The sequence below is a fragment of the Furipterus horrens genome, unplaced genomic scaffold (assembly GCF_987537825.1).
Source record: "Furipterus horrens unplaced genomic scaffold, mFurHor1.1.pri manual_scaffold_10, whole genome shotgun sequence".
Lineage (NCBI taxonomy): Eukaryota > Metazoa > Chordata > Mammalia > Chiroptera > Furipteridae > Furipterus > Furipterus horrens.
Window position 1 is genome coordinate 87792211 of NW_028327180.1, and position 125465 is coordinate 87917675.

The 125465-nt window shown below is 46.9% G+C and overlaps 2 protein-coding genes across 2 annotated transcripts; one reads left to right on the forward strand and one right to left on the reverse strand.

Annotated features, from left to right (window-relative positions):
• Nucleotides 1-9779: 9779 nt before the first annotated feature.
• CYFIP2 (cytoplasmic FMR1 interacting protein 2) lies at nt 9780-113619 on the forward strand. Its single transcript, XM_090288491.1, has 32 exons — nt 9780-9837; nt 24829-24968; nt 26443-26532; nt 29470-29547; nt 31097-31198; nt 33855-34036; nt 34710-34806; nt 35953-36081; nt 38576-38680; nt 40754-40845; nt 42531-42648; nt 44938-45057; nt 45543-45668; nt 47053-47219; nt 47936-48083; nt 50261-50335; nt 51286-51439; nt 52426-52582; nt 53444-53540; nt 56158-56234; nt 58620-58728; nt 60549-60668; nt 65627-65826; nt 67344-67431; nt 81995-82138; nt 83650-83740; nt 84819-84949; nt 101842-101914; nt 102382-102476; nt 107425-107663; nt 109136-109283; nt 111480-113619. Exons 2-32 carry the CDS (start codon nt 24852-24854, stop codon nt 111645-111647), a joined length of 3837 nt encoding a protein of 1278 aa, XP_090144617.1. The 5' UTR covers nt 9780-9837; nt 24829-24851; the 3' UTR covers nt 111648-113619.
• Nucleotides 68980-72107, reverse strand: FNDC9 (fibronectin type III domain containing 9). The gene is made up of 2 exons (XM_090289667.1): nt 71960-72107; nt 68980-69996 (listed from the first exon to the last, which is right to left on the reverse strand). The coding sequence occupies exon 2, from the start codon at nt 69987-69989 to the stop codon at nt 69297-69299; it is 693 nt and encodes a 230-aa protein (XP_090145793.1). The 5' UTR covers nt 69990-69996; nt 71960-72107; the 3' UTR covers nt 68980-69296.
• Nucleotides 113620-125465: the final 11846 nt, after the last annotated feature.

Below are 125465 nucleotides of genomic sequence, written 5' to 3' on the forward strand. Positions count from 1 at the left end.
AAAAGATGCATAACTTTTAACTACAATTATTGTGCAACTGGGAGCCCCAAGATAAAACTCCATCATTTGGAAGATGATCTTACTCAACTTATCCAAAGTCATCCCTGTGTACTTGCTGGCATTTTGTACATTCTCTTTTGGAATCCTTAATTAGAGATGATTTCTGAAACATCCAGCCTAGAAGGAAAACACCAGAATTGACTGATTGCTGTGGTCTGGTTTAGAAAATGCCCCTCGAGTGTTATCTTGTTCAAGTGCAGATTCCTAGGGGCCTCAGTATGCATTCAGCTTCCCTCCCATTGTCCTAGCCTGCAAAATGGGCTTCCAGCCTGTTTGTTTGTTTTTTAAATAATTTTGAAAATGGTGCCACATGTTCACAGGGCATTCCCTTATACAAGGTTTTGGTTTTTAATACATTTTATAGTTTTTGCCTTTTGTGCCTTTTATACCTTTTGAAACTATTTATATATGCATAGATTGGATATTTATTAGTGTACAGTCATTGCTAGTATTCACAATAAAAATATTACAAGTTTCTCTAATCCTTCATAAAGCACACAAATTTAAAGGTTAGTTCCAGCAAATAAAGCTGTGCATTTTAATAACTATAGCGTGTATGACCTGGGTTTCATATTTGTGCTAAAGTCAAACAACCACAGATTTTCCTGAAATAAAAAATGGTTACATGGTTTCATGTTCCACAGACATGCTTCCATATCTGTTCAACAGGTAAATGTCAAATGCGTCCTGTGTTCCTATGACACACTGCGCTGAGCACTGCAGAAACAAAGACGAAAAAGGCACAGTCTTTACCTTTAAGAGACTGCAGGTATGGTTGGGAAAGTAGACATATAAACAAGTAAAACTGTATATAATACAGCAATTTGAGCAACAACGGAAATATGGTTAAAGAACAGAAGAGCTCAGAAAAACTGATGGAATCTGTCACTTTTAATAGGGGAAGGTTATATCACTTGCATGGTTCCTGCACCAGCAGCAGCAGCAATACCGGATGGTGAGAAATGGAAATTATCCGGCTTCACCCTGAGACCTACTGAATGAGATGCTACATTTTAACAGGAGCCAAAGGTGATTGTATTCACATTTAAGTTTGGGAAGCACTGTCGTAGAGGAACTAATGTCTGATTCAGTTTCAAAGATGAATAATGGTTTTTATTTAAGATAAGCAAGTGGCCAGAAATAAGAGAAATACTCTTCAGGTAGAGGAATAGAGGAAACAAACAGAAAGCTATTATCAGTTTACCATTGGTGGATCATAAGAGGTGTGTGTGTGCATGTGCATGTGTGTGTGTGTGTGTGTGTGTGTGTGTGTGTGTGTGTACATGTGTGGTCTTGGCAAGGGTGAGGATGATAGAAGGGGTAGGCAAATTGAAAGAGCTGTAAATCTAGGCAAGGACTGTGTTACAAAGGAAAAAAGTGGAATTCTACCCATAGGTAGAAAAGATGCCATTGAGCAAGGAGAGAAGGCCAGACTTGTGTTTAAAAATATATTCTGCATAGGGGAGCAAAAGAAAGAGAAATTGGGACAACTGTAACAACATAATCAATAAAATATTCTTTATATATATATTCTGGCCTGGGCTGGTGTGGTTCAGTTGGAGCACTGTTCTGTAGACTGAAAGGTTGTGGGTTTGATTCCCAGTCAGGGCACATGCCCAGGTTGTAGGTTCAATCCCCAGTTGGGGTGCGTACAAGAAGGCAGCTAATCGATGTTTCTCTCTCACATCTCTCTCTCTCTCTCTCTCTCTCTCTCTCTCTCTCTCTCTCTCTGTCTCCCCCCTCTCTAAGCAATAAAAAATGTCCTCAGGTGAGGATAAAAACATTTTTTAAAATAAGAAAGAATAAAAATATATTCTGGCAGCAGCATGCCGAGTGGATTTGAAAGAGGCACACTGGTGGACGAGAAACGAACTTGGATACAATTTCTGCCTTGCTCCTAATACCGGATTATTGCTCATTCTCATTCACTGCCGTCTGCTGTGTGGGCGACATGCGGAAATTATAATTCAGTCTTAGGTCACAGTTGAGCAGAAATGAATAGAGGTTCCCCTCCCTCTTACAATCTCCTGGAAAGAAGAGCTGGGTTATTATATTTTGGATGTGTTGAGCTCTCTCTGTACTGTTCAGTCCACCAGATTCCCAAGTCTGTTGCAGAACCCAGTTTAGGAACCAGAGGCCCATTCGGCACAGGTGAGGAAGCCTGTGGCCTGCAGGCTGTCCTATGTGGAACTCACCCCCGGGCCTGACTCCCACTGGGAAATGATCCAGGTAGGAAACTTCTAGGTGGGCTTAGATGAACAGATGTGCTTCCCAGGGCACTTTCCTGCAGACCTTATTCTGTCTGGAATCTTCCCACACTCTGAGGTCCACCACTCTGAATAAGAGGCAGAATACACTCCATTCGGGAAGCTGGGGGGCGCATGTGTGCGCGTGGAGGGAGCTGTGGATTCCCCAGTTAGAGGGGCTTAAGGCCCTGATGATCAGGAAGACAGGGTTGGAGTTGAAGCTGTATTTGCATGAAAGCACGTATTTTCAATTAGAGTCTATGTTTATTTGCAGTGGCTTTGAAGGAAGTGCCTGCTTCCCAGAGCCACCCCTGGGTGGCAGCAGAGAGAGAGAGAGAGAGAGAGAGAGAGAGAGAGAGAGAGAGAGAGAGAGAGAGAAAGAGTGTTCAATGACTTTGAGGTTCTCTCCAAGTCATGGTGTGTAGTTGGTGTGGGAAATAACAGAATCATGCAGATACTGTTAGAAAGAGTTATAGAGATCCTTCATTTATTTTCTAAGTAGTTACCATCACCTGCTATTGCTTGGCACTGTGTTAGGTGCATAAGATGAATAAGGTATCTTATCAGTTAGGGACCAGACACATCATACTCAAATCAAGATAATTCAAGCAGGGCTCATTTCCAAAAGGACTATTTGAAAACAGTGTGGGTCAGGTTCAGGAGAATCACAGGAAGGCGCACAGAGGAAAGGAAGATCCAAGGGGCAGTTACCAGACGGGAGGGCGAGTGGCCATCTGAATGTGGAAGCAGAGGGTCACTTGGAGAAGGTTGCTTTTAGAGAAGAGGACCTTTGGTGAGGGACAGAGGAAGCCAGAGGAACAAATATGCTGACCCCACTCCCCTCTCTCCCACCCCCACCCCTCAATTCCTGAGGCTTCTTGTTAACCAAACCAATAGGAAGCAAGAAGACAAGGAGACCCTGATAGGGCAGCCCACAGAGGTCAGTCTCCAGGAAGGACAGCGGGGTGAGGAGAGCGGAATGAGCTGGAGGAGCAAGAGACACCAGCCCGTCTGTTCCCCGATTCCATGTTCCCAGCCGTTGTGTGGGGTCAATAAGAGGGTCACTGAAGCTAGCCTGGGAAGGCAGCAGCACTGACCCCATTTGACCCCATTTTACCTTACTAGGTTTGGCATTCCAGATCCATTCGGAATATTCTCAGATCCTCCTTATCAGTTCTTAGCCACAATTATTGTGAACAGTATTTGTTTAAATAACAATGAAATGTTCTCTGGTATCAAGTTATGTGTAAATGAGCTGACCTTCAAGGGAGGCCAGTTCTCTGGAAATTGTGGGAAATGAGCAAAGTGAGGGGAAGACAGCAGAGAAAGGAGGGAATGCATTTCCACATTGCCCAGGAGGGAGTGGCAATGTTTCAGCAGCAAAACATCCCTCAATATTTTATCTATAAAGAAACGGAATCAGACTTCCGGCCAAGATGGAGGTGTAGACAGACACACTATGTCTCCCTCCACAACTAAGAAGGACTACAACTACCTCAAAACTAGAAACAACCAGAAGTTCCAGAAAATTAAACTGCACGGAAGTCCAGCAAACAAAGATATAAAGAAGAAATACTCACCCAGACAGGTAGGAGGGGAGAAGCCAGGGGCGGAGAGGACACAGTGTGGTGGCAGCAGCAGCGGCGGCAGCAGTGGCAGGCCGGCAGAAAGAGCAGTCACATATTTTAAAATGTCAGGAGGGACACCTGGGGAGCGTCCCCAGCTCCTCACCAAACCTCACAGCTCACGGTCCCAGCACTGGGGAAAGTCAAGCCTCATTGCTTCTGACTGTGCAAACCAGTGGGGGTTGGGGCAGAGGAAGAAGATTCCAATCTCTCAGCAGAATCCGCTTGTTTAAAGGGCCCCCACAGTCCTAGAACGTCTGCAGACCCACCCACTCTGGGAATGACAGCTGGGACAGCAGCTAGAGGGGCGCCAGTCCAGTGCAGAAGTGGGAGAGGTGCCTGGAAGAGGGGCGAGTGCTGAGCAGGCGGCATTGTTCCCTTTCTGACCCCTCCCCCACATACAGCGCCACAACGTGGTGAAACAGGTCGCTCTGTACTGATGAATCCCTAAGGCTCCGCCCCTTACAACATAACGGGAGCGACAGCTCTACCTGGGACACGCAGGCAAACAAACACAGGAGCCTGTCAGAATGAGGAGACAGATAGAAAAAAAAAGAAAGAAAAAAAAAAAACACACACACACAGAATGAGGAGACAGAGAAGTGTGGCCCAAAAGGGGGAACAGATCAAGGTTCCAGTGGGAGAATTAAGCGACGAGGAGATAGACCTCACAGATGAGGAAACAGACAACCTATCAGATGAAGAATTCAAAACACTGGTGATAAAGATGCTCACAGGCTTGACAGATATGCTTGAGTACGGCAAACACATAAGAGAAGTGAAGGCTATGCTAAGTGAAACACAGGAAAATCCACCCAAAACCAATGGCGAAGGGAAGGAAACCGGGGTTCAAATCAATGATTTGGAACATAAGGAAAAAAAAAAAACAAGTCAACCAGTGCAGAATGAGGAAGCAAGAATTGGAAAAAAATGAGGAAAACCTCCTAAATTTTGTGAAGGAGATGGACATACAGGTCCGGGAAGCACAGAGGGTCCCAGGCAAGCTGGACCCAGAGGGGACCATACCAGGATGCATCATGATTGAGATGCCAAAGGTGAAAGATAAAGACAGAGTCCTGGGGGCAGCAAGAGAGAGGCGGAGAGTTGCCCACAGGGGGGTGCCTATAGGACTATCAGCTGATTTCTCAGAGGACACTTTGCAGGCAGGAAGGGACTGGAAAACAGTATTCAATGTGATAAAAAGCAACTCTATTCAGCAAAGCTATCATTTGTAATGGAAGGGCAGATGAAGTGCTTTCCAGACAAGGTGAAGCTAAAGGAGTTCATCATCACCAAACCATTATTATATGAAATGTCAAAGGGACTTACTTAAGAAAAAGAAGATCAAAACTATGAACACTAAAATGACAACAAACTCACAACTATCAACAACTGAATCTAAAAAATAAAAACAAAATCCAACTAAGCAAACCAGAATAGGAACAGAATCATAGGTATGGGGCTCATTTGGAGGATTATCAGCTGGGAGGTCGGAGCGGGAGAAATGGGAAATGGTGCAGGGACTAAGAAACATAATTGGTTGGTACAAAATAGACAGGGGATGTTTAGAATAATATAGGAAAGGGTGAAGCCAAAGAACTTATATGCACGACCCGTGGACATGAACTAAGGGGGGTGGGATTGCTGGAGGGAAGGGAGGTACTGGGTAGAGGGGAGCAAAGGGGAAAAAAATTGGAACTACTGTAACAACATAATCAATAAAATATACATAAAAAAAAAAGAAAGAAAGAAACGGAATCAGAGATGAGGAGAACAGACTGATGGTTGCCAGAGGGGAGGGGAATTCGGGGACTGGGTAAAAAAAATGAAGAAATTAAGAAGTAAAGATTGGTAGTTACAGAATAGTCACAGGGATGTAAAGTACAGCATAGTAAATATAGTGAATAATGTTGTAATAACTATCTATGGTGCCAGGGGGATCACTTTGTAAAGTACATGATTGTCTAACCACTATGATACACCCAAAACTAACACAAAATAGTATGGAATGTCATCTGTAATTGAAAAAAATTATTTTTAAATAAACTTAATGTGTCAGAACAATACCTTAAAAATATTTCATCTCTAAAATAACAGGGCAACTTCTAAGGATTTTATGAGAATGAAATGAGCCCATCCATATACAGTACTTAGCATAGAGGCTAAATAAATTTTAATTTTAAATAAATTTTTTAACAGATTATTTCAGATTCAGTGAAGAAAATGGGCAACCTGGTTTCCTGTGGAAGGACCAGGGTCTGGGGCCGGCTGGCCTTGAGCAACCCTCCCCATTATGGGTCCCAGTTCTTTCCTTTGTAAAATGAGGAAATTTTGAGCAAATGGTCAGGTTTGATCTAATGGATGATGTTAATTGTGTAACTGACCATTAAGTTTCTCTTTTCCTGCTAACTACATGAATGTTAACTACACGGACCAGATGTGTGAGCCTTCTGTAGCAATATAGAGGGTTTTTTGGTATTATTCAAATATTCTCTCCATCTCAAAACTTTCTCCTTCTTTCTTTTTAAAAGTTGTTACTTATTAAAACATTTAAAAACAATGCATCTCTGTAATTTGCATTAAACATGTCTTCAGAATAAGGTGCATATTAATAAACAGATGGATTCAGTTGGAAAGGGGGAAATGAGGCTGTAGATAATTTTCGTTAAAAGTATGAGTTTTGGTTTCCCTACCTGGACATGTTATTTAACCTGCCTTAGTTTCTTCAATTATAAACTGGAGCTAATAATTATATTTTCCTCATAGGATAATTGTGACTATTAAATGAGGCAATATACTTGGTAAATGTTACCTATTATTATTAATACCAGTGTTTATTTCTTCCTCCCAAACCAATTCCTATGCCCATTACAGATACTCCACTATTGGTTTAGTATAGTGGAGTATCTATAATGGGCATAGGGTCTGCCAACGGATTTTAAATGGAAACCTAGATGTCCTAAGTAACTTGAGGGCTTTCTAAAAGCATGGCAATATTGCCACACATGAAAACACGATGCATGGGGCCACAGTTTTGCGAGTGTCAGAGCAATTCTCGCCTGATCACTGAGATCCTCTCATTGCTGATGATGCTGACGGGTTGGATGTGCAGGAAATCTGAATGCAGTAGAAAGTTGGCTATAAATTTCACTGGCAACATGTAAACGAAGACTTCACTTTTAATTATGCATTCAACCCACTTTTACTGATCTCCTCTGATGTACTAGTAACTGGTCTCTCAGGCTATAATGGCAGGCAAGATGGACTTATCCCTTCTCTTAGGTTTTGTGTTCTACTGATGCAGACAAGTATGTCAAGCATTTACAACTCAGCATAACAAGCAGTATGCTAGAAGCCCAGGAGCTAGAGACAGCGAACCTTAACCCACCCTAGACATGGAGGAATCTTGGACGAAGTGACATCTAAGTGCATACCAGAAGGATGAATAGAAGTTGGGTGGCAAAATGGGGAAGAGAGTGGGAGGCAGAGGGGAAGGAGGACAGATCATTCCAAGCAAAAAGGCCTAGCTTGTGCAAAGGTCACAAAAGAGAACACAGCACGTTTGGGGAACTAAAAGGTTCCTTTCAGCTGAAGCATAACAAGCTTGTTCACAGGAGGGGTACATGCCAGGTCATGAAGACCCTCGCAGGCCATGGTAAGGAGTTTGGGCTCCATCCTGAGACTGGAGGGAGCTAGTGAAGTGCTCTAAGCATGGCCAAGGTATGTCCCTGGTTTTTGTTTTTGTTTTTCTTTAAATATGTTATTTATTTGCTTATAGAGAGTGGGGAAGGAAGGGAGAAAGAGAGGGAGAGAAACATTGATGTGTGATTGGTTGCTTCTCGTATGCTCCCAACTGGGGACCTGGCCTGCAACCCAGGCATGTGCCCTGACCGGGAATAGAACTGGTGACCTTCTGATATGCAGGCCAGCGCTCAATCCACTGAGCCATACCAGCCAGGGCTCCCTGGTTTTAACTCAAGCAATTTTCCACATTCAGAAGGACTTTGGAGTGTATCCAACCTACTTCACTCTGCAGAACCGGAAAAAGGGAGGTGGAGTGAATTGCCTAAGAACACTCACTTGCAAAACTAGGACCAAAAGGCAAGCCTCTGAATTTCCAACACAGTGGTTACAGCAAGCCCATATCACTTTCCCTTATAAGAAAATAAAATTCAGGGGTCAGAAAATTATTTTTGCCTAAGATCTAAGCAAATATACATGTAATAGTCTCTTTTGTTTTTAAGCAACTTGTTCCTAATAGGTGAAAAGACGGAGAAACATATGTCTTCCATAAATCTACACCATCCACAGCAACATTCCCTTTAGAATGAAAATTGATTCTCTCATTGTTGCATATTTGTAATCACTGAAACTCAAAATCCCAAGGATCATACTAGAAAATGAAAAAAAAAATTGTTTAAGTAAGAAACCTCAGTTCCGTTTTTAAAGCCATCTTTCACAAACACCCGCACTGCTTTCTCACATGGCGTTGGGGACAGAAATGTATGTGTGTGTCTATGTATATGTGTGTGTGTGCGCGCGCGTGTGTGTATATATATATATATATATTTAAAAATAGAAATTTAAATTAGAGTGATGAAACATCAAACCACAGAGGATGATATTTCTGAGTGCTTGCGTAATGGCATGAGATCAGTGAGGACAAATACTGTCACAGACCTTTGCTGAGACTTGAGTAATATGGCCCCTCTATAAATAGCCCCTGATAGGAAGAGCTGAGTGATCAAGTATACATTTGTGGGCCCTCGGCAAACATTTCCCTTAACATCTATATACACTTTAACTGGTCTCAAATGCTTTCAAATTATTGACCCTGTGAGGTAGCTATGGCTCCTTATATCTGTGCTGTCATCCCAGGAACAGAGTCAAGAAGTGACTGACTTCAAGGTTAGAATTGAACATGGTCTGCCTTCAGCCTGGTCTGAAGGCCCACCAGGCTGCATGCATGTCAAGGAGAATCATAAATGACATTAAGCCTTGACGAGAAATGTGCCTGTCCTTTCGGTTCCTTCCTGGGTTTGGCCAGGAATTATCAACACTTCATGTCCCCATACCTTGTCCCTTTTTGTCTACTAGGCAATGCTTCCTGAATGAAGGTGAGGCAGGTCCTGCTTAAGAGATGACAGCTTCAGGGACTGGTTTTAAGCAACTGAAAGGAAATGCCAGAAGTTATTCTTGACAAGGGAGTGGCATTAGGGACCAAACTCAAAAGGTCCCTCTCCCCAAACCCCAGGTGCTTTTTCTATCACTTCACCCCGTTCCCTTCCTTCACAGAACTTCTAGCTGTAGCTAGACATGTGCTAGGTTAATTCATGCACGCCCTGTTTCCCTCAGGAGATGATAAGCTCCCAAAGGGCAGGGACCCCGTCTTTTGTACAACAGTGCAAACCCAGCTCCTGGAACGGTGCTTGGAACGAAGTAGGTGTTCAATAAATGTTAGGTAGACAAATGAGGACTTCGAAATAACGTGAGATCAATGAGATCCTAATGGAGCCCAAAGCTTCTGTCCTTCCACTGCCGCAGGTGTGATTCCAGGCATTCGGAGGCTGGGGACAAGTCCTCCCTATCTTCTCCATCCCCAGAGGTGGGTGGCTGGCTGCCTTGGGGAGGGAGCCCGTGTTGCAGGTCTGGGATGCGCCGGCCGCGTAGTGGGGCGTACCCCGGAGCCCCTCGCCGCAGCCATTTCCTGCTCTTTGTGTGACAGCCGCGCTGGCATAGGGGCCGGGCACCGGGGCGAAGGAGGAGACGCGGCGGGAGGAGGGCGGGGCAGAGGGCGGGGCCGAGCGCGCAAGCCGGCGGAGCGGAGCCGGGCAGAGCATCCTGCGCCCCGGCGCGGGGCCCAGCGGTATCCTCGCGCCGCTCCCGTGGACCTGCCGCAGACCCAGGTAAGCGGAGTTCGCAGGCCTTGGGGCTGGCGTGGGGACCGGGATGCTGCTGGAGGTGGCGATATGGCCGTGAGGATGCGCGATGAGCCGGCGCCCCTTCTCCCAGCCTGCGGGGGGCGCTCGGCGCGGCGCCCCGGCTAGTGTGGCCTAAGGGCCCTAAGAAGCCTTGGAGGCTGGGCGCCAGGCCCCTCGCGGTCCCCTTGCCCCTCCGGCCAGCCCAGGGCCCCGCGGCGCGGACACGCGGAGGGGCCTGGGCTCAGCAGCAGGGGCTGCAGCAGGTGCACGGCCTGGCCCGGAGCTACGGACCGGAGAGGAAGCGGCGTTAATCCCGAACCCCCGAGACACCTGCAGCGGCCGCGAGCCCGGCAGCGGCGACATCCCCGCGCCCAGGTGCTGCGTGCAGAGCGCCAGCCTCCGCCTCTGCCGTCGCGGCCACCATCTCCTCCCCCAGGGCCAGCGAGAGCCGCCTGGGCCCGCCTGGCAACTGCCTCGGGCACCCAGAGCCCTGCGGTGAACCTGAGATGGGTGCGGCGAGGGGGCGAAGCGGCGCTGTTTGCGGGTGGGGGTTTTAAAGAGAGAGGAGGTTCGTTTGATCCGCTTTGAAGCCTCCAGGCCTACACGAGCTGCGCTCTACCTCGCGGCTAGCTGGGGGCGGGGAGGAGGAGGGGGAAGGGGCTGAGTGAGCTCACTCCTGGGGGAAAAGGTTGCGTTTTCTTCAGCTCTGAACGGTCAAGAAGATGCCTACCTGTCTGCTGTGGCTTCAGCTTTTCAGGACAGCCCTCCCCCCTGGATGGGTACACACCGCCTATGTGAAAAGCAAGAGAAGGGGGTGCTTTCTTTTGGGGGTGGGGTCGGGAAGCATGATGTGATAAGAGTATGGCTCTCTGAACAGGGAACCCAGCAGGGAAGGACACGGGCTGCCCAGGTTCCCTCCTCAGCCCTGGGATTCTGCTTTCCCCGGCACAGCAGAAGCATTAAGGGCTGGGAAGCACCAGCTCCTCTTCCAGCCAGGCCAGGAAGGGGGCGAGGGTGTTTCCCTGTGGGCTCCTGGGTGCTTGTGCCCGCTGGGAATGAGCAGGGGGATTGGGGCAGGACCGTGGGCATGAGGGTCAAATTGGACAGTGCTGGTTCCCACACTCCCCTTTTCCACCTCCTGCCTGTGTCCCCCTTTAGCACAGGGGGTCTTACTTTTTTTCTTGGGCACAGGCCCTGTTGGAAGATTCTGGCAACCCTGAAGATGGCAGATGTTGGAGAGCAAAAACCTAGGTCCTCGTCCCTGGGTAGGATCATTAGGGAGGGCTTGAGGTTGTTTTCTCCAGCTTCACCTCCTCCATGACCCTGCGTGAGGCCTCCCACCTCCACTTCCACACAGTGCCCTGTGCTTCCCATTCTCCTTGTTTTTAAGAAAGGAGCCAGTGACCACGTTTATCCTCAAGAGCGAACTACAAAAGCATTTTCCATTCCATGTGAGCAGATGCTTTGATGTCATGTGGCCAGAAAGCAAACAGAGGATGAGAGGCATTTTAATGGGAAGCAAATCTTTAGGTCAAATACGGGTTATTGCTAATGGTGGGATTTCAGGCAGTGGGCTGGACATCAAGGTGCTGAGCTGGGTAGCAGTTTTGGGGAATAGCTTCCTGAAATGACAGTACCTCACAGCTGTCAGCTTTGTTAGCTGCAAGGACAGCTTTGGCACTGAGGGCAAAAATATCGTAGGGGTGTATATGTATAACTGGTCAGGGGACATTGTCACTAGAACGCCTTCGTTGAGTACCCAATATCCACTTGGGGGAGGTAAAACTTTCCTCTAGAGAGTTACTCATAGGTAGTAGGCACTTTTTGCCATCTACCAGTAGAGCTGCTAGGCCACAAGAACAGTGTGTTGTTATTTACAAAGCCTGTGTCTCTGGCTAGTTGTCCACGCTGAGCCTCCAGCTGTGGGCAAAAGCTCTTTGCTCACTAAGCTTCTTTATTATATTTCCTGACCTGTACTGACTGGTTCTGTAGGCACCCAAGCCTACCTTGTTCAATCCCAGGTGGAAATGGAAATGCAAAGGTATTAGGTCAAGAGCAGGGTATAAAATCCAGTAGGGTTGAAGAGTTTTCCTTGAATCAAATCAGGCTGACCCAGAGAAGAAAGCCGACATGAATTTTAAAATGAGGAAAGGGCCCTGGGAGAACGTGACATGTCCCCTCTGATAAATTGTGCCCTCTCGGGGTGTTCAGCAGGCCTCCGTTGCTGTCATGGACCAGTGAGCTGAATTAGGTGATGAATAGGCAGCAAGCTCATTAACATTGGGAGCAGGGCTCCAGTCTCCACGTTCGAGGATCGGCCTCACTCTCAAAGGGCTTTCTTTGGGCCACTGTTGGCCCCAGGGTTCCACCAAGAGCTTCACAAAATGGCCTTTGTAGCCTCCATGTGGACACCATAATAATGAGTCTTATTTCTTTACTGGCAAGTATTAATTATTCACTTGTAGTTGACGAAACCAGACATCAGCCACCCCATTGGAGCCTTTGTAAAGAAGCCTTTGGTCTTCTTGTTCCAAGGACAAAGCTGTGTACAGGGGCCAGAGGATGGGCCCTGCGTTAGTGGTGGAGGCGGGACAAGGGGGTGGAGCATGCTGCCGCCTACAGACCTTTAAGGTGGCTGGCAGGCTATGGCGGGTAGGAGCTAGTACTTCATTGGTTGCTCTTATTAAGTGAGGGATGCAGGCAAGTGCTCAGTAGAGTGTCTAGCACATAGTACTATTATATTTCTATAGTTACTGTTAAATGTGTTAATTACATAATCATGAAGAACGCAGTTCATGTGTGTAGTTAACCAACAGCTCTTACCAACCCCTCTACCTCCAGAGCCTTCCTGGAGTTTGCTTTTCCCAGGGGAGTTGGTCTCTGATCAGGAAACCCAGCCCCAGGTTTAGATGTGAACGGTAGCCAAAGGAAAGAGTGATAAGATGAGGTGTCAGTAAGGGGCACACTGAAGGTGGGTATAACTTAAGTAGGCAGAAGGAAGGGGGAGAGGATATGCTGAGTACAAGCCCAGAGGCAGTTCTCACATTTCAACACAGAAGTCAGGAAGAACCTCTTCCTCTGTGTGCATTCAGCATTTTGCAACCCAACAAACATGTTGAAGGCATGTTTGGCTTCCCGGGATGACAGAGCAGTACAGTGGACTTAGGACACAGGATGGATCCCTGACTTGCTGGGTTCCTTTCAGTTAGCCACTACCTCTCTGACTTTAAAAACTGGGCAATGGAAGGCAGCATGCCCAGCCTACTACCTGCCTGTCACCACAGGAGCCCGCGAATGAGATCATGTCTACAAGTCCCAGTCTAAGAAGAAAAGGCCATGGAAAGAGGAGAGAAGGAGGTTCCGGAATGTGTGGTTCTTTTGGGTGGCTGCCCTCCATTCTTAAAGGGACAATTTATTAATTCTATATTGTATGTCAGTTTAAGACAAATCTGTGGCCTCTCTGTGCCATTGCACCAAAGGGAAACTGAAAGGCATTTTGTGATTCACAGATTCTGTCAAGGCCCCTAGATGGCCTCGTCTGTACAAAGACACTTCAGATTTCAGTCAGTGGGTGTGGGACGCCTCCCAGGATGCAAAGAATTTGGATATTGGCTTCCCAGCCATGGCCATTATGCTGAGGGCTGTGTGTGATGTTCCTCAAAGGACAGCCATTCAGGCCATACTTCTTGGACCCTGGTAACAGATGAGAAAAAAAATCAAACGCAGATTCTTAGAAGAAATTGTTTTGAGAAGGCAGAGCTTGGGTTCAGGTAGCATTTCTCGCAGGGATCTTTCTGGCTGAGCGGCATACATGACCTTCTGGAGGGATGCCGAAGAAGAACCCAGCGACGGCTTCATCAACAGACCTTTTGACTTTGTGTTTGCATCGTCACTGTCAGCTTAGAGCAGTGGTTCTCAGACTTTCACCTCTTTGTGGACTGGAGTGATGGTTAGTGTGTCTATGTTGTATGGTCCCTGTTTTCTACATAAGGCAGGAGATGAGGTCTTCTGCAGAAGCTAAAGCGGGGAGCGTGGTTAGGAAAGTTCAAGAGACTCGTGGAAGTCTGGAGCAGCTGCCTCTGGGGGTGGAATAAGAAATCAATGGGGGATGAATGAGAGGATTGTCTAACTTCACTGAAGGCCCAGCCGAGATCAAAGAACATTTGAAGGGCTGACCCTCACAGAAGACACTCAATGACTCAGTATTAAATAAAGGGATACCTGAGAACAGTTTTGATTTGTGCTTTTAAAACGTGATGCCCTAAGGCCAATTTTGGCAAGGTCTATATAACTGGTGAGACAAGAATTCAAAACCGAGGGTCAGCCATTAACCTCCAGGTATGCTCTTTGCACTTGGGAAAGAACAGTGAGGTTCTGCTTTTAATGGTTTGAGGTAGAAACTGTACGACAGAAGAATTTTCTAGAGGTCTCTTGAGATTCTTATAGTAATAAGACTTACTTAAGTATGGTACCTTGAGGACCATGATGTTTTAAATTTTGTATTTAAAAAAATTTTTTTGGTAGATTTTATTTATTTTTAGGGAGAGGGGAAGGGAGCAAGAAACAGAGGGAGAGAAGCAACTAGAAGACATGAATTTTGGTCATTGGTTCATGCATTCCACAAATCGTTCATGAAGTATTAATTAAGCAAGTAATGCTAAGTAAGTAAGCAATGCATCGTGTGTGCCCAGTTGTGCTAGTTGCTATGGGTCAAACTCCACAAAAAGATGAGTTTGGGTGTTCCAGTTAATTAGTAAAATATAAGGCAGTTGATAATGCAGTAAGAAATGAGTGCTATAGGAATCCAGAGAAAAGAAGTTTGTGGGGGCTTCAGCTGGTCACATCCTCATGAAGGTGACCTGTCTTGATTTGGGCCTGGACAATAGTCAAGGGTAGGATTTGAGAAGGGGAGAGAACAGCCCAGTAGGGAGAGGAGAGAGTTGGCTCAAAGACACAAAGCAAGAGTGCCCATGGGCAGGTTTGTGGTACCCTAAACACCCCGGCTACAGTGGATAGTCCATGTCGGGAAATGGGATCTTTAAGGAAGCCGTTGGGATGGAGTGTCCCATGTATAGTCAAAATCATTCGCTTTTAAGTTGAAAAGAGGGTCTCAAGTCTAATGATTCCTAACTGGTTGGTTTTGGTTTTGCACTTTTAAAAAAGAATACATATAATGGGCAATATTGACATCATACCCACTCTACCCCATTTCCTCCCGCTGAAGGGAAGACGAATGTGCAAACAATGATATTGTGGGAAGACTCTGAGCCCCCTCACACATAATAAAAAGCACCTTGTTTGCAAACCTCACCACATAAACCGTTCTTAGTACAAGTTGCCACAACAACCTTTCCAACAGACCTTTTGACATCGTGGTTGAGAACCATTGCCAGGCCACCCTTCATATCAGGTTGGCCGAAAAGTCTGTATGTTTTTTGCCATAAAATAAGACACATTTTTCATTTTCACCAGTAACTTTATTGATTTGGATATTTTGGGTATGTCGGCTATCTCCTGCATATAGAACATTGATTGATCTCAATTAATGTCTCCATTTGATTGCTATCAACTTTAACTGGTTTATATGATTGTGGAGCATGGTCCAGCGAGAACTCTCCAGCATGAAGCTTCACAAACCACTTCTGACACATTTGAATGTCACCACACCTCCATCTTTTTTTTTTTTTTTTTTTGCATTTCAGGTGCGTTTTTACCTTTCTTGAAATAATAAAGCATAATATACCAAAAATGTTGCATATTTTCTTCCATTTGCAATAATAAAATGACTACAAAAGAATTCACCAATTTTGGTAACTTTTTTTTTAATTGCACGCTGATAGGACAGCTGTCCCAAGCAATCTAACAAAATTGTTTTGAATGAAGTTAAAGACAACTAAGTGCTACTAGAGCCATCATACAGAAAAAAAATAACCAAACTAACTTTTGGACTAACCCAATATATTACAGCCAGGAAAAATGCCCTTTTAGAAGTGAGTGAAAATGTGATTTCAGGACCTAAGTCAGTCTTCAGACGGAGCCACATTCAAGTTGCAATTTTACATCAATGGAGCTGAGGTCTGAGTGCTCCAACCTGGTGGCCAGACCTGAAGTCTCGTTCTTTGGTTCTCCAGCAGATGCAATGGTTTCTCTTTCTGAGTTTTAGCAGGTGCCTCTGAGAGGCAGCTCCTCCCCCCATATTGGTACCCCTCCCGGGGTTGTTTTGTCACAAGCCCCAGGGGGAGCAAATCAGCAAGGCGCCTCCAGAGGCATGACCTCCCCACCTCAGAGGATGGTATCTCCCTGGTTGGGTGATTAACAGAAAGGCACCTCAACTCTGCAACACAGGAAGCAGCTGAGGAAATCAGCTCGCTCAGCAGCAAGCGCTTTAGCCACACCGGGATCTTTTTCTTCGCTGCTGTCAGAGGGGAGGCCCTCTCTGGGGGCCCGAGCCCAGGCCGATGGCCTTCTCTGCTCTGACCTCAGGTCCTCTCTGTGGGGACAGGGCCTTTGATCCCAGAAGACCCAAAGTGAGGCCTTGACATAGCAAAGCCTGCCTGGAGACAGTGCTGGGCACTCGCCAGATGTCTGAACTGGTAGAAAGGAGGCCTTGAGTTGCTGTCTTTTAAAGTAAATGAAAGTTTTTTGATCAAAGCAATACATGCACATGTTTTTTTTTTTAATCAAATAGTATTGAAAAACTCAATGAAAAACAACCACCCAGTGTCCACCAACCCCCAGAGACTGACTACTGCTTTTAACTCTTTTTTTTTTTTAACCAGGAGTTGCCTCCATCTCTCTCAATGAAATGCTTACTGCTGTTGCTTGATTTACCTATTCTGTGAATTGTCTATTTACTTCCTGTTGTGATGGATGAAGATTTGGCTTTCTTACACCATACCCTGCCCTCCCCTGCTCCCATCTCCCAATGCAGAAAGAGCTCTATTTTAACCTAAATCCTATTAAAATGTCCAAATTATGTAAATGGTGATCAGGAGAGAGCCAGGTAATGTCCTTTGATTATGTTTCCTTTCTTACATGACTTTTCATTTTATCGCAGAATTAGAATTCATTCCCACCTCCTACACCCACCCCTGTTCTCTTTCTCATATTCCCCATAGTTTTCTTTTACAGTCTGTCATATTCGTTATTGTTTTGGGTCCCCACGTCTTCCTAGAAAGTTACCTGTGTTAGCCCCTAGCTAGGCGAGCAACCATGTATACAAGTCTTTCCCATCTCTCCGCCTCAGAAAGAGAGCTGGGGTAGGAGGAGGAGAGGCTGAGATCCATCTCATGGAGCCCATCACCACACCTCAGAGGTGTTTATTGTCTGAGAAGTCTCTCCTCTCGGGTGGGGCAACCCCAGGACCTGATAACAAAAACAGGCAGGGGAGGGACATGTTTGGACTATGCCCATTGGTGGTCCAGCTCACCCTGCAGCCAGGGAGGCTGCCCCTTGGGGTCAGTATGGGTGTGTGTGCTGCTCTTTTTCTCTCCTATTGTCCCTTTTGATTTTTATTCAACACAGTCTCTGCTTGTATGGGCAGCATCAAGCTCCCCAAGCTCTCACTCCAGCTCCATCTCTTTGTATCACTCCTGCATATGTACCCAAAATTTTCCAAAAAATAGTCCTACAAATACTAACACTTCTGGTAACAACTTGATTGAGATATAGTTCACATACTGTACAATTTACTCCATTCCTTTTCACAGCTGAATTATATTCCATTTATGGCTATACCATCTTTTATTTATCCATCAGTTGATGGACAGTTGAGTTGTTCCGAGGTGTTTCCACTTTTTGGCTATTACAAATAATGCTGCTATGAGCATTTATGCACAAGTTTTAGTGCGGTTGTGTATTTTCCTTTCTCTTGGGAGTACATCTAGGAGTGGAATTGCGGGGTTATATGGGAACTCTTTTAAAATTTGGGGACTGCTATACTGTTTTCCACTATGGCTGTATTATTTCACATTCCTACCAGCAATATATGGATGAGGGTTCCAATTTCACATCCTCACCAACACTGCTGATCAGCTCAGGGAGTTCCAAGGAAGGAGCAGCCGTGCAGAAAGGGGAGGGTCCTTGAAGGGTGAGTGAAATCAGGACATGCAAGGATAGAGGAAAGAGATTTCATTTCATAGGTAACTGTTTACAAATTATGGAAGCTTTACTTGAAGTGTTCAAGTGTTACTATTGGAACCATTTTGATGGAGTTTTCTAAAATATGAACAATTTTCTTGCTATTTATATTCCTTCTTCTACACCCTTGCTTTGAAAAACCTGGTGTCTGGGACATAGCAATGCCTCTCTTGATGTCTTGGGTTCATTGGTCATCTACTCATTGAAGATAGACTTCAATTGAGTTATAAAGGTGTGCTTAGACTGTGCTAGGAGCTGGGTGTGAATTAGACACTGTGCCTGCCCTCAGGAGTTCATTGTTCAGGTCAAGAGAGAAAACATGGCAAATTGTATGAAAAAATATTATAGAAGCTATGACAGAGGGAGCACACTGGGTTCACCAAGGCTCAAGGGAGCAAGTGCGTTTGGGTCGGGGAGGGGGTGGTCAGAAAGGCTTCTTTAGGAGGTAAGCATTTTCTTAGGCCTCTCCCAGCTTTGCAGTCATTCTGGCAACATATGAAGTATGTTGAGCTGTGTTGTGAACCGTGATATCGGTGATACTCCTGCAGGGTATTGAAATGTGGCGAGTTGTCGCTCCCCCACTGCATGGCTGTGACTCAACACGCCACCATGAGGCTTGCTGCTCTTAGCATCTGGGCTGCTTCTAACCTGTGGCTGTGTTTCGCAGGTTGGCACAGGTAATGCCCTACAGATGGCTCTATGCGCTCCTGTGGGGTTTGGAGCCACAGGGCCTGACCACTGGAGAAGCAGAGAGTCCTGTAAAACTCCTCATCACCAATCTGCTCAGAATAAGCCACATGGTCCACTTTCAAATCTTATAAGATGTCCACAAGTGACTGTGCCCCTTCTTGGCCCCCTACACCCATGAAGAAGCTCTGACATGTGAAAGGGTCTCTGCTGTAGGGAAACACTATGACCTGTGGATCCCACACAGCAAACCTGAGCCCTCACACAAACTCCAGACACATGCAGCTGACACCCATGATGGAAAAGCTGGCTAGACTCCAGATTGTTTTCCTGGGATTTTTTCTTGCTCAAATTCTACTTAAATTTTTTTAAAGAGAGACCATCTAAGCCTTCCCTTTAAAATGTTTATATTTACTTATTTACTTATGTAATATTTCATTGCATATATACATATGTTTCAAAATTTATTTTTACTTGTTTATTTTAGTTTCTTTCTAGCTGGAGAGATTTACAGACAGGGAAAATACTTCCTGGGCTCTTGATGGTCATGAAACCCGAAGGTAACAGTTGCTTAATCTTTCTGGTGTGTGAGAGTCTTGTTCTTCTTGAGGAAGGAAAAGGCAGCCAAACTGGAGGGGTAAAAAAGTAAAGTGGTACCTTTCATAAAGGTGCGAAAGTAGGTGAGGTCTAGAAGAAAGGGCCTAGAACCGGGAGGCGAGCTATCCCCTTTCTGCCCGAGCACAGCCCCTAGCCGACCACGTGACCCGGTAAGGCCCGTTTCACGTCTCAGCGACACTGTGCCCTCCTTTTTAGAAAAACAGCAAAAATAGCATTTGCCATCTCTCACACCTGCGGGGTCGTTATGATTGAGGAAGTCAATGTGAAAGACCTGTAGAACTGAGATATTAGTGTGGTAATGATAATGCCTTCCTTTTTTGTAGAAGAATCGCTGTATTGTTTAATTCATCCATTCATTCTATTAAAAAGAGGCCACCAGACTAGCTAACATTTCCCCGGTGCTTACTCTGTTCCCGCTATGGGGCTAAGCGTTCCACGTGCCATAACGTTATATAGTTCTCAGAATAAGTCCCTGAGGGCAGGGACTGTTATTAATTAGTGCCCTTTTACAGATAAGGAAACTGAGGCTCAGGGAGGTTAATATGCCTAAGGTTACATAGCCAGAAACCCTGGCTGGTTTGGCTCAGTGGATTGAGCGTCGGCCTGCGAGCTAAGTGTCGCTGGTTCGATCTTCCAGTCAGGGCACATCAGAGAAGGAAAACTCTGACTCCAAAAAACCTCCGCTGCCTTGCGGCATACCTCTTCAGGAGAAAGGCTAAGGGAGTAAACCCCGACAGAAAATCCGGAGCCGGAGTCCCTAAGGCGGTTTGACGTTGCAGTCAACACCGGCAACTCCTGCGGCGCACCTGAAGCCAAGCTGTATTGACTCTGTCTTTCCCTTGGATCCTTCAGCTGCGAAGAGAGGGGGGGTCTGCTGCATGGGCAACAGCAGACCCTCCATATCACCCTGCCCAGGCTCTGTAGCTTCAACTTCACTGGAGAGGACACTCCAGCGTCATCGCAAGATGTCGATTCAACACGGGAGGAGACAGATACTGTGTCACTCCCGAGTCGGACTGCACAGCCATTCTCGGCGGTGCAGATAGACTCTTAAGAAGCTACACCATCGTCTCTCGAGACGGACGGCTGCCAACATAGCCAGAAAGTGGCAGGTGACGGATCTGAGCCCACAGCTCAAGCTTAATGACTATACTTAGCTTAATAATTCCACTTAAGTAAAAACACCTTACTTTTTTTCACGTTCCTTCCAGAACGTCAAACAGAAAATGACAGCGCAAATCTTTTGGTTACAGAATGGCGGGGCTTGGAGTGTGGGGGGTCAGAACCTGCATTTCCAAAACCAGCTAGCTTCTCCTCGCAGCCATCACGCCTTTGGGGAACCCACCTCCTCTGGCTCTCGCTGTCAGTGAGCTCAGCCATGGGCCGTGGTGGGGCGCCCTTCTCAGAAGCACATGGTCCACAAGCCCAGTGATGTTGCTTGTCTTGGTGACTCTAGGCCACGGCATTTGAGTTTGTCATGAAGACACTGAATTTAAATGTGCCATGAATACCCCACACTGAGAGGTGGCAGCTGTGCCTGGCAAATAATGCTCCCAGAACAGTTTATTTTTAAATATTTTATTAATTTCTCTTCCAAAATGACAAGATGGCCATGTGTTCATAGGCCAAATAGTATAAGGACTGCTTCTCATTTGCAAGGTTTCCTAACAGGCAGGACACTTGGGCCAGAAAATAACTTATTTCCATGTATATCTCTGTCAGATTCCCAGTATGTTTTTTTTCTTTCTGATTGATGCGGAGTTGGCAGTGACTTTCAGCACTTGAGTTAAAAACATCTGATTGCCTTCTCCCTTAGGCAGTGAGTGATCTACAAACACACAGAGAACTCCATTACAGAAGCTGTACTTATAAGGAGAAAAGGAAGGTTGTATTAACAAATTAAAGACTCTGAACTTACTGGCTTTGAGGCTGTTCACTTACGATTCTCTTCCAGGGATGTACAGGGCTATTATTGTGTTAAAGTGGGAAACCTTAAGGATTATTCTGGTGAATGAGGGTTTTGATGTCTGCAAAGCCCACAAGAAACCCGGGTTACAGGAGAAAGGAGAGGGGCAAGGTCGTGGCAAATAGGAATCAGGGAAGATAAAAGAAGGGAAGATAAATTAGAACTGGGACCCCTGGCTGGTGTGGTTCAGTGGATTGAGCGCCAGCCTGCAGAGCAAATGCCGGTTTGATTCCCAGTCAGTGCACGTCCCTGGACTGCGAGAGGCAACCGGTTGATGTACCTCACTACCTCTTGGTGTTTCTCTCCCTCTCTAAAAATAAATAAGATATTAAAGAGTAATAATAATAACTGGGATTGCATACACTGAGCTGAGGGGGATGCTTTATGGGGAATTTCAACATTTATAAAATTGGATAAAAAATATAATAAATCCCTATGTAAGCATCACACAGCATCAGCAGTTTTTACTGAAGGACCAGTTTTTCCACCTGGGTCCCACTCTTCCCCCATCTAATAAGTATCATTTGGAAGCAAACACCTGCATCCTTTCATCCCTATTTTATAACAGTAGGTATTTCTAGAAGATAAGAACTCTTTTAAGATATAACCTCATTATTATGATCACATCTAAGAAAATAACACTATTTCCTTAATATCATCAAATCCATAAGTCAGTATGAAATTTTCCAATTTTCTTATAAATGTGTTCATTTTATTTTTATAGTGGTTTGTTTGGAATAGGATCCAGATAAGGTCTTTAAATCTATAGTTCTCCCCTCCATCTCTTTTTTTTTTTCCCCCTTGCAATTTATTTGTTGAAGGCACTGAGTCATTTGTCAGCGGAGTTTCCCATAGGTTATATTTCACTGATTACATCACCATGGCATATTTTAATGTGTTCTTCAGTTGGCATCGAAGTCTTGATTAGATTCAAGTTTTTTGGTTTGGGTCCAGTATTCTTCATCAAGTGATGCTGTGTTCTTCCATCACATAATGTTTGACTCATTTAGTAACAGTTGGTGATCCGCTCCTACAGCCATTTGTTTATTAGAGGTTGGGAAAAAATAGGACTTTTAATTCTGTCGCTATTTCTGGAAAGAAAAAAGAAAGAAAGAACTCTATAGAAAAAAAAGTCTCTCTCTTTGGCCATTTGTTTTTCCAGGGGTATAGTTTCTGTGGGAAATACAGGTTAAGTGTTTGCTTCTTTCCTTTTATTTATTGATTTTTCAATATGAAAGTTGCTTCGCAGGGATCCTCCAACTGTAATAAAGTCATACAACCCAAGTTTTTATTAAGTGTCTATGATTTCATGGACTTAAACATATTGGATATTGTTTCAAGTCCACTGAGTTATGCTAAGCTGTGCTCACATGGCCCCATCTTTGGCCAGTGGGCGCTGCCTCCAGTTGGCTCCTGGGTCCCTTTGACAACCCCGCTAGTGACAGATAGAGAGCTGCTTCTAGGCCTTTTAATAGGACAGACCTGGGTTCCGTCCACAGCTGCACCACTTGCCAGCACTTGGCCTGGGGCAGTTACTTAAATTCTGGGCTTCTGTTTGCTCATCTGTAAAATGGGAACAATCACAGTACCTACCTTTATAGTGTTGGTGCAAGATTAAAACAGTCAAGTGTTTGGCAGAGTGTCTGACACAGGGTAAGGGCTAAAAGATGTTTAGTTTTATTATTTTTATTTGAATGAATGAAGAGCTTTATCAGGGCTTTGGAGCATGTAAATCATTATGCCCCATAAAATCATTAACCCCTCCTGAAAAACTGGCTTAATATTAACGGAAGAAAGAAGGCCATCTTTTCTGTGTATTGGCAAATGGTTTTGCTGGGGACTGAAGGCCACACTTAGAATTCAGGAGGGAAAAGAGAGAAGAGGAAGAAGCACAGGTGTGGGGAGGACCTGAAACCGCCCAGTGAGGAGATGCCGCAAAAGGCAGAGGGGAAGTCAGCCCTGTGCCCTCACTGGATGTGGCCTTGGCTGTTGCCATAGAGCATGACAGGGGGTGTGTCGAGAGCTCGGTGGAGTATGAATCATAGTTAGCTGCTCTGCCCCATCTGCCCTCCCTATTGTAGGCCTCATGGAGACCCTAGTGTAGAGGCAGCAAGCCGTTGGGTACCCTCCAGCTGTTTCAGCCCCTAACCCAGTTCTCATGTCAGGTCCCCTTCTCCCCTGTGCTCTGACACTCAGTACTCCTGCCCCAAGCATGTTTCACTCCTGCCTGTGATTGGCGGTAGCAGGGTGGCTGTTCTGACAGCACAGTGGCCCTTCTCTGTTTCCTTATTCAAATGTGCGCAAGGGTCAGCTTATTATTATTAATCCTCTTATGAAACTGAGTTTTTAGATTTTTGTTCACCCAGTCTATTGTTTGCCTGCTTTGCTTTGCTTTGTTTTTTTGTGCTTCATTTAGATCTACCTTTGTATTATCGATTCCTATGTTCTGGCTTCTTTGGGTTGGTTTTCATTCTTTCTTTAGATTTGGAATGGAAAATTCCATTCATGTAGTTTCACCTTCCTATTCTCTACTTAATGCATTTAGGACATTTATTCATGCTCTCTGTCTTTCAGCTCTGAATATTTTATAATTTTTATTTGAATTCCTCTTTAGCTATACATAACCTTGAAGTGTGTTTTTATAAATTTCCATAGGCATGTTTTTTGTTGTTTGCTATTATTAGCATTATTTACTTCTAATTTGTTTGCACTGTGATTTGTGAACGTGACTTCTAGAAGATCATGTTTGGGGGAACTTGATGGCCTAAGTTATGGTCAGTTTTTACCAACATTTTACTTTTTCTTGAAAAAAAATGAGTATTCTATTTGCTGAGTAGGATAACTAAGCTGTTCAGCTCTTCTTCGGTTTCACCGTCTGCAAGTTGTCATTGAAGCCACTACACTGCCAGCATTTCAGACACAAAAATGTCTGTTCAGTGCTGATTTGCTTGGTGTGGCCCAAAAAACACACCCAGGCCAAGGAAGATGATGGTTCTTCCATTTTTGCAAGTAAGGGTAATATCCTTGGAGTCTGAATTCTGTTAGTCTCAGCTGAATTGGCTTGTAAAGAAAGCCTAGGCTCTGGTTTCAAGCGGATAATCTTGGCTGCCGCCATCATGGATATTTGTGTTGGGCGATAATTGAAGCGTGAAACTGATAAACATTCTCATAAAAAACAGAAGGCGGGGTCTGGCCCTGGCCCGTGTCCTAGCGTCAGGCATTATTTGAAGTCCTTTGCCCTTGGTCACTGGCTGTGTGGGTGTCATGTAACTCCTGAGCCTGTTTCTTCATCAGCTGCGTGGCTATGATATCACCTGCCATGCTGATTGCAGAGGGTTGTGGTGCGGCCCAACCGAGCTAACAGACACGGACGGAAGTGATTTGTAAACTGACAAGGTCCTCAGCCGTCAGCTGCAGATGGAGGGCACCTTGTGAAGGACTAGCAAGGGCGGTCCAGTGTGTGTTAACTCCCTTTGTTCTCCGAAAGGAGCCTGGGTGGGGTGAGACTGAGGGAAGTGTTTGGAGGCCCCTGAAATGCTTCATGTGCTTCTCCTCCTTTCCCTCAGTGAGGAATACAGAAACGGCAGCCATGACGACCCACGTCACCCTGGAAGATGCCCTGTCCAACGTGGACCTCCTGGAAGAGCTGCCCCTCCCTGACCAACAGCCATGCATCGAGCCTCCGCCGTCCTCCATCATGTACCAGGTCAGTTCTCCCAGGGCTCTGGGGACCCCCCATGGGGGTTTGCTCTGAAGGCAGAGGGAAGCGGCCGGTCTGCATCTAGGAGGTGAAAGGTCACAAGCTGTTGGAGTCCCTGGTGCCCGGATGGAGTTTCGTGTAAGGAATAGATTAGCTAGTAAATGTACACCAGAGCTATTCCTGCTCCCCAGGGGAGGCTTGTTGATCTGCTCTGACCCCAAATACCTTCCCGGCTGTTCTTGCTGCAGCACCAACCAGGGCTTTGGCAGCTCTGATCTCATGAATTAAATATTGCAATTTAGAAATCCCTAGAGCCTGCCTGGGTAATTACTTTTCCTTCATGTATGTGAGAAGAGCTCTTCAACTCCCCACAGCAACTAATGGCCCAGGGAAGCCCGCCACAGTGGTTTGCTTTTGCCCAAGACAGGCGAGCCTTTGCTACACCATGATCAGATGGCTCAAAACCACGATCACCAGGGCATGGGGGGAAGGGCATCATGGGGCCGGATCCTGCCTTGCAAATAGCCCCTGGTCTGGGTCCGCAGGGAGAGTATGCCACACTAAGAAAGAATAAGTTAGTTTGAAATTCTTAGCCGTAATTGACGTTTTGAAAGTTCTCAGACTGCTAAATGAGACTAAGTATAAATGCATAATATATTTTAAATTTCATTCAGTGGTTAGATTTATGAAACACATGCCTGTAGGTCCAACTCATAAACTGGTTTATTCACATTTTTTAACCCAGATTAAATTTTAATTGTTAAATTATTTTTTTATTACAAGTAATACAGAAGAATAAACATTTCCCTGTAACTGTGTCTATATAGATGTGTGTTTATATACATATATACACACATGTCCCTTTTTACGCTATATATACATATATATTTAATATAAAAGGGGATTATACTATATATATATCTCTCTCTGTGATTTGGCATTTAACTTAAAACTTATTATGGATACTTTCCCTGACAATACTACAGAGCTACCACGTTATATTTAACCACCATGCAGTGTGTATAAGTCCATTGTATGGATATACCATTATCTATTGAGCTTTCCACTGTTAATGGACATTGGAATGACTTCCAGTGTTTTCTGTCACAAAAATGCTGCCGTTATTATCCTTGTACGCATGTATGTGCACCCTCAGGTGAGTAGTTTTGCACCTGCTGGGCGGAAGCAGTGCACATCTATCCTTCACCAGCTCTTAGGTGTATAAAGTGTAAGTAAGCGTTTACGTCAGGGCCCCGCGAGGTGAACCTAGTGCGAAGCGGACTTGGGCCCTATCCGCAGGTGTGTCCTACACAAGGCAGTTTAGAGTGGGATTCTGGGGGCGGGGGCTGAGAGGGTGGGGTGGACCTAGCTTTGCACAGAGAACTGGTGGCATTGGTTGCAGCAGTGTGTTCCCTGGGCACCCAGCCACCTCGGACCTGTTTTCCAGTAACCAAATGTTCCTGGCCTCTGATTCCCACAGGCAAACTTCGACACCAACTTCGAGGACAGGAATGCATTTGTAACAGGCATTGCAAGGTACATTGAGCAGGCCACCGTCCACTCCAGCATGGTAAGCCTCTGTGATCCTGCCGGGGCAGGAGGGGCTGTGGGCAGCTTCTCACACCAAGGGCGTGTGCTCAGCTAGTCCATGGATCCCAGCCTCAGTCAGACCCATCTCCTGAAGCCCATTCTCACGCCTGCCCCACCCCCTCTCAGTGCCTGGGGCCACGCCGTTCCCATATCTTCCAGCTTTGCAAATCCTGCTCACCTTTAGGGCTCAAGTTTATCCTCACTATTCACTTCCCCGAGCATCTATAGCCTTTTAGGTTAACGTGATTAGATTCCTGCCTTGTTTTATACTCAATAGAGTACTGACTATGTGGAATCTTGTCTCTTGAGCAAAACAAAAGGTTTCTCATAAAAGGGACATTGGCTTTGGAATGACATTCATTGTTGACTCGAGGAAGCTGGTGACCTAAATTGTTCGCAAGTGGGGCCAGCTGTCTAATAGGTCAGGTGTCTGACCCATCTGTGAAGGATCACCCCTTCCGTCTTGAGCTTTCGTGGGTTGTATTCTCATGCAGCACAGAAATCCGGGGAATTCCAGGTTCCTTGTTCACAGCCTGTGTCTGCGGCTCTGTGCGCCTTTCTCACCATCTCAGCTATATTCCAAAACCTGCCTTACCGTACCCTGCCTGTTCATTAATAAGCAGTGTGCACCTGGGACCTGCAGAGACCGTGCTAAATGCTGGTGTCGGGGGATGCAAGGAGAAATCGGGGCTGGTCTTGACTCTCAGTGAGTCAAGTGGGAAATAGACAAGTTCACCATTTATCAAGCACTTTCTGTGCAGATGTTTTAAATACATTTTTGAGTCCTCACCTCAACCCTGGGAGGCAGGTTCTGTTAAACAATACCCATTTGATGGATGGTGAAAACTGAAGTCCAGAAAAGTTAAGTTCCATGGGGTCCTGCTGCTGACAAATGACAGCTAAACCCAGGTCAGTCTGACTATAAAACCTGGGCTCTAGACTACTCTTTGCAGACAAATGAGAATGCCCAAAATTAAAGGTAAATGACACAGTAAAAGCCCAAAGTGCTTCGTTTTTGAAGGGGCCTGGAGAGTGTTGGAGAAAGCCTGATGAGGGAAGTGGCTTGTATTATATACACGTATGTATGGAGTACGTAAATACACACACATTACATTATAACCATATATGTGGTACTTTGTATAAGGTATGCTCACCCGTACTGTCATTGATTTAAGCCTTATAACAGCCCTGCGGCTTGCAAAGGGATCATTATACCCATTTGGGGGATAAGAAAAGTGAGACCTGGAGAAGTTAATAAGCAAGTTGCTCATGATCCCACAACTAGTCGTAAATCACAGGGTTGCAGCTGGAATCCAGGACTTTGCTTCCCAGGCCTGACCTCTTTCCGCTGAACTCTCGCCCCAGCTGGTGGAACCAGCATGAGCAAAGGCACAGAGGCTAACATTTTCAGAGACTGCCTGGGTTTAGATGGTAAGATACATATAAGGAAATTCTCTGTGGCATTTATGGAAAATCAGGTAAGGGTCAGTGCATAGAGGGTATATTCATTTGGTAGAGCAGCCATAACAAAATAACCACTGACTGGATGGCTTAAGTGACAGACATGTATTTCCTCACAGTTCTGGAGACTACAAGTTTGATATCAAGGTGCCAGGGTCGGTTTCTCCTGAGGCCGCTGTTCTTGGCTTGCAGATGGCCACCCTCTCCCTGTGTCCTCACGTGGTCTTTCCTCGGTGGGCACACCCATAGGGTGTCTCTCTGTGGCTCCAAATGTCCTCTTATTAGAAGGACATCAGTCAGACTGGATTAGGGCCCACCTAGGGGCCTCATTTTAACTTTATCATCTCTTTCTTTAAAGGCCCTGCCACCAAATATAATCCCGTTCTGCGGTCCATATGAGTTTTGGAGGGACACAATTCAGCCCAGACTAGAAGAGTCATATTGAAACTCTCTGTTTAACTTTCTGAGAAACTGCCAGACTGTTTTTTCCCAGTAACACTCTTCACCCCTTTTACAGATTACATAGCATGTGTTTGTGTGTGTATTTGAACTCTACTTCATTCTCGTAAAATTCTCTGAGGTTGTTATTGCCATTGTCACTAAATGGAGAGTCTTAGGCCCAGAGGTTTTCTGAAGGCCAAAAGGCCAAAGGGAGAGGAGGCTGAAGTCTGAGTGCAGATGTTTGGACCCTGACTGATTCAGGGCTCTTTCCACAGTCGCATTTATTAGATGAAAAATGCAGTAGCATCGCTGCATTTTTTCAGATTTATTTTTCATGCTGTTGGTTTCACTGTCTGCTCTGTATTATTTTAAAAATTTAATCATTGAAAGAGTAACAGAGCTCTTATAAAAAGTGCAAATATTATGGTACTACATGATAGTAAACGTGAATGCTCCTGTTTATCCACCTCCCAGAGAGCTTGCTAGTCATATTTGGGTGCATATTCCACCAAAATATCTTTCAATATTCAGTAATATATTTTTATAATTATTACTCTTTGTTTGGCTTTCTTAGTCTAACTGCTGTACATACTGTTTTGCTACTTGTTTATTTTATTTTATTTTATTTTTTTAAGATTTTATTTACTTAGTTTTAGAGAGAAGGGAAGGGAGGGAGAAAGAAAGGAAGAGAAACATCACTGTGTGGTTGCCTCTTACGCGCCCCCAACTGGGGACCTGACTGGCACCCCGGGCATGTGCCCTGACTAGGAATTGAACCCATGACCCTTTGGTTCGCAGGCCAGTGCTCAATCCACTGAGCCAGACAAGCCAGGGCTGAAATGCAGATTCTGATTCCCTAAGCCCATGCAGTGGGTCTGCGTTTCCAGTAAGCCCTCCAGGTGATGGGGATGTCACTGGTCCACAGACCACACTGAGCAGTGGGGATTGAGGGGCCGTTGAGAAGCCTTGTGGCCCCAGCACAGCCTCTCCCTGATGAGCGTGTTTTGCTTTTCAGAATGAAATGCTGGAGGAAGGGCATGAGTATGCGGTCATGCTGTACACCTGGCGCAGCTGTTCCCGGGCCATCCCCCAGGTGAGACTCTCCTTACCAGGTGGCTTCTGCCTCCGGGGGGCGCCACGACTCTCCATGTTCCCCCCATTCAGAGAATTGAGTTTCTCCACATGGCAGGGAGCAAAGCCGGGGCCTGTAATCCAAGGGGCACCCTGAAGACATTTGGAGAGTTTCCCATAAAACCGATGCCAACCTAAAAGAGTATTTGCTCAATTTATTTTACTTGGAAAACAGTATATGTTCACTCTTTGACCCCCAAACCATTGTAGAAAGGTATAAAGTAAAAAGCAAAACATCCCACTTCCTCATCCCCCCAGCCCAACCTACCTGCCAGCAGAGCATAATCACCATGGACACTTTGCTGCTGTTCATGTGGATCTTTTTCATTGATTACCATGAATATTTCTGTGATTTTTATTTTGTAAATAATTTTTACAAAAGCATGTTGCTTCTTACTTATATTGTTCTGCCGCTAGGATTTTTACACTTTATTCTTTTTTATTGACCTGTATTAACATACTGTCTGTATTTAGGTTGGCACATACGGATAATATGTTACCATCATTATAATCATCATATAATTCATTAGTCCCATTTTAACAAAATCATGAGGCACAGCTGTGTGAAAGGACACTGTTCTCCTTTTCTCTGATCCCAGCCCTCAGGGCTAATTACTTATTAACAGTTTGGTTTGTACCCTTTCAGACTTTCTATGCCTGTAATATATATGGACACACACACAGTTTTGTTTTGTGTTTTGTTTAACAAAAATGAGATTAAATTACACTCCCGTCCTGTCACAGTTTGCACTTGTCCGTTTATGGCAGCAATCTCTGCATGTTAGTTGACAGAGCTGTCTCATTCCTTGTGACAGTTACATAATGATATTGAATGGGTGTATCATATTCTATCATTCAGTCATCAACTCATGGATATTCAGCTCATTGCTCCTGTTTTAAGAATTTCTAAACAACGGGGTGAAGGATGACCTTGTACTTACCCTTCGCTCACTTGTCAGTTTCGGTCACCCTGTCAGCTGTCACTGGTGTGCATGCTGTGAAAACATCTGCCACGTGACTCTGATGTGTTGAAACCACCAGGCAGAGAACATGGGTTTCTCTCAGTATGGCCAGGCAGAGAACATGGGTTTCTCCCAGTATGGCCAGGTGCATCCAGAGCAGTGGGTGGAACAGTTTTCTCTACTGAGAATCTGGAGGGGCGCCCCCCGGGATCAGAGTGAGGAAAACACTGAAGGGGGGAGACCTTACAGAGAAATATAGATGTGTATGTGGCTCCTGGGCCCGGTACAGAACGGACTAAAGGGGTGGAGGGTTCTGTTCTTGAGACCAGCTGGTTTCTTTCCTGCAGCCAGTGTCTGAGGAGCAGTCTTGCCCCGAGTCAGACCTGTCAGACAGGGCTACCCCAGCCTCCTGTCACTAAGGTGACCTTATCATTTATCATCCTAGAGGTGGTGCATTCGAGAGTGAAAAGGGGCCCATGAATAAGACAACTGGTGTGAACCAGGACAGTGTGTGCCAGTCAGGATGCCTGACACCCTCTCTCCCCGCAGGTGAAATGCAATGAGCAGCCCAACCGAGTGGAGATTTACGAGAAGACAGTGGAGGTGCTAGAGCCGGAGGTCACCAAGCTCATGAAGTTCATGTACTTTCAGGTGAGGTCATGTGAATCTGGGCCAGGAGACTAGGGAAGACCCTTACTCTTCTAGACACATGGGTCTGGATTTTTGTCCCATGTTGCTTATTCATTGAGCAAATACTTGTTGGGTGCCCCAGAGGTGTGAGCAAGATAGACAAGCCCCTCCCCCCCATGTAATTTCCATCCTAGTGAGCATATAGTTGAGTTCTGGGCAGGAGGAGAGACTGACAATAAACAATGTACAGTAATTTTCAGGGCATAATATGTGCTATGAATCAAATAACATTTTTAAAATCTCTGGGCAAAAGGGTGTCTGTGATATGGTGCAGCTTTAGGGATGACTTCTCAGGAGGTGACGTTTGAACTGAGATTTGTGTGATGAAAAAGGCTGGTGTGGGTGATCCCAGGAGAGGGTTTCAGGCAGAAGGAACTGTAAAGCCAAGGCCCTGAGGCCTGAAGGAGCCTGGTGGGTGTTTCAGGAACCGAAGGAAGCCAGGGAGGAGGCTGCAGGGTGAGAGGGGAGAGTGGTCCAAGGTGAGGCTGAAGAGGTAGCCAGGGACCCAATCATGTAGGGCATGAAGTAGGATGTGAAAAGAATACGTGGATTTTACTCAAGCGCCACAGAAGCCACTGGAGGTTTCTAAGTGACATGATCTGATCTGAGGTTTTACAACATCTGGCTGCTGTGTGGAAAAGGGATGGGAGGTGGGGGCAGCACAGATGTGAGGGGCCAGAGGGGCCAGGAGCGACAGCAGGGAGGCCAGCTGGGAAGCCAGGAACAGTGATTATTTGAAGGAGGGAAAGGGAAAAGACAGCCAAGGGCTTTCAAGAGGGCAGGCTCGTTTTAAAAAGGCGGGGGTGGGGTGGGGGTTGGGGGCCAGCTGGTAAAAGGGAAATAACAAAGGAAAAATAACACAAACAGGTTGATTATTATGCTTATGTGGGAAGTTGTGCAGGAATGCAGGTTGAGCACTTTAAGACCAGCCTGTACCCCAGGGCAGGAGTCTGGTTACACACTGTGCTCCATGTGGGCTCCGCTGGAGAGCTGAGCTTCATAAACAGACTCCCAGGCGCTGGCTGAATGTCCGCCCAGCTCTGCACTAGCCTCTCAGGGGCGGGCAGGAGGTGGATGTTTGGGAAGGTAAGATGCTTGCAAGCCCAGGGCAGGAGCACTGGCTTCCCAGGCGGAGAGGCCCAAAGTTCTGCCACGTTGACTGTGTGCCCAGGTGTTATTTAGCATCTCTGACACCTTCAGCTTTCTCACCTTGGAGATAACACCTACTTCACAGGTTTGTGGTGAGGATGAAAGAGGTTTGTTTGTAAAGAGGCAAGTAGAGCCCTAGCTACACATGGAAGCTGCTATTATTAGCCTCATAGACCTGCCTTCAGGGAGCCTAAAATCTCTTTTGGAAGGCAGATCCAAGAGGGAAGAACTATCCAGAAACAGATGAAGTGCTAAGGTGAGGGCCTCCTGGCAAGAGAAAGGGGGATTTGGGGTCCTCTAGAACTACACTGTCCTGTACAGTCACCATTGGCCCCATGAGGCTATTTACATTCATTACAATTAAAAACTCAGTTCCTTCGTTGCCTCAGCCATCATGTGCTCAGTAGCCACCTGTGATACGTGGCTCTTGTATTAGGCATTGTAGACTCAGGACATTTCCATCATTACAGAAAGTGTTATTGGACTTGAGCTGTAGAAGGGTAAAGTGTGGCCTGATCCGGTCTCAGCAGGAGGGGAATCACTGGCTGGTGGGGAACCCCAGCCTGAGGAGTGGAGTGCACATAGAAAGAGGAATTTCTCTCTCCCCTTTTCTCCTCTCCTGCCTCCTCCTCTCTGGATGACTGCTTTAGCCTGGTTTTTTGTGATTGTTGTTCAACTTTTTCTTTGGGAACAGATTTATTGAGCTATAATTCACAGAGCATGTAATTCATCCATGTAAAGTGGACAATTCAGTGGTGGCTACATTCACAGAATTGTCTGTCCATTACCAAGGTCAATTTATAACATCTCCATCACCCCCAAAAGAAATCCCATACCCTTTCGCTGTCTCCCGTTATACCCCGGTCCGTGCCAGCTCTAGGCAGCCGCCGTCCCTACCCGCTTTCCCGGCTTTATTTTTCTCCGTGGCACACATCACGTTGTACTGTGCAGAAGTAGTTTGTTTTCTATCTTCCCACATTAAAATATAAGCCCCTTAGGATGGGGATTTTTTTCTAGTTTGTCACCTTCTTTACTCCACTGTCTAGAGTGGTACCTGGTACATAGTAGATACTCAATAGATACTATTTATTGGAGGAATGAACCTCTTTCTCTGAAGGTCTCTCTTATTCTTGGTCTCCACTGCCATATTGTGTGGTGCCTGACCGTGTCCTAGGTGCTGGGATAGAAAAAGGGGTCATGCATGATGCTTCTCTGCCAAGGTGTGACTAATGAATACATTGGTTCAACTCACTTGGGGGTGGGCAGGGCGGTTCCAGGCTTCCCTTGAAAAATCGGCTTTGGATTGAGGGGCTCCTCTGAGGAAGACCTCCTGGGAGATTTGCCTTTCTCAAAATTTGGCACGCTCTGACTCGGGTCCCAGGGGAGCCTCGACCCTGCTCCCATCTGGGAGTGTAGCAGCTGCCCCCTGGCTGCCCCGTCCTCACGCGTGCGCCCCTCGCCCCCGCAGCGCAAGGCCATCGAGCGGTTCTGCAGCGAGGTGAAGCGGCTGTGCCATGCCGAGCGGAGGAAGGACTTCGTCTCCGAGGCCTACCTCCTGACCCTGGGCAAGTTCATCAACATGTTCGCCGTCCTGGACGAGCTGAAGAACATGAAGTGCAGCGTCAAGAACGACCATTCTGCCTACAAGAGGTCAGCCCCGCCTCCGCCCCCGACCCTGCCCACTTCCCAGGTAGCTGGCCAAGGGGAGGAAGAGGATGGAGCCCTTCTACCAGGCTCCTTCTCCAGAACCAAAGTGGCTACTCCCCAAGCACACAGGGGTTGGGCTGGACCTGATTTTATGATTTGAGGAGTGAGGTGCAGGGCTGGGTCCTGGGAGAAGTGGGTCTTTTTAGGGTTTTCTGTCTCAAGATGGAATCAGATCCTCATTCCCCTGCCTGTGGAGCAGCAGCATCTTCTCTTGTCCCATGTCATACAGGATCATAAAATCATTATCAAATGATCATGAGTCATTCCTACGAAAATCAGAAAGCCAGTTCAAACTGCTTCTGTGAAAAAGGGATGGATTGGCTCCCTGAACCGAAAAGCCCCTCTGTGCCTGAATCCGGGTACATAGGATGTTAGTCTAGTTCCCTCTACCTCTCAGCTCGACTTCCCTAGATATGGACTCATTCTCAGACCCTGGGGTGGCCTCCCTCGGGCCAGTACTGCCACGCCAGCTTCAGAAGAAGGCAAGGATGCTCCTCCTTGCAAATACTTTTGCAGAAGTCCCAGGGAGGGGTGCCATTGCTCCAGTTTGGCCCTCTGCTAGCTCCTTCATCCATCACTGTGGTGGGTGGGGACTTTGACTAGACCTGTGTTCCAGGGCGGCCCAGTTCCTGAGGAAGATGGCGGACCCCCAGTCTATCCAGGAGTCGCAGAACCTTTCCATGTTCCTGGCCAACCACAACAGGATCACCCAGGTGAGGGTCAGCTCCCTGTCGGTCCCGGCATCCCGGGACACCGGCAGCAGCCTAGACACTGGGTGGACCGTGAACAGGGGAGCTCAGGTCAGATCTAACCCCACTGCCCTACTCAAGAATCAGGCTGCAGACTTAAGTCTCCCCTCCCAACCACAGACAAACCCCTTCACCTTCCCCAAAGTTGGTTTCCGGAAAACGTGCTCAGCCAGGATCCTGCCCTACATTATTGTGGGCTGAGCATGTGGGTTCCGGAGTGAAACAGCCTTGTTTTCTAACCCTGGACCTTTCACTGACCCATTTTGAGACCTTGGGCGAAGTCTAAGCCTCATGTTGTCATCTGTCAAATGAGGCTGTTTGGGTTTATTTTAGAATATTATGAAAATATTGTGAGAAATAAATGAGATACTGTATAAAAAGCCCCCCGTAGGCAGAGCCTGACAAACGACAAGGGCACACGGTGACGTAGCTGTTACCACTGCGGCCCCTTGGCCAGGGCACACCCACTCAGCTGCGTCTCTCACGCTCTGTCTGACTTAATGTCATCTTGTCTTGCTTGTCTGTCAGTTCAGCCCAAACAGGCACCAGCAAGAATGTCAGCACAATCCAGGCTGAATGGGGCCCCCCATTTTCACTGGGCCCCCCGCTCTGTGTCAAATGCAAAAGGCTGTCGACTCTGAGGCTCTGGGCGTCTTTCCTGGAGACGCAGCCCCTTGTGGTCAGGCCCTTCTCTCGTGAGAAGAGTTTCTGCACTGCTGTGTCCTGCCAGCAGGGAGACTCTTGCTGGCCCTGCTCTTGGGCTGGGTCACCCCCACTGTCTGAGAAGATATCAAGTCTTAAGTCCACACCCTTAAAACTAAACTGAGATCACTACAGGCCTCTGCTATAAAATGGAACTGCTTTTCAGTTCAGCCCAAGCAAGTCCTTTCTAACCATCAAAACTGCCAGGAAATGAAATGGAGGGCCCCAAGGGGAGCCAGGTCCCTGCCGTGGGACCAGCCACTGTGGGACACTGAGAGGATGCAGGCCCCCCTCCCCTGGTGGTCAGCTGGGGGCAGCCGGGGTGAGGGAGCACACACTTTCATTTCCACGCTGGTGTGGGTAGGAGGGTGCAGGAGGAGCTAACCAGAGGGGGGCGCTGCTTTGTAGTGTCTCCATCAGCAACTGGAAGTGATCCCAGGCTACGAGGAACTGCTGGCTGACATTGTCAACATCTGCGTGGATTACTATGAGAACAAGATGTATCTGACCCCCAGCGAGAAGCACATGCTCCTCAAGGTACAACCCCTGTGGTTACGCAGCCCGGGGCCTGGGCTTGCCCTCTCACCTCCTCCTTATTTAAAATCATTTAAAATATATATATATATATATATATATATATATATATATATATATATATATATATTTACTTTTGATATAGATCTTACTTCACGTAATGTTTTGTAACCTGTTTTTTTTTTTTAACCAGACATCATTAAGGGTATTTCTGCAGTGTAATTTTTAATGTGCCAAGTATTCCATTGCATGGGGGCATTGTTATCTAACAAATCCCCTGTCGTTGGATATTTGTTTGCTAGTCTGCACTGAACACTCTTATAGCCCAGCCTTTGTTGTACATACCCCTGTCAAGTCAGACTTCCTGGAGGAGAAATTACCGCCACAACGGGAAGGCAAAATCTTCAAGCATTTGCTCTCTTTTGCCAAAATCATCACATTTGATCCATCACTTTACAAGTTTAATTTTTAAATTATTGAGTTATATTTATTATTGTAGAAAATATGAAATATGCAGAGAAGTACAAAAATGTCTTAATCTCTCACAATCATTCCATCCAGAGATTACACTTTTAGCATTTTAATGTATTTCCTTCTCATTTTTCTATGCTTATATGTTTTCAGCATATGCAGTATACATAAATTATGTATGTGTACATTTTATCCCTTTTCATTAAGTGTATTAGAATGTTATGCAGCTGTTAAATAATCTCATATGAATAAAAAAGCTTTCCTTTTTTTAGCCATTATTCTATTGTTAGCTGCTTAGGATGTTTCTCATTTCTCTCTGACAGCTAGAGCACTGAAATGAACAACCTCTATATTCTTTTTTTTTTAATGCAAGAGCTTTTTTCTTTAAATTGATTTTTAGAGAGAGAGAGAAACATCAATTTTGTTGTTCCACTTATTTATGAATTCATTGGTTGATTCTCTCTGTGCCTGGACTGGGCATCGAACCCACAACCTTGGTATATAGGGACAGCTCTTAACCAACTGAGCTACTGGGCCAGGGTCAACCTCCATGTGCTTTATAAACACAGCATAGCCCCTTTTGATTCTTTGTTCCCCAGAACCTCACCTTTCAGGCTCTCCTGGTGGTTATACTCTTTCCTTCTCTGCTCCATGTTCTAAGCATCCCAGGCCTGGTGGCGTTCCTTTCTTTACATTTCACCTGGATAGAGTTTGCAGGGCAGTGTGGCTTCGTGACTTGTTCACTCTGGCTTCCTCTGCACAGTCAGAAATCCAGAGAGGTCACATGGCCTCTCTCAGCCCCAGGGCTATGCCCAGACAATTACTACAGCTCTCCCCAGAATTGCTGCTTCCACAAACTAGGGTACCAACTTCCAGTCCACAAACCCCCTTAGATGTTGCCATCAAATTCCCAGGCCTTCCTTTTCCCTCACCTGCCTTTAATACTGACACACCATAGCTTCTCAGCCTTCTTCCCTCTCAGTGTTCTGTGTCTTCTGTCTGGCCCCGACACTGGCTATTTCTTGTTCCTGTGGTTTGTTAGTAAATGCAGGTGCCATTAAGCGGTGCCACTCACCCTTAACAGAAAAGTCTGGCACTCACCCTGCAGAACCACGCAATGCAACTACTAAGGGAGAAGCGACCTTAACAGTCCTCTAGTTCACTCCCTTATGTGTCAGATCTGACTTACCCATGGTCACGTAGCAACTGTGAGCCAAGGGAGGCTCCTGTATGTTTGACTAAAAGATCAAGCCCAGCCTTCAGGAAACTATTAAACGGACTGGAATATCAGGAATTTGCCAACCTGCTTATTAAGCATGGTCAGGCAAAAAAAAAAATGTGTTCCTATTTTAAAAATAAAGTCTCCAGTGGCTTCTCAGGAATCTTTACAGTATTATTGTTTCCTTGAGGAAAGAGGTGAATAGTTTCACATTCATTCAACATTTGGCAAGTATTCCTTGAGAGCCTGAGATATGCTGGAACCCAGGGAGGCAGCGGTAGCAGCAGCCAGTCCTGCCTCTCGGGAGGGGTCTAGGTGCACACGTATTGTTGTCAGACAGGTTCAGGCCTGCATCCTGTCTCTGCAGCGCACTCCCTATGTGACCTTGGCGAGCAGTCTGACCTCTCTGTGTCTTTGAGTCCTCCTCTGTAGAACAAGGTTATTGTGTTGAACTTGCCTTACAAGGTAGTGGTGAGAATTAAGGATAATGCCTGTGAAAGCCCTAAGCACAGACTCCGGCCCTTAGTTAGGACTCAAGCAGTGGCCGCCGCAATAATATACTAAGGAGCTATCTGCACTTCTTCATGGAAATCAAACTTGGGGTTGAAATTAGGCCTGTGTGTTCTTTCTTTATTTATTTGGAGGCATACATGGGTTTTGTAATAGAATGTGTAGCTACAGTGTGTGTGTGTGTGTGTGTGTGTGTGTGTGGTATGTGAGCACATGCACAGACCTACCATTTTTGGGTTTTTGAAATTCATCCATCAGATGTGACTGGCTTCTGTGCTCTGCCCCTTCTCACTCCAGGTAATGGGTTTTGGTCTCTACCTGATGGATGGAAATGTCAGTAACATTTACAAACTGGATGCCAAGAAGAGAATCAACCTCAGCAAAATTGATAAATTCTTTAAGGTCAGCACTGGGGACAGGGCAGGGGCCAAGGGGTGGTTTCTCAGGGGAAGGAAATGAGATGAGCCAGCAAGCAGTGCGGCTTGTTGGTTGGGCTGTAGCTCTAAGGAGGGAGAGAATAGAATGGCAGGGCCTCCTGCTGCCATTGGTAGAAGAATCTATGTTAGAAGCAGCCCCGTGGACATCACACATGCTCAAGTCTCAGGATTCGGCTGGGATTTGCCTGGGAGGCATTATGATCCTGTGTGCATACTGTTTTTTTCCTTTCCTGAAACTCCCTGCCATGTAAAGAAAGGTACAACCGTGAAGACAGCACCTGATTTATTTTTTAGTGTAAATTAGAGTTCACAGAGGCAGAGGAATACACTGGATTTTAAACTGATTGGCATTTGCAAAATCACAGCCTCTCACCTGGCTCACCAAAAGCACCTGCTTCTGGGCAGATGCCTCTGAGCATCCATCCTACACTCAGTCTGTTCTAGTGCCCCCAAGATTCCAGCTTCTCACCCCAAATCTTTACAAGTAAAACATTGTGATTAAGCTAAGCCTTGAGGTTTTCGCCAAGAGATTTCCTCCTTTGGAACTGAATCCCATGTTGTCAGTTGATTCTAGTGTTGGGCATTGCAGGCACAGGGTGGAGCCTCAGAGGTCAGATGTGGAAAAACCAGGCTTGACATTCAAAGCAGAACCTGCAGGTGTGACACCAGGCTGGGCCTGAGACCCACCAACTCTTCAAGGTTAAGGGGAAATGTCACCAAAAGACATTCTGTGCCTTGGCTTCTTTTTGAGGCTGGAACTTTCACTTTTCTCCAGAGCGGCCCCTAATGAAAACAGGGCTTATCCTGGGGCCCCTTGCAAAGTCTGCCTGTGCCTTCATCAGCATGACGAGATGGGGTGGAGGGGACAAAGATGGCATTGCCTCAGATGGGCCACTTACTAGCTGGGTGACTTTGGGCAAGTCACAGGACCTCTCTGAGACTGAGCTCCCAGCCTCATGGGAATGCTAAGCAATCCACTTTGTAGGGTTCGCTCCAGGGTGCAGTGGGATTGTTATAGGTGAGTCAGAGCCCTGGGGCCATAATCCTGTCTCCTTGACTTCTAGCTGGTCTGACTTTATGAAAAAAATCACTTATGCTATCTGAGCTTCAGTTTCTTCATCTCTGAAATGGAAATGATAATAGTACTGACCTCAGAGGGTTATTGTATGGATTGAGATACTATTTTTTGTTTTGTTTAAAGGACTTTATTTTTTAGGGCACTTTTAGGTTCACAGCTAAACTGAGCAGAAAGTATGAAGATTTTCCTTAACCCCTGCCCCCCAACCCCACTCATGCATAGCCTCCCCCATTATCAATATTCCCCACCAGAGTGGTACATTTATTGTAACTGATGAACCTACATCGACCCATCATTGTCACCCGAAGTCCATGGTTTACATTAGGGATCACTCTTGGCGTTGTACAGTCTATGGTTTTTGACAAATGTGGAATGACATGTATCTACTATTATAGTGTCATACAGAGCCGTTTTCACTGACCTAAAAATCCTCAGATTTTGAAGTGCTTGGCCAAGTGCCTGGTGCGTCAGAAGCAGCCAATAAATGCCAGCTTCCCCTCCTTTTGTCCTGGTCTTCAGATGGGACCTGTCTGTCCTCTGGGGTTAGATGTCATGATTTCTGTTCCTTCTCTCGAGAATACCACACACAGCCAGCAGCACCCAGGCACCCAGTCCTAGTTCAGCGTTCCAAGCAGCAAGGGTCATCTAATCTGAGGAAAAAGAGAGCAGGAGGGAACCTGCCCTGGGAGGCAGGCCGTCTGGTCCCATTCTGCCTGCTGGGTGCCCTTAGACAAGTCACTTGGCCTCTATGGGCTGAGCTGCTGGACCATACAGTTGGTTGGAGGCAGAGGACCTGTATGGTGGCTGGGGCTCTTTTTGGCTCCAGGGTCACATGGAAACATCCTTGGAAGCAGGAACTACGGGTCGGCCCAGAGGCACACGGAGGCCACCTCCCCTGGTGGAAGGCAGCCACCCCGTCCCCGCTTGGTGTCTCACATGCTGTGTTTGCTTCCTTTGCAGCAGCTGCAGGTGGTGCCCCTTTTCGGCGACATGCAGATAGAGCTGGCCAGATACATTAAGACCAGTGCTCACTATGAAGAGAACAAGTCCAAGTGAGTGCCTGCCGTAATGTCTCTCGGCTCCCGCGAGGACGCCCAGCCCGGGCAGGGGGCTGAGGGGCCACTTCAGCCCCTCCTCCCTCCCCAGAGCCCTGGGCAGGTGGATTCCAGAGGGGAGCAGCGGAGGGTGCTCTGAGCCCTTTTGTACCTGCCCGTTGCTGCCGGGGTGCAAAAGTGCTCAGAGCACAGCGCGCCCCTTCTCTGTCCCAGCTGCAGTGGGACAGCAGGAGCCCCGCCTTCCTTGAGAAGGGGGAGGAACAGCCGGCCCTCAGTGGCCAGGTGGAGCAACATGACATCGTTCTTCATCACCCTGATTCTCTCCTTAGGTTTTGTGTCCCTGCAGTAAGTATACCATGGCGTGTATGGTGTGGACAGTCTAGCAGTGAAGAGGTTGATGGCCTTGCCTTAGGTCATTTTATAAACCACCATCCTAAGGAATCTGTGTTATGATCTGGGGTGTCAGTGCCTCAAGAGGGTAGGGGGATACGTAGCTACAGCCTTTATCGCTGGGGTGGTTGAGAGGTTTCCTCTGCCAGCATCTCATTCCAAAGCTGAATGATCTTGATCTTTCTGTGAGAAGTGGGGCAACCATCCTAAAGCCCCTGTGACTGAGTCTCACTCAGGAGAGCTGGGTTAGTCTCTTCATAACCCGCTGGCTGCCAGTGTGGGGGGATGTTTTCTAGGAAGAGCGCAGAGTCGAGAATGCTGAACTCATTGCCTCACGTTTTCTGTGTGAATTCTCTGCCACCTGAAGGCAGTCGGGAACAGTGACATGGCCAGGGTGGGTGTCCGTGGTCTGAGTGGTCCTGTCCCCATCCCTTCACTGGTAACTCAGCGTGAAACTAAACCCAAAGTGTGATCGTGAGGAAGTGCATCGCCATGCTGAGTGTTTATGAGGGCTACGTCAGGGCTCCTTTTGACATATTAAATTCTTACCAAAATGTTTATCGGCCTTCTTGGATGGCTGGGCTTTCCATCTGTCTACTGGGTCAGCACTGGACGGGAGAAGTCGGTAAAGGGGGCTGGCTTTTTTCTCTTGGGGAAGAAGAGTGAAGATTTTCATTCATTCATCTCCTCTCTGGTTTAGGGTGGTTTTCCCAGTGCTGTCTGTCAAAAGCAGAGTTGAGAGCTAGGAGGGGAAGGAGAACAGGGGTGAGGGGAGAGAGAGACGGTGACCATGGCATTCCTCACCATGCTGTGTTTGCTTGCATGTTACCAGGTCACTGCTGGGAAGCGGCACAGTCCCTCCCGGTTTCTGTAGCCCCTCCCCCAAAAGCCCCTCCAAAGCCAGCTTCAACCGCAGGCTGTCAGTGTTGGTAGGCAGGGGTTGGGAGGTCTCCCATCTTGTTCTTGCTTTGCATGGATTCCAGCCCTTTGTAGCCCTAGAGAGGCTGCAAGCCCCTTCTCACTCATATAACTGGTGAGTACGTGGACACCAGGTACCTGGAGAAGCCTATTATTGGGTCTTGGAGGAGGAGGAAAGGCTGGGCCGTTCAGCCTGTGAGCCCCACGATGTGGCATAAACAGGCAGTCTTGTTCGTGTCTGGGTTACCCCCTGGTTCTGCCCCGGGGAGTCGGCCACATTGGCTGGGTCCCAGGAGCAACCTGTAAGTGGAAGGAACCTGTCCCACCTCATGCCCGAGTCCAGGACCTGTCTGACCCTGTGCTTTTCTGCCCAGGTGGACATGTACCCAGAGCAGCATCAGCCCCCAGTACAACATCTGTGAGCAGATGGTCCAGATCCGAGATGATCACATCCGCTTCATCTCCGAACTTGCTCGCTACAGCAACAGTGAGGTGAGCGCGCTCCAGTGGCTAGGATGGAGGCCCGTGGGCCCAGTGTGAGGAGGAGCAAGGACCAGGCAGGAAAGAAATGACCACAGAGATGATGGAGCACAGGAGCAAGGGAGTACCCATCAGAGGCTGGAGGGAAGAATGGCCGAGAGCATGGGGTGTTAGAGCCACACATGCTGGTTCTGCTGCTGACCATCACAAGTTAGTCAACATCTCTGTGCCTCAGTCTCCTCCTCTGCAAAATGAGGGTAATAGTGTCCATAAAAGTTCACGAGAGGATTCAGCTCTATGGTGCATGGAAAATGCATTGTGCCTAGCGGTGAGCAGTAGGTTATTGTTAATCCGTACATATTCCAAATCATCTCTGCCCTAGGGAGCAAGAGGAACAGAGTTCTGAACACTTATGCTCATAGCACCATCCTCACACTTTAAAACTACACAATAATGAATGGTCATTGAATCAAGTCAGAAAATGCAATTAGGGACAGAATAAATGCTCAACCTCAGAAAAAATAGAGATATGCAAAAGGAGGGAATATCTACCACATAAAATGCTACCACCCAGCACCAACAATGATTAACATTTGGGTGTGTATCTCCTCCTGGACCTCCTCCCATATAAACCCGTCCCATATGTTGGTTTAGTAGCTCAGGTCCCCTGATTTGAATTGCTTTCTCACCTGGAGCTCCTGGAAGACTGCACTACCTGTCCCATGTTTGCTCACTGGTTCCACCACGTGGCTGGCAGCCATGGTGTGTGTGCTCTTCAAACCCAAACTCAGAAATGGCTTCTATCAAAGAGGTGACGTGTTGGGAACCAGGACAGTCAAACGCAGAAGGTGTGGTCCTTAGGCCAGTGGATATGGACCAAGGTCAAGTGCAAACCTTTGGCTTTCTTAACCATATGTGCCCATCAACTGAGCTAAAACTACGGGAATAATTTCAGTGCAAGGGCCTCCTTTATGCCTTGTCTAGTTTTGCTGGAGCCTAAGAATGAGTCTGGCTCAGAGTTGTTTTTTAAATTATACACTTTATACATGTGCATAAGCAGACAATTCCCATTATTCACAGTAGTTCTATGAAGTGGTCATGAACACTCAGTTAACAAATGCTGAGCCGTTGCTCCAGGGGAAATACAGGGTTCGGTTCCTATGAGTCTCTGGTCACAGCATTTTCATCATCTGATTAATGCATGACCTTGTTTTATGTGCTTTTCTGTTTAAAGACCCCTTATGTAATAATAGATATTGGTGATTCGTTAACATGAACTCCCAGCCAACAGCACTGTAATTTAGGCATGAAGAAAGCTTATTGGAAACACATTTTCTTCGAAAGGCACTTCACAGTCTTCCAGACAGAATTTTAGCACCAGGCTTAGGGCCGTGTGAAAGAGTGAAATCATTAGTAATAAAAAGTACATAAATGTGGAAAATGTAGCAGTGAATAAACTGTGCAGAGGACACTCGTTTACAGTATGGAAGCCGAAACAAGAAGGCAGAGCCTCGCTTTGGCCCACCTCAGCTGAGGACGTGCCCCCGATTTTTTGGTCACTCAGCACATGTCTGTGAGTGACCATGAAGGGACTGCGTGTGTTGATTTTGAGGTTACAAATAAATGTTAGTGAGTAGGTGAATTCACAGATACAGAATCCACAAATAATGAGAACTGTCTCTGTATGTTTATGTGTGTGTGCACAAGCATATATATTTATACACACATATATACATATATTATGTCTATCACATGTATGCCTACATATTATATTTCATTGTGAACCATTACACTTGCAAATAGATGTTTGTCTTCACCAGTGCTTTTCAGTCAGTCAGTCATGTCTAATGAATGAGTCGTGAAATCAATTTAGTGGTATGTGATGAGCATTTGTGTGAGACAGAATAGAAAATCGGAGGAAACCCCATGTATTAAGAGCCAGGTTGCTTTGTGACAGATGTTTTGTGCGCGTGTTTACTGTCTCCAGGTACGTATGTGTTCCTGAGTCTGTAGCATGCATGTCCTCCTGTAAATTGCACTCAGGAAAGTCGGAAAACCACCACGCTGAGATATACCGGGCGCTTGTCAGTGGGGCACTGGTACCCGTCCACCTGAGTTTGAACCCCCAGCCATTTACTTACAGGCCATGCGCCTTCTGCATGGCACCGTCCGAGCCTCAGTTTACCTGTTATGGGGATATACTAGTAGCTCCTCCCTGTAGCGTTCTTGGGGGAGTCAATGAAATAATGGGTAAACATGCTGGGCATGTGGGTGGTGAGGATGACGGCTGATGGTCCGCAGGTGGTGACGGGCTCCGGGCTGGACAGCCAGAAGTCAGATGAGGAGTACCGGGAGCTCTTCGACCTGGCCCTGCGGGGCCTGCAGCTGCTATCCAAGTGGAGCGCCCACGTCATGGAGGTGGTAGGTGTCCTGGGGCCCAGGCTGCCCCTCCCCGGCCCCCTGCAGACCGACCTCTGCTCACCTGGAATCTGTCTGCCTCTCCCAAGCACTTTTTTAGCAGCGTTATTGAGTTATAATGCACACACCATACCATTCACCCATTTAAAATGTAAATTTATTGGTTCCCAGTATATTTACAGAGTTGTGCAATCACATATTTAGAATATTTTCATCACCTTAAAAATACGATCACCCCTCCACCACGCCCTGTCTCCCCAGTCCTAAGCATTCTGCTTTCTGTCTCTATAGCTTTTCCAATTCTGAGTGTTTCCTGTAAGTAGAATCCTATGCTGTGTGGTCTTTCGTGGCCGGCTCCTCTTGCTTTGTGTTTTCAAGGTCCACCATGTCGTAGGATGAATCCGCACTTTATTCCCTTACGTGGCATGGTCATCCCTCACTTTATCCAGTCTGTGGCTGGTGACATTTGGGTTGTCCCATCTCCCCAGTACTCCTGGAAGCTGGTTCACCCCACGGACAAGTTCTGTAACAAGGACTGCCCCGGCACGGCGGAGGAGTACGAGAGAGCCACGCGCTACAACTACACCAGCGAGGAGAAGTTCGCCTTCGTGGAGGTGGGTGCTGAACTCCCGCGTTGCCCCCAGCCCCAAGGCTGCAGCTCAGGGTCAGCGGCAGTGGGAGGGGTGCTTCTGAGCAGGACGGCAGCTGCGGTTCCCTCGTGTGCATGCACGTCCCTGTCCCCCTTCTCCACCTGAGTTCCTCTCTGTCAGGTTATTCACAAACGGTTAGAATCTCATTCTCTTAAAAATCCAAAGGAAAGTGTTTACTCCACTAGTAAAATGGGGAAAAGGAAACCAACAGAAAAAATAAACAAACACACACAGTAGCTGAAAGAGATCAGAGACAGGCCCAAAGCAATGAGCGTTCAGAGAGAACTGCACATTGAAACCGGGAGGAGGTGGAGTGTTGTTGACCAGTCGGGATGGTAAAGTTCTAGGAGACGGAGGATCCCCACTGACATGTGGGAAATAGACTTTCTCGGAGACCTTGGTTGGTTCGTCTACATTTTAGTCTTTCTGCAAGGACAGTCTGATCGGATGTACTCAAATGTTTAATGTGCTCAGAAGGTCTTTGGGGAACATATCCCAGAGAAATAAGCCACCTGTGCAAAGACATATGCGCACCGGTATTTATCACAGTATGTTTATAATACCAAAATATGTGAAACAGCTGAAATGCCCTTCAGTGTGGGACCAGGTAAAATAAATGAAGACACAGCTGTGCCAATGAATACTGTGTGGCCACTAAAATGGATGTACCAACATGGAAAGATATGCACAGTGTATTGTTAAGTTAAAAAAAAAACCAGCATATAAAAAATATTTCCATTGATAGTAAAATTAATATACTTTTGCATATTTGCTCAAAACTGAAGGACGTAAGTATATTTCATATAGCAAGCCATTAATGGTGGTAATTTCTGGAGGGGAAACTCTTCCTGGTTTATAACCTCCTAGTTTGATTTTTATTTATTTCATTGCGAAGAGATATTTCTATTTTGAGGGAAGAAAATTCATTTATACTAAGTTGTGAGTGACAGCTACCTCTTTCATGACCATCTGAAGCCTGGAAGTCACAGACCTGGATACTAGCCCTGGGCCCAAGGTCACTTCTCTGCCTGAGCGTCAGCTCCCTGATCTGTAAAAGGCAGCTGATAATCTCTACCGGCTCCATCCCTGGGTTATTATCGAGCATCAGACAACAGGTGTCAAAGGAGATAATGATGTGGATGAGCTGTGAAAGCTGTCAAGGGTCAGACACATCTAAGGGGTTCAAGTTGTTCTTCAGTACATCTCTAGGCTGTGCTTCAACAGACTGGGGTTCAGGAGTATAATTTCAGGGAGGAGACTCATTGTAATCACATGATGTGGTGAAGGGCACTGGACAGACAGGTGTATGAAAGTACAGTGAGCCTGACCTTGACCTGTGCTTGGCCAGGTGATCGCCATGATCAAAGGCCTGCAGGTGCTCATGGGCAGGATGGAGAGCGTCTTCAACCAGGCCATCAGGAACACCATCTATGCGGCCCTGCAAGACTTTGCCCAGGTCACACTGCGCGAGCCCCTGAGGCAGGCGGTGCGGAAGAAGAAGAATGTTCTTATCAGGTGGGTCTCCAGATGGCCCTTTTCAAGGGCCCATCAAAAATCGGGTGTGGTGCAGGTCGCAGAGGATGCTCCCCGCTCAGTCAGCTTCCAGGGCAACCTCTGAACACCACAGACCCTTCCAGCAAGTTTTAGGAAGCCTTGTTAGGAGACTCGACATTTGAGATGAATTGGTCCTCAGTCTCCTGGTTGAAGCCCATATCCACCACTATCTACATGAACTCAATCAAGTTACTTGCCTTCTCTGTACCTGCCTACCTCGTAGGCTGTTGGGATGATAAAATGAGATAATCCTGTGTAGACCTAAGCACACAGCAGCAAGGAGTAAGTAGGCAACAAACATAAGCTATTATTAAAACTTTAAATGTAGAGATTTAATTGGACTAATGAGACTCTCCTATAATAAGCAAGAACAGAAACAGCCGCCCTGCCTCACTCAAGTCCTTTACCGCTGCCCAGGCTCTGAGCTGAGCTCTCAGATAGCCAGCAGGCTTAGAATCACCTGGGGCACTGGTAAAATGCAGACCTCTGGACTGCACCTCAGGTCTGTTAAACCATCATCTCCGGGGGTTGGGCCTGGGATGAGCACCTTTTACACGCTGCCCCCTACCACCCGCCCCCCAGAATTTAGGAAAGTGGTCCTGGGACACTATAGGCTCGCACTGTTTACCTCCTTCTAATGGCAAAACCTGATCTGAGCCTCTGTCCTTCCTTCCCAGTGTCCTGCAGGCAATTCGGAAAACCATCTGTGACTGGGAGGGGGGCCGAGAGCCCCCCAATGACCCATGCTTGAGAGGGGAGAAAGATCCCAAAGGCGGATTTGACATCAAGGTGCCCCGGCGTGCCGTGGGGCCCTCCAGCACACAGGTAAGCAGCTCCGGGCACAGGCCAGCTCTGCTGACTCAGAGGCCAGCCTGGCCACGGTAGGTCATCCCAGCTGGGCCGTGGGACATAGGAGACAGGGTCCTCAGGCAGGAGGGGCAGGGTCAAGCAGCTACTCTAGTCTTATTCTACCGTCTTGTTTTGATATAGAAGGGAAGACCATTGGCTTAAGATTCAGGAGACCTGGATTCTCGTCCTAAGATACCTGTGTGACCTTGGGCATGTTAGATATTTCTTTGTGCCTCAGTTGTCTAATCTGGCAAATGGGGGTAATACCAGGACTGGGTCCAAAGTGTAGGAGGAGTTTAAAGTAGAATCTATGCGCATCTGTCCTGTCCCTCTTTAATGAACCCTGCCCCTTCCCCTGCAGTGACATCCTAGCTTGGGAATTCACAAGTTCTGCCTCTGACTTGCTGTGTGATCTTGGGAAAGTGCCTTGACCTCTCTGAGCTCTAATTATCTTCTCCATTAAATTAACACTTTGGATGAGATCATGGTACTGATAAAATACCCCTTTTTCAATGCCCCCCAAAACACAAGTATCAATAGCCCTTGACCCCTTAGAGGAAGTCTAGCAATCAGAGATATTCTTACTTTCCAACTGGAACTTCTGAATAACAACAGATTGTCTGTGGCTCATCCAAAGCAGTTGTAAAGTTACAGAAAAAAAAAATTAAAAGAATCTGGGTATTGTAGTTACATCTTTGCCACCTACTTAAAGGCTGATAGCTTCTGGTAGGCTTCTTGAGGTATTGGGGGGAAGTACACAGCTCCATTGCAGCTTTGAAAGTCTTACAGGCCCAGAAGCCCCAGGCTGGGACTCCCGCTTCGCCTAACCTCTAAGCCTCTCTCCACCTTGAAATCCTGAGTCCTTGAGTCGTCTGAGATGAGCCACCTGAGGCCCACCCCTGACCCTTCTCACTGTGTGTGCGTCTGTGTCTGGGCAGGGCATGTATGGGGAAGAGGGACAGGGCAAGGTGTGTTCTCAGTACTGTCATCGTTAACTTCCCCTGGCTTCGGAAGCCATGGGCCAGCTTGCACTGACCTTGCCTGCTGGTTGTGGAATGTCCTGAGGAAGCTTCTGCAAACAGTTGTGTGCAGTGTTAAGGGCCAGGGCCTTTCCAGCCCAGAACGCCCCGGAGAGGCTGAGAAGGGCTTTAGGTGTGTCTTAAGTCCTTCCACATGAGTGAGGGAGAGACAGACAAAGCAAAAGAAAAAGTGGGAAGGAGGATGGGGGCAGGGTGTGGAGGCAGAGAAAGAGGAGAGAGGACAGAAAGGACTATTTACAGACAAGTGAAAGGTGAATGTCATCAACAATCAGTTCCCCCAGCACCACCAAGTCATGTTAGGTGGCGCAGATGCATTTAATAACCTCCTAGATGGTCAGAGCTAGAAGAACCCTTGGAGACAAACCAGTCCCAGTCCCCACCCCCTATTGTACAGATGGGGAAACTGAGGTCCAGAGAAGGGAAGTGGCTCATCCAAGCCACAAGGTGAGTCACAGGTTGAGGTGGGACAAGAACCAGGTCTCCTGACTCCCACCCCGGGGCTCTGCTGGAGCCTTCGGAGCACTGTAGACATGGGCATCTAGCGTAGCTGGGACGTTGGTCGTGCTGGCAAGTTCACTGCTCTGCTCAGTAAAAGTAGGTGGGAAAAGAGTTCCCTCTTATGGACAGAACGGATTTTCAAATAGAAAATCCACGTGGATGGACTTAAAGAACCCTTTCCCTGAGGCCCCCCCGAGGTGATCATTAGAGCAGTGCTGCTCGATTCCTAGGGATGACAGATGTGCCCACGACAGGGCTGCCGAGGGTGGACTTCTGATAGACCGGCAACCACGACAGCAGCTCCTGTACGTCAAGGGACTGCTGCTGTGGTCAGGGTGGCACACCGCTCCTTTCTGTGGCCACGCTGCCCGGCCCAGTGCCAGGCCCCTGGTGGGTGAGGGCCTAGCGAAGGCCCAGAGGCAGCGAGGACGGATGTGGTGGCAGAGGGAGGTTTTAGCGTCGCAGAGGTGGTCGGCCAGTGGCCCCTAGCAGTCGTGGCGGCTTTCCCACCGTATACAATACCTCTTGCTTTTCTCTCTCTCTTTTCTCTCTCTCCCTCTTCCCTGTCTCTCCTGCCCTCCCATCCCTTCCTCCTCTCTCCTACCTGTGTCTTAGGCCTGCCAGTGGTCCCCGCGGGCTTTGTTTCACCCCACTGGTGGCACACACGGCCGAAGAGGCTGCCGATCCCTGGTATCACACCGCCTGGCGGGGTTGGTTTGGGTGCACCTCTCCAGGAGGCAGCAGCAATGGACTAGCCTGGCTCCTCAAGGCCCCTTCCAGCCCTAAGATTCAAAGACACATGATGTGGAAAGATGTAGATTAGCCCTTGTACTCTTTGCATTTAAGGTCCTCTATAAGAGGGAGCTAATTGTCTAGGGGGCTCCTGTGTAAGTACCAATCTTCACCTGCTTTCCACCCAGGATCTCGGCAGGCTGTGCCTTGCAGCTGGTGCCACCAGAGGGCGAAATTCCTCAGCAGTGGATTTGAAATGCTGAGGGTCAGACGCTGGAGGTGGTGGGGGGCTTGTTCAGATCATACCGCATTTTGTAGTTCCTCCGAATGTTAGAGCTGAAAGGGGCGGGTTTGAGAAATTATCTGGCACAACCCACTCATGGTAGTAGATAAGACAACTGAGGCCCGGAGTGGGACTTTGTTGCCCAAGGTCACACAGCAAGTCAGCGTCAGTGCCTGGCCTCGACGCTCTAGTCTTTTGACTGCCAGTCTAATGCTCCACCCATGGTGCCACGGTGGCTGTCCAGGAAAGCAGGGAGTGACTCCAGGGTGGCGTGGAATGAGGTTCTCCTCTGACGGCCACGCCCCTGGCCGAGCAGAGCAGAGCAGACAGGAACCTGGGCCTTGAACTACCTGGTTTTTCCAGGTCCACCTACCCAGGGATGCTGCAGGCCCCAGACAACTGCCTTCCTGGGCTGGCTCGTCTCCCTCTTGAAAGTTTACATGTTCCAAATTCACTTCTCCAATCCTAAAATTGGTGCTTCCTAAGACAAAGCCTCTTAAGGGCAGACATCAACACAAAATACACACACACACACATATATATATATGTATATATATATGCAGCACAAAGCAGCCTCCCCCAGACGGAGGGCCAGCCCGTGACCTGCCCGTCTTTCTGTTTCCAGCTGTACATGGTGCGGACTATGCTCGAATCGCTCATCGCAGACAAGAGCGGTTCTAAGAAGACCCTGCGGAGCAGCCTCGACGGCCCCATTGTCCTCGCCATCGAGGACTTCCACAAACAGTCCTTCTTCTTCACGCACCTGCTCAACATCAGTGGTGAGCCACGGTGTCTGGGGAGGGATGGGGGCTCCCTGGTCTCCCAGAGCCACTGAGCTGCCAGCCAGAAGTTGCAAAGAGACGTGATCACTGACTCCAATGGGCACATTTTGCCTCCAAGGAAAAAAACACACACTTTCTGGTGGACTCTGGGAGCTCGGAAAGGCCAGGCTCAGTCCAGCTATTCTGACTCAGCTGGAAATACCTGGCTGGTAGACATTTATGGCTAATTTGTCATGAAGTCCTTGGCAGAGGGGGCTCAGAAACAGCAATATGCTCACAGGCACACCTAGGACTAGATCAGCGTTTTGCATCTAAGCAGCAGCTCTGAGCTGGTTACTGCTCGTTGCTCCTAGCAAAGGAGGCTTCCAGGCTGCACCCCAGTCCTGTGCCCCCCACTGCTCCTCTCCTGTTAGTAGGATGCTTGTGCAGGTGCAACAGGGCAGAGTAGAGGGAGAGTAGCATCCCAGGGACATGGGAGTGGTAACACATCTGATGATGTTGAAGAGAGATCTTAACCCAGAGTCCACAGTTCTCCGTAGAGAGCAGACTAGGTGGGGCCCTCAAGGCCGCTGAACAGTCAGTTCGGAATTATCACATACAAGGGGTCACAGAGCTGCCATCCAGTTAAAAGTGGACACCTAGAGACCTGTCTTGACACTTTATGTAGCAAGTATTTTTAGGATGGCTTTGTGGAGGGGGTGATAGAAATTGTGGGGGCACCTGAAGCTCTAAAACATCACCACCTCCTTCCCCATGTATTGTCACTGTCTCTGAGGTGTAACAAACCCTGTCTTCTAAGTAGACATTAGCCTGCCATTCAAGTTTAAGAGAGCAGGATCTACTGGTCGGGTCATATTCATGAGGACCAGCTGTGTACCCAGCATAGTCCTAACAATAATATTAAAAAGTCGTAAAGACAGTAAGCTCTCCGGTCCTTTGGTGCTGCCCTCTGTAACCCAAGGCTCTTTCTTTATGCTTCCCAGAAGCCCTACAGCAGTGCTGTGACCTCTCCCAGCTCTGGTTCCGTGAGTTCTTCCTGGAGTTGACCATGGGCCGACGAATCCAGTTTCCCATTGAGATGTCCATGCCCTGGATCCTAACAGACCACATTCTGGAAACCAAAGAGCCCTCCATGATGGAGTAAGACACAGGACTGGGCGAGTAGGAGGTTCTTGGGGTGCAGGTGGAGGCTCGTTTGCCAGCGAGCTCTGTTTTCTCCAGAACTTTCCAAATGAGGCATTGTGTCCAGCCAAGGATCACACCAGATTTGACTCAGCCTTGCAGATCTGTTCAGAAGTCTACCAGCCCATCTGCCCTTCCTATGCTTTGTTAGTCTCCTAACAGTCGGGAAAGGGGTCATCTATGGTGATCAGGAAGCTAATTTTTCTCAGGCCTTGGATGTATCAGCATCGTGGACTTTTAATTTCTTTTTTTTAAGTATATTTTATTAATGATGCTGTTACAGTTGTCCCAATTTCTTTTCCCTTTGCTCCTCTCTGCCCACTACCCCCCTTCCTTCCAGCAATATCACCCTCCTTGGTTCATGTCCATGGGTCCTGCATGTAAGTTCTTGGCTTCACCTTTTCCTATATTATTCTTCACTTCCCCCTGTCTGTTTTGTACCAACCAATTATGCTTCTTAATCCCTGCACCATTTCCCCATTTCTCTCCATTCCCCTTCCCAGCAGATAACCCTGCAAATGATCCCCATACCTATGATTCTGTCCTTATTCTGGTTGTTTGCTTAGTTTGTTTTTGTGTTTATTTTTTTATGTTCTGTTGTTGATAGTTGTGAGTTTCTCATCATTTGGACTTAATTTCTATGGGCAGATTGTAAAGTAAGTCATTCCTAAGTGGAGGCTAGAAACATGGAATGCGGGAAGGTTCTCTTTTCCTTTCTCTGAACTCATCCAGAGTTTCGTGCTTCCCAAGCAGGTGTCAATCTTCCTGCCATACGAGAGGTGGTTAGTAAGCTGCTGGCCGTTGTCTTTTCCTCTTCAGGTACGTCCTCTACCCGTTGGACCTGTACAATGACAGTGCCTACTATGCGCTGACCAAGTTTAAAAAGCAGTTCCTGTACGATGAGATCGAAGCTGAGGCAAGTGACGTGCTCCTCCTTTTGTTCCAGTGATCTTGTTCTGAGAGTCTGAACCTTCCACATCTTTAGCTGTTGGCACAAAGCGGGGTGTCTTAGTCCATTCAGGTTGTAACAAAATATCACAGACTGGGTGGCTTATAAACAACAGACATTTATTTCTTACTGTTCTGGAGGCTGGAAGTCCATGATCAACATGCCGGCATGGTTGGGTGAGGGCGCTCTTCTGGTCTTCTGGGTCACAGACTTCTGTGTCCCACATGGTGGAAGGGACAAGGGAGCTCCTGGGGTCTCATTTATAAGGGCACTAATCCTACTCATGGCTCTACCCTCATGACCTAATTACCTCCCAACACTATCACCTTTGGGGGTTAGGATCTCAATATATGAATTTGGGGGAGACCATAGCATGGGGGAGTCAATGCCTTGTTCTACAGAGTGCTCCCTGAAAGGACCTAGACTGGGGTGATGGTCCTTCTTTTTCAAATGTTTAATGGATGGCAAATGATAGAATTGCTTGGGTAAAATTAGTTTTCTAATGGGTCTTTTATGGTTTGATTACTTGGGTAATAATAACAGTAGTACACTTATCAATTATTATATATTTAGCATTTGCTAGGCACAGCATAAGCACTGTACAAACATTTTAAATGATCTCTACCATCATATAAAGAAGTATATGCTGCTATCTATTTGACAGGCAATAAATCTGAGACTTAAAGTGGGTCAAGTGTCACTACGCAAGGTCACCAAGTCTCTTTCTAGTACTGAGAGGGCTGAAATATAGCCATTCTCTCACTTATTCGGCCATATACTAGTGAGTCACTCAGTGGCTTTATTTCTGTAATGGTCAGGATAAGCGAGGTCGTGGTATAGTAACAACCAACCCCAAATTCTCAGTAGCTTGAAACCAAAGGTTTATGTCTGCATTATAGGTTGGCTGGGGACTCCATTCCATGTAGTCTTCAATCTGGGACACATCTGGAATATTTATTTCCTAGTCGCCATAGTGGGGGATGGTTGAAGGTTCATCACACTCTGATACTTTAAAGCTTCCACCTGAAAGTGACACACGTCATTGGTCACAGCAAGTCACATGGCTGAACCCCCTTCCGAAGAGGAGGAAGTGCAGACCTACCACGGGCCAGCAGGAACAGAAACATGAGACCGAATGCACTAGTGGCTGAGTTTTGCCTTCCAGAAATTGTTCTTCTTAACCCCATGGGGCTATATAAACATAGAATGAGGCCAGTTAGGTAAAATTGTCATACAAATACAAAGCATTCTTACTTATAAAGGAAAGACGTGACTTTTTTAGGATAGCATTACCACCAAATTCATTTGAAAGTTTGTCTTCCAAAGAAAAGCTAGTGGAGCTGCTGCTTTCTTTCCCAGCCCTCTGATTTCTATGGGAGTTGAAATGCAATGCAATCCTATCCTCTGTGCCTCCTGACCCCCTTCTCTTCCCAGACCCAGACCCTGTTGCCCCCATGAAGGACCTCATGTATATGTATGTGGATGCCCAAGCTTTGTCTACCACCTTGTCCACAAACAATGGCCCCTTGGCCAGCCCTAGGGGTGCACATGCCTGCAGTCTAGTTCATCCTTGGTGATAAACCCAGGGAAAAGAGCACACAGGGTGTGCAGGGGCCTTGGGCCATTTTGGCAAGGATACTCAAATCTGATTCTGCAAGAGGATCATGGGCTATGAGTGGGCACCCCATCTGGACCCTGCAGGCTCTTTGCCTGGAGGAGACCCAATGCCCTTGAAGTTCAAAGTCCAGGGCAGAGCCTTAATTACCTGGATATGAAGACAGCATTATATATGGTACTGTGTTTTTGTGTTCAGAATCACACCTGGGGTGTAAAACAAAAGACATGAAAGCTCATTGGATTAAATAGTTAACCATGTAGAACTGAGAATTTGGTAAGAAAGGAATGAAAGATTAATCACCTAAATATGATCTGTTCCCTTTAACGCTATACCGCTACCCTGCTTCAGCCACCTCCCCATCTCTTTCAAGCGCCCCTCAGCCATCTCCTGCTCTTCCCATGTTGGGGGGTTCGGATTTGATCTTCTGTGTCTGATGTGCACCAGGAGCAGCAGCAATGGAATGAAACGGAAATGACAAGACAGTCCCCTTGGTCATTAAAAATTAAAGACTTTGAAGCAATATAGTTTTTAAATGTTTAAATGCCTAATGACCATCGACTTCTTTATTTGCAAAGTGAAGTTCAAATGAAAGGAAAAAACATGAAAGCCTATGGTGAGAGGTGGCCATGGGAGGTGGACACGAATAATTATAGGATATGAAGACCCACCTGCTGCGTCCTCCTGGACCGGCCCCTGTAGCTTTGAGGTGGCGACCAGCGGGGAGAGCAGTTTCTCAGCAGCTTTTTGAGCTTTGCCTTCTCTGTGTCTCACTGAGGACCTTGAGAGCAAGGGACCAGATTTCCCAAACTTAACTTGGCCATGGAATCCTCTTTCTCTTTTCCCTTCAAAACCTCTCATCCACCTAAATGCTTTAGGCGGTCCTACCCAGCTGCCCTCTGAGTTGCCCAAGTTTCTGTGATAGAGCTGGCCAGACACCGCTGACATTTCCTGCTTCCTCTCCGCCAGGTGAACCTGTGTTTTGATCAGTTTGTCTACAAGCTGGCGGACCAGATCTTTGCTTACTACAAAGCCATGGCTGGCAGGTATGAGAGCCTGGGGGTTTTCTGTTGCAAAACCTCCCTCCTTTTGCATGAATGTCTAAATGATTCCATGGGCCTGGACTGGCTGCCGGAATACAGGAGAGGAAATCAGCTGTGGTGCTGGATCTCCTAGGGAAGACAGACATTAATAAAAACTAATGCACGCACAGTGACAAGGGAGGTTACGTGCCCCCTGTGAATGAAAAATTACTGGGAATGTGGGACCGTATCACAGCTAAACCTGAACTGGTCTTTGGGGGAGGGAACTGGAAAGGCTGTCCTGAGAAAGGAACATTTGAGTTCATTTCTGAAGGTGATCAGAGTTAAGTAAAACTAGGTGAAGGAGGAGACAGGAAAATGTAGGGAAAAGGAACTACCTATGCACTGTCCCCATGGCAGAAGTATAATAATAATAACAATATCATGCCAGATACCACATGATGTCACTTATATGTGGGATCTGAAAAATGGAACACACAAAAACAAAAACAGAAACAAATTCATAGACAGAGAGAACAAACTAATGGTTGCCAGAGGGGAGGGGTGAATGGATGGGTGAAAAGGGTGAAGTTTTAATAAGAAGTACAAACTTCCAGTTATAAACTAAATGAGCCGCAGAGGCGCAGCATGCAGCATATGGAATATAGTCAATAATATTGTAGTAACTTTGTACAGTGAAAGATAATTATTAGACTTACCACGATGATCATTTCTTAAGGGATATAAATGTCAAATCACTGTGTTGTACACCTGAAACTAATATGTTGTATGTATTACTTGAAAGTTCAGAAAATAACAGCAGACCTACCGCTTAGGGAAGTTGAGAGGGGACTAGCGTGAGTTAGTGCGTGTAAAGGTCTCCTTCACGGACCACCAGACGGAGTGGGCTGCGTGACAAAGCTGGGGAGGCTGGAAGAGTCAGCAGGCCCAGGAGAGAGAGAAGGATCCAGAGCACTGCGGTTCAGTAGAAGTATAATGCATGTTCTACATGTGAGCCACAAATGTCATTTTACAAATGTCAGTGGCCATATTTAAAAAAGGAAAAATAAACAGGTGAAATTGATTAAAAAAATATTTTTTAATTGTTTTTCTATTACAGTTGTCCCATTTTCCCCCCTTTTGCTCTCCCCTGCTCCATCCACCTCCTCCCTTTCCCACAGTCCATCCCCCTTTAGTTGTACATGTCTGTGGGTCACTCATATTAGTTCCTTGACGAGACCCAATATATATTTTATGTGATGTGTAATCCAGTAATCTACAATACTATAATTTCAACATGTAACAATTAAAATTATTAAAGAGATAGGTTTTTTTTCCCTAAGTCTTCACAATCCGGTATGTATTGTATACCTCGAGTGCATCTGCACTTGGAGCCACCGCATTTCAGGTGCTCAACAGGCTCATGAGGTGGGTGGCTGCCCTCTGTACTGGAGAGTGTAGGTTTGGATTATGTCACTTTCCTGCTTAGGGACTTCCTTTTCATGACTTCCAGTTACATCTAGAAAACACCTAACCTCTTTACTGTGGCCTGTGTAGTCCCACGTGATCTGGCCCCTCACTGACTTTATAAATTCATTTTTGCACCGTGATCTCGGCCACGTCCTGCCCTTTATCCACCAGGCCGTCTCCCCTTCTCCAACATTCTGAGCTCATTGTGCCTGGAGACTTCCCCCAGATCTTGCCATTTTTAGCACTTAGGTCTCTGCCCAACAAAACCTCTCCAGAGAGGCTTTCCCTGGCCCCCTAACACCAAAGGGTCCTGATTTCTTATCTCCAGAGCACTCATTATTCTGCAGTCTGTGCCTTAGTGTGAAAGATAATAATGGTCCATCTACCTCTTAGACTTGTTGTGAGATTAAAGGTGACTGTGTAAGTGTGTGTGTACACATGATAAAGAATAAATACTGTGCAGAAGTATACCACTTGAAATTGTTTTATCCCTCTGCTCTAGTTTATAGTGTTAGTCTGTCTTCACTACAATATAGGCTTCACCGGGGCAGGAACTTTGTATTCCTAGTACTTAGAATGTTTGCTGTTGGGAACATTCTGTCCTGAGAAAGGATATGGGATATGCGAAGCATGCACTCAGTTATTTTTATTTTTATTTTTATTTTATTGTTTTATTTTTTGGTAAATAAGTAAAAGAGGAAAGCAACTCAACTTCTGCGTTGTCAGCCTTTGGCTTAGAAATGCTGTTTCACGTTTTGAGCTCTTGTGGTTAAAGAGAAATTTGAGGAATTTTGCTCTCAAACAGAAAACAAATTATATTCAAAATATGTAAGATGGTGCTTCATGAGTAGATACCACAGTCTAAAACAGACATGGCTGGGCAATGAGAACTACTCGCTGTCATGTTCGCTGGCCTTATTTCACTTCTATTCATTCCAGTGTCCTGTTGGATAAACGTTTCAGAGCCGAGTGTAAGAACTATGGCGTCATCATCCCGTACCCGCCGTCCAACCGCTACGAAACACTGCTGAAACAGAGACACGTGCAGGTAATGATGAAAGGAAGCCACGAGGAGACGGAACGGGCAGGAGAGGGGAGCTGAGAAGTCAGCATGGAGGTCAGAAACCAGGGCTGTCTGTTGTCTGCCCTGCAAATGTCTGAGCACAGGGGTAACACAGCCTCAGAATCTAAATCAGAAGGCGTTGGGCTTCCTCTGCTTCCAGCTCTAGGCTTCTCAGCTTGTCTGCTGCTCCCCGCTGGGGAGCAGTGGCCGCCAAAGCCTTTGTCTTCCCATCAACGCTGCGGCCCACATCCCTGGTTGGGACTGCTACTCAGAAATGAGTAAATTGATCCCTGAACAGGCTCAGGGGCTGCCTATGGGAAGGGGAGAGCCCTGGGGGCCTTCAAAACAATGCATGTCAGGCTAAACCCAGGACAGAAAGTGTGGTGTGTTTTTGTGCAGTTGGTTTCTGGTAACATTTGACCCCAGAGAGAAAGAAAATGCTGTTGGGAGCTTAGAAACATATCTTTGCTTAAAAGCGTTACCGGACCCAGGCAGACAAAGTAAGAGATGCTCCGGCAGACTGTGCCCTACTCCTATGCCCTGCTGGCAGCCAAGCAGTGGTGAAATGGCCTTGACACCATGACCTCTGGGTGCTTCTTACATGGTCCACGGTGTTTGTGGGAAAGACTTGGGGGAAGGAGGGCAGGGCCTCCACTAAGATATTCTAGATGAAAATGAAAGGGTTGCCACCTTGGAGGTCCTGGCCATTCCCATTGCCATGAGACACCCCAGGGAAATGGAGACTCAGAGGAAAAAGAACGTCTCACCCCTGCCAACAACAAGGGCTCACTGCTTTTCCATCAGCCTCTCAAAATTATAACTGTCTCTTACTGATGCAGCCAGAATTAGTCATAGGCTATTCAATACCGAAGAGTTTCTGCGTACACAAGACGGCTTTGAGGGGGCCCTAGTCAGCTGGTACAAAATTCACCCCAGGAGACAAGCAGAAAAAAACTGAACGGTTAAGAATAATCCTTGGCCACCTAGCAAAGTGCAGCGCACACAGCAGGTAGTCAGTAAATGCTTATTGGTCTCTATATAGCATCTGCAGTACTGCCCATGCGCGCCCCAGAGGAAATCCTAGGAAGCTGCATGTTCCGTTCTGTAACCAGCCCTTCATCCTCTTGCTTTTAAATTTCATCCCCGCAAAGGCACATAGTGGGTCACTGCTGAGGGGACAGCTATCCCCTGGTGACTGAATGGGGCACAAGGCAGATTCAGGAAGAACGTCAGGCCCAAATTTAAGATGCTGGCATTGCATAGGGTGCCAGAGCCTCTCCCAACCTCATCCTACAGTCCGAGTGAATTGTTTTTTCCCTCAGTGTTTTATATTTCAGAACTACAGGAAACTTAAAAGAATACAATGAGCACATATATATTCCATAAGCAGATTCATGATTATTAATGTTTTACCACATTTGCTTCATTTTCTCTTTCTCATGTGTATGTTTTTTCTCTCTCACAAATGCAGTAAATATATAAAATATATTTTTATATAGCTATAAGTAATATATTGAAATATATATTTTTAAAGAATATACTTTTTTTCTTAACCATTTGAGAATAAGTTGCATATGTCATAACACTTCACCCCTGAATACCTCAGCACCAGGACATTCTCTCATAATCAAAATAGAATTGGCATACTCAGGAAATTTAATAATACTGTTTTCTACAGAGAGTCCCCATTTGTCCCAGTAATGTCCTTTATACTTTTAATCCAAGTTCCTGTTAGTGCATTGCGTTTAGTAGTCATGTGGCTGTGCATACCTTAGGTAACTCTTCTGTCTCTACCTTCCGTCCAGCTCTTGGGTAGATCAATTGACTTGAACAGACTCATTACTCAGCGCATCTCTGCCGCCATGTATAAGTCCTTGGACCAGGCCATCAGCCGCTTTGAGAGTGAGGACCTGACCTCCATTGTGGTAAGAGATGGGGCGCTCTGGGATTCTCGATGGATGGTGTTGTGAGCCTGGTACCGGCCAGTAAATGAGAAGCAGTGGGTCTCTTTCCTTTCTGAATGAAGCAGGAAAAATAGATTTAAAAATGGGTATAATCCTATGCTCCTGATTGCCTAGAGAGCAGGAGTGGAGAGGGGTCCTGAAATCTGTCCAGAGGGCCAGCCTGGGGATACATGTCTGTCCTTTAGGACTCTTGTAAATCCAGGCAAGCAGGTGGGTGGTCCCGTGAAGCCAGGGCAGGTTGTACAACAGGGTCGGCTTTGTGGGTATGCTGGCTTTAAGGCCCTGCTGTTGCCCTCTTGAAATTCTTAACAATTTTTTTAATGTACTTTATTTTGTTTTATACAATATATCAAGTTCTGACTTAATTTTTTAAAAGATTTTATTTATTTATTTCTTAGAGAGAAGGGAAGGGATGGAGAAAGGGAGAGAAATATCAGTGTGTGGTTGGCTCTCATGCACCCCTCAACAGGGGACCTAACCCGCAACCCAGGCATGTGCCCTGACTGGGAATCGAACCAGTGACCTTTGGTTTGTAGGCCAGTGCTCAATCCACCGAGCCACACCAGCCAGGGTGAAATTCTTAATAATTTTTTAAAATTCTCACCTGAGAATAAGTTTCATTGATTCTATACAGGGGGGGGGGGGCATCAATTGGTTGTCTCCCGTACGTTGCCCCATGAGGAGATTGAACCTGCAACCTAGGTATGAACCCTGCCCAGGGATTGAACCCTCAACCTTTTGGTGAGCGGGATGATGCTTCAACTAACTGAGCCACCTGGCCAGGGAAAAATTCTTAATAATTTTTTAACAAAAGTCCCCATACTTTTATTTTGCAAGGGGACCTGCAAGTTATATAGTCAGTTCTGATGGCCAGGCATTTGAACTTCTCTGTTAATTTTCTTCCTCCAAGAATTAGAATGAACTTGATTGACCAGTTTTTAAGAGAACAAAGGATGAAAAGAAGAACTGAGGGAAATAGAAAGTCATCATTAGATGACCATAGTAATAATTGTTACTACTGGCAAGACTCAGCCATGGGTGCTAAAATTAGTGGGCAGAACTTGGAGAAGAATAGATTTTGATTCCTCTTATTAGGAGATCCCTAGAGTACCCAAATTTCATGGAGAAAGAAAGTGAAATGCTGCTTGCAAGGCAAGAGTGTTAGTGTTTAATGGGTACAGCCCCTCTGTTGAGGAAGATGAGGAAGTTCTGGGGGTGGGTGGTGGGGATGGCGGTGCAACAGTGTGAAGGTGCTTAATGCCACAGAACTGTACATTTAAAAACGGTTAAAATGGTAAATTTTATGTTATCTATATTTTCTCACAATAAAAAGTTACCCCCCCAAAAAAACTTAGGGGGGTGGGTTGGGTGGGGGAGAGAAATTAGGAGAAAAGGGGACAACTGTAATTGAAAAACCAAAATAAAAAAATAAAAAAAACTTAGGGAAGAAACAGGGTACTTACATAACAATATCAAGTGATCTCCTTCAAGACATTTATTAACTCCAAATAGAAGATTAGCAGCTTTGCAGTGGGGAGACTTGGCAGACACCCTCTTAACCAGGCATCAAAGGTTAATATCACCCATAGTAGTTAAATATATCCATGTATACTCTGATATGTATTTTTCTGTGGTATTCCTGCCAAAATGCATAATCTCCATCTAATCATGAGAAAAAGCACATAAACCCAAATCAAACGACTTTACCAAAAGAAAAAAGTGAACAATACTTTTCAAAAACATCCAGATCATAAAAGACAACAAAAGACTAAGAACTATTAATAATAATTAGAGATTGGATAAAACTAGAAGAAGACATTACAACTAAATGCACTGTGGGATCCTGGATTAAATTCTAGAGCAGAATAAAGGGCCTTTGTTGACAAACTGGTGAAATTCAAATAAGGTCTGTCCTCTAGTTAATAGATTTGTACCACTGTTCATTTCCTACTTTTGGTAATTATACTGTAGTTACGTAAGGTGTTAACATTGGTTAAACGGGGTCAAGGATATGCAGGAGCTTTGTTGTTTTCCATTTTGCGTTAGCCTAAAATTACTTCAAAATTAAAAGGTTTTTGTTTTTGTTTTTGTTTTTTTGAGTTTACAAAGTAGTAAAAAAAAAAAGTGATTAAGAAGTAGGGCTCTAGAATCAGCAAGACCTGCAGGCCCAGTCCTGACCTTGCCACTTACCAGCTGTGTGACCTTGGCAAGTTGTTAATCTTCCATAAGCCTGTTTCCCCATCTACTCAATGGAGGAAATATTAGAATTCACCTTGTAGCGTTGTTATAAGGATGAAGTGAGATACTGCCTGGAAAGATCTCTGCATAGTTCATTGCACTTAATAAATAATAGCCTATGGGGAGAAACAGATGAGGGAACATGGAAATTTGGAGCTGCAATGAAATTTTCTCAGGGTGAATTTCCCACAACATTTCACAAGAGGACTGGACCCAACTGCCCACCTAAGTCCTGGGTCCTGACCTTCTGAGAAATCTATTTTAAGAAATAGATTTTTCTTTGTTTATGCCAAAATATTAGCCGTGATTATCTCCAGCGGTGGGATTTTTGTTTTCATCTTCTTTTTATTCATCTGTGCCTTCCAGCTTTCCAGTAATGGGTGAGCACAGTTTATGGAAAAACTGGGTTGGGGTGTGGGGGTGTCCGTGGCCTCTCCCCACTCCTTGAAAGGCACTGAATGTTCCTTGAGCTGAGAACAAAATCAAAACGAGCGGCGAAAGCCCGTGTCCACCAGGTGAGGACGATGGTCCCCAAGAGAGGATCCACTTCCCCGGGAAGCCCTTGAAGAGGAAACCCCAGGGACCCCTCTCTCTCTTTTAGGGTCAGGAGGCCCCCACTCAACTCCGCTGAGAAGCTTCTGCCTCTTCTGAGAAACAAACCAAGGAATGTGCTCCCCTCAGCCCTTCCCTCCCCCTTAGAAACTCCTTTCTGAGATGGAGAGGCAGCGTGAGGCCAAGCTGGGAGGGCAGCAAAGTTTTCTTGTCATTCGGGGTCCTCCTGCACAGCTGGGTGCTCGGATTCTCCGAGGGACCCGAGGCTAACATGGAGAGCTCACAGCCCGTTGCTTTCAGGTTGCAGAGTGTATTTGAAGTTTTGAGCCAGCATTTAACATTTGGAGGAATTTGAGTCAAACCACAGAGGCTGTGGCGGCATCAGACCAGCCTCCCCAGACGGTAACGATTGCCTGTTCATTGCCATTGGCGGGGCTGTGCTCTGTGGTTTGCCGCAAGCCCCCCTGCCCCACCAGGCCTCACTGTACCTGAGTCTGAGAGCCCTGATCTTCTCACCTCCCTGGGGCCACAGAGCCGGTTAACAGTCCCCTGTGGCTGACGCTCAGGCTCTCTGGTTGCCCTTGAAGAGCTCTTTCCACTATTTGGCAGAAATTGCCCATTTGGGTATTTTAGTGGAATGCTGATATAGTCTCTGAAGGCACCTGGACCCCTCACGTGGCCTTTAAAACCCTCTCTACCTGGAGGCACTGAGCCCTGCATCCCAGCTGAGGCAAGACTGCAGTTGGGATCACATCACAAAGACACACCCCAGTACTGCTAGTGGCAGGCACAGGGGACCGCCACTTCCGGCTGCCCCCACATCACAGAGTTGAGAACACTCCTCAGTCTCCCTTGTCAACACAGACACACTCAGGACGTTAGAACAGAAATTGTTCACTCATTTCTTAGTGTGGTTATCTTCCTCATACCAGGACAACTCAATGATCTTAGAAATAAACTCATTAGCCTTTACTCTTTTTATTATTTTCTCTCTAGAGGAGAAAGGTGAGGCTTGGTGGGTTAAGCGACTTGCCCAAGGTCTCGCAGGACATGCATGACAGGGCTCAGGATGTGAATCCAGGTCTTCTGATTCCCAATCACGTGTGTTTGGCCCCTGTACACAGCTAGCTGCCTGGAATTAAGAAACAATTGCTAAGAAAGACCTTTGAAAAGTAAAGATGGTTTTACAACATTAAAACCAAAGAACATCAGAAGGACAGTTCACCAGAGTGCAGCCAGGAGGTAGGACAGTCAGCCAGGAGGTGGGACAGTCAGCCAGGAGGTGGGACCGCCTGAGGGCCAGCTTGACTGCGGGGACTTGGAGCTCCCTTCTGTACCGGACCGGAGGCAGCCCCACACCAGGGATTCATCTTCATTCTCATCAGCCACCAGGCCCCCCCAACTTTGGTTGGGGGCCGGAGTGTGGTTTGGTGGAGACCTCAGGCCATGCTTCCAGGCTTGGAGCTTTGCCACTCTGAAATTCAGATTCTGTGGCTCTGCCCTGGGATACAAAGCTGGATCAAAGCTTGCAGACTTAAATGGCCGTAGGGGCCAGACAGGTAAGTGAGACCAGCTGGGCAGGAGGGAGTCCTGAGGCTGGGTTGCCTGGTAAACTGGACTGTCCCCTGCCCAGAAAAAGGTCCCTCAGGTTGCTGTATCATCAGAGCAGGGCTTAGTGACAGCAGATCCTGCCATTTCTTAAAAGAAGGTCAGAATCAGGATTTCAATTCTGGAATGGCCGCTGGAAGAACAAGATTCCAGTCCTGGTGCACGATGAGGCAGATGAGGGCAGAACTACAGGGTCAGCTCTGCTTTGGTCTCTTGGGGCCCAGCTAGCTGCACTGTGTCTTTGGAAAGGTGTGCTTTGTACCCAGAGGGACGTGGACAGGGGATTTGGACATGGTCTGTGGTCCCCTTCCTGGGACAGGTATGCAGCCTCCCTCAGCCATGTCTGACAGTTCCTTTCCCTCTTTGGAAGGAGGGAACATTGGCACTTGCTACTGCTGGGGTCCTGATCCCCACGTTGGCAGTTGGGAGGATGTGTGAGGGGCTGTCACCTGCATGACAGGAATCAGTAAGACAAAGCGGCGTGTAAGTCCTCAGCAGCTACGGGCTCTCTCTCTGGCCAGGAGCTGGAGTGGCTGCTGGAGATCAACCGGCTCACGCACCGGCTGCTGTGCAAGCACATGACCCTGGACAGCTTTGACGCCATGTTCCGGGAGGCCAATCACAACGTGTCCGCCCCCTACGGCCGCATCACCCTGCACGTCTTCTGGGAGCTGAACTTCGACTTCCTCCCCAACTATTGCTACAATGGGTCCACCAACCGGTAAGGGAGTCCCTGTGCAGAGGAAGCTGGGGTGCGGGGGGGCCCCGCACGGGTGTCAGCTTGCTCCTACAGCAGGCATCTCACTGAGCCCATCCTGGGCGCAGGCCCTGTGCTGGAGGCAAGCAGACATCTTCCTGCCTCCTGGAGCCTTCAGGCGAGATCAGGCAGCTGCATGATTGACCAGGCAGTTTATCACCCGCTAAGGGTGCTGTGATAAGCAGCGAATGTGGTGATGGAAGCAAGCCCACTGAGCCAGGAGAGAAAACAGCACCGCCTGCTCCAGTCCAGGAAGCGATGCAAACCTCAAGGGAGGCTTCCTCCTCTGCAGTGCAGAGCATGAGCAGGAATAAGTAAAGCAAAAAGGCAGGGGACGAGGATGCCAGGCGAAGGTCCTAAGCAGCCAGGACGCTGGCACGGGTGCTGAGGACTGGTGCTGAGGACGGCATGGCAGGACGCAGGAGAGGCAGGGCCCCGCTGTGTGCTGCTCCCCCTGCCTCACCAGGACGGAGCACTGACGAACGCTGGACCAGTTTGAGGGAGGGGGTGACACGGTCAGATGGTACTCTGTGAGGACATTCGCATATGGGAATGCATGTGTGCAGACAGGCACACATGTGCAGGGCACACACATGCATGACAAATGGAACACGTCTCCCGCAAGGTGCACACAGCCCTGCGCCAGGCACCACCGTAGAAACGAGACCTAATCCCTTATCCCCACAGAGGTTCCAAACCTGGTGGAAGAGGCGAGAGGTGTTCACATACAGAGTAAGTCCAGGAGGATGAGCAAAGCTGTGCTTACAGGTCCCATCAGCGTCCTCAGAGCTGGCACTGAATAAGTGTGTGCTGAGTGGCTGGAAGGTCTGGGGGAAGGGATCCACAGATGCTCCCCAACCTGTGCGCTTAGCAAGATGCCCTTCCCATTCTCTAAAGATTTGGTGCTTTTAGCCTGCTTGGTCAACTACTTTTGTACAGCCCAAAAGCTAAGAATGGAGTTGACATTTTCACATGCTTGGGGGAAAAAGTCCAAGGAAGACTTATAAGTGGGGGACAACCAGAAATGATTTGAGGTTCGTAGTAACTCGGCCATGCTCATTCATTTACTATTGTTTACGGGTGCCTTCATGCTGCCAGCAAAGCTGAGTCTTGGTGACAGAGACCATCTGGCAGGCAAAGCTGAAAATACGGGCTGCCAGGGCCTCTACAGAGAGAGCTCGCAGAACCCTGCTCTTGAGAAACCAACCTGGGGGTGGAGAGGTGGCACCCCGGAGAAGGCCATTTTCAGGCCCAGCCCCCTGTCCTGAGCAGCCACAAGCCCCACACCAAGCCTGTGAATCTGGAACAGTTTTCCCATCTATGCAGAGGAGGCAATAGTTAAATTGGGAGTATGTTACAGAACTTGAGCCCATACCTTTGTAGGCAACCACCACCTGGTCAAGAAGGACTCCTGCTAGATCGTGACCCCTGAAGAATATGGGAACCCAGTTAACTCCTGCCCCATCTTTTTCTTCTCCTAGTTTTGTCCGAACTGCCATTCCTTTCACCCAAGAACCGCAAAGAGACAAACCCGCCAACGTCCAGCCTTATTACCTCTATGGGTCCAAGGTGAGTGGTCTTGCCTGGGTCCTACTTCTGAGAGAACTAGTGAGCAAAGCAAATAGAACAGTGTTCCCTGAATTAGAAAAGCAAAGTGTGACAATAACGAGGCAGGTGTGAGATCTAGGCGGAAGCAATTGCATGTTTATTCATCTTTATTTGTTCACAACTAGCGAGGACGGGGGTGAACTCAGACCAGGGGTTGGATCCTGTGCAGGAACTTTTGGGGGGAGGTAAGCGGGGCAATGCATGCATGGGGTTTCTTGTCTTGGCGTCCCATCGCCTCCTGTTTCTCAGTTGATGCGTTGTGGTATCGTCCTGTGACTCTGGGATCTAGGCCTTGTAAATATAAGGGAACTGCAGGCTGGAAGCAGTTGGAAAGGTGAAGTTGTGGAGGAAATCCAGTTGACTGGAGCCAGAACTGAGAAACCTGTCTTCTGTCTCTGCTGCGTTGTTCACACATACACATCCCGACGCTAACTAACTAAACATCCCCCGCGGTGCCTGTTCCAGACATTTATTAAGCACTCACTATAGGCCAGACATGGCTCGATTTTACATGCTGGGGACATATTAGAGATTAAAACAGATATCACCTCCACCCTCCACACCCATGGTGGTGACGGAAACAGTGTTCACAAGGTCCCCCCATCATATGGCATAGGTAGGAGATTCACTTCTTACCCTGGATGGGGGTGTGTGGGAGGACTGACGAACGCCCCTGAAATGGTGAAACGTGTCCACAACAACGCAAAAGTCAACATTTCTCTGGGGCGATGAGGTAAAAATGGCCACCTTGGACCCCATTTTCATGTGAACTTAGAGGAAGAACTGACTAGATAAATATCACGTTGTTAGGAAAGGTAGTCCTCTGGGTCGGGAGCCCTAGATTAGGATGTGTGACAAACCAAGGTGAATTCCCAGCAGTCGGCCCTAAAGGTGGGGCTCAGAAGACCTTAGTATGATGCCGGGAACCCTACAGACAGCATTTTAGGTAGTTCACAGACATGACCTTCCATGCTAGTGACACACACCTCTCCTTTCCATTCTCTTTCATATCTTGTTGATTATATCAAGGAGAAAGATCTGTGTTGGAGCTAACAGGTCTTTAACACTTCTCCGGTGCTTGCGAATCTCCCTTTTTATTGAAGATTAGAAAGTAGGCCTTAAACTTGGAGTCTTTAGTAGGTAATAGTATCTAAGTCAAATTTATCATTTTCTTTTCATTCTATTCTTATGTCTCCTCCATTTATAGCGGGAAGGTGCTGATATTCATTTTTGGAGTAATGTAAGGCTATGTTTTAAAATATGTTTACATTTTTTTAAATGAGTGCATTTAAAAATATTTGCTAATAATAGTAAAGCTAGTATATGGCTTAAAAAATGAAAAGGATGTGTGAGGTAATATGTGACTGCCTGAAAGCTGGAAAACCCTCTAGAGCAAGCCTTCTCCCACCTTTCCAAAACAACCCCCCAACAGGAGAGGAGGCCAGACCCCTTCCTGCCAGAAAGCTGACTGGGACCACAGCTCAGAGAGCCTGCCTTCAACCCCAAAACTGCCTTGAAGTATTGTGTTTTATTTAAGTCATGCAAATTTCATTTTCTACATCATAATATATTCATGTTTAATATTAAAATAACTTAAAATTTCGAACTGCCCCTCCTCAGACGGACACTCCTTAGCGCCCCCTGGGGGCACCTGTTCTCCAGCTTGAGACGCTTTGTCACGGGGCATTTGGGACCAGGAGGTCCATAAGAACACTGGCATTTGAGGGGAGACGTAAGTAGTCCACAGACACATTTTTACAAAGGAACTACTCTGGGGGGGGCTTCATGCTACACGGTGAGGGCTGCCTCCTCCCCACCTCTCACTCCTAAAAACGAGGCTGAATGGCAGGTTGATCACCACCCGCCCACCCAAGGGCACCCGCGTCCCCGGTAGCCTGGTCCTCAGCCTGGTCCTCAGCCTGGTCAGCCTCTGCTTCCGGTTCTGCTCCAGCTCTGGAATCCTTGCGTGGCATCTCCAGCAGAGGGAGCTCATGCTGGTCTTCGTCCTTCTGAGTCAGAGACAGGGCCTCCTCTGGCCACTTCACCAGCCCACTGGCTTCCTCGTTGTGGCCGGCTCTGTAAGACCAGCGAGGCTCGTGGCAGCGGATGCACCAGAACTGGAGGCAGATGAATGCTAAGACGGCCATGAAGCAGGCCAGCAGAATGGACAGCAGGACCCACAAAGAGACTTCGGGGTCCACCAGGGAGCTTCTAGCAGCCAGCGGATTCTTATTCAGAGTGTGGAACATGGTGCAGTGGTGCCTGTAGGGGAAGGTAATCTTCTTGCAGCTGACGCACAGAAAGTAGAAAGTGGACGGGGTGAGGTGGTCCAGCACCACTGAGCTGACGGATTTAGGCACCCTCTCCTCGTGCTGGAAGCTGTGGCGGAGATAGCCAGAGAAGATGCTGCTCCAGCTGCGCCTGTACGTAACATGGTAATAGTCCTCCAGGCAGGGCTCTGAGGACGACCAGGACACGAGGGCTCCCGTGTAAGAAACGTTCCCAACCTTGATGTTCATCCTGATTCTGCAATCAGAATCGAAATAGAGAGTGACTTCCCTGGAGTTAAGCGTTTATTTATGATAATTATAGCCACTGTTTATGGAGCATTCGCAACAGAGACTAATATTGCCTCCATTTTACAGACAAAAAAAAATGGAGGCCAAGAGGCAACGTTACACAAGTAGGGATAGCTACACAACAGCGGGATAGGAGTTCCAGTCGGGTCTTTCTTCTGCCAAAACTGGTGGCCTGCAGACCTAAAAATGATGGGTCCACGTCCCCCAGCCTCATCAGATCCTTTAAATACAACATTGTTCCCAACCCTTATTTAAAAAAGAAGGCCACTGAAAGGAGAAATCAGGACGACCTCAGAGTCTCTGCTTTAGTCACCAGAGGTCTGTGACCTCCAGGTCAGGCAGGTGTTTCGCCTAAAAATCCATCCCTTCTGGACCTCTTGCATCTGCTCCAAGTGCTGGCAGCTCCACCATCTAACTCATTCTGCCTCCCCGTTCTGTTGCCCATGGCGAAAGGTCTGCTTCATCACTGATGGGCAGCTGATTGCTCCCCGAAGCCTCTGAGCTTGTTTTTTGTTGTTGTTTTCAAAGCCAAAGGTACTCAGGAAATTAGTTTCATGTGTCATGACAGCTCTTAATGCCAACAAAACTGCTACTAATTAATACTGCTGGTGCTATAAATGTGCATCATGGTGGTAACCACCAACAGTTAGCGAGTCATGGCTGTGTCACAGGTCATGCTAGGCATGCCACATACAATAATACATTTCCTTTATTCATCAACACACCCTCTGAGCTAGATCCCCATTTTACAGATGAGCAATCTGAGCTGACTCAGCTAATAAGAATCAGACTCAAAGCCACTGAACTGCTGGGTTTTCAAATGCAAGGCGGCTGGGTTTAGTAATAGAATGTTACTGCGCAAAGAGATGCTGGTACGAAGACCCCCTGCTCTTTTTCCAGACAAATCAAATGAGCCCTCTGCAGGTTTCCAGCCCTCTCGCTTTGGGAAGGGAACGCCATCTTCAAGCCTGTTTGTTGCTTTTGAATTCTGTGTATTTCCCCTTCCCTGAATTTCCCCTGATCTAAAATTCCGGGACAGCCATAATCAACCTGTGTATGCTGGGGTACGGGCCTCCCCAGCTCTGCTCTCTGCCCCTCCTGTCACATGAAATACAGAAGGTTTTGTTTCAGGTGGTAATGACACAGTAAAAAACAGTCTGATTTTAACCAGAATCGGATGTTAAGCCAGACTGATTCCTGGTACGAGCTGCTCTCTCCCCTCCCGGCTTCCCTCCGACCTTCTGTTTTCATGCCCGTATTCCTAGAGGAGGTGAGTGATTTTCCTTCAGCCCTTGTTTTTCTTCTCTAAGAATGACAGTGAACTAAAATGCTCAGGAAGGGGAGTAGTTCCTTTGAGAAATTTCCTCCCAGAAAAATGGGGAATGAAAGGGAAGACAGGTGTGCTCAGATCCCTCCAGGGAAGGTCATTTGCGAAGGACACTGCATATATCTTTGCCCTCCCTGCGGGCGGCTCCTCACATCCCCATCCACACGACCCCAGCACCCCATGCAGCTTTATAAATACACTTCTGACCACAGTGAAAGAGCTTCATCCATTACTAAGGGTGTGCAGGCAGCTGCTTCATCAGACCCTTCTGTCAGAGTGATCAGGAATCTGTTTCCTGTCATGGACCTTTTCTCCTGTTTGCCTCCCCTCTGCGCAGGCTGCCTTTGCAGACTGAGCTCCCAACAGCAGGCAGTTTTAACAGCTTTCTGCCAAGATGCTAGCTAGCAGCATCCTCAGCTTTTAGGACCAAATCAGTCTCCCTTATGTATATTTCTTCCTCTGCTTCTGTTTGGAAATTCCCCCAATTTATAGCTATTCATATAACGGTTGCCTGGCCCTCCTCCAAGCAGCGTGAAAGGAAGAGCCATTTCCATTTCCAAGAAGAGCCATTTCTGTCCCTTACCTGATTGATGCTTGCAGAGGATCTGGTTAGAGCGTAGCCCTCAGGGGCAGAGTAGATGCAGGCTTAGGGGATGGTGCCTTTTCCCCTCCTCTGCTCTGGGGTCTCCGGACGTCTCTCTCACCAGCCAGCGTCTGAATAATCCCACTGTCGCCCCCCAATGTTCACATTAGTCATTTCTTCAGATCAGCGTCATTCACCATGGTAACCAGCAGGCATATGTACACATGATGCTTTCAGGGACCAGTCTGAGAGGAGCTCTCATTTATTTGGCAAAATATTAAAATTAATTAATTAATTAAAAAAAATAAAGAAAGCAGACAGTCTGCTACAAACTGATCCTCGGAGTGACACTAATTCTTCCAAGGCTCCTAAATATTCTAACAGGCTTGCTGTTATTGTTGTTATTATTATTATTATTATTATTATTATTTACCCCATCTAGATCCTCTTTGGACAATGGTTTCAAAGGCAAAGATGCCCTTCTCCATTATCCTACAACTAAAACAGTAATTTTATCTCCATTCCACCCCACCACACTCCACCCTCACCTCCTTCCCCACCTCTGTATTCTCTTCTTTATTCTGGTCTGCTGTGGCAGCTATATGACATGGCCAAGACTCTTTCATTCTCTGGGCCTCAGTTCCATCTGTAAAGCTGGGGGCATGGGCTACATCGGTACCTGGGTCTACCCCTGTACAGTTCTGAATTCGTGTCAGGCTTGCTAAGCCATCATGGTAGTTGTACTGGCTTGGTTTGAGTGTCACCCCCCAAAATCCAGATTCACGCCGAACCCCAGAATGTGACCTTAATTAGGATATAGGGTCTTTGTAGAATTGATTAGTTAAGGTTCTCAAAATGCTCTTATAATGGATTTAGAGGGAATCCTAAATCCAATGACTGGTGTCTTTGTAAGAAAAAGGAGAGAGAGATACACAGACAGACAGACACAAAGGGAAGAAGCCATGTAATGACAGAGGCAGGGACTGGAGTGATGCTGCCATAAACCAAGGAACGCCCGGGATCAGGAGGAGCTGGAAGGTGTCTGGGAGGATTCTCCCCTGGAGCCTTCAGAGGGCCTGCTGACACCTTGATGTCAGGCTTCTGGCCTCCAGACTGGAAGAGTGGTGAGATTTCCATTGCATTAAGCCACCACATTTGTGGTAATTTATTATAGCAGCCCCAGGGCTCAGAAACACAGCCTCAGAGTCCTTCTTAACATTAGCATCCTGAGAAGACTGCCTATCAAATCAATCATTTGGAGTTGATACCAGGAATAGAAACTGTTTACCATTCCTGGGTGGGATAATCTCCAAAGTTCCTTTTCTTTCAAGAATCCGGATTTAGCCATTTTCCATTTCCCACAAAGGTCCATCTCCCACCCCCTCCTGTTCCTCTCTGCCTTAAAAGAATACATTGTCACTGTTCTGTTGGAGAGATCACAGGGCATGTCTGAAATAGAGAATAAAGTTCTATATTTTTAAAGCCACCAAGTTTGAGATAACCTGTGACAGCAGCCCTAGCTCAGATAGATGGAACCCTGAATTATTTTACACAAATCACATGTTGTTAAAAGTCAGCTTTTTTCTTCTCGGTTGTTGGCCGAAGTAGCCAGTGAACCCCCAAAGGTCTCCTTGTGATTCCCATCAGTGATAATCAGAAAGCCATGAAGAGTTGTCTGGGGGACCATCCACCCTCCCCTGGCCAAGGGTCTCTGAGGCGTGGAGCCAGGATGTCGGGTGTCTCTTCATTAGACATGCCCCATGGCTTTGCCGTGGCTTCTGTCTCCCCAGGGGCCTGTCCAAATCTGCCGTAATTCGGCTAATGGTGACTCCCCGCAGAGTGTGAAAGCATCCTCTCCACAGAAAGGCCAGTGTGGTAATTTGAAGTGCTTTTTGAAAAGGTTATTTCCAGGGGAATAAAAATACCAGATAAGAGAGTCTGTGGGGTGACAGCATAGAACTCAGGCCTTTGCCACAGAAAAGGAGAATTTATTTCTAATGCTCCTGGATGCCATTTTTAACACTGAGCATTTTTTTTTTTTAATTCTCACCCAAGGATATGTTTATTTATTTGAGAGAGAGAGAGAGAGAGAGAGAAAGAGAGGGAGAGAGAGAGAGAAACATCAATGTGAGGGAAACATTGATCAGTTGCTTCCCATATGCACCCCAACCAAAACCTTGGTATGTGCCCTGACTGGGAATCGAACCTGCAGCCAGTTGTTGTACAGGACAATGCTCCAACCAACTGAGCCCCCCAGCCAGGGTTTATTTGAGAAGTTGAGACACTCAGAACATGAGGCCTTTAAAGTCCTTTGGCTTCACTGATCCTTAGAGAAGGGCTGGCATTCCTCAGGCTGTGCCACAGACTAGTGGCAGACCCAGGACTGGACACTGAGTCTCTGACCAGGGCTCATCCTGCTCCTCTGGGCCATCAGCATTCACCAGCACCCAGCGGAGCCAGTGCAGCGCTTGGTGAATGAGATAAACCGTCTGGGGACACTTGCCTCAGGAGATCACACTCCAGCCACGCTCCTCACCTTCAGGGAGGCCCTTCTGTAGGATCTGCAAGTTGTAGCCTCTACAGCTGGCCAACTGGGCAGTACGTACCAGGAGCAGATTACCGACAGAGGAAACCAGCCAAGAGTAGGGTCCTTGTGCCCTTCCTGAAGGTAGCCATACAGGGGCCACGTGAGGGCTTACCTGGGTCCCAAAGCTCATGAGCACCCAGGGTTCAGCGTGCACGCCCTGAACCCCCCCAGGCTGGGTTCACATCCTGCCTGTGTGGCCTTGGACAAATTCCCTCACTTTGTATAGCTTGGTGAACTCTTGGGTGAAATGCAAATGTCAGTAATACCTGCTTTACAGTGTTGTTGTAACAGCGAAATGAACCCATCGCTACAAAGTGCTGGCTTAGGAAGAGCAGTGATGGTTACTGAGGAGAGGTCAGTAGGTCAGAGCCGTTTCCTGAGTTGGCCATAGCTGAGCCCAGAGGCAGTAATGGGCAGGGTTTACACCCCACATGATGCTTCCTTCCCCCACCTTTTTAAAAATAGCTTTAAAAAACCATGTGCTTATTGTACATAAAAAATATAGAAACGTTCAAAGATGGCAGTCAAACTCATCCAACTCAGAAATAACCATGGAGAATACTTGAGTGCATTTTCGTGTGTTTTCTTATTTTACCCATGCAATGACTCTTTGAGGTAAGCACAAAGGGGTAAACTGAGACTCAGAGCACTTAATCAACTTGACCATTACCACATAGCGAGGTTGTGGCCAAGCAGTGCTCTAAGTCTGGATCTGTTGGTTCCCAAAGCCAGGGTCCTAGATGGCCTCTTTGATGTACTGTCACTTGACTTGTCCCATTCTGTAGTCAACAATAGTGAACAATAGCTCTTACAATAGTGAACAATAGCTCTTTGCCTTGTGGTTTGCTTCTCCTGAGAGATTGAGACCAAAAAAAAAGAAAAAGGGGGGGGTGGGGACAAGCAAGAACCCAACCACCTGAATGTAGTCAACTTGGAAGCAGGGAAGACATCAGACATGTTTGGAGAAATACAGTTAGCAAGTATTTTCCCTTCTGGGATGAAGCATACCTGCCTGAGCCTGAGAAGTCTGTCCCTTCAGGTTAGGGCTGATATTAAATATAAGAAAAACCTTTAGCAACTGGTTCAGTAATCAAAATTATTATATGAGGCAAAACTTGAAATAGTACATTCTCTAAGTAAAGTCAGTTATATAGACTATCCTACGACTGCCTTCCAAGTGATTCGGGTTGTGGCACAAATCAGTCTTTCAATGATATCAATAATTTCCTTGTAATTTTCAGCCTTTAGAAAGTGTTAGTGTAGTCCTCACTAGCTACGTGATGCCCCGAAGGCATGATTTGACCTCAGGGAAATCCATTACACTCCTGCAATACCTTCCCCATTAAGTCATTGTCCTCAGGGGCATTGCTGCAGCTACCTGGGTATATCCTAGCTGGGTCCACGCCTGGGTACCAGCTCTTCCCAGGAGGCCTAACCAGGGGAGTCTGCCTCGGTCCTGCTGACACCACCAGCAGCAGCAACACCCACTTGCCTGCTGCAACCCTTACGTATGTCCGCATGGTCCCACTCCCAGGCTACACCTTAGTTATCCACCATCCAGAGAATTCCGTGATTTTCACAGTTGGTACATATGTCCGAATATCATCTTGTATTTCACCTCAGGCAAGTAGCTTCACTTAGATTCCTTCTCTGCCAAATGGGGATGATTGCACCTGCCTTACCTGGTGTAATAAACTGATAATGGCTTCCAAAGAGATCACGTCCTAATCCCGGAACTAGCGAATGTTACTTGAGTTGGGGAAAGGGCTTTGTAGAGGTGGTTAAGTAAAGGATTTTATGTTAGGAAGATTATCCTGGGTTACCAAAATGGATCCTAAATGCCACCACAAACGTCCTTATGAGAAGGGAGGCAGAGGGAGGTTACACATACAGAGGAGAAGAGCAGATCTTAGCACAGGTGTTTGAAGATTGGAGTGGTGGAGCCACAACCCAAGGAATGCTGGCGGCCCCCAGAAGCTGGAAGATGCAAAGGACCAATTCGTCTCTAGAATCTTTGCAAGAAGTGTGGCCATGCTGACATGATTTCGGCCCAATGATTCTGATTTTGGAGTTTGGATTCTAGAACTACGAGAGAGTAAATTTCTGTTGTGAACCACCAGGTTTGCAGTACTTCGCAACAGCAGCCACAGAAAATGAAGGCACCTGGGTAGTTAATCAAGGAATTATTAGGTGAAAACATTTATAAACAGAGTAGCATTATACACCTGTGTATCTTATTTATTATATTAGATTTTTTTTAAGTGATGACATTTGGTTTCCTTCAAAAATTTACTATTGGAGTGTTGGTATGGTACCTCTGAACAGGAAGGCTCGTTTTCTGTTCTTGCCTTCTCCAAAAGACTGAATTCCAAAGACAAGAAAGGAGTATTGTTTCCTGAGGTCTGTACAGCAGCTGCCTTGAATCTTTCAGCCTCTTAGCTGAGAAGACGAACACAGAACCCAGCTGCAGGAGACCCAGCCCTACAGCTCACTAGACATCAAAAAGGGGTGGACAAATATATCAGCAGTTTCCCCTGTGCCCTAGCAATGGATTTGAACCTGTAACTCAGGAGTTATCAGTCCTTGATACATCTCACACTGTGATCTTTCCTGATGTTGCTGTTTTACTCATTTATCTGCAGTGGCTTCAGAGTTGAGTTGCAGCTTGCTCTCTGAACCTCATTAGAGCTCTGTGTTTTCGTGTGTGGGCTGATGGTATTCAAATTGCTGGAGGAACATTAGAGAAATTGTAACTAAAACAGGATATTAGGAACTATTTTAATTCTTCTTGGGATTGCTGAAAGCAGCAGTTTTGATACCAAAAAGCAGAGATACAAATTGCTTGCAAATTCAGTTCACTAAGTAAATAGGTCTCATCGTTTGGGGTCCCTGGTCCTGTTTACCATCTAGTGAAAGATAGAGGCCTTAGGACTAAAAGCCCATGTACCCCACTTGAAAATAGTTTAAATGGTAGCTTGTATATTATGTATGCTTTATCACAATTTTTAAAAGGTCCATATACAGATAATATAGTGCCCAGGACCTGCCAGATCAAATTCACTGTATTTTATTCTCTCCTTAAAATACTGTTTTGCCTTAAAAAAAAAAAAAAAAATTATGTCACATTAATAAGATGGCTCTAATTCCTGAATCAGGGTTGTTTATTTCTTAAGATCTCATAAAATGATCTATTTTGTGAATTGTGGATTGCTCTAGCTAGTTTAGCTTGATTTTCAAAATGAGCCATCCTAAACATAATTTTATTTCTAAGGTGGGCCCCTGGGTTGTAACCTGAGTAAATTAGCAGGATCAGTTCAGTACAAGAAATGTGTAGCAATTTTCCAGTGTCTCAAGTCTTGTGTTCCTGTCTTTCTTTGCCCAACCTCAGAAAATGCCCAGGCTCCCATATTCCCACATTTTCTCAATAGGGGTCAGCCTCCTATTGAGCCAGCAGGTCAGACGGGTGCCCTCCGGGGGTGTGTGCGCATGGACTTTTCAGCATGGGGTGTGTTTTTTCTTGCATGGGTGTGGTGTATTTGGGGGGTTGGGAGTGAGGGGTGCTTGTTCACTTAGAAGGATTTTAATTCTGCTCAATTCATGCTGGTCCTTCTTGAGCTTGGGTGATCAGCTGAGGCTTCGACTCCTGCTCTAGACCAGAATCCAAGACTGATGTAGAAACGCCCACAAGACGCTGCCAGTGTGCATTGAGCACCCCTTTGTGTGTGGTAAAGCAATTCCAAAATTATTATTCTCCTCTGTCTAGAACCGGGGAGGGTTGTTGACCCCTCTGTATATTTTTGTTTGTGCTTGCCAGGAAGTGCTAAGGAAAACAGTACTAGGAGCTCCCTGCGTGGGAGTGAGGGGTAAGAAGACTCTAGGAAGGGCGAGCATCCAGGAGGACCTCGCTGGAGCTTGCTCCTCTGAAGGAAGTGTTCATCACAGCTCCTCCAGCCCTCAGCCCCGGGCAGGCCCCCTTCTAACAAGCCTGTGCCCTGTTTCTCAGCTTCTTCCTCTCCAACGCCTGCCGCAGGGGGAGCCTCTACCCAGCAGCCTGTGGTTAGACGGTTCCTATTTTTGTAACGCTGTAACTATTAAGCAAAATCTGCATTTTGGGGGACATTTCATTAGCTGGTCCCCACTTTGTCCTCTGTCACATTCCCACGTGGGACATCCACTGTGTTGTGTATAATTGCCCCTCACGAAGGCACTTCTCTCTTCGCATTCAGAGCATCATTACTGATGGGGGAAATTTGACCAGGAGGCTGTATCTCCCTGCCTTCACTTACCAAATTAGCAAACAAAGCAGCAGGAATGGCTGTTATTGCAATAAGCACTTCCAGTGTGTCAGGCACCATGCTGAGTAGTTTATATCTATTCTCTCATTTAAACCTCCAACAGCCTTATTGCAGTTGGTGTTATCTTCACCGAGGGAAAACCAAAGCTAAGAGAGGTTAAGTAATTTGCTCAAGATCATCTAGCTAGTAAATTCATGGACCTGGAATTTGAACTCAGGTGAGCCCGCCCTGTTTATAACTATAGACTCAGACAAAGCAAGAAAAGAAGTCATAGAATCACAGAAAAAAATAAAGAAGCTGATTACTTTTAGCCTCCTCCAGAGATAAGCATTGGAAATCACCTTCTGCTCAGAAATGCCTTTTATAGGATATCTGAAAGGAGGTGAAGGAGAAGTGTTCAGAGCTTTACTAGATTCAGGAGAAGCCTAGAGTGTGTGGTGTGGGTGGGGGAATGGAAGGGAGGTGGCAGCCCACATCCTGTGTGTGCCCCTCGGGCCTGTGAGCAGAGCCCTGTCACCACTCCATGCCTGTGCAGGCTCGGGCTGCAGTCCTCTTCAAGAGAAAATTACATTGAGGTTTTTGTTTTTTAATCTTTGAAAGAAAAATATCAGGAGGTAAATTAGGCGCTGGTATAGCCCAGTGGATTTCTTAATTTACCTTTATATTGACATATAATCAGATATAGTGAAATGCACTTAGCTCTGGCTGGTATAACAAGAATACCATCAACTGGATGGCTGAAACAGCACTTATGTATTGCTTAGAGGCCAGGAAGCCAAAGTCAAGGTGCCAGCAGATCTGTTGTCTGGTGAAAGCCCACTTTCTGGTGTGCAGATAGATAGCCTTGTTCTCACGGTATTTCACACAATGGGGGTTTGGGGGAAGCTCTGGAGTCTCTCCTTACAAAGGCACTAATCCCATTCATGAGGCCCCCACCCTTATGATTTAATGACCTCCCAAATGTCCGCCACATAGGGGTTAGGATTTCAACATAGGAAGTTGACTCAATCCATAAATGCACAGATAAGGGTTCCTCTAGTTTCATGAATTTTGACAAAATGCATACGTCTGCGTAATCAACAACCCAGCAACCTGTAGGGCATATCCATCACCTAGAAGGTTCTCTCATGCCCATTGCTAGTCATCTTCCTCCAACAACAGTAAGCCATGGGTCCTTTGGAGTTTACTATATACTCCTCATCCTGAACCACAGAAACGGGTGAATACAGAATGGAGCTTTGAGAGCAGGGCCAGAACCGAGATGCACTCATGAGGAGTATGAGCCAGCCCCGTTCGACAGGGTGGCCTGTTACAGACAGTGCCATGGCTTGCTGCAAACACAGAACATTATGTGGCCTGGCCCCCATGGGTGGCTACATCAAACTCCACAATTCATATACTTCCAGGATTTGCTGAACATCAACTTGAGTGAGCACTATGTTTTCGGCGAGTGATATTTCCTCCCCTGCATAAACCATTCCTGCCCCGTAACACTTAGAAACCCTTTAGGAGCCTCATTAAATACACCCACCAGGTTCAGGCCGAGTCGGCTATGGCAGCACGTTGGTGCTGAATGTGGAGCCACACTCTGTCACGTCTTGAGCCTCCGCACACGCAGGCATTAGCTCACCAGATGAACTGTCATTCAGCCTGTGAGTGGGTGTCCTGACTCCTCACCCGTCCTTACTGTCAGTGGGTTTCCCAGTTGTGGTCTTCTTGTATCCTTGTTATCAGAGGGCACTGCAATTATGATGCTTGTTTGGTAAAGTTTAGAAGAATCCGTTTATACGAAAACATACTTAATGCAAAACCCAGGCAGAACGTAATTCAGTCTTCCCTTGATGGCTCCGGAGGGATTGAGAATCGTGCAGTCCTCCGAAAGCATCCTTACAGTGCCTGTTCCATTCGTGCAGTCTTCCTCACTAGCCAGCCAGTAGAGAATTTCAGCTAGTAGAACTTCCGATGGGGTCTTCCTGTATTTGCCTGGTTTACGTTCAAGATTTTTAAAATTCCAGGCAGGAAAACTACACTCATCACTAAGCTTTGAAGTGAAGCCTTATCTAAAAAAGTGGGTTCTAATAGAATTCAGTTCCAGGGTCCACCATTGGTAAGTAGAGGTGAAGCACATGGGCTTTGGAATCTGACCACCTGGGTGCAGATCAGGGCCGTTACTTAGGAACTGTGTGACCTTGAGCAAGCTACTTACCACCCGGAGTCTCAGTTTCCTTATCTGTGAAATGAGGCTAAGGAGGGTCCGTGGATCCAATGGGAACACACGTGGAGGGGGCTCTGTAAGTCACAGCATTTCAAAGCAAAGTCAGAGACAACTTTGGGGTAACCAAATGAGAGCAATTTAGGGACCTCTATTTTGGTCATATACCCTCAGACAGCATTTTAAAGAAATCGCATTACCTCATTGGGGGATTTATGGGAGGTTCTGAGGAAGATGGAGGTGGCCAGTCAGTGGTCAGGGCCCTGAGCCCCCAACCAGCACCGAACAGAGCAGTTCTGCTTTTGTCTGGGTCACGTATTAGTTCCTGTGACGTCTTCCCTTTAGGCTGCTACTCAAAAGGGCAGGAAACCCTGGATTTAATCCATCCCCCTCGTTTCATAGATGAGGAAACTGATCTCCCCACACACTCAGCAGAGGTCTCCTGACTCCCAGGTCTGTTCGTTCCCAAGACCCCACCCTGCTATGGATGGAGGCAACTAAGAGGAGAAGGATGGAGACATTGTTGAATCAGCGATTGAGTTTTCATGTGATTCTCCCAGCTGGTTTCTGGTACCGAAAATGTCTCCAAAGAAAGAAAGTCATCAGTTTTACCCCTACCCCTTAGTTCAGTTTATAAAAGTCCTGGCTTGTGTGTGGACAGGTGTGGGTAGCAGGAGTCTCTGTAAAAAAGGTATTGCCTGGAAGTTCTTTCTCCTCTTCCATTGGGGAACCGACTGCTCTATCTAGTGACCTTTGCTCCACTGGCCACACCTTTCTCCATGGCCAGCATCTTGCAAACACACGTGCAGTGGTCCCCAGTGAGAGCGCGAAGGTGACGTCAGGTTTCTGTCCTTCCTGTCAGTGAAACATCTCCCGCCAGGACGCAGGCCGGCGTCCACTCAGTCCTCAGCCGCTGATTTGGCACATCCTCTGTTTTCCAGCCTCTCAACATCGCCTACAGCCACATCTATAGCTCCTACAGGAACTTCGTGGGGCCCCCTCACTTCAAGACCATCTGCAGGCTCCTGGGTTACCAGGGCATTGCCGTGGTCATGGAGGAGCTGCTGAAGATCGTCAAGAGCTTGGTAAGGACGGGCCACCGTGGGCCTGGGACATGCCCAAGTGGGGTTGATAGGAACGAGATCTGCTGTCACTTTTTACCTGACCTGTGAAATCAAGACACTTCAGCTGTGTCTATAGGGATTACCCAGGGAGTTCTTGGTCCTTATCCCTTGATTTCTGTGACCTGTCACTCTGTTACATTTCCGTGCTCCTTTTGACTTGTGGATGGGCCTCTTCATTTTCTGTCCCCGAACTTACTGCATGTGCTCAATGACTGAACTCAGCAATCCTGACATTGACCTTTAGGGCCTAGTAATGACTGTTCGTAGTCCCCTCCTGAGCTGTGTTATCAAACTTCAGCATGGCAAACCCATGACACGTGCTACCATTTCGCCTCCCGTGGCAGACATCTCGCCTCAATCACGAAGCTTCTTCCCCTTGGCCTTTATTACTAAATGTTGCTCCCAGTAGGGCACAGGCCTCAAGTGAAAGGTGTATCCCTTCATTACCATTCTATCTCTGCCCCAAGGGTGGTCACCTGAACCTTCATTTAATTCCCCACAGCAGTGTTGAAGCAAGATTTTCCTGAAAGTTTGAGATGACAAGAGAAAAATCAAAAAGTAATGTATAACCAGGAATGGCAGACAGGATTCACGGGTTAACTCCAGTTCTCTGGCAGCAGCTGTATGGGGCCATGGATCAGGAACTGTGAAGCTAAATCCAGAGTCAAGCAGGAAAATGTGGCAATTGATTAAAGCTGTCTGGACCCAGGAGGCCTCAGTGTGCTTTGATTTTTTATGTGTAAAGAAGAAAATGTGTCCCAGTCTCCACAGCTCCCTGGCCCCATGTCATTTTAGCTCTTAGTCTGGATCTGAGGTCAGCACCCCAACCCCAGGAAGGACGCCGTACCTAGAAGCTGCCCTCCTTAAAGTCTGTAAGCCTGATGGAGTAATGAGAAAACCCCCTTTTCTGTCCTAAAAAGGCCCATGTCCTCTTATAAAGGACACTGGGGCTGTCCCCCATCTTTAGAAGAGAACCTGCCCATCCTATCAGGGAATAGACCCTCACTGTCTTAGTCAGCTCAGGCTGCTATAACAAATATGCCACAGATTGGAAGTTGTAAACAACATGCTTATTTCTCACAGTTTTGGAGGCTAGACGTCCAATTTCGGGGCAAGCGTGGTCAGGTTCTGGGTGAGGGCCCTCCTCCTAGTTCACAGGTGGCTGCCTTCTGACCATGTCCTCAAGTGGCAGAAAGACATCATCTCTCTCGTATCTCTTCTTATAAGGGCACTGATCCCATCCTGCGGCTCCACCCTCATGACTGATCACCTCCCAAAGGCCCCATCTCCAAATACCATTGTCTTGGGGATTAGGGTTTCAACATATGAATTTGTGGGGGACACATTCAGTCCATCGCCCTTACCCCAGGTTTCAACTGAACCCCCGTGCACCCTGTAGCCCAGCGTTCGTCCCGGAGATGTACCCACTCAGCAACGGTGGTTGATTTCATCTTGTCTTCTTATTTCCTCAGCTCCAAGGAACCATTCTCCAGTATGTGAAAACACTGATCGAGGTGATGCCCAAGATATGCCGCTTGCCCCGGCATGAGTATGGCTCCCCAGGTTGGTGACGGGGAACCAGGGGCAGGGGTGGGCATAGGAGAATAATCCAAACCCCTCCCGCGGTGGGAAGGGGGCTCCAGCCACCCACCTTGGCGTGCTGGCTTTTCTAACAGGCCGGCAAGCTGGCAGAACTCTGGGTTTGCATCCTCCCTCTGCCACTAGCTAGACAGATAGCCTTGAACCTGTCTGGTCCCTCTGGACAGTAGTAGGGTCTCCCATCAGCCTAGGTAAGTGATGCCTGCCGGACCCACCTCCCAGGCAGAACAGGACTGCAGATGAAGAGCATGAAATTATATACTAGTCAGGTTTCCCTGGACAGGTCTCCACCGGCTCAGCACCTCTAGGAGTCCTTCCTCCATGTGCCAGATGGAGGGGCTAGTGCCCCAGTGGCCTTTCTAAAGTGACTCAGGAAACGGGAGTTTTTGCCATTTGAACTCTGGGCAGAGAAATGGTTCTTTCCTTCCCTCACAGTCAGGGGAGCAGGGACTGAATCGGGGCCTGGGGAATACAGAAAGATGGAGGCCAAGAGTTTGGCACCTGGTATTTTTTTCCAGAAACCAGGATGCCAGGTGCCAGGTCGTATGATTCACAAAGGGAAAGGGCTGAAGCTGAAAGCTCTGGTTTTCAGTCCCAGCTGCCCCATGTGCTAAGCTGTGTGACCCTGGGCATGCCTCTTACCCTCTCTGAGCCTCATCTGAAAACCAAGCAATAGTGCCTAGTTTGTGGTGGTGTTAGAGTATTAAAGGAGGTATTCCTGATCAAGTCCTTAGCACAGTATCTAACACCAATAAATGTTGATTCATGTCATTATGAAGAATTCGGGTGACTTTTTGGAGGGACTGGGGAAGACCCAGGGCTGCTCGGTTTGTGAGTGTGTTTTGTTTTCTTCCAAAAAATACTAGAACTAGCCTCCTGATCTTTCTCTAGCACTGAGCCTGAAAGGAACCTTTCCCTGGGCCTGCAGGTTTAGCCTTTTGCTGCCGTGAGGCAGGTGCGGGGCTGCTGTTTGGCTGGAACTTCCCCTTAACCCAGCTGAGCCTTGTCAACTTCCCGCTGACCATCCCCCTCCCTCCCCCAGGGATCCTGGAGTTCTTCCACCACCAGCTGAAGGACATCATTGAATATGCAGAGCTCAAAACAGATGTGTTCCAGAGCCTGAGGGAAGTGGGCAATGCCATCCTGTTCTGCCTGCTTATAGAGCAAGCGCTGGTGAGTCCTGAGCCCCAAGGGGAGCGTCCCGAGCTGGGAGGGACACAAGGCCCCTGTGCCGCACCTGCCCGGGGGCCCTGCAGCACAGACTCATGCTTTCGCACTCTGGGGTTCTCACTCCTCCATCCCATTCAGACTCCTCCCGCCATGCAAGTGCCCGGAGAAACACAGGTCCCACCCACCCGGCTTCAGCTGGGAGTCTTAATTTTCCCCTCAGTCGTTAAACAAATAATGACTCCTTGGCTGCCCCAGGACTGGCGTTGTCTTTGTGGACATAGTAGCCAGTCCCTGCTTCGACAGTAGTAGGGAGCCCCACGCTGAGCTGTATTTGCACTGAAGTGATGTGTTCACAATTACAGCAAGTGCCATGAGGGATGAGTGCCGGGCTTCATGGCAACATAGACCCGAGGACCTGGTGTGCTCTTGGGGGTGAGGGAGGACTTCCCTGAGGAGGTGACCTGCAGAATGACCAGGAAGTCGCCTGGCAGAGAGTCAGGCATGCTCCAGGCCGAGGGAAGAGTGTTTAGTCTTATCTTCATTTGTTGTGATGGGAGACAGCGATTCTTCCCTAGAGGGCAATTAAAGGTGAAAGGAGATAATGCATGTCAAGCGCATACGGTAAGAACTCAATAATTGGTCAGAGTTATCCCCTCCAGACACAGAACAAGCCACTGTGTACCCCACAACTGTTGGCCCACCTTTGCCAGCCCTCGTGGCTCATCGCAGAGGCTGCACTCTGCACGTTCTTCCCAGCACCCCCTCCCCCACTGTCTCCGCTCCTCTGCGTGGCCCGGTCCACAGGTGGGCCCAGCCTGACTGATGGCCCGGGGTAGCTGGTGCAGCCGGAGCTGCGGGAGGAAATGGGGAGAGATGTCGCTGTGGGGGTGCACGATCCTCAGGACACAGCGGGAACCTGGGCGTCCACCCCGTGTTTATCTCTGTACATGGCAATGATGGCCTGCTTGTTGCCTGGTGCAGTTCCTGGTGGCCGGTAAATGGCCAGGCACAAGAGAGACAGATTATGGCTGTTTTTATTCCGAGAGGGAGGCGATGGAAGAAGAAAATAACCAGAGATTGCGAGTGCAGGTGGCGGTCCGTGCTGTGAAGCTGCAGCAGGGAACCGGGACAAGCAGAGAGGGGTGGCTGTCGGGAGAGGATGAGTTTGGTGTCTTTAAGAAAAAGAAGGAACCCCAGCGAGCTGGAGTGGGGAGGGTCAGGGGATGACGCAGGAGCTGAGGTCTCGGTGTCGGAGTGGGTGGCCGCAGTCCCTGGCCATCGGGGAGGTCTGACTGACTTTTTTTTAAGGCCGTTTGGCTGTGGGGAGAAGAACTGAACCGGGAGGTGGGTGAGGGGCAAGGCCATTTGCAGTTTGCACAGCCCAGGGCTCATCTTGCAGGCAGGAGGCTTGGGGAGAGGGGAGAGGAGGGGAGACTCGGGAAAGAGGCAGAACAAGGTAGAGAGCGAGGAAGCCCTGATAGCAAGAGCTCAGTGTAAAAGGCCTAGAAAGTTCTCGCCCCCGGTTGTCTGGCAGGCAGCTCACTCCATGCCTCAGGGTCCCCACCCAGCAGGAGGGACATGTAGTCACCGGAAAGTCTGAAATGTGCTGCTTTGCTCGTCCTCCACGAGGAGTAATTGCCTCCTTGTTCCCCATGAAATGGATTCTCAAGACAGCAAAATGCTCCTCTTCTTAGTAATAGGTTTTTAAGGTGGCTCAGTGGGCCCGGGTTGCCATGGCAACTTAGCCTTCAGGAGTCACAGGGATGAGATCAGTAGGAAACACTGCTCTGCTCAAGGCCTCAGGAAGATGAGAAGATGCTCCCAGGGGTGGAGGTGGGGGAGGGGGCCCCCAAGCCTCAGGTCCTGGGTGTCTCCTGTTAGCACCTCCTGAGCATCAGTTAAGCTTCCCCTGTGCAGACCCTGACCAGGCTACTAGAAAAGGGAAAATGTTCTCAGGCCGCCTGCCTGGGTGGTCTCTTGCATATATCACCGAGGACAACAGGAAAGTCAGGGTCAAAGACCTTCAGAGCTGAGGGAGACCCCAACCCCCTCTGTTCATAAGAAAGAAAATGGTGAACCAGAGAGGGGAGCCCCCCTCCCAAGGTCACACAGCAGCAGAGGTGGAAAAATGAAGGCAGAGGTTTTCAGTACAGTTCCCAGTCCTGGGGAGGTGGGGGCGGGCACATAGCGAAGGTCAGGGCTCCCCAAAGCTGTGCACTCTGCTTTCTACTTAGACAGCTATGGGAAATTTCCAAGCTAAGACACTTTCTAAGATTAGAATGAGGCATGAATGAGCTTTTTGGAGCTTCTTTATGAAGCTGAAATTACATAAATATTTAAATGACACATCAAAAATTGTTCTCATTAAAGAGGGAAACTAATAACAAAAAAGAAAGGAAGCAAGGAAGGAGGAAGGAAAGGAGGGAGGGAGGAGGAGAGACGAAGAAGGAAGGAAGGGAGGAAGGAGTGTGACTTAATGCCCACCCCATGGGGCAGGCCTGTGTAAACTGTGGAGCACTCATTCTTATGGGGGACTCTGAAGCAGTTAAAAAGAATAAGATACTAAAGTAGCTCTGTGCGTACCAGCATAAGAAAATGGTGGAAGTCATCTTATTGAGTGGAAAAAGAGCTAGTCCCAGGACAAGACACACATTAGGAGGCCACACATGTAAAATAAATAAAAAATATGAAAACCCATAAAGAATGCTACATGAAAAAAACCCTACAAAAAAAGCATAAGAGTTTAGTCATTTTCTCTATGTATCAAGGAGGAAACCGGGATTAAAGGTCAGTAGGGACTTTACTTTTCTCTGGAATGTCTGGTATTTTACAAGAAAAGCATATTCGTGTAGTATTACTGAAATAAAAGTAAATATGAAAAATAGGAGTAGTACATAATAGTTTTAGAAAACCTGGAAGGATACTGAAAAGTGCAAAGTGAGATGTCTTGCCCAGTTTTCTTTGGTATCATCTGTCTTTTTCGAATAGATTTGCAGAGTTCTTTCTGGTTGTGGGTTCCACATTGTGGTGTATTCTGCCATCACCTTCTCTCATTCTGCGGCTTGCCCTTTTTCTAATAGATTATTTACATCATTAATGTGCAGGGGGGAGAGAATATAAATTGAAAAGCTGATTACTTAGGCAAGGCATATTTTCTTCTTTAAGCTAGGTGCTTATAAATTTTCTTAAAATCCATGGTGCAATATTAGGACAGAACTCCATAAACCTATGGAATAGGGTGCTTGTTTGCTTGGTGCCTTTAATTAAGGCCCAATGTACATCCTGTAATACAGAAACTTTGCGGTATTCTCACTGTGTAGATTAATTGACTTGTTCATTTTACTTTGGATGGCTATTTGAATTATTTATAGTTTGATACTATTGTGAAGGAAGATGTCACGAATAACCTGTACATTTCTCATGGTGAACATATGCTCTTATTTCTATCGGTTAAATACATGGCAGAGCAATGGTTGAGTCTATGTGTAGACATATGTTTAGCTTCAGGAGATAATGCCCAGCAGTTTTACAGTGTGGTATACTAATTCATTTGCCCATTCAACGAGGTATCAGAGTTTTAGTTCTTCACATCCTCGTGAACATTTGATTTGTCTGTCTTTTCAGCCGTCATAGGCAATCTGGTGGCTGTATCATATCTCATTATGGTTGGTATGTCCCTGATGATTAATGATACTAAGTCTCTTTCCATATGGCGTTGCCATCTGCCCAGCCTCTCTGTGAAATGCTATCCAGTATTTTCGCCTATTTTTAATTGACTTGTTTTTTTCTTGTTGGTTTATGGGTATTATTTCTATATTGTGGATACATATATTGCAAATATATTCCTGCAGCTTGTCTTTTGATGAACAGAAGTTTCTAAGATTTAGTCTATGTATCTTTTTTTCTTTTTTTCCTGTAGGGCCAGTGCTTGCTCTTATGAGTTATTTAAAAAGTCTTCCCTACTCTAAAGTCAAGAACATATGTTTTCTTCTAAAAGTTTTAGAGTTTAGCTTTTCAAGGCATATGTGTATTATGTATCTGGAATTGATGTCTGGGTTTTAGTTGGAGGTAGAAATCCAATTTCATTTCTTGCCGAGTTGTCCCAGCACCACTGATTGAAAAGACTGTCTCCTCCTGGCTCTGCACTGGTTGTGTCTGCCATTTATCAGGTGTCCACAAAGGGTCTGGTTGTGGCAGGCTCTTAAATATTTGAGTCTAATCGGAAATGGGTCAGCATTTCTTAAGTATCTGTTTATAAGTCTGTTTTTAATAGGAATTCTGTTATTAATGACTAGTATTTCCTCTAGTGTCTTTTACCCCAATAAATCATAAAGTGGTCATTAGGGAAATATTCCTGTCACTGTTTTCATTCAAATTTTGTGCGGTTTTGAGGTATCAGCCCATTGCTTGTTATGCCAACACCCACCAGGAGAGGGCCCTATTTGCTCATGTGAGGGAGGGAGGCCTGTGTCCCGGGGAGGAGACAGCTCTTCCACCTCTGCCTCTCACTGCGGGCCTGCCCAGCCCCAGACTTGAAGTGTTTCCTGCCTTTGGTCCTGTTGTTTATTTCTTCTCCTCTTCATAGGCGAGTGGGCCACAGCCATACTCTGGTTGGTCCTGAGAGCATCACTTCTCTTTCAGGAGGGGAGGGGAGTCTGGGCCCAAACTCACAAGAACTGAATGTCGGCCAGATCTGGGAAAACCATCAGAGACCATTCAGGGCAGGTGTCTCAACCTTGGCACTGCTGACATTTGGGGGCCACATAAATGCTGTAGGGACCCGTGTGTAGGATCTCGGGCAGTATCTCTGGGGTCTACCCACTAGATAGCAGGACCATGCTCCCCGGTTGTAACTACTGAAAAGGTCTCCAGGTAATGCCTCCTATTCCTCTGGAGGACAAAACCGCTCCCCCTGTTGATAAACACCAATCTAGTGCAAGCCCCCATTTCACAGAATGCAGACTGAGGCCCCGAGAGGGAGACAGCCTTCCCAGGGGTGCACCAGTGCGAGAGTGGGGCAAGAACAAGGGCCCTTATGGGCGTCACACTCAGGGACACAGAGCAGCTCCACTGAGCTGCACAGATTGCTGGGTTGGTTTCTGTTTTTGTTTTAATTCCAGCTTCACTTCTGGCCCCTTGATAGTCCCTTTTCTTTAATTTTGCTTTTCTTATTGCGTAACTGAAATAAATTCACTGCTAGAAAAACCCAGAGAAGCAGAAAGAAGACTAAAACCACATTAACACACTGATAACTGCTGTTCACCTTCCAAAGGTTGCATATTAACTTTTCTCATGTGCATGTTTTTACTTTGTTTGGTTATAAAAGTGATCCTCACCGTGCTGAGAAGTGCACCCAGGATGGAGAACCCCTGATCCCAAAGGACTCTCCTTGAACTGCTGTTTCCAGCACTTAGTCATTGACAGATGTGTGGTTGTCGTGGATCTTGCTATACCTGCAGGCCACTGGTCCTATTGCTTACAGAATACTTTTATTTAAATTAGCTTACTTTTTACCGTAAACTTACTTTAATGGAAGACTTCATATCACTTCTATTAAAAAATCATGATCTCTTATCACCATTAGAAAGCACCCAGAATAATAAATCCAATCAAAATGAGGCAGAGTAGTGAGCTTCCAGCTGCTGCCTGCCCTGGCCTCTGCGCCGTAGGTCTGCCCCTTGTCTCTGTTCAGAACAGAGGTTAGCAAACATGAGAGAGGTAGTAGGATGCGCTCTGAGGGAGGCTGCAGATGCAGACTTTCTCATTCCAGTTGTCAGAAAGATTGATGGGCGACTGAAAAGGAAGGAACTTTCCCACCGCGTGGCTCACTGTTATGCAGTAGCATTTCCCTGGACCCCCAGGGCACGCCCTTTGGGAAATGCCAACCTTGGGAGACAGTGACATGCACTTGGGCTGGGGGCTACCCTCTAGGCCAGTTTCTTGGCTGTGGATCTTTCCTAGTTGACCAGACATGATTCTGATCCAGAATAATAATTCTTTTTCCTCTTGACATTTGGGGGCCGGGTGGGGGGTGGAGGGGGTGGGGGAAGGGGTGGAGGTGAGACTAACAATATATAGCATTATCCAAGTGAGGCTCAGATGAGTGGGGAAGACCGCACACACACAACCAAATAAGATTAAATAATTTATTCAGCCAGAGCTGCAGAGAGCTCCTGGAAGGGGGAGCCCCACAGAGCAGGGGCGCATGGAACATACCCCAGCGGAGCTTCCCACTGTACCTAGAGCCCCAGCTGAGGGGCTGGACTCGGCTCGTACATCCTGCACAAAGGAGGGTCGTGGTGGTCGTGGGAGGCCTAGTTTCTTCCTGCTCCACAGGCCCTGTATTTGGGGGGCTCACCACCAGGATGCAGGAAACACATGCACTGATCATCTCTGTGCATCCATATAAGGGAATGTTTAAAACAGACCGTTGGGCTCTCTGGTTAGGCCTTTCCTGCCAGAAAGCCGGGGGGTGGGGATCCCTGTGCCTCTCCACCTCCAGTTTGCCAGCTCATTTCTCTGCGCTCACTTGTCAAGGATAAAACCATAGTGTTGTTTGCTTTTTTGTTGCCTCCAAATTCAGAGCAAAGTGTTATTTAAGAAATATCGTTCTGAGAGTGCTTTGATGATTTTAGGAAATCAGCTAAAAATGGTACACTGTTTTACACCCAGAAACAGAGCCCAAAGGTAGAGTGAATTGTTCTACATGAATCTGACAAGCTTAAGAGCCATTGACCCTGTTTTTCTAAAATAGGAATTCTGAATTTTTGTGGTATCCTTTAGCCAAGAGAAATCAGTCCCCAGTTAACTTCAAGGACTAAGTTGGGAACATGAGGTTTTGTGGTATTTGATGGTCTATCAGCTTTAAATTAAGTGAAACAGAAAAGGAAATTTTTTAAGAGTGAAAGCAGTGCCAAAAAGAAATACTCATCTCTTGAGGAATTTTGATGTGGGTTCCTTACAATAAAATACTCTTGCATTCTGACCAAAAACCTTTTCACTTCTACTTGCTCTGTTTGCCAAGAGGAATTTTACATTAGGTCTTGGTCCTTATTAATCATCTAATGACTGCTTCTCTTGTGACCATAATACATTAGTGGCCATCCTGAGCAATAGGTATAATAAGCTTTACTGTGGCACTTGGTAGGTGCAAACGCTTTGGAAAACTCATCACGGTTGGATTCCAGTTCCAGAAACAAAAAGAACTATAGCCCTGGCGGGTGTGGCTCAGTGGGTTGGGTGGTGCCGGGCAGACCTCAGGGTCGCCAGTTTGGTTCCTGGTCAGGGCACATTCCTGAGTTGCAGGTTCCGGGGGTTGGGGGAAGGCAAGCAATATTTCTCTCCCTCTCTTTCTCCCTCCTTTCTTTAAAAAAATAGAACCATAAAAAATATTTTAAGAAGTGAGCAAATTTTGGTACTGATTGCATATTATATGATATTAATAATTTTTTTATTTTTTAAAATTGATTTGAGAGAGAGGAAGAAACATCATTTTATTGTTCCAATTATTTTTGCAGTCATTAGTTGATTCTTGTATGTGTCCTGACCAGGGATTGAACCCACACTTTTGCATATCAGAGCAACACACTAACCAACTGAGCTACCTGGCCAGGACAAGATTTTTTTAAATGTTGTGATCACTGAGGATGTTCTTGTTTTTAGGAGTTGCATGCTGAAGTGTTTAAGGCCGAGTAATGCAATAACTTTAATTTACTTTCAGGTGATTCAGTAAAACATATAGAGTCAGAGCAGGTTTGATAAAATGTTCACTGTGACTCTGCATCAAGGGTCTAAGGATGTTCATTGTTCTTTCAAGTGTTTTATTTGTTTAACATTTTTTGTAATACAAACTGGAGGCAGAAAAAGGGAAACCTCACCATGGAATCTGAAAAGTTCAGAAGAAAAAAGTCCCCTTGGCAGACAAGGTCACAATTTAGAAAGAGGAAGAAAAGTTAGGAAGGTTTTGTTTTTTCCAGCTGCTTCCACTAGTTGGTGAGATTTATTCTTGGTAACATACGTACTTAGGTACTTCTGGCCAGATTTTTTTAATGTATAGAGGCACCTGCTAGTGCCAAGCTCAGCCATGACTCTCGTGCTGCCCGTCTATTTGACTTACCAGCAGGAAATGTCACTTCGGGATCATGGAAGGGCAGATGGAGCCAGGGAAGCTGGCCAGTCCCCATTAGAAATAGGCCGCATGGGGATTTGTGAGTGGCCCTAGGAAAACACCCAGAATACCACTGCCGGCTGCCCCCTCCCATGGATTTGGTGGGAGACTTTGCTGCCTCTGTCACTCTTAGAGAAAAAATAATAATGCCTTCTCCCTGGGCTCAATTTCAGAGGAATGTTTCAAAACCAGATTCTCTGAGGGTTTCTATCTTTCCATTCCTGCTGAGGGTGGAATTTACTAGTGGGTTAAGCAGTAGGGGATAGAATGGCAGAGCCGATTTTCCATGTAGCAGCAAAAGGACCTTCATACAGTTACAAATCTAATCATGTTACTGTTCATCTTAAAACTGACAGGTGGTCTCGCATGGGACTTAAAATTCTGTCTCCCAACTTTGACCCGCCAGGCCTGGAGAGTTCAGCCATGCCTACCTACTCCTTCAACTCTGAGTGATATTATTTTGTCATCTCTGCTAGAGGCCACCCCCCTGCCCCCAAATGAACACGACCCTGACAAGATGGCATCCTTATCGCCGTTGAAAGCAGAGTGCACCGAGACCCCTGGGAACTTCCCGGTTGTCCTGACACTCTAGCACTGGAGTTTGTCCCACTTCGGTATCTGGGAGGCAGTTGAAACGCCCCTTCCTCTTGGCTGGACTGTGCAGATAGCAAGGCGGTAGGACTAGGCATAGGGTACTACCTGGATGGCACTAACCAGTCAGCTGTTTTGGTTTCAAGGCAGCAGGATGGAAGGAAGGCTGTGTTTCTTTAAGTCCAATTACAACTCAGGCTTCATTCCATTCTTCCCAGTCCATGAATTTGCTGATTTCACATTCTAGTGATCTGCAATGAACGTAGTTCCCTGGGGCCTTTGCCGTTGCGCTGGCCACATTGTAGGCCCAGCATCTTCCTCCCCACACCCAGCACTTTGGGTGTGCAGTCCAGTGGTTCTGAAGGACATGTGCCATGGGGGCAGGGTCATTGGGTCTAATGACCAGCACGGGAAACTCAGATGGTGAGGACACTGACCACGCAGCAGGTTCTAATTGCCACTTAGAGGTTTAAAATCAGCATTCCTGATTTGAGACTTGCTACAGGGACAGGGGAACCCTCATGCCTTTGTGCCTCTCGGGAAAGATCTAGGTCCCATCCAGGGCTGTAAAACACAGCAAGTTTTGCAGAATGAAAGAGCAAGGTAAGGCTGGCGTTAGGAAGGATGACTGACTGTCCCATACGCCTGGTGGCCACTTACAGATCAAGCCAGAGAGTCCTGTGAGGTCTCAGCTCCAGCCCGTCACCCGTTTCTTCGTTTAATAAGACGTGCTGCTGTATTTACTTAGCCTCTGCCCATACCCGATAAACACACAGTGCCACAGTGTAATAGATGCCTACTGTTTGTTGAATGAATGAATGAATGACTTAATTGCTGCTCAGGCGATATCCTAGTCAGAATTTGGCACCTCCCTGAACAATACTACACCCATTTCTCTATATTCCTCTTGTTGGCCTCTTATGTCAGATAAAATGCAGGTCCTGAGTATGGCTGGTCACTCCGAGGTGCTCTCTCATTCGGAAACACTGCTCTGATTCTCCAGAGAAGCACAGACTTTAGAACCTGGGCGGGGACTTGATTAGACATCTCAGCCTACAGATAGCTTCGTGGGGGACCTGAATGAATAAGGGCCCAGACCAGCATTTAAAAGGAAAACCACTGTAGACTAGAGGGGCATGGAAGACTCGCAGAAGGTGAAATTTGAATAAGTCTTTGTGGTATGGATAAGCGTGAGTGGAGAATTTTGGTTTGGGAGGAATTTATAGGTATAAATTCGGCCACATGAGTGGACCAATTATTTACCTTAGAATCACACCAGCAGTTTCTCCAAAATTTGCTGCCTGCAAAGAAATTATTTAGACAAATTCAGGATAGAGGTTACCTTTGGGGGTTGGGGAACAGAGGTGATTAGTAATTTCCTGTTTCTTTGGCTTGAAGATGGCTTAAGACTCTTTCCGTTCTTCAAAGAGCATATAAATGTTACAGTTCTTTTAAATATAAAGAAATGTTCCTAGCTACGACCAAAAACCGAGCAAATAAAGTAACAAAGGATATGATCCCATCAGATGTCAGTGAGGCAAAAAAGTTTCTCAGGTGTTAAGATTTTAAGGCATTTTCTCCTGCTTCTGTTTTTGATCGTTTTACTTTTTTTTTTTTTCCCATCACATGGATATAAAATGAAATGGGATATTTCAAACATCCCAGGGCTTCAGCTGCCAGGGCTGCTATGGAAAAGCAGCGGGTGTCCAAGTGAGGTGGCCCTGGGTTTCTGTGTAGCCCCACTGCTCCCTTGTCGCTGCGTGCACCTGGCTTGGGAACTTCACCGTCCTGAGCGCCTCCGCATCCTTGTTCATGGGACGGGGAATGACCCTAAGAGCCACCTCGCAGACAGCGGGTACAGAGCGCCTGGCACATCCCGCTCAGTAGTAAATACTCATTTCCTCTGCTTCCAGGAAGAACAAGGTGCTGATGTTGTTACAGATTCTAGGAAAGACCTCTTCATTTTGTTCCGTTGAAATTGTCCTTAATTGCACCTGAAAACAAATCAAATAATATAGATGAGCTCATGAGGGAAAACATCCTTCTTGGCTTGACTGCTCCTCTCCCTACCTGCCTCCCAGTCTCCAGGCAACGCATTCTCCTCCTTTCTGTTTCTTCTAGTGATCTTTGTAAGAGGCTGGCCCTTGTTTCTTAATTAGCCACTTTAGACAATACTTATTGACTCCCCAGTTGGAAAGATGAGATTTTCGTTCATTTGTGTCTCTCCCCGCTCGTCCTCTCAACATTTGACTGTACTACTTATTGCTTCTGTTGTTTTACCTTGTAATCGGAAATAATACACTTACATTACACCTCTATTGCTTCTTTTAGCAACATTATTTAGTATCCTGACTTCTTTCCATGCCAGGTGAGGAAATGAAGCCTCCTGATATCCCCACCACCTACCCCTTGTCAAGGGTGTTTTTTACTTTCATATCATCACAGCTGCATTTCTTGGTAACATTTGTATTTGGTCAAGGGTACCCTAAAAAAAGAAAAGAAAAAGCTATGCTATTTACACATTATGAAACCTATGCAAATATTGTTCCTTGCTGGACGCATGGCATGCTAGGATTCCTCCCCTCTGACTCCAGCATCAAGACCCCAAAAGCTCCTTATTTTAGAGTTAAGAATTAGTTACTTCTAGAGGTGTTTTTTTTTTTTTTTTTTCAAATAAAGTTTTAAAGTAATATATATTCAATGTAGAAAACTGAGTAAATACATACAGGTAGGAAAAAAGCAAGCAGGAAGGAAGAGAGCGATAGAAAATTTAAACTAAAACACTTGAAAATCTCACTGGCTGGAGCGTTTATTGACAACGCCTCACATAGTTCACTCAGAGTGATCAGTAACATCAAAGAGGAACTACTTCCCTTGGACCTATATAAAAATAGGAGAGCCGCTGTTCTAAGGCTCCATTCCTTTACATACCACAGACATTCAGCTTTTATTCCACATACTTATTGAGCATTTGCCATCCGTTAGGCACTGTGCTCACTATTGCAAAGACACTGTGGTCAGCAATGGTCCTTGTCCCTGCCTTCATGAAGGTGACCTGCCAGCAGGGGGAGGTAGACATTAATCAAACAGTAGCAGCCAGGAGTAATCCAGATTGAGCTCAAGTGCGGAAAGGAAGAGAGGTGGGTTCTTTAAGGACACAAAACGAAGAAATCTGCATGGCCAGGGAGGTATGGGGGGGGTCAAGGGAGCCTTCCTGGAAAGCAGGGTGCTGGAATTGAGATTTGGAAGAAGAATGGGAATTAACTACATGAAGGCGGGTGAAAGAAGGAGACAAGTTAGGGAGCCTTACAGAGAAAGGCTGGAAATTCTGCGATGGGCGTACAGACGTTGCATTCAGATAACAAAACACAGCCCTGGCTGGAGCAGAGAGCACCAGGGGGCTGGATAGGGAAGAAATCCACGCTCCGTTGACTTCACAGGCCAGTGGCCGGATGGGTTCCTAGGCAGAGTTGAAGGCCAAGTGTGGATCCTTTAAGGCTGAGATTGGATAAGAGGGAAGTCAGCTGTCAGCGTCAGCACCCACCATGGAAGCCTGTTTGGATCCCTGGCATGGGCCTTTGTGTGCGCTGAACTGAACCGGACATTTTTATCACTCACAATGGCAAACAAATGCCAAACAGATACCTCCTCCGAAAGGTGTTGCAGAGTCTGCAGCCACCTCATTATGCAAATGGCACATAGCTCATCCTCTGGGAGCTCCCAGGCAAGTGCTTTCTCACCTTGACTAGGAAACCACATCTTTCTCTTTCCTCACCTTCGTTAACAAATGGCATTACAAGTAGAGGACACACAGGAAGCATGCCAGCATGAACCACCACCACCCCCCACCCCACCCCCTACCCCCACCCCAGAACCTTTGGAGTCCTGCCGTTTGCAAACGTGAGGGGGGGCGGTGCAGAGGGGGGTAAATGGAACACTCTTGTTCCCGCAAAGAAATCTGAAGTTGAAGCTCATTGTGTGAAATGAATAAATCAGCAGCATTGCACTTGGTGCGGAGGGCCTGGAGCCTGATCTTCTTCTTTCCATCCCCCAGATGTCTCCCGAGATCAATTTGACTTATAGTAACCAAAGAGGAAGTTGATAGTCCATGCAATGGACAACTTTTCTGGTAACAAGACATTTCCAGAAGCAACTGAAATTTTGGAAAAAAACAAGAAAGATAAACTTGGCAGTGGGGTTATGTGCACCAGTCCTCTGCTTGGCATACTTCAGTAGTTCCTTTCTGCCCTTCAGATAAAACCAGGCTTCCTACCATGCTGTGAGGCCCATGTGAACTGGTCCCTCCCTGCCATTAGGGCCTCAGACTGTACCATGATGCCTTGCATCACTATTCTCCAGATTACTTTCTGCCCCAGGCCCTTTGCACTGGTATGCTCTTACCTCATATCTACATGGCCGGTTCCCTTACTTCATTCCATTCTCTATCTAAAGGTCTCCCCCTCAAAGAAGATTTTTTTCTAGCTATCTTCTCTCAAGTAGTCCCCTCTCCATTCCTAGCCACTCTCTAGCTTATTACTCTATTGTGTTTTATCACTACCTAAAATTTCCTGACTCATTTACTTATCTTAACCTTCCTCTCTGAACTAGGCTATAAATTCCATGAGTGCAGAGATCTCGTCTAACTTGCTCAGCATCATATCTGCAAAGCCTACAACAGTCCCTGGTACACAATGCATGGTTATTAGATGAATGGATGTAATAGCATTCTTGTAGTTGGAATATAGTCGTGTGGATAAATGCATGTATTTATTCATCTGAGAAACATAAGGATAACAGATATTCATTTAGTAAATAATTATGGAGAAACTATCATGTCCTAGGCATTGGAAATGTAGAGACTTCACGCCTGCCTTTAAGGAGATGATGGCACTGTGGTCAGTGGGGAGAGCAATGGAGAGAATCATGAGGCGTGAGGACCAGCTGGTGGTGGGAAGTGACGAGGAAACAGAAAATGAGCCCCAGGTTTTAGGCTCAGGCAGATAAAGAGATGATGGTACTGTTCTTTTTCTTTTTTTAAATCATCACCTACGAATATTTTTTTAATTAGTTTTAGAGAGAGAGGAAGGGGGAAAGAGAGAGAGAAACGTGAATGTGAGAGAGAAGCATCAGTTGGTTGCCTTCCATACACACCTCGGCTGGGGATCAAACCCACAACCTAGGTATTATGTGCCCTGACTGGGAATCAAACCTGCAACCTTCTGATGTATGAGACAACACTCCAGCCAACTGAACCACCCTGCCAGGCCAGTGGACCATTTTTTGAGCAAAGGAACAAACCCCTGGTCACAAGGGGAGAAAAAAGTCCACTTCAGAAATGTTGAGCTGGGGCATATGCCAGTGGAGAGATCCAGCAAGGAGCTGGATATCTGAGCCTGGAGCTTGAGAGAAAAGTCTGGCTGGAAGTAGGGTTGACGAATCCAAGGCGATACTTGTAGTCATGGGAGTAGGTCAGACGAACCAGGTAGAGGAACTGAGCAGAAAAAATACATCTAGTGGGCCCTCACTGTCACAGTGGCTGAGGGAGGTCAGCGCCTAGTTAGCGATGCTGTGAGATGAGAGCGGAAAGGTACCCACTGAATTTGGCGGCAGAGCCGTTCTCGGTCATTGTTCCCCGAGTCCCTGCTGCAGTGGGAGGCAGCCGGGCGTGATGTTCCTGTTTGCTGTAGGAGCAAGTGAAGCCTGGGAAATGGAGAGAGAGGTAGAAAACTCTGAGAGGAGAGAGAGAAGGGAGGCTAAAGATCCTGGCTGCAACACACATTCAATGGCACTCGAAAGAGCAGAGCAGGATCCTGACGGCAGACTGCTGGGAGGCGGCCTTGGCTTAGTGCAATATCAAACTTCCTCACTGTTAGTGTGGTTCAGAAATGATTGGGCTGCCGCCAGCAGTACCGCGCTCTCGATTACTGGAGGTATCAAAGAAGAGCCTGAAAGTTACATATTTTTTAAAAAGTTGTTAAATCGGTGTCTAGGCTTCTATCATAAGAAACTAAAGAAAAGCAAATTAAACCCAAAGCGGGAAGAAAGAAGGACATAATATAGACCAGAACAGAAATCAGTAACATTGAAACAAAAACTATAGAAAAATATGAATGAAACTAAAAGCTGGTTCTTTGAAAAGAAAAAAAATCAATGAAACTGATAAACCTCTAGCCAGACTGACCAAGAGAAAAAAGAAGATACAAATTACCAATATCAGGAATGAAATAGGATCATTATTATAGATCCCACAGACATCAAAAGGATAATAAAAGTGTACTGCAGACAACTCTTAAGTCCATAAATTAAACATAGATAAAAGAAACAAGTCCTTGAGACACACAGACCTCTAAAACTCACTCAGAAATATCAATAACCTCAGTAGTCCTATGTCTACTAAAGAAATTTTATGCCTAGTTAAAAAAAAAAAGCTTCCAACAAAGAAAACTTCAGATGCAGATGGTTTCACTTGTGAATTATACCAAACACTTAAGGAAAAGGTAATATCAATTCTACACAATCTCTTCCAGAAAATAGAAGTCAGGGCGGGGGGAATCTCTTCCCAGCTTATCTTATGAGGCCAGCATCACCCTCTTATCAAAACCAAAGACATTTGAAAAGAAAAATGCCAATCAATGTCCCTAGTAGAGAGTAAAAATCCTCAGCTAAACACTCACAAATAAAAGTCCAGCGGTACTTAAAAAGGATAATGTATCACAACCAAGTGAAGTTTATCCTGAGAATACAAGGCTGATTCATCATTCAAAAATCAATCGCTATGACTCACCATATTAATAAATTAAAGAATCACTTCTATGACCAATTAGCTGAGTATGCAGGTTATACAGTAAATCACAGGATCTAAGCTTAGACATAGCAGTGAAGACCAGGGTATCTCATCCACTGGTTAGGGGGGACATTTCCCCTCTGGTTGAGGAACAGAATTACACTCAGGTCGGCAGGTCCCTCTGAAGAGGTCACTTGCCCTTCCTGTTTCAGGGAGGGATCTGTAGTAACAGAAGTTTGGGGTATTCCCTTCTCGAGAAGGTGGCCTGCTAGCTTTCCACGATGGATGAGGTCCACTCATGCCTGAAAACCTGATTTTCTCAGATGCTTAGGATCCAAGAGTGTCTGAGTTGAATGAAGCCCAGATCTTACCTAATACACATCCCCACGATTGAAAGAAGAGAAACTGAGAGCCAGTGGGAGGTGGCTTCCTTAGGTCCCCCTCCCTAGCCCTCTGTTCTGAAGTCCAGGGATCAGGAGCTGGCCCCTGTCTCCGAGGACTGCCCTTCCCCCGACTTTCCCTCCAACCTTTGCAGTGCAGTGTCGTCGTCGGCAGCCGTCCGTCTCGAGAGACGATGGTGTAGCTTCTTAAGAGTCTATCTGCACGCCGAGAATGGCTGTGCAGTCCGACTCGGGAGTGACACGGTATCTGTCTCCTCCCGTGTTGAATCGACATCTTGCGATGACGCTGGAGTGTCCTCTCCAGCGAAGCTGAAGCTACAGAGCCTGGGCAGGGTGATATGGAGGGTCTGCTGTTGCAGTGTATGTTTAAGCTTACTTTTACACATCACTAGTCACCACCAAACTGATCCACCCTGGGTTCTGGTCCTTCTCTCACTAGTTGTTGTCTGTGTGGAGAAAACTAAGCAGACATAAGTCTTCACACAGAATCATCCTGGAGTAGTGAATTCAGTGGCTGGCCCAGCTAGCTGCTTGGAGCCCACAGGCCTCACACCTACCAAGCACACACAGTCCAGGGCCCAGCATCTCTGCTCGATCCCACCGCCACTCACTGGAATTCTCCAACAAATCCCTTATAAGACGGTCATGAAAATGTGTTGCGCGCTTATGATGCGCCCCAGACTTCGCTAGGGGGGGTTATGCATTCTCTTACTTAATCCCCACAGCAGCCCTTAAAATAGGTACTATTGTCATCTTCATTTTGCAGATAACGAATTAGGCTCAGAGAGGTTAAGCAACTTGCCTAAGATCCCACAGCCAGCAAGTAGAAGTGTCAGAATTTGAATTCTGGTCCAGTTGACTCCAGTGCTCAAATTTTTAGGAATGAAAATCCTTCCTGGTTTAAAACTAACAAAAAAATTTGTTTTTCTTTCTTTCCCTCCACCTCCTGCAGTCTCAGGAGGAAGTCTGTGACCTGCTCCACGCTGCCCCCTTCCAAAACATCTTGCCAAGAGTCTACATCAAAGGTAAGAAACCACTAACAGCAGCTGAATAGCCAACTTGATTTTGAACTTCAGGTTTGCTTAATCCCAATAAACCCAGATCTGCAGTCAGAAAGAGAGAAGGCTAAAGCTTTGGGAAGCCATGGACTAGTCACAGAATGGCAGAATTGGAAATGATACTCCAGGCCTTGTTTCTTCGTCCTTCTAAAACATCCCTAGTCTCTTACTGCCTAGCCTTGCCTTAAATCCTTCGAGTGATGGGGAACTCATCTCCCCACTAGGTAGGTGATTCTGTTGTTGGACAGAGAATAGAACATTTTCCCTTGTAGTGAGTTGCCGATTACACTCACCAGAACCAAGGAGAAGAGTTCTACACGCTCTACCCAAGGTTTAGAATGCAAATGCGTCACCAGTTCCCCTGAGACTTGTCCCTTCCCCAGTTCCTCCAGTGTGACCTGAATCTCATTCTCTGCCTTCTGCTCCTTTGACAGAGGGGGAGCGTCTGGAGGTCCGGATGAAACGCCTGGAAGCCAAGTATGCCCCACTTCACCTGGTCCCCCTGATAGAGCGGCTGGGGACCCCTCAGGTATGCCTCTTCTATCATGGACACTGAGAACCATCATACTACAGGTGGGGAAACTCAGGCCCAGGGAGAGGAAGGGAATGTCTCATCACAAAGACTGTTAGTGGCGGGGCAGGTCTAGAATGAGATTTGCTGGCTCTCAGGTCTGAGTTCTTCCTTCTACACCCTGTATCCTCATCCTGCCAAGAAAGGACGGAGTCAGACAGGTGTCTGTGATGCCCGTTAGGTACCAAGCCTTCTGCTCAGTTATCTCTCAAAATTAAAACTCCACATACCCTGGGAGCCATCTGGATATCTTTGACAGGAAAATGCTTACAAGAACAAGGTGTTTACTGCCACGTTGTTCGTTAAAGAAAAAATTGGGAACAAACCAAATGTCAATCAGCACAGGGTTGACTGATAAAAGGTGGTGAAGTCATCTAAATGCTGAGTACTTATTATATAATAATGAAAAACAAAAATTAGATCTAGGTGCCTCAATGTGGATAGATCATAACCACACAATTAGGTGAATAAAGCAAGTGACATTCAGTTCACATAGTCTGATGCCATTTGTATTTTTTAAAAAACACACACAAACCCCATATAAATAAAACTTTTCCTAGAACACGATCCACATCTAGGTGAAAGTGGTGGCCACCTCTGAGGAGGATGAGAGAGAGAGATGGGGGGCTGGGACCAAAGAAGACTTCAGCTTCGTCTGTAATGTTCTGATATTATCAAAGGTGAATGAGCTCATGCATTAATTCTGTACTTGAAAGTAGTTTTGACAAAGCAGCCCTACCAGCGGCGGTGGACACGGAGATGAGTGAGACAGGCCCCCCTGCCTTCAGAGAACTCACGGGGGGTCAGGAAAGGAGAAAAAGAGGGAGAAAGAGCCAACAAAAACCATGTGCTATCTCCTTTCAAGTTGGTTTAAGCGATCTAAATCTGGGGGTGGGGGGCAGATTCAAGCAGAGAAACGAGGAACTGTAAGGGGACAGGCCAGGGGGGTTTGTGGGGTTCGCCAAAGCTTACTGTTTATTTAAATAAAGGTTTAGGATTCAGACCCCTCTTGGGCTTGCACTCCTCTGGTCCTCTGCCCTGTTGCCACAAAAGCTCCCGTGTGAAGACTCACATCCTGGGCAGAGGGCAGAAGGCAGCCTGTGCTCTCAGAAACCGTGGCAAGTATTCTGTGCACTCTGCAGAGCCGGATCTGCCCGGGTGGCACCATGATGAGCCCGACCCCTGCATGCCTGCCACCCGCCCCGTCCTGCAAACCTGGCCAAACACTCAGCGGGAAGGGTTTGTCTGAGTCACCCCAGAGAGGATTCAGACACGGTGGAGGGCGCGCATGTCCTTCCCTGGCCTGCAGGGGCTACACAGAGGAGCGCCTCTGAAGATTTCCTTTTAGGGAGAAATCCCCCAAGCCGGCAACATATCAGTGTGCCTGCCCCACTGGCGTTGTCATCCGCCAAGAATCTGGCCCCTCGCACTCAGGCCTTGGCATGTGTTTCCACTTAACAACTGGATTCCTTTCCTCTCCGGGTGAACACCATTTCCTTGGGACCGATAGAAATCGCAATTTGTCAAATGCTGAGTATTTAATAAATAAAAGCCTAGACGGTCTGCGGGAGAGGAAATGCCAGTCTTATAAATCAGCCGGCGCTCAAGGACTAGTCCAAAACTTTGGTTGTCCTGAAGGTAATTAATAAATAATAATACAAGAATAAACTCTGTTTTGCCTACTCAAAACTGTAAACCTACGTTTGCCCCACCTGGTATCTAGGTCAGCGACAGGGCAATTCTGCTACATATTTAAAGTTGGCAGGTTTTAACACTATTGCATGGTTTGCATTTGTTTCTGGGACACATTGAGGTGACCCGATTGTTGCCCAGTGCTGTCATGGAAAGAACACTCTGGCAGGGGGGTCAAAGACAGGGCTCCTTGTCCTAATGTCACCCCTGAATTGTCACGTCACCTAGTGCTAGACATTGAATATCTCAGCCTTTGTTTTCCCATCTGTAAAATGGGCAAATAGCTATTTTGTCTCCTTAGCTGAGCTGCCCTACATGTTTGTTATGATGAGCAAGTAAGTAAAAGACCCCTAAAAACACAAAGGATTATATTTTCAAAAGGAGTATTCAGATATCATTCTTCTCCAAAGGTCACTAGATGTCATCAGAGTACTCCGTGCACAAATGGGTTTCCACAGGGTTTCACGGATGCTTTCTCATTCCGTTGTTAACTCGGAAAAGAATAGCAGAAAGAGAAAAACCCCCCACCAAGTAGAATAGAAAAGAAATGGGTAAAATTTACATTAAACACTGTGTATAACCGAGCCACACATTGCAGGTATTTGCACAAATAGTCTAAAATATACTTTTTCAGAGCAAAAAGAAAGGCATACCAAAAGAAAAAAGCCACATGAGAGAAAACTGACAACAAAAAAATATATAAGTGCCAGCGAACATCAGAAAAAGTGTTCAGCTTTACCAGTAATCCGTGAAAGGTAAATGGAAAGGACAGGGTACTGGAACTTTCCATCATTCAAGTCGGCAGAGAATTTCTCTAAATGATAGTCGCGTCCTGGCGAGAGCACAAGGGACAGACTTCACCCAGAGAGGGAGACGGGGCCAGCTTTTCCTGAGACTGGCTTGTTGCTCTGTAATAAAAGCCTTTAAAATATTTACACTCTTCAATTAAGTAGTTTCTATTTTTAGGACTTTATCCTAAGAAAATAACTGGAGATAAGCTTAAGTAATTTAAAATAACCAACAAAACAGAGGACTAAATAAATGGTGGTGTGTCCATGGCCATTTTTTGTGGCCATTAAAAAATGTGGCAAAAAAAAAAAAAAAAATTATGTTGCTGCAAATACTGAAGAAAAGGTTTTTTTAGGGGGAAAAAATAGCAATACAGATAGTATGATCCAAATTTTGTTAAATATAGATGTATATACACACATTATAAAAAACAAGCAAATGATACATCAGTATTTTAAGAAAGCTCATCTCTGGGTAATGGAGCTTATGGGAAATTTTTATTTTCTTACAATGTTTAAAAAATTTTTTTTAGATTTTAGCCAGTATCCATATATTACTTTTATAGTACATAGGAAAAACTATAAGGCTGAACACCTTTTCAAGGAAAGGAACAAAGCTCATTACTGTTTCAGTCAAGGGCCCTTTGGTTGGCTGTAGGAGGTATTTCCAGAATTCATAGTCAGTCTGCAGATTTATAAATCCCCTGGCTAATTTTTTAATCCCCCACAATTGTCAGGTCCTGCAGATTGATTCAGACTAAATGCACAGGAGATTAATTAGTAATTCAGTATTCTCTGTATTAACTTACGAAGAAGAATATTCATGACTTGAGAGCAAATCTAAATCCTGTATTTATTTTTGGAGCATCTTCACTGCTTCAGGCATTCCATTTCTGAAGTGAAGAACCAGATACCAGCCTGGTTGAGAGTTGCCTGGTGAGAACAGAATCCAGCACCAGGTCCAGGATTTTGTAAGAGAGATTTCCAGTTAACTGTGGCAACTCCAATGGTCCCTTCTCTGCTCAGGAGCAGCCTTTCTCTGCCCATGGAATCAAGACAAGTCACCCTGAATGAGGGTTCCCTCTCCTTCCTGTTTGGAACACATGGTGTGAAACATTTTCCCCCAATTCACGCTCCCCGCCCCAAGACTTCTTTCAGCTTATCATTGTCATGACAACTGCACTCCTGACCCATTATATCCTGACGTTCTCCAGCAGAGGTGTTTCTTGATTTATTTCCTGCCACAGATTGATTGGGAGGTTGTCTTCTTTCTGGGGGCTCCAGGGTGAGGGCTTGCATCAAGAAATCAGACTTCCTGTAAACCGAGCTCTCTGGGGAGACCACCCTTTCGGGAGCTGATCCCAGGGGCACCCGCTTTAGGTTTGTCTCTGGATTTGGAGACCTGACTTTGACCTGAGACTGTAATATCTATCTGCCTTACCTTGCACATGGCTTTGGAGACCTCTTCCCCTAGATATTTTACTCATAACCCAGGCAGTAAGTGCTTTGATGTGCTTGTCTGGCCAGCTGATGATCAGAGATGCAGTAGCCAGAGCCAGAGGAGAAGCCCATTTAAGTTATTAATAGAGATAATTTATAATGGTCAGGGGGACTTCTCATTGGATGAAATAATTCTATAAATTCAGTGGCAAATTTTAAGAGTAACGTATGCTCGTTGTAACACCTAGAACTGTGCTGCAGAAGTATTCAGCGTGTAAAGCGAGCGCCTCACCCACTTCTCCAAGCCCATCTGCTCCCACAGTTGTTAATCCTTCTAAAATGTTTTACATACACCCCATCTATAGTTGTGTGTGTGTGTCTGTGGGATTGGGTGTTATCAATGTCTCCTAATAGGATTATAATATAGGTCCTTTCCTGCCACTTGCTCTAGTTACTTAACAGTGTAACCCACAGATCTACCAGGATTTGGATCCTCACTTTACCGCCGACTGGCTGCCTCCCTGAACCTTAGTTTCTTCATGTGTAGAATGGGGATAATAAGGGCACATACTGCCCAGGGATTGGTGTAAAGAATAAACGGAGTCCATACTTACCAGGGGCTTAGAACAGGGCCCGGTGTGTTACACACACTCTGGGAGCATGAGTTAGTAGTTGTGATAGTACGGCCACAGCAATAACACCCTTAATAGAGTCATCTCGGTGTTGAGCATGTCTCCCTAGCGTTTCATTCATTGCATGGGTATACTGAAATCCTTTAAAGTGACTCCTCTGTCGATGGCTCGTAGACTTGACTTCCTACAAGTCTTCCCTGCCGTTGCCCTCAGGTTGATAGTCAGTGCCTCACCTGGCTAAGCCATCCGTTCTGGTGAAGGAATTCCAGCTCCAGGGCTTGGGCGTCTGTGGTAAGAGGTGGAAGACGGGGTCTGAGATGTAGGTAGAAGGTTTATATGCCCTTCCATTCCCAGCAAATCGCCATCGCTCGGGAGGGCGACCTGCTGACCAAGGAGCGGCTGTGCTGCGGCCTGTCCATGTTCGAGGTCATCCTGACGCGCATTCGGAGCTACCTGCAGGACCCCATCTGGAGGGGCCCACCGCCCACCAACGGCGTCATGCACGTTGACGAGTGCGTGGAGTTCCACCGGCTGTGGAGTGCCATGCAGTTTGTCTACTGCATCCCCGTGGGGACCAACGAGTTCACGGCTGAGTGAGTACCTTCAGGGAAAGTGTGGTCACCTCCAGCCTGCTTGTCCCCCCAAGAGGCATCACTGCCAAACCCAGCCAGAAATCTGGTGGATGGGGCAAGGCTGTCCAATGACTACGTATTGAGCACATACTATGTGCAGGTCGCTGTGTAGGTGCTGGACCTATGCCGATGCTGAGCAAAATTAGATGGTTCCTGGCCTTATGGGGGTCACAGGGTCTAGGGAGAGATGTAAGGACACTGAATGGACAGCCTCACAGCGGGGGCAGGAAGGGTGACCGACGCCTGAGGAAAGATGGAGGTGGGTTGTCAGAATTTAATTGACAGGATAGATGTGAGCCGTGAACGTTGCTGGGATTCAGATCTCAGGGGAGAAGGCGACATTCCAGGGAAGGCAGCAGGCTGGAGGCAGAGGCGGAGCATGCGCATAGGAGAGTGCACAGCGGGGACTTCGGGCTCACAGGACTTGTGCTTCTGAGACTGGAGGCTGGGCTGATTGAATGGGGAGCAGGCAGCCCTGGTGGAGGTTTGGCATTAAGAACCTCACACCCCATGTAACTGCAGGAAGTCTTCCCTGGCAGAGGTCGGGCCCTGGCGTGGTCATGGTGCCCTGGCTCTTGAGGCCTCCAACCCTGAGAAATGGGGGGGGGGGGTGGTGCTTAAGAATAACTGGTCCTGTCCTCAAGAGGACAGAAGCAGAGCCCAGTTCTTCCCCTTCCGCTCCCCCAGCTGCGCACCCAGAGCAGAAAAGGCCTGCTCTCAAGGAGCCAAGAGCTCAGGAGAACAAGCACAGGAGGTCTCAGCAGGTGTCCCCAAGGACGTACTGCTGGGCCTGGGACGGGAAGGCTGTTTCCAGAGCAGCTGCTGGGCTTGTGCTTCCAGCCACAGGGAAGCAGGAAGCCTGCCCGAGTTGGGAAAGACAGTGAAGAGGTGACACCTACAGCCCCCCAGTTGCCCAAATTGCCATTGAGAGTTGGGGGCATGCAGGCTGAGCTTTACCAGACCCGAGGGGACTTGCAGCCCCCACCCCTCGCTCCAGCAGCATCTGCTCACGGGCCCCCCGTGCCCCATCCCTGCCCTCCCACCTACAATGGCCAGTTGGTTTGAGATGGCCCTTCCCCTCACAGATGCAGCCCTGACTGCCTTATGGGGCCAAAACAGATTCTTCTTTGACTTACTTGAAATAATCAGCCACCTAAATTTCAAGGACCAGTTGGATTTTTTTTCTTGCAAATTTGTCTTCAAAGGTGATTTTTCTTACTTCAGTGGGGCAGCACTGTAGTTAGAAGGGCTTATAAAAATAATCATACTCCCTGGAACAAATGAATCTACAGCTTCCCTTGTACCCATTTTATAGATTAAGAGAATTGTCCCAGAGACCAGCTGCTCAGTAGCAGTGCTCCTGGTCCAAGAGGAGACCCTTCCCACTCCCTCTCCTAGCTCTCACTCCAGCTGCTCCCTCTCCCTGCCTCCAGGCAATGTTTTGGTGACGGCTTGAACTGGGCTGGCTGCTCCATCATCGTCCTGCTGGGCCAGCAGCGTCGCTTTGACCTGTTCGACTTCTGCTACCACCTGCTGAAAGTACAGAGGCAGGACGGGAAGGATGAAATCATTAAGAATGTGGTAAGCAGCTGGGGCCTGGGAGATGGGGCCAGGCCTGACAAGCAGGCTGGTATCTGAAAAGGAGGGTGAGCGGTTTATGGAACCAACTCCCCGCACTGCAGGGAGGTACAACGACTCAGAAGTGGGGACCTCCTCACAGAAAGCCATGAATCACTTGCTCGTAACCCACTGGAATGAATCAGGTCATCCTGTGGGGCAGGGCTGGGTGCCAGACCTGAAATACACCTTCCCGTGCCAGCCAGGCTCTGGTTGCTGGCTCCCCATCTGCACAAACTCCCACTGAACAGGAGAGTTGTGCGGGCGTGGGGATGGGGGCGCTCAGGCGTGGGGTAAGCAGGGCTGCTTTGCGAGCATCCAGGAGGGCTGTCAGAGCCAGGCCAGGGAGTTGTGTGGGTGGCGGGGAGCAGAGGAGACTGCCCCTGGAGGTGATGCTAGGACCGCGTCCAGGATGGTCAGCAGCAAATGGCCAGGCAGGATGTTCCAGAGAGTAGGGACAGCTAGAGCAAAGTCACAGAAGAACGAAGGTGTGTGTCTGGACAGAGGGTGGGTCTCCAGGACCTGCTGAGAGGAGAGAGGCGGGAGCCACCTCATAAAGGGCTGTTACTGTTTGGTTTTTGCTGTTGTCCATTGTGGGAGAGTACATGTAATGTACAATTGACCATTTTAACCATTGTAAGTGTGCAGTTTAACCATTTTTAAGTTTCACTGCATTAAGCACATTCACAACCATGACCACTATCCATCTCCAGACATTTTCCGTTATCTACAGCTGGAACTCTGCCCATTAAACACTAATTGCTCATCCCCCCTACCCTCCAGACCCTGGTAGCCACGCTTCCACTTTCTGTCTCTACGAATCTAACTACTGTAGGGAATTCATACAGGCAGAATCCTCACTTCCATAATGTGCCCAAGGTCCAACATGTAGCCTGTTTCAGAATGGCCTCCCTTTTAAAGGCAGAATAGTCCACATGTTGTTTATGAATTCATCTGTTGATAAACATCTGAATTGCTTCCACCATTTGGCTGTTGTGGAAAATGCTACTGTGATCATGAGTGTACGTATATATCTGTTCGAGTGCCTGCTGTCCTTTATTTTGGGTGTATACCAGAAGTGGAATTGCTGGATCATATGGGACTTCTATTTTTAATTTTTGAAGAACCGCTATACTGTTTCCCATAGATCTGCACCATTTTATATTCCCAGTAATGCACAAGGGTTCCGATTTCTTCATCTTCTCCCCAGCATTTGTTATTTTCTGGGGTTTGGGTAATAGCCATTCTAATGAACGTAAGAGGTCTCTCATTGTGGTTTTGATTCTCATTTCCTTAATGATTAGTGATGTTAGCGTCTTTTTATGTGCTTAGTGGTTACCTGTTTATCTTCTTTGGAGAAATATCTATTCACGTCTTTTGTTCACTTTTAACTTGGGTTGTTGTATGTTGTTATTGAATTGTAAAAGTTCTTTATATATCCTGGGTATTAGTCCATTATTGTGTATATGATTTACAAGTATTTTCTCTATTCCATGGATTGCCCTTTCACTATTGATAGTGTCCTTCGATACAGACAAGTTTTTTTAATTTTGATGTAGTCTAATTTATTTTTTCTTTTATTCCCTGTGCTTTTGGTGTCACATCCAAAATATTATTGCCAAATTAAAAGTCATGAGGTTTTTTCTTCGTGTTATCCTCTAAGAGTTTTTAACTTTAGTTCTTATGTTTAGATCTTCAATTCATTTTGAGCTAATTGGTTGTATATGGTATAAGGCAAGGATCCAACTTCATTCTTCTGCATGTGGATATCCAGTTTTCCCAGTACCATTTGTTGGAAAGACTCTCCTTTCTCCATTGAATGGTCTTGGCACCCTTGTCAGAGGTCATCGGACCGCATATGGAAGAGTTTATTCCTGGCCTAGCCTATTGTTCTCAAGGTCTGGCTTCATGCCAGTGCCACACTGTTTTGATTGCTGTAGCTTTATAGTATGTTTCGAAATTCATAAAAGTTTTCATGGCCAGGTTGACATTTGCTTTCCAAGCTCTAGGAACTCACAGAAGGCTTTGAAGCAGGAGAGTGACATGACCATTGAGGTAGCAGCAGCCTAGACCCCAGCTCCACTGAATTTTTCTCTTGATCACACTTTATTTCTCTGTCCCCTCCTCTCACCCCTAACTTGAATGGCCCTATTCTTTCAGCCCCTGAAGAAGATGGCAGACAGGATCAGGAAGTACCAGATCTTGAACAATGAAGTATTTGCCATCTTGAACAAGTACATGAAGTCTGTGGAGACAGACAGTTCCACCGTGGAGCATGTGCGCTGCTTCCAGCCGCCCATCCACCAGTCCCTGGCCACCACCTGCTAGGCAGAAGGGCCTGCAGACCCTCAGCCCGGAGGAGATGAAGCAGCAGGAGAGAGAAAGCCATGGCCAGCCCTGCCACAGGGTCTGACATGACAGCACGTGGGATGGACCAGGAAGCCGACAAGAACCTCCCCAAGCACCCAACACCTCCCGAGGGCTGGGCCTGTGCATGCTCTCCCATGACATCTCCATGATGGTTTTGCTCCAGTATAAATGACAAGACAAAAAACGGGGCAGAATGTGCTCTTCTTTTTTCTTTTTTCCTCAGCTGTGTTAAGAGCCCTAGTTTCACCCTTTCTCCATGTCACGTCCCCACTTCACATCTCTGGTTGCTTCCCAAGACCTCCTCCCAACACGGGGACCTCCTGCCAGGTGCCCACGTGGGACCTCAGAGCTGAAGTCTCAGAGGTGGACGAAGAGCGTGGCCATGGCCTCAGATACCAGCCCAGCCTGCTGGTCATGCCTCTGCTTACCTGCTTCTTCACCTACTCTGGCTGCCTTCCCCCATTTTTCCAGGTGGCATCTCCCCCTGCAGAGCGTCTACCACCAAGAATACTCCTGGACCAGGCGCTGAGACCCAGGCAAGCAGAGGACAAGGTTTCTGGTGAAGTGAATGCCTCGTTACAGAGCAAGTCATCTTCAAAGTGGCTCTGTGCCTCTGAGCTTATAAAAAATATATAAAGTGAGACGTTTGCTATCCCTTCCTTCCACCCCTCAGCCCAGGGAGGAAAAGAAAACAAAATAAATAGAACAATAATGATGCCCTCCCTCAGGGCAGATGAATGGGAATGGTTACCATTAATCAGATGGCCCATTTTAAGCCCCTGGAAAGAGCAAAGGTGAGCCCATAGCACGAGGTTTGTGTGATACACTCATGCTCACCAGGGAGGAGAGGTAAGGCTTGCCAAGTGGGGTCCAAAGGCCCCCTACTTCAGCGCCTGCTGAGATTGGCACATTTGATGCCGATTCCCGTGCCCAGCCTCAAACCCACTAATTTTGCATCTCTGGGAATAGGTGGAGAGGTCTGCACTTCCCACAGGCTCTCTGAGTTTTGTTGCATGTGGGCGTCTGAGGACCCATGCTGACTGTGGCCTTTGAGCTCCCTCTGAGCCATGAAGACAAAATATTTGTAAGGAAGCGAAGTGGTTCACGGCGGAAGCTGGCAGATCCTCCTGTCTGGAGGTGCCACTTCCTATTCGATTTCTTTCTTTTTGCTCTTGACCATAGATGTGTCCCAAAGGCAAGAGGGAAAGGGTACACCCCATGGTTGAACAACATGGAACACTCCTTCAAAACCCACATAAAATCTGTAAGAACCTTCAGTCCTGTCTGGGAACAGCAGCTCTTTCAGACAGAGGACCAGCTCTTAAGTCCTAGAGATCATTCCAGATCCTTGACCTTTGCTTTTGTGAAGATTTGGATCATCCATTTGATGAGATTGCTGTTTCTACAACCCACCCTTCCAGCCCCACATTCATAAACCTGAATTTGACCCACTCGGTAGAATCCCATTATCCTCAAGAGATTCAATCCCAGTAAATTGAGGTCGTCACCTTTGGGAGAGACATCCCATTTCCCTAGCTTGCCAGCAGCGTTTATTTATGAGCACCGAACAGGTTTAATAGTCTTTCCTCCCTGATATCACTGTCTCCTTTTGATTTTGTGTGTGTGTGTGTGTGTGTCTAAGAACCAGGAAAAAAAATCTTAGATTTTAAAAAGTTTAAAAAAAATCTGTTTCAGAAACTGTCAAATGTACCATATTTGTATTAAGAGTTGTTGGGGATTTTTTTGTACAATGAATTTACATTTATTTATGGTGACTTCTATTTACACTTGTGATCAAATAATGATGTTAAATTCTTGAATCCTGTTTGCTATGCGGCTGAAGATGATATTTTGCTTTGTATTTTGGGGTACCTGTGTTGAGTTGATAAACATTCCCATCTTCATTAAAACTGCTTCCAAACTGGTGAAACCAGGATCTTGGTCGTGATTCCGGGTCGTTTTCCAGTCCTCGTCGCCCTGTGGAAGGCCACATTAAACCTGAGGACTAAGAAAATAACCTGAATGGAATGGGAGAAGATAAAGAGCCAGCGGGTCAGGGTGCCCTAAACTTTTGCTTTCTCACTGAGGAAATGACCTTTTTAGGAATTGACTTGTACTGGGCGAATGTAGGGATTTCATAGTCTCACCAAGTGTAACTGACAGCCCCGGTCCCTGGTTTGAGAGGAAGAATGAGCACTGGTATTTAATGAGACCGGATGTGTGCGGGCACTACGCTAAATCCTACGCATCCATCCCCGTGACATCCAGCCCTGATGTGTTGTAACCCCCTTTGGCAGAGTGGCTGGACAGTGGGTGGGTTTATTTTCACATGGTTACTAGGTGACGCTGGGGTTTGAACCCAGTTCCAAACCCTGGGCCTTCACTGTCACACTACCATGAACTGATCAGCCCTGCCAGACCCCAAGACTAGACTTAGGGATTTGGTCCCTGGATGTTTCGGGACTTTGGGTCAGTAAGTTTGAGTTAAGCCTGGTATCAGGGCAGTCCTCAGGCTGATGCGACCTGGAAACCTCTCGTACTCATCAGAAGGATGACACAAGAATAACACTAGAAGGACGTGTGTCAAACCAACACCAGCATTCAGAGCCTCCCATTCTACACAGCACCTGCTTTCCTAAAGGCCACCCTCAGGTCTTAGACCTGGGGCACTGGTGGCTCCCCCACCACTGTGGCCTTGGGTGGCTTTGGTTTCCTCACCTTCAGATGGGAGAGAAGACTCCGAGGTCCCTTCCAGCTCTGATCTCCTGATTCTACGTCATTGTCCTTCACGCACTCAGATAGTTCTCAGGCATGGCTCACAGCCTACAAGGAGTCTCGTCATCAAGAACTTGTAGAGTTGAGCTGGTGTAGTTGGGGGTTGTTAGTCCTGAGAGATGCTTATGGTCACTACGTTTGGGAGTCACCTCATGCTCTTTTTCCCTCTTGAAGGTCCTCAGTGCCTCCAAGTCCTACAGAACCTCATCAACCTGGATTAACGCCACAGCTCCTCATGGCTGTGACCTTAGGGGCCCATTTCTCTGCAACAATAATTAAAAAAAAAAAAAAAAAAACTCCCACAGGACAAGGGCCACTGGCACACAGACAGTCATGACACCTGGGCACCAGTAGGGCAGGAGGGCAAGGTATTCAGGTTTCTGATGGAGGGGGCCCAGTCGTTTGCTGGGGTGGCCATAACAGAACACCCCAGACTGGGTGGTTTAAACAACAGACATTTCTCACAGTTCTGCAGGGGGCAAGTCTAAGATCAAATTGTTAGCAGGGTGGGTTTTTTCTAAGGCCTCTCTCCTGGGCTTCTAGATGTCCAACTTCTCCCTCTGTCTTCACATGGTCTTTCCTCTGTGTATGTGTGTGTTCTAATCTCTTATAAGGACACCAGTCTTATTGGATTAGGATCCATTCATATGACCTCATTTGACCTTAATTACCTCATTATAGGCTGTGTCTCCAAATACCCGCCCCATGCTGAGGTACCAGGGATTAGGACTTCAACATATGAACCTAGGGCTCACAATTCAGTCCATAACACTAGGGAAACAGAAGGGTAGTTCTGGGAAAGGTGCTGTCGCTGGGGTCGCGGGACTGTTTGAAGGCTGCAGTGCCCTGGCTTTGAGAAACAGTCCTTGAACTCTTACTGTTTGGAAGACTCTATGATAGATTAAAAATCAATCATGGCCATGACCCAGAGGAACTCATGGGGTTGTAGGATGGAGGAACAAAACATACATACAGTGAACTATGTGGAGAAGAATATGGTGAGTCTAATAACCATGAGTGTTTATTGAGCTTTCCTCCAAGCCAAACATCAGAAAAAGTGTTTTAAGTGCTTTTATTCATTTAAACCTTACAACAACTGGTAGGAGGTAGGTACTATTATTTACCCCCATTTTATAGATGAAGCTACTGAGGCACTGGTCTCAGAAGGTAAGGGATGGAGCTAGGAATCTAATAAGTCTGGATCCAGATCCAAGCTCTTAACCACTCAGCATGTAGCAGTACACTCTTAAGGGATCCCAAGAGACAGCCATACAAAGTGTTTTTTCAAGATCATCAAAAGGAGAGTGTTCTTCCAGCTGGGGAAGATGGAGAGGATGAAGGCAATGTCAGGAAGAACTTTATGGATGAGGTTATTACAGTGTAAGGGATATGTATATAATAAATTATATATGAATATATATGTTATATATTATATAAATTAACTGATATAATGAACTGAAAATATTTTATAGTATTTCCTGTAATAACAATAATTATATGTGACCCCATTAGAGTAGTTGAATATAATATGTAAAATGCAGAGTTTATTCCTGAATCAAAGTGTTGCTTTTGCAATCTTATTGACAATATCCAGTGATACTTCTTAATCAGAGCAAAATTTCTTGAAGTTAATTTTCTTTAAAACGAAGAGCTACAATGACTCAAGAAAAGTTGTCCAATTTGGCATTACTGACAACGGAAAACAAATTATACAAAAATCTTGATTACAGACAGTAGATCTTAAGTGTTCTCACTACACACACACACACACAAAAAAAAAAAGTGAGGCAATGGATGAGTTAATTAACTTATTGCGGTGATCATTTCGCAATGTATATGTTAATCAAAACATTACGTCAAACACCTTAAATACATACCTATCTTATTTGTCAATTACACCTCAATAAAGTTGAGGGGTAGGTGGAATCTTACTTATAAGAACAAAATAATGTTGCTAAAAGGAAGGCCAAAAAGTGAAATTTACAGAATACATACTAATTTATGAATTACAGATGCCTTTATTTTATCCATTCAAACACTGCTGGCTCAACAACACAACACCCAGATATACGCAATGATAATTAAATTCAGTAATTTTTGGTATTTTCGCCAACTCGCAGTCATCTAAAACCCATGACTTTACATATACTTTATTTTGTGTTATAAATGTATATTTTGTCATCAGGAAGACAGAGCGTATTTTATAACAGTTTAACAGTGTGATTTAGGACCTTTGATTATTTAGAGACATATGGTACGTGGTACTTTTGCCCCAGACCTTGCAGACGGTGGGAGGGGGCCGGCTCTGATCCTGCAGTCTGTTCCCCTGAAGAGAATAAAACTGGAGGTGGGAAAGGAACAAAGACACATTTGCTTCCCTCTGGGTGAGGAGGAGAGTAACCAGCCCCCAAGCCACCCCCCACTGCCTCATCTGGTTTGATTTACTCCTTGCCTCAGTCTGCGCCCCCTTCCCAACCTGTTCCCAGCCGGTCCCAGATGCTGCGCTGTCTGGCTGGCCCAGAGCTTCCGGCAGAATGGGGAAAGCAGAGGGTTTCCCTGGGAAAATATGCTGTGAGATGCTATCAGAGCTAAAAATATGTGGCCCCTAAGCTCCACCCTCATTAGTCAGGATAAAACCCAGGGATTTCTGCCTTCTGGAGTTTCAGACCAACAGGAAAAGGGGAAATCAAAGAGCCCCTGGTTGCTTGGGGCTTAACCACATTCTGGCAAGGAGCCCAGCCCCGAGCTGGAGAAAGCTCACTGGACTCATTGGTAGCTGCAAGGGGCAAGGGCTGACTCTCCCCCTGGGGACAGCCTGGGGTCAGCCTGGGGTCAGCCCAACAGTAGCTATCACATATTCTCATCTAAGTAATGTACTTCTCACATCCCCATTTTATACTTGAGGACCCAGACTCAGAAAACAATACGGGTTAAACAGCCACACCACTGGCCTTGTTCAGTTCATCCTGGGATCCTTTGTCCACCCCCCCCCCCACACACACACACTCACACCTGCCCCTGCCTGCAAGGATGCTCCCCCATCCCACCTCAACTCCCTGTCTTCACAGACTAAACCCCCCATCACCCTTCAAGTCTCACTTGAAACACCTCCTCCTCCTGAAGCCTAGGTCTCAGCTGATCTGTTTCTCTCCATTCTGTACTTGACCTTCTTGCTGTTCATCAAAATTATAATTCCATGTTGTGTGACCATTTAATGGACACAGGCCATGACTATAGAGATTGGATCCCTCTCACTCGCCACATAGTGCCTGTGCCTGTCATAGGAGGTGACATATCAAAAGTGTCCCAACTATGTCCACTGAATGAATCAGTCCCTTTCCCCCTCAAAAAAGCTGGCCATGTAGCTGGTGTTAACAAGTCAGGCTGCCTTAAAACAGCAGATGTCATAAAAGAGAATAAAGGCCTAATTGTCTGGCGTCAACTCTTAAGTGCCCTAGTTGTACAATTCAGAGGTGGTAGGGAGGACTGGAGGTGGAACCGTGCAGAAGGGACCAGAAAGTACCAGAGGAAGGGGTGGGCGTGAGGCTTGGGGAGGAGCGTGGAGGCAGAGCCTGCGGGAGCAGTTCGTGGCGGTGGTCACGTTCTCTCTCTCGGGACTGTCCTCAGCCAAGGATGGGGCAAACGCAAGTTACTGGTTAAAAGCTGGTGGCTGGAAACCCAGCTCTGCCAGGAACTAGCAAGTTCTCAGTCTCGCTGAACATCAGGACCCGTATTGATAGGAACAGTTAACAGTGGTAACGCCTATTTCTCAGGTTGCTGCAAGGATCAAATGATGGCATGCACAAACCACGTTCACACGGCGCCTGACACACGGTCAGGGCGCAAGAGCTGGTACTGGTTCAGAGAAGCCGGCTCTGCCAGCCGGAGGTGCTCAGTTTTTCCTCTGCATCCAGGGACCCGTTTCCTTCTCCCCAACCTGGATTTCCATCAGAGCTCTCCGGTGAAGGTCAGAGTACCTCTCAGAAGACCTCACTCATCCCCACTCCCCATTGGGTACAAAACTGTTTTCCAACAGATTCAAGAACTAAAAACACCTAGATGAAGAAGAAACCAGTGGAAGGGGCTATCACAGAACCCAGGCAGCCAGGAGGTCAGATAGGGTGGTTTCTCATAAACCAGAGGAGAGAAGGCAGGAACTACTTCCCCAACCCAGCCCCTGTGTGGCAGGCTCCCAAGAGGAACCCAGAGTTCATTCACAGGACCCGGGGAAGGCCAGGGGAAGCCAATAGATGACTGGTTAAGAAAACTGACCTCCCCTGTAACTTGAGGTGTTTCCAGAACCCCAGCCAGGTCCAGGAATGCTTCCCCAGCCTTCGTCCTCCCTGTGGACAGAGGGTGTGCCCATGGAGTAGATGGAGTCATGAGACCCAGTTCTGGTGCTGCTTTTACTACCTCTGCCTTGTTTTCTCTTTAAAATGAGCATGGTACCCAGATGACCTCCAAGGACTCTTCCTGCCCCGCCAGTCTGAGATTTTCCACACTGAGATCTTGGGAGACCTGACAAGGGAAGGGAAACCCGAAGTTTTCAAAGGACAGCTCAAAGTGAGGTGCAGGGACAAGCTTCAGGGGTCCATGGTCTCTGAAATAGGAGATGCATATATATGTGCCTGTTTTCTTCTTTAGAGAGATTGGTTCATAAATAGCCGCAGGTTCTCAAAGGAATCGAACAGATGAGCAACTTCCACCCCAAACTGGCTGTTTAGAATCTATTTCCACCGGAACAATTTGGGGGATCAAGCACGCTTCCACTCTTGGTGCAAATGAGAGTATGTCTGTCTCATGGCTGCTTTCACACGTTACCACCAATTTAGTAGCAACACAAGTTTATTACCTTATGGTTTGGGACATGAGAAGCCTGAAGTCTTGTAACTTAGTCTACAGGTTAAAACTGAAGTGTCAACAGGGCTGGTTTCCTCTGGAGACTCCAGGGGACAATCTGTCCCTGGCCTCTAGAGGCTGTAGCTCGTAACCTCATGTCTTTGGTCTCTGCTTCCATCCCCATGTGGTCTTCTCCTTTGACTCTGACTCCCCTGTGCCCTCTTATAAAGACCCTTGTAGGTATGCCAGGCCCACCCAGATATTCCAGGATAATCTCCCCATCTCAAGATTCTTAATCCAATCACATCTATAAAGTCCCATACTTTACAATGAAGGTAACATAATCACAGCTTCCAGAGATTAGAATTTTTTTTTTTTTTTTTTTTTTTGCAGGGGTTGGGGATGGGGTAGCTAATATTCAGTCTACCACTGCCCTTCGGCAAGGAATCAACATTTTAAATAATAATAATACCCTTTTACCCAGCAATTTCACTTCCAGAATCTCTCCTACAGGTATAACTATACACATGTATAAAGGTTTTGAAGCCTGAAAACAACCTGTCCCTTTGGTAATCAGTAGAAATGGAATTAAATTATGGAATAATCGTACATTAAAATATTCTAAAAAATGCAGTATTCTAAGTATAGTGAAGTACATTTATTTGGACTAATGTCAAAAAGTCTGCAGGATATATTGTAAAGTGAAAAGAGCAGAATGAAATACAATCTATGGAATGTGATCCCATTTTTTAAAAAAAGAACATACACTCTGTGGATACGTGTGTGATTTCTGGATGGATGCCAAGGAATTGTTAGTGGTGGTGACTGCCTTGGAGGTAGCCAGGGGACTTTTATCCTTTAATACAGACCCTTCTAAACTGCTTTCTTTCTTTCTTTTCTTTTTTTTTTTTTACTAAAAGTATGTATGACTTTTATAATTTAAAAGCCATATGTTCCAACTGAAATTCCACACTTTGGCCAATAAAGGGGTGGGAGTGGGGTCCTAGTTCTGAGGTCATCTTTGGGAAGCAGGGATCAGGATGCGTCGGGCCAGTGTCCTCTCCTGTAACCTCAGCACCCACGTTCCTCCTGCTCCCCAGCCCCTCCGGCTAACGGAGCTGAGAAAAGTGTGGCCAGTACACCACTGTGGCGCTTTGCTGTCACGCATACCTGCGTTTGCTTCAGGTGCTACCACTGACCAGCTCAGTGGTCTGGGACAAGACTCTTAACCTCAGTAAAGCCTCCATGTGAAGTGGCAATAATACCTCTTAGGGTTGATACGCGGAGTAAAGTTAGATGTATGAAGTCTAGCACAAGGCTCAGCACTCAGTGGCCTATAGGCATTACTCTGAATAAGACCAACGCAGGGGAGGCAATAAGTCCCGGGGCAGGAGCTTCAGTTTTAGTTCAGTGCACACATCTTGAGTGCTTCATTGCCTCCTGTCATCAGCAACAGGATGACAAGGATTAACCCGCCTGGCAAGGTCAGGCTTCCTAGGCTCCCCAGTGGAGGGGAGAGATAGTCACCTAAATAAACAGCTCCATGCAAGCAGTAAGTATGACTGTCTTGTGGGGGTGGCATGGTGGGACTATCGAGGGCCACTATCTCTGTCTTGGTTAGGAGTCGATGTTGTGAAGGCCTCAGAAATGTCAACATTTCCTCTGGGCATTGTGAGGGCCAGAGATAGTCTGTATTCTTATCAGGACAGCAGTTACAGGTGTAATAATATGTTGAGTTTTACATATTATTTTGATATTTATGCACTATTCTTTATGAAACGCTGCCCCAGTAAAAATGTACATTCATTAAGTTAGGATTTTTCTCCTTCAGCCAAAATCCAGGAGTTATTAGCCTGAGTTTCCCTGAAAGTCCATACAAAATGGCACATGTAGGTAGGTGTGTGCATCTTTCTGGAGCAGATTCTTAAATGGAAGTGGGACCCCTGAAAGGTTGAAAATGGCCACTGAGGCCCTTCCCTAAACTGAGGGCTACTCCCCTCCATGAGTCTGCGGGGGTCTGACTGAAGGTCAGACCACTCTGGGCAGGCTAGGCTTTCTGGGAACTCAGGACATGAGATGAAGAGGCACAAACGTATTTACTGAACCAGTCTCAAAACAAACAATGAAATTTTTCTTTGGCGAGCAAAATGCAGATAATTATCATTAGTTGATCTTTGGCTCGACTTTTAAAAAGGGCGTGGCTTTTCATTGGCCCAGAGCCCTGGTCTGTAGCCAATCCCAAGGCGCGCCTCTGCCCACGCCCCCTTGTCCCCCATCCCCATCTCCGTCCTGCCTGAAGTCCTGCCTGAGGTCTCTATGGTGGGGAGGCAGCTTCACCCCCTGCCCCACCTGACAAACCAGAAAGAAACCTTAACCCATGCTCTGAATTCCTTTGGGGCCCCTCATCCAGGCCCGGCTAGCAAACCAGAATTTCCAGTGTGACTGTGTTGGCAGAAAGTTAATGAGCAGCCCAGGAGAGCTGGGTGCCCACTGCAGCAGGGTTTGCCCAAGTGAGCAGAGCAGGTGCCCGTCCCTCTCTCTCTCCTTGGACCACGGCAGACAGGAGGGATGCACCTTGGAGGAGGGTCCCAGCACACCACCGAGAGTAAGCAAGTGGCCCAGGGCCACACCAGCTACAAAGTGACAGAGTTGGATTCACACTGAGGCTGTCTGGTTCAGAGCCCATTCTTTTACGTAAAGCATTTCTGTAGCATAGAGCCTGGCATACACCCCACAAGCACCCCATATACACAAGTGATGGATGTACTTTGGGGTGGGGGTTTTGGTTTCCTGGTTCCTACCGCATGGGGCTTTCATGCTCATTGCTGGCCTGTCACTCAGGAGTGTGTGGGACTTCCTCCGGGACTCAGATCCTATCACCCATGCAGGAGTGCTCAGACCCACTTGGCCACAATGTGCCTCTGTCCTAGGGCCCTGCCAAACCAGCCTGGAGAAGATCCTGAGAACATGGGAGTTCCTGCAAGTGCTTCTCCATGCACTGAGGTCTCTGGGATCAATCTGGGATCTTCCAAGTCTTGGCATGAGTCGGGGGATGTGCCAGCACTGCTGCAGGGGCGGGGGCAACAGGGACACGACATGGAGGCTGAGGGCCAAGCTTCAGGCTCCTGCCCTCCTCAATCAATGAGAGATGAAAGACGCTCTCTTTTAGGAGATTTGGATGTTGTCCTGCTAAGTAACTTCCTGCTTGGAATAAAGATTTTGCTGCCTACCCCCCATCTCACAAACAAAACAGAAAAACAAAAACAAAAACAAAAAAACTCACTTTAAAAACCACTGATCGAGTCCTTCATTTCATTTCATTGCACATATTGGGGAAACTGAGACCCAGATGGGAAGGACCTGACTCAGGTCCCAGTGTGTTAGAGGCAGCATGGGGAGGACTAGAACTCACATTTTCTGACTTTTTAACACCAACCTCTCAAATATAAAAGTTTAAGATGGATTTTTTTTTTTAATCCCAAAGGAAAAACAAAGCCTAAGTTTGTACTTCATTTTCAAGTTGACTCTTTCCACTTTAAAATCAGAGGCTTCCCTCTGGCCACAAAGTTTACTGTGCCTCTCTCCTCCCTGTCCCCACATACCAGATGCTATAGATCCAAAGAGATTCAGGGTCCAAGCATCACTACAGTCCAGTCCCTTGGCTCCACCACCCTGAGGTTGCTGCCTGAGCAGTGACTCAGACAGCAGAAGGCAAAGAACGAGGAAGAGACTGCAGTAAGAGCCTGGAAGACCTGCTCAGATCCCAGCTTAGCTACTTTGATCTGCATGACCTTGAACAAGTCACCAGACCTCCCAGAGACTCAACTGTCATCAGCTGTAGAGCTAGGGTAACTTCATGTGCCTCATGAGACTGCTCTAAGGACTAGAGTTTAATGCATATGAAGAGCCTGCAACACAGAAGATGCACAGCAGGTCATAGTTCATCTCAGTATGGTCATTTTAACTAGTGCTGGTTTTCAATACGATCTGAAGTTCTTTTCCATATGTTGCGTGCCTTAGGCTCTCTGCACACCCACTCCATGCTCAAGCAATGCTGCGCTTCCACATATGTTCCCTGCAGTGAGCTCTGCCCTCCGTAGGAATTTGAAACTTCTTTTACCTGTAGGCAGATGTTCTGATGAAGAAATCTCACAAATGCAATGTCCTCAGTCTGCTGGGTTTCATCTCAGCTCCACTGTTTCATTGCAGACAAGCTACTTAACCTTCCTGAGCCTCAGTCTTCTGAAGTAGGCATCATAGCCATACCTAACTCTCAGGCTTACTGTGACAAATGAATGGGACAATATGTGTAAAATCCTTAGTGCAAAAAGTCGCCCCCCAAAAAAGCCTTTTATGATTTGCCTGAAGGTCAGCCCTTTCTGCCAGGATGAAAGCACAGTGGGAGATAAACATGCTGGACTGGAGTTTAAGTACCACCAATTAGCAGGGTGATATGGGCCTGACCTTGCCGCCTCTGTGCCTCAGTTTCCCCACCTGCCAACCAAAGAGGTTGGATGAGTTGAACCCTTCCAGCCCCAATTCCAAAGGACAGCTGATGAGAAGGTTGTATGGCTGTCCTGCGTGGTTCCTGGGTGGCCCCAGTGTCCTCAGCCATCCCATACAGAGCAGAGCCAACAAGAGGTCTGGGAAGAAGGCTCTGGTCTCCTCACCTAGTACCTTGGTTAAGAGAGTGGCTCTGGGGACTCACAAGGCCAGGCTGAAGTTCTGTCTCTACTGCTGTGTGTGACCATAGGAAAGTCACTTCACCTCTCTAAGCCTCAGTTCCTTCATCTGTAAAATGGGGCCTAAAGTCATACCCAGAACAAGGGATTGTAATGCCCACATGAGCCAGTGCCTTCAAAGTGCTTAGCCAGCGAGGAAGAAGTTGGTACTAGTGTGTCATTTTAATCATTACTGGTGCCAACTTGTGTGGATCCCATCGCTGGGCAAGGTGCTCTAGTTAGAGCCAGTCTGAGTGCACCTGTGTGCACTCCAAACAGTATTTCTAACGACATTAAAGCTCTTTATGAGGACAGTGGCCATCCCAGGGACCTGCCTGGAGAAGGGAGGCTGGCCTCTGCATGTCGACTGTCCAGATTCACATGATTCCAGGTCAGGCAGAAGATGGTGACAGCCATCTGTCCTTCCCAACCTGCCCAGAAGACTAGCTCTGCGGGGCTGGAAAGGTCTGCAAGCTACGTCTTGCCCAGCCCTTCTACCTGGGGTAAGAACACCAGGAAGAGAAGTGACCTATCCGAGTCTCATGGCGTGTTACTAGACCTAGGACTGCAAGGTAGTCCGGTAGCATGGAAAAGAGTGCCTGTTGGATTCTTGGATTCTGTGTTGGATTACAGGCTGAGTGTCCTCACTGGGCTTCAGTCTCCTCGTTTGAAAAATGGGATACTAATAGAGCCTGCTTCCGAGGGGTGTTGCATGCCAAGGTTGCATGAGCATGCATGTAGCATAGCAAGCCCCCTGTAAATACTCTCTATTCCTCCCCCAGTGCCTTTTAGCCACACCACACTGGAAACACACGGTGCATTGATTTTGGATTTCCTTTCAGCTGCGAAGCTGTCTGGACTAGTAGTTGATTGGGGATTCCAGTCTGGAAACCTCATTGAAGCCTGAGTCTGTCTCTCTGTTGCTCTGGGACCTTCTGGCCATTTTCCCTCTCTGGCTCTCAGTTTCTTCCTCTATAAAAACACTGTCCAATAGAAATACAATTTGAACCATGTAGATACTTTTTAATTATTTACTAGAAATAGAGGAAATTTATTTTATTAATATAATTTACTTAACCCATGTCTCCATGATATTTTTCTTTTTTTTCTTATTATTAAGTTTGAAATCTGGATGGTTTGCAACTTAGAGCAATTTTGGCAATTGTCTGGGACATTTTTGGTTGTCACAAGAGTAGGGCATGGGGAGGGGCGGGTGTGTGTGCTACTGGCATCTAGAGGGCAGAGACCAGGGATGCTGCTAGACACCCTATCATGCATAGGACAGCCCCTTCGACAGAGAATTATCTCACCCGAACATCAACAGTGCCTGTTTGACATGTACAGATAGCACAGTTCAGATTAGCCAGGTTCTCAATAGCCGCATGGAGCTGGTGGCTACCATATTGGACATGATATCTCTGTCATATAAAACATATAAACA

Coding starts and splice junctions, on each gene's coding strand:
- CYFIP2 (XM_090288491.1), top strand. CDS start 24,852: ATGACGACCCACGTCACCCTGGAAGATGCCCTGTCCAACGTGGACCTC. Junction 34,807..35,952: donor ACCACAACAGGATCACCCAG/GTGAGGGTCAGC, acceptor GCTGCTTTGTAG/TGTCTCCATCAGCAACTGGA. Junction 47,220..47,935: donor AAGAAGAATGTTCTTATCAG/GTGGGTCTCCAG, acceptor CTTCCTTCCCAG/TGTCCTGCAGGCAATTCGGA.
- FNDC9 (XM_090289667.1), bottom strand. CDS start 69,989: ATGAACATCAAGGTTGGGAACGTTTCTTACACGGGAGCCCTCGTGTCC.